Source organism: Diceros bicornis, chromosome X (assembly GCF_020826845.1).
Source record: "Diceros bicornis minor isolate mBicDic1 chromosome X, mDicBic1.mat.cur, whole genome shotgun sequence".
NCBI lineage: Eukaryota > Metazoa > Chordata > Mammalia > Perissodactyla > Rhinocerotidae > Diceros > Diceros bicornis.
In genome coordinates, this window is record NC_080781.1 from 110,516,329 (window position 1) to 110,660,507 (window position 144,179).

At 42.4% G+C, this 144,179-nt stretch overlaps 4 protein-coding genes, 2 long non-coding RNA genes and 1 other non-coding gene across 9 annotated transcripts; 2 read left to right on the forward strand and 5 right to left on the reverse strand.

The window, feature by feature from the left end:
• Positions 1-2,746: 2,746 nt before the first annotated feature.
• On the reverse strand, positions 2,747-4,046 carry LOC131400589 (rhox homeobox family member 1-like). The gene is made up of 2 exons (XM_058535300.1): positions 3,687-4,046; positions 2,747-3,048 (listed from the first exon to the last, which is right to left on the reverse strand). The coding sequence occupies exons 1-2, from the start codon at positions 4,001-4,003 to the stop codon at positions 2,958-2,960; spliced, it is 408 nt and encodes a 135-aa protein (XP_058391283.1). The 5' UTR covers positions 4,004-4,046; the 3' UTR covers positions 2,747-2,957.
• Positions 4,047-36,430: 32,384 nt separating this feature from the next.
• LOC131401384 (rhox homeobox family member 1-like) lies at positions 36,431-44,459 on the reverse strand. Its single transcript, XM_058536616.1, has 3 exons — positions 43,902-44,459; positions 39,770-39,815; positions 36,431-36,680 (listed from the first exon to the last, which is right to left on the reverse strand). The coding sequence occupies exons 1-3, from the start codon at positions 44,342-44,344 to the stop codon at positions 36,564-36,566; spliced, it is 606 nt and encodes a 201-aa protein (XP_058392599.1). The 5' UTR covers positions 44,345-44,459; the 3' UTR covers positions 36,431-36,563.
• Positions 44,460-57,361: 12,902 nt separating this feature from the next.
• Positions 57,362-63,475, forward strand: LOC131400590 (rhox homeobox family member 2B-like). The gene is made up of 4 exons (XM_058535301.1): positions 57,362-57,686; positions 57,851-58,235; positions 59,403-59,448; positions 62,976-63,475. Exons 1-4 carry the CDS (start codon positions 57,536-57,538, stop codon positions 63,291-63,293), a joined length of 900 nt encoding a protein of 299 aa, XP_058391284.1. The 5' UTR covers positions 57,362-57,535; the 3' UTR covers positions 63,294-63,475.
• Positions 63,476-64,245: 770 nt separating this feature from the next.
• Positions 64,246-67,012, reverse strand: LOC131400591 (uncharacterized). Its single transcript, XR_009217377.1, has 4 exons — positions 66,708-67,012; positions 65,914-66,091; positions 65,557-65,695; positions 64,246-65,164 (listed from the first exon to the last, which is right to left on the reverse strand). It is a non-coding gene; the product is annotated as an uncharacterized LOC131400591 (long non-coding RNA).
• A 6,275-nt stretch (positions 67,013-73,287) lies between these two features.
• On the forward strand, positions 73,288-83,816 carry LOC131401385 (uncharacterized). 3 transcript variants are annotated; one of them, XR_009217665.1, is made up of 5 exons: positions 73,288-73,692; positions 81,259-81,350; positions 81,967-82,144; positions 82,364-82,502; positions 82,895-83,816. It is a non-coding gene; the product is annotated as an uncharacterized LOC131401385 (long non-coding RNA). The 3 variants fall into 3 exon arrangements; XR_009217666.1 differs by having other exon boundaries at positions 81,281-81,350; positions 82,895-83,815; XR_009217664.1 differs by lacking the exon at positions 81,259-81,350 and having other exon boundaries at positions 82,895-83,813.
• Positions 83,817-84,583: 767 nt separating this feature from the next.
• LOC131400592 (rhox homeobox family member 2B-like) lies at positions 84,584-90,693 on the reverse strand. The gene is made up of 4 exons (XM_058535303.1): positions 90,369-90,693; positions 89,820-90,204; positions 88,611-88,656; positions 84,584-85,083 (listed from the first exon to the last, which is right to left on the reverse strand). The coding sequence occupies exons 1-4, from the start codon at positions 90,517-90,519 to the stop codon at positions 84,766-84,768; spliced, it is 900 nt and encodes a 299-aa protein (XP_058391286.1). The 5' UTR covers positions 90,520-90,693; the 3' UTR covers positions 84,584-84,765.
• Positions 90,694-97,869: 7,176 nt separating this feature from the next.
• LOC131401492 (small Cajal body-specific RNA 20) lies at positions 97,870-98,002 on the reverse strand. Its single transcript, XR_009217694.1, has one exon. It is a non-coding gene; the product is annotated as a small Cajal body-specific RNA 20 (non-coding RNA).
• Positions 98,003-144,179: the final 46,177 nt, after the last annotated feature.

The window sequence follows — 144,179 nt, forward strand, 5'->3', positions numbered from 1 at the left end:
TCGAGTTTAGACTCATATAGAGACAACTGGATACGATCTGAATGAGTCGGTGAAGGCAGGAAGCTGAGAAACAGATCTCTCTCAATTCCCCGTTTCCCGCGGGAACAACGGGGAATTGTTAGTCCTAGCGATGATTCGTGGTAATCGGGTACCTACTCCTCCAGAGACAACTGGGGAAACCTAGAAAGGTAATTGAAACCAGGACGTTGAAAAGCACATTCTTCTGAGGCGCCACTTCTCTCCTCTTGAAGATCTTGGAAAGGTAGATAACGAGTAAGGAAAGAAGGGAGGCATGGAACGGGTAGATCAGTAGTGGCACCTATGTCAACATCTAACTAGAGGCTCAGAGGTATAACTGGAAAAGCGCTTGAAGCCCAGATGATGGAAAACATACTGCTCGTCTGTAACCTTATTTTAAAGGAAGGATGGATCATTCCTAGAAATAATGAGTGGTATATAGTTAGCTATGGCTCTCTAGAGATAAGAAGAATTACTTAAATCTGTGGATGTGAAAAACACAACCCTACCATCTATCAATGCTCACTTCTTGTTGGAAAAACGAGTTACTGAGACACACGCTCGTTGCACTTCTGTGTCAGGCCGGCGGACGTGCCCCCGCCCCCACCTTCCTGGGTTCTTAGGGCTGGTCTAATCGTTACATTGACACAAGGCAGACTGAGAGGAGAGAGAGAAAAAAACCGTACTGACTTGTACGTAAGGAGGTCTCACAGAAATGGGACCTGAAGAAATGACCCAAGCAAGCATTTTTATACGTTTTAGACAAAGAAACCATCAGTTTGTGAGGAACTGACGGGACAAAGACATTGAGGCTCGGGCGCTTCGTGAGTGAGGAATCTAAGCAGAGTTTGGGCTTGGGGCGGTCACTCGGTAAAGCAGTAACAAGGTTCGTTTGTACAGGCCCTGAGAGGTCGAGGGAGGGTGAAGAGTTATCCCAAATCCCATTGGTCTGTTGCCTGTGGCTTCAAGTCCTCTCCTGGTTCTCAGGGGAAGGAAGGGTGAGAAGGAGCAGGCCGAGGCGAACGGACCTCAATTTGTGGCCTTGGATTTGGTTGCTACTTCTCGGACAGCCACCGGATGACTAGGAGCTCTCTTTCCTCATCTCTTCACACCCCCATCTTGACCAGCACCGTGGTCTGCCTCCTTGGGTCTCGTTGGGAAAGAGTGGAGCGAACACTCTTGTAAGCTGGAGGTTAGGCGGAGTTTGGAAAGGATAGAATACATTCCTAACGGAAGGACAGGTTTGGCCATGGAGACCCCCGAAGGCTAAGTCTCTATGTGAAACAAAGGGCAGCAGGCCCAACGGAACACCAGGCAAGATCTCGGTCTGACTCCCTGTTGCGGTGGAGGTTTTGAGGTGGTGGCTGGGCCCATAGCATTCTTTGGATATTCTTGGAAATGTCTGCTGGTCCAAGTGAAGAAATAGGACCAGCCTGGATGTGTCTTGGGGTGTTAGGGCTGGGGACCTGGGCCAGGGCCCATCACATTGTGAGACCCTCCCTCCCTGGTGGGACTTTCCCTCCTTCCTTATGAATATCTCCATTCTGGTGGACTCCCTTCAGGAGACCAGTTGAGATCAAAGGAGGGTAGGCAGGAGAGCAAAAGAGGAAAGGCAGCTCCTCTTGCTTGACCTTGGGATGGGGGCTGTGGAAGGAGATGTCAGGAACGCATCTGCATCGGAACCTGGGTTCTGTTTTGGCTCGGTGAGCGTCTACTCTGTGCCAAGTTTGGACTAGCCTTCTTGCTTTGTCTCTCTCCTCCCACCTTCAATAGTCTTTGCTGGTTTTCCTGGCTCTCGGATGCGGGTCTAGCTGGTGAACGGCACCCACTCCCTGCTCTTCATGCCACGCCTGGTAACGGGATGAAGACGTGTCGGTCTCCTGACGGCGGAGCATCATATAAAAATTGGAGGAAGATGGGCACGGATGTTAGCTCAGGGCCAATCTTCCTCAGCAAAAAGACTAAGATTGGCAACGGATGTTAGCTCATGGCCAATCTTCCTCACGCACACGCCAGACATGTACATATATATGTCTATCATTAGATGTGAGAAATTCCTCAGGAGAATACTCAGTCCTAAAGTGGAACCTGTGCCACATCTGTAGGTAGAAGTGGGACTGTAAGGAACTCTTCTCTAACCTTTTCACCCTTCTTAGGTCAGTGGAACCTGATTCAACATCGTTTCTGTCTGTTGCGATGCTGAGACAGAGTTCCAGCTGGCAAACCTGCCTCCCAGCCTCCGCCACGATGTCACCCTCTCAGCAACCTTTCCAGTCTGACACACGGAAGCACTGCGGAAAGGGAAACTGTCGGGCTGCCCCTTCCTGCCCTGCTTTCCTACAGGCTGACAGCAAGAGCAGGAGGACCAGGCCCTTGGACTTTCCCGCTGTCTCCCCGCCCGCCAGGCTCCCGGCATCAGGAAACACACAGGCGTGACTCGTGTAGTGTGATCTCTGGGTGTGGGTTACTCCCTGACCCCAGGGCCTGAATATTCCTAAATTCACTCATGTAGCTAAGAGCTCGGGCCCGGTGTTCAACATTTGACGTCAGTGAAAACAGCTGACCCCTCTCCTCACCTAGGCCCTCGGTGCATGAAGGTGCATCCTTCCCAAAGGACACTGAGCCCCGACATGACTCCACGCAGAAGTGCTGCCGAAAAGATACCAGCACTGTGAGAAGGACTGACCTTTACTCATCTTTCATTTTGTACAGAGAAGAGGAGAAGCGGTTGGGTTCTCTTGGATTTTATTGTTTTCCCTTTAGGAACTCACGCTCCCTCTGAGAATGGGCAATTTCCATAGGCGGGGCCCGACATATCCCAGGTTCCACTTGCCAAAGCCCCCACATTTCAAAACTCGCTCCCCAGACATGGAAAGGGCAACAAAAAACAACAAGGTGAGAACGACTAGAACCAAAGTGTCCAAGTCCTGAAGCAGGTTCTAGACCGGCGGCCCTGCAGAATCGCCGTGTTCAGGTTCACTGACCTGCGCTCTGGGTTCAGCCACATCCAGGAGGAAGGCGAGCTCCTTTCTGAGGGGAGAAAATGGCAAACAGTCACTATCGGGAGTCGTGGGGGTCGCGAGATAGACAATGCGCATTTCATGCTGGCTTCCCAGCGTCTCTCCTCCCAAATGCCCCAGCATTGTGCGCTTGGGTCACAGCCAGCTCCAGCCTGGCTTCAGGGGCGATTTTCCTTTGTGTGCAAAGCTTAAGGGAGCGCTGAGAAACTCAGGACTCAGGATTCACGATTCTTAAGGTAGGGTTTCAAACTCAAGACTAATGCACGAGAATTCCACGAGGACCAAAGGATCACCCTTGTAAGTTAAGGCAAGATCCAGCCGTGCACTTGCACGACGGTGCCTCACTCTCCTCCCCCTGATCCGTCCTGATCCAACAGAACCCGCTTTCCCCAAACAGGAGCGCGGCCAAAGTTCCCTGGCTTGAGCCACTGCTGTACTGCCTGCAGACATTTCCCTTGATGCGCGGTGGGCATCGCCCCCACCGCGGGCTCAAGGGCGGGCAGACTCCAGTGGCCTGGAGCCCGCTGGGGAGCTCTGGCTCTGGAGTGGAGGGAAAGAGACCCGGGAAAGCCCCGCAGGCGCCCCGGGACTGGACGGAGGAGCCCGAGCGCCCTAGAGCACCGGGCGCCTCCAGAGCAAGCGGCTTACCGCGCGCTGAACACGTCGGGGTATTGAGTGCGCTGGAAAACGCTCTCCAGCCCCTTCAGGCGCAACCCGGTGAACGTGTGGCGGGGGAGGCCCGGCTGCCTGTCGCGGGGCTGCAGACCCTCGGGGGCCACGTGGGAGGGCTCCTGAAGCTGCTGCTCCTGCTGCGGGGGCTCCCAGCCGCCGCCGCCTTCCTCCTTCTCCGGGTCCACGGGGCCCCGAGCTCCTGCGCCAACCTGGCCTTGTTCTCCTTCGTCCGCTGCTCCCTGCTCAGCTTCGGACCTTCGATCCTCCTCGACGATGTCTCCTCCTGTTCCCATCCCTGAGATCGCGGAGGGCTTCGTCTCCGGAGAGGAAAAGAGACACATCCGGGCGTGGGAGCGCGGGCGGCGGGGGCCGGGGGCCGAGGGCGGGGGGCGGGGGGCGGGCGGGGGGCAGAGGGAGGCGCAGGCCCGCGAGCTGAGAGCAGCGAAGGCGGCGGCGCAGCAGCGGCGTCCCGTGCTCCCGCCTCTCCCAGGGAAAGGACGTTTCCTGGAGTTGCCCAAAGCACCTGTCCCGGTCCAGGCACTCACCTTGCAGTTCTTCCCGGAGCTCCACGACTCCCCGGCGGCTGCCCCCGGGCGCAGGCTCCATGCCGCGGACGCAGCGGGGCGCCCCCGCAGACTCTGCGCGGCGAGCCGCGGCCATCCCTGGGCGGGGTCCTCTTGCTGGCGCCGGCTTCGCTTTATAGCGCATCGGCTCCAGCGGCCAGGTCTCCAGGCTCCGGCTTAGACGACTGCTCTTCTCCTCACGTGCAGTCGCGCCGTGCGTGCGGTGGGTGGGACCTGCTGGGGCGCGCGGGCGGCCGGGGCGGGGCCCGCAAGTGGGTGGAGCGCTGGCCGGCAGGGTGCTGGGAGGGGGCGTGCAAGTGTGGGGCAGGGGAGCTCCAACTTGCGGCTTAGCTGACGCCTCCCGCGTCCGTCGGGGCCGGGGGACTGGCCTGAGGAAGGGGCTTTGCTGGATGGTGCCCGCGGATTTGGGGCGCGGGTAGGGGCGGGGCAACGAGACCTCACACGAACCCCGGGAGCCCTTGGGGCAGTGTCGGGAGAACGTCTCTCCGCCTGGCCCTCGAGGCCCGCCGCTGGGCGCGGGGCTCCTTGCCCTTGGGTCTTGCAGAGCGAGAGATGCACACAGAGGGCTGGAGAAAGCGCGGAGCCCCTAGCAGCCCCAGCGCGCTGAAGGGAAGGTCCTTTCCCTTGCCTTGTGGGCTGGGAGCAGGACTCTCCCCTCCCCAAGAACGAATGGGACTCTGGTTCTCTTCCATGCGCCCCCGAGGTCCAGGAATCGGGCTAGTGGTTCAGAGGCAAGAATGAGCTAGGAGACTGCTTGCTGGGTTTTTGCAAGAATGCGCTGAAAGCAGAGCCAGCCGTGCTCTCCACCGGTGCGGGGGAGAGGGAGCTTGGGCCTGTGTTTGCGGAGCTCTCTGGGTGCTCAGATGCAGGGTGCAAGAAACCCAAGCCATCCCTTGCGAAAGCAACAAGTACTCCAGGTTGGGAGTAACGACCCCCGACCCCCGTCAGAGCACAAGTGTAGAAGCCTGCCCAGTGTTTCTTGCATCCGAGAATGCTCACACTGCACGTGGCCCTTGCTTTGGCCCTGGACGCGATTGTGTAGCGTGCGACATCCTCCGTGCTGTGCTCCGCCACCACGCCTCTGGCTGCAGGTCCCCTAAAAAGCGCGCGGGTTTCCTGTGCTGGTCGGGTGCTGTGGACTTGGGTTAGTTCCCGCTGTTTTCTCCTCCCCCTCCTCGCGGTCATTTTCCTCCTCCTCCCTCCCATGCACTCCTCTCCCTCCTCCCCCTCGTCCTCTTCTTCCCTCTCTCTTCCTCCAGACCTGTCTTCCTGAGCTCTTGTTCTCCCCTGATACATGTCACATAAAAGAGAGCCAGGGGGCCCGCCCAGTGGCGTGGTGGTCGGGTCCGCCCGCTCTGCTTCTTCGGCCTGGGGTTCGCAGGTTCGGATCCCGGGAGCGGACCCACGCACTGCTCATCAAGCCGTGCTGCCGCGCCACCGCACATACAAAAGAGAGGAGGACGGGCAGAGATCATCCTCAGCAAAAACGAAGAAAAAGAGGGGAAGATTGGCAACAGACGTTACCTCAGGGCCAATCTTCCTCAGCAATAAATAAATAAATAAATAAATAAATAAATAAATAAATAAATAAAAATAAAAAATAAAAAGGGAGAGAGAGCCAGGGCAGAGTGAGGGCTCTGTCCCTCCCTTCAACAAGGGTGTTGCAGGCGCCCCGGGACGTGTTAATATCCTGAGCAGTATCGACAGGAGCTTCTGAGAATGGTCCACATGCTTGACAATGTACAGGACTCACCCTATTTTGACCTTCACAGCCACCATTGTCATCAGGTCCATTTAATAAATTAAGTGAAACCATTTTCATAGCCCCTCAAGGTATGGTGGGCCCTACTCACCTCACCTACTGTGCAAAACACAGAAAGATACCTTGCCTCTGCCTCTTGTTCCCCGAGGGTGGGTAGGAAACCGGTTACAGGATGATGGTTGAATTCACTTGGAAAAAGCCATCAAGGGATTTCCCTCCCACGGCCTCCCCCCTGACTTGAAGCAAGCTGTCTCCTCCTCAGGCTGGCTCTGGCTGGATTCTGCAGGCCTCACCCTCTCTTGGCTGGAGAGCCTGGGATCGGTTGTGGCTCGGGATCCGATATAACATCAGAGACCTACCATGTGATGCTCCTGGCTGGCATCAGCCGAGCTGGCACATCCCTTACAGTTCGGCTCGTGTGGTCGCTCACATCTGAGATTTCCATGAATTCCTTATAATTATAACAAGATATACAACATTTTGTAATTCTTTATGATAAGATTTCCAGAACTCTTATTTCCTATTGAAAGGATGCATCAGGACGAAGATACCTAGTAGTAACCAGGTAACTACTTTCCCAGATCTCTAGAACACTTTGACTCTAGGATGCTGGGGAGCACACTCTTCTCACTTCTTCTGTTATAACTCTTCACTGAGTAACGCAGATCACGACAATGACTTAGTTAAGATTTCAGTAGAGACAACCGTATAGAAGCCGAATAAGCATTTGAAGCCAGAGGGCTGAAAACATACTCTTCTCAAGTGCTGGTCTGCAGCCAGACCGCAATGACAGACCACTTGACACCCAGCAGGCTGGCGAGTCTCAACACAAGGGAAAAGGAGACGTGTTGGCCAGGGCCTGGAGAAACCGGAACCCTGGGCCTTCCCGGTGGGAGTGCAAATGTTGCAGCCGCTGTGGAAAACGGTGCGGTGGTTCCTCCAAAAATGACACCCAGAATGACCAGAGGATCCAGCCATTCCACTTCTGGGTATACACCCCCAAAGGACTGAAAGCGGGGACTTGAACAGAGGTTTGTAGACCCGTGTTCAGAGCAGCACTGTGGACAAGAGCCAAGAGGTGGAGACAAGTCAAGCGTCCAGGGACGGAGGAGCGGGTAGACAAAACGGGGTCTATACACACAGCGGAAGATTATTTCGCCTGACGGAGGAATGAGGTTCTGACACGCGCCGCAGCACGGCTGAACCTTTCAGACGTGTAGCTAAGCAAAAGAAGCCAGACACCAAAGGACAAATATCGTATGATTCCATTTACATGAGGTCCCTAGAGTAGTCAGATTGATGGAGACGGAAGGGAGAACGGTAGGTCCCAGGGGCTGGGAGAAGTGGCACTGGGGAGTTATTGTTGAATGGGGATGGAGTTTCAGTGTGGCAAGTGAGAAAGTTCTGGAGATGGATGGTGGCGATGGCGGCACGACCCTGGGAACGTCTTTAATGCCACTGAACTGTACACTTACAAAGGGTTAAGAGGGTAAATGCTATGCTATGTGTATTTTACCACAATAAAGTAATATGAGTCTCAGGTCGTGTCGCAACAGGGATTGCGTCCTATAGATATTGGCACCAGGTGTCTCCTTCCTTCGAGAGAGCTAGAGATGTCCAGAATAAGTAGTTGAAGTTAGGCGCTGAGATGTAGCTTCTTCCGGACTCTCAATTCTTCTTCTCCTGGCTGCATTCAGAAGTTACTAATGTAGATGAACCCGGGTGCAGAGGGAACTAATCACCCAAGGAACATGAGTGGAAGGAGTGGAGGCCTTCCTTGAATTGGAAAACATAGCCTCTCAATCGAACGTTCTATTTTAGGTTGAAAGCACGATCAGTCTGAGATGAATAGTGGTGCACAGGAAACTCGCTTCCAGGAGATCTCTAGAGAGAACCCCGAATACTCCTTGATGCCCGGAAGTGGAAACAGACATTCTTCTGAAATCTAAATTCCGATTTTCTTTTGGAATAATGAGTCAGTACCATAGATACGGAGGGGGCCCTAGATGATTATCTGAGTACGGATAACTAGTGATAACTAGAATAACCAGTCCACACCAGAAAGCTGAAGACCAGCATCAGCTCATGTCCAAATTCTTCTTCCTTGTTCTAACAAGCAGTTAAAATTGAAGAGCTATGCAGTGGGATCTAGGTCAGCTGTGAACTAGGGCTACCTGGAGTCAACCAGGGGAATGAGTTGTAGACGTGCAAGGGATTTCTGGGCTGACCGAGGACAAACGGATGACCACAAGGTGGCAGTAGGACACACAAGCTTTCTCTGGGCCAGGACTTGCCAGCTTTGTGAGTGGGGAAGTCCTTAACAGGAGGAGCCTGTCCAGAGAGGCTAAGGCACGTGGCTGCCGCCCTCAGGAAGGGGAGGATGGCGAGTGAACGCCTGCGGGAGAAGGGGATCAGCACGGGTGCTTCTGCGCCTAGGGGACGTCACCTAGCAGCACCTTGGAGAGTATCTTGTTCACAGAGCACTGAGGGGCAGCACATTGTTTTTATAACTAACTTTGGTTTTGTTAGCGTAATCAGTTCATTGCATATAACTAGTTGCAGCTAGGTAATTACTGAACTGAAGACAACTAAAGATAACTTGGAAAAAGTTAGAGATGCCTGGAAGCTGAAAATCACATCCATCACAATTCTAAATCCCTCCTTTAAAAATAAATAATGAATTTATATTGTAGGTATTGGGTGATAGCTAGGTAGATGATAAAATAGAGTTAATGAGAGATAACCAGAGGACATATTTAAAACCAGAATTTGAAATATCATGAGTCGCCACTCTAGTTTCTCATTACTTCTTCTAATAATGAGTTGGTAGTGTAGATAGCTGGTGTACTTATTTCATCGTTTAACTAGATGTAACCGCATATAATTAGAATGTGTATTTGAAACCTTAAAGCTAAAAACCATAGTCTTATAATACTATGTTCTAATTCCTTGCTGGAACATTGCCTTAGGTCCATAAAACTTAGAACCGAAACTATAGAACCAACAGCTAAAAAACTAGATATTTAGGGATAACTGGAAATAACTAAACTGACTAGTGTAAGCCAGGAAGCCAAAAAACATTCTTCTCAACTCTAATGAATCGTATTTCTTGTTGTCATAATGCATTAGTACTATGACAACTTATGACACCTAGGGAATGAGTAAACTATAAATTGTGATAATTAAAATAATTAGTTGAATCCAGGAAGTTGAAAATATATTCTGTTCAACTCTTTATTCTCATTTCTCTTTGGGATAAAAAGTTACTACGACAGATAACCTGGGTTGTCAAGGGAACTTGTTAACCTGAAATAAGTAGAGATAAGTAGGAATACTTGTGGAAGCCCATAACCCAGAAAACTTTTTCTTTGAACCTGAATTCTTACTACTAGTGGAATAATGAGTAAGTAGTATGGTAGACTGGTGGTACCTAGGTAATCAGTTAAATAAAGGTTAGTAGAAATAGCCAGAATAAATATTTGAGACCAGGAAGTTAATCAAAACATTGTTCTCAAATCTAACTTTTATTTCTTTTGATAATATTGAGTTAGTATTATTGAAAATAGTGGAAACTGTTTATTTATTTGATAGGAGGTAACTAGATATACTAAGAAGAATAAGTTGAAGCCAGGAAGCTGAAAAACCATTCTTATCACCACTATATATTAATTCTTGTTATAATAATGAGTTAGCACCATAAATAACTATTTGTACCCAGGTAACTAGTTTACTAGGGATAGCTAAGGGTACCAGGAAGTCTGTCAGAATCTGTTTGAAAAAACATTTCTCACAATCCTAATTCTTATCTCCTATGGTTATAAAGATTTATTACTATAGATATCTACTTGTAACTGTGTAACTAGTTAACTATAGATAACTACAGATAAATAGTTGAAGCCAGAATGTGGAAACCAGTGTATACAACCAAAATTTCTTATTTATCATTGAAATAATACATCAGTTCCTCAATTTTCAAAGACTGGGTAGGGAAAAGATCATCAGGTAGCTGAATTCCTCAGCCCTTTGTTGCAAAAATTTTTTTTACTTTTGCTACTAAGCTATTCAGCAAGCCATAAGGTTAAAAAGAAATAAAAACCAAGAAGCAAGGATCTAGTTATCAAGTCAAAATAACTCCCTGGAAGATCAATATGGCAAAAAGCACAATAAGCATAATTCCTGTAACACATTTCAGAATGCCTTAAGAAGCACATGAAGGAGTTCAGAACAAGTTGCCCCAAGATGTGTCACTTTGGCACGTGGATTATTTTGAGCTAAAAACAGTCAAGGCCCAAAAGATTCAGGAAGAACCTTTGACCTTCCTCCTAACTGACTCCTGGAAGGGAGCTATCACCATAGGCAACTACAGGTGTGGTAGACAGAGAGGAACCTAGCAAAGACTGTTCATTAAATTTCCTCTCTGTGTCCTATTGTTTCTGCATGGCCTAGCAAACATTGACTTATCAAACATTTACTCTTTTCATTCTTCCTGTGAATTGCCTTCCTCCTCTTTGAAGTACCAGACCCCTACCCTCTTCTCCTTAGTCCAAAATGACATGTATGCCTCATTTTGCCTGTCTTTGCAATCTCTCATGTTAATGTGGTTTTCCTGTACATGCATAATTAAATTTCAGTTTCTTCTGTTAATCTGCCTTATGTCATTTTAATTATTCGAACAGCCAAAAAGACCCAGAAGGGTAGGGGGGAGATTTTCCCCCTCCTAAATAGTTGGCATAGTTGGCAAGATCAAGTTTACTGGCTGGAACCCTGAACTACCCCCCACCCCCACCCCAAGCGTGCTGCAGCTGAGAGATCCTGGGACATCTGACAAAAGCTGGCAGAAGGTAAGGTTTCTTACCATATCAGCCTCCCAGAACCTCTGTCTGTGGGTACAGTGGAAGCAAAAAGTGGTGATAGTCCTTTTCCTCTCTTTCTAAATTTAGATTAGCAGGAGAAAATATTTGTAGAACTATTTTCTTTGGCTTAGTGACTCTGGTAAATTTGGTAGAGGACTCTTGGCTTTATTGATCCATTTCCTCCCAGAGATGGTCACTGTTCTTTGTCTTTTGTGTCATTTGTCATAAGGATGAGAAACCATAGGGTAAGAACACAGGCATAGGCCCTAATAAGTGTGCTGTTCGAGCTGACCTCACAGACTGGTGAGTTCACAGTTCTCACCAAACTGGTGTCTGTTTAGACAAACTCTGCTGTGATATGCACATGAGGTAAAAGCTGTTGCTAAGGGACATATTGGAAGCCAAAGCCACAACTGGTGGGCACAGGTTGAGCATTTAAGAGCCATAAGGCAATCACCACCTCAAGAAGGCACCCATGATAGAATAAGTTGGACATACAATGGGTTAGATAGACACTAGGTCACCTGTCAACCTCAAGAAAGTTTCTGTGCAACGAGGTACTCTGTAAGACATCACACAATCCTCAACCCCACAGCACATCCCTCCTAGGTATTAGTTCTGTTCCAAGAGACCCAAGGCTTAACTAAAGCTGTTAATGTGCACATAAAAACCAGATGAGATTTTTCCTTTCGTCTTGTTCTGTGTCCTGAGAGCTTGGCTTTGTGACCAGTGAGAATGTTTTCTCTGGCCTCTGCCATCTGGAGGGTACACTTACCGGGGTACACCTTGATGGCCAATCAAATAGACTGGGGTTCTGAGACACGAAGTCACAAGTAGCACTCTTTTTGTCTGGCCATGCCAAGTTTTAAAGGGAGTTTGTCATAAGGGGTCCCAGTCCTTAAGGAGCCTTTGTTGTCTCAACCTTCATTGCTTTGTTAGTGCTGGAAAAGCCCCATTCCAGTAGCACCTGCCTGGTGTCACAAATTAGCAGGTTTGTGACTGAAGGCATCTCACATTTTTGTGGGAGATTGGAGACACTGTTTTTACTACACCATTCTTACTGCCTTCCAGGGCCTTTGCTTTCTTAGGCTATCATAGTGAGTAAATTTTTGGATCATGGGGGCTGCATCATCTGTACCCACTCCAGGGATACCTCTTGCATCCAAGGTAAAGATTTATTCTAGGCCTGAAAAGTTTCCTCTGGGTCTTTCCACGAAAATGCTTATTGGATTGAGTCACTCTTGGAATAAATATACTAATGGAGATCCTACTCAATGGCCAGATGATGGATCTTTTGAATTGGAAAGACTTCTATATTTGAAAAAGTTTTTAGAGAGCCCTCATCCCAAGCAGCTGACTTATTGCTATTTATAAAGGGAAAGTCAAATTGAAAAGAAAACACAAAAATGTATAATGGCTAGCCTTAGGGAATCCCTTAATAAAGTGAAAGAACAGAACTCAGGCTTTGAACAAAAATTGAAAGCCAAATCTGATGTAAATCCTCCTTCTTATACCCCCCTTTATCCCCAACTCCCTGTCCCTGACCCTCTAGAAGATCTTTTGGATCTCTGGGTCCCTGATCTAAATCCTCCCTCTCAAAACGCAGTTTCATTACCTCAGCCATTCTCTTAAATCCTAAAACTCCAGCTTCCCCAGAAAAACTCTTAAACGACCAGCTGCCTATTTTAACTTCCCTTTCTTTACAAGATTTACAGGAAGCACTCTGACCTGATCTCCAGGCTTGGGGAATACAGGTCATTTGTGTAAATACTGAAAGTCAGGGAGTGAATTTAGCAGAAGCACCTAAAAGGGCAGCAGGGCTCGCTTTGCTGTCCCTTACAACTCCTCCTCCTTTCTGGGGCTCTGTAATCAGGCCCTGCCAACTTCAGGCCTTCCTATGCAATGTCCTTTGCGGATGCATCCTGGACTCTCCACCTGAAAGAATTCATGTCCCCTGGACAGTGGCAGATCTTTTAAATTATAAGACTCTTTACCTCTACTCTCAGAAGATCCTACCAAGTTTAGAGAGGAGTTAGAAAGATTAGTGTCTCTTCACAACCCCACTCACAGGGACCTAGACTGGCTACTAAGGGGTGTTCTTCCCACCCATGATTATACTGTGGTTATCAGACAAGCCAGATGACCCCCTAGAGAAAAGCTCCTTCACAGAGGAAACAGGTGGCCAGAACCTCTCCCAGGTCCTCCTGTAAATGACCAGGAAATGGCTCAGCTGGAGGCTGATATCCAGGGCTTAATAGGAGCAGTGTTAGAGGTGTTCTACCCGCCAAAGTAAATTGGTCTAAGGTTGAATTATACATGTATTCAAAAGGAAGGAGAATATCCAAAAGCTTTTGTTGAACGTTTCACATAAACTTTTCAAAGGTACACTGCATTAAACCCAGAATCCCCAGAGCACAAGAATCTCTTAATATCTGCTCTAGTGGGAAATTTTCTCCCCAATATTAAAAAACAAACTCAAAATAGTTTGGGGCGACTGCTAAGTGTGATAATGGAGGCTGCAATTCAGGTCTTGGAAAATAGCTTGCAGGAAGGCAGGAGAGAAAAGAAGCTAAAAAGCAACAATTCTTGCTTTGCAACTTGAATCTTTGAAAAATCAAAAACATGACTCTGAGAGTAACTCAAATCCACTCAGAGCTGTCTCTATTTACCATCAGACAACTGCAGATACTGCAAGAAACCAGGACATTGGAAGAGAAATTGTACTGCACTTAAGAGAAAGGAAAGTTTAAGAAGCAATTTCTCTAAACCCCATCACCCTCAGAAAGTTTGTTTTTCTCCTCCTGAGGGACAATTCTCTCTTAAGTGATGGGGTCAGCTGATCCTCAGTCACATTCCAGAGTCTACCATTAAATTTAAAATAAAGGATTGGGAACTGAATTTCTTAATTGACACTAGTGCGACTTTCTCTACCATCTCTACCAGAGGATTTATCTGTACCTTTCACCTCTGATTCTGTTCAAGGTGTTGGAGTCTCTGGGCAACCTATTTCGTTGCCCATATCTCAGCCCACACCAATATCTTTAGGCCCTCTTAACACCCATCATGGCTTTCTGGTTTCAAACTGCTCACCAGCAAACCTTCTTGGTAGATATTTGTCATGTAAATTTAACGCCACTATAAAATGTAATGAGAAGGGCATTTTTATTTCCCTGCCCTCAGACCAAGCCTCAAATCTCCTACTTTCCTTACTGGAAACTCATCCTGATTTTAATTCCTCTGAAGAGGATGAGTCTTTAAAAGATGTCCCAGTTAGTCTCTGGGTTACATGTGCAAATGAAGTTGGATTGTTACTGAGTGCAGACCTTGTGCACATTACTTGGCAGAAGAATAAACCATTTCCATCAGTAGCCCAATACCCACTCTCGGTGATGCAGAGCGACAAACTGACTCTATAATAGACTCTTTTGCAGCAGGGTGTACTCATCTTTACTTCCTCACTCTGTAACACTCCAATCTTGCCAGTCAAGAAAGAAGGTAAATTTGAATCAGATGAGAATCAAATCTACTGATTCATGCAAGACCTCAGAGCCATAAACTCTTTTGTAATTCCTCAGGATCATGTAGTCCCAAATCTGGCTATTATTCTTACCTCAATTCCCGCTAATGCAGCCTGGTTGACAGTAACTGACCTCTGCTCAGCTTTCTTTTCAATCCCATTGCATTCCGACTCACACTTTCTTTTTGCATTTACTTTTAGAGGGAAACAGTTAACACGGACTCGCATACCTCAGGGATACAATGAGTTTCCCTCAATATTTTCCCAAATCCTTAAAGCTGATTTGGATTCTGTAGGTTTTACCCAAGGCTCCATGCTTATTCAGTATGTTGATGACCTTTTACTTTGTAATCAAACTAAGCAGGGAGTTCTCGTAGACTCCCTCATCCTCCTAAGGGCAATAGCTGAACGAGGCCATAAAGCCTCCAAATCTAAACTTCAACTGGTACAAACGACCGTTACCTACTTAGGACATGAGATATCTCAGGGCATTCAAAAGCTCATCCCAAAACGTCTTGAGTCAGTTTTGTCCATCCCTCTCCTCAAAACAAAAAACAGTTACATAATCTTTAGGGGCAGCTGACTACTACCGCCAATGGATTCCTTATTTTGCAGCCCTTGCTAAACCTCTGTATGCTATTCTCCCAGATATCGCCCCAGAGCCCATTTCCTGGCCTTCAGAGGCATTAACCTCCTTTGAAGCCTTAAAATTAGCTCTGTACACACCCCTGTCTCTTGGCTTACCTAATTTTGACAAACCTTTTCATCTATATGCCATGAAAATAATGGAATTGCTGCAGGTATTCTAGGACAACCTTTAGTTACGTCTTATACCATATTTCTCATGCCGGTTAGACCCTGTGGCATCAGCTATGCCCCCATGATTACATGTGGCTGCCACAGCTGCCACCCTGATTGACAAAGCCAGTACTCTAACATTAGGCTCTCCCACTCATCTTTATGTTCCCCATGCTGTGTCTGCTCTCTTACAAATTCATAAGATGCAGCACTTCTCTACAGGTGACAGACCACTTACGAACAGGCTCTTTTTTTTTAAAAATTGAGGTAACATAGGGTTATAACATTATATAAATTTCAGGTGTATATCATTATATTTCTAGTTCTGTGTAGATTACGTCACGTTCACCACCCAAAGACTCATTACCACACATCACCATACACATGTGCGTATCACCCCTTTTGCCCTCCTCCCTCTCCCCTTCCCCTCTGGTAACCACCAATCTAATCTCTGTGTCTACGTGATTGTTTGTTTTGTGTGTGTGTGTGTGTGTGTGTGAGGAAGATCAGCCCTGTGCTAACATCTGCCAATTCTCCTCTTTGTTTGCTGAGGAAGACTGATTCTGGGCTAACATCGGTGCCCATCTTCCTCCACTTTATATGGGATGCCGCCACAGCATGGCTTGCCAAGCAGTGCGTCGGTGCGCGCCCGGGATCTGAACCAGCAAACCCCAGGCCACTGTCCAGGAGTGCGCGCACTTAACCGCTTGCGCCACCGGCCTGGCCCCCTGTTTGTTGTTGTTTTTATCTTCTATTTATGAGTGAAATCATATGGTATTTGACTTTCTCCTTGTGACTTATTTCGCTTGCCATAATACCTTCAAGTTCCATCCATTTTTTTTTTTTGTGAGGAAGATTAGCCCTGAGCTAACATCCCTTGCCAATCCTCTTCTTCTTGCTGAGCAAGAGTGGCCCTGGGCTAACATCCATGCCCATCTTCCTCTACTTTATATGGGATGCCGCCTCAGCATGGCTTGGCAAGTGGTGTGTCAGTGTGCACCCTGGATCGAACTTTCAAACCCCAGGCCGCAGAATCGGAGAGCGAACTTAACCTCTACACCATTAGGCCAGCCCCTCAAGGTCCATCCATATTGTCGCAAATAGCAAGATTTCATCTTGTTTTATAGCTGAGTGGTATTCCATTGTGTATATATACCATATCTTCTTTATCTATTCATCCCTGATGGGCACCTAGGTTGCTTCTAAGTCTTGGCTATCATGAATAATTCTGCAATAAATACAGGGGTGCATATATCTTTATGCATTCATGTTTTCATGTTCTTTGGATAAATACCCAGCAGTGGAATAGCTGGATCGTATGGTAGTTCCATTCGTAATTTTTTGAGGACTCTCCATACTGTTTTCCATAGTGGCTGCACCAGTTTGCACTCCCACCAGCAGTGTATGAGAGTTCACTTCTCTCCACACCCTCTCCAATACTTGTTATTTCTTGTCTTGTTAATTATAGCAGTTCTGACTGGCATGAGGTGATATTTCATTGTAGTTTTGATTTGCACTCCCCTGATTACTAGTGATGTTAAACATCTTTTCATGTGCCTGTTGGCCATCTGTATATCTTCTTTGGAAAAATGTCTGTTCAGATCTTTTGCCCATTTTTTAATTGGATTATTGGTTTTTTTGTTGTTGAGATGTATGAGTTCTTTATATATTTTTGATATTAACCCCTTATCAGATATATGGTTTACAAACATCTTCTCCCTATTGTTAGGTTGTCTTTTTGTTTTGTTGATGGTTTCCTCTGCTGTGCAGAAGCTTTTTAGTTTGATGTTGTCCCATTTGTTTATTTTTTCTTTTGTTTCTCTTGCCTGGTCTGACATGGTCTTTGAAATTATGCTGCTGAGACCAATGTCGAAGAGTGTACTGTCTATGTTTTCTTCTAGAAGTTTTATGGTTTCAGGTTTTACATTCAAGTCTTTAATCCATTTTGAGTTAATTTTTGTGTATGATGTAAGATAATGGTCTACTTTCACTCTTTTGCATGTGGCTGTCCAGTTTTCCCAACACTTTTTATTGAAGAGACTTTCCTTTCTCCATTGTATGTTCTTGGCTCCGTTGTCAAAAATTAGCTGTCCATAAATGTGTGGGTTTATTTTTGGGCTCTTGATTCTATTCCATTGATCTGTGTGTCTATTTTTGTGCCAGTACCATGCTGTTTTGATTACTATAGCTTTGTATTATATTTTCTAATCAGGGAGTGTGATACCTCCAACTTTGTTCTTTTTTCTCAGGATTCCTTTGACTATTTGGGGTCTTCTGTTGTTCCATATAAATTTTAGGATTCTTTTTCCTATTTCTGTGAAAAATGTTGTTGGAACTTTGATAGAGATTCCATTGAATCTGTAGATTGCTTTAGGAAGTATGGACATTTTAACTCTGTTAATTCTTCCAATACAAGGGCACGGAGTATCTTTCCATTCTTTGTGTCTTCTTCAGTTTCTTTCAACAATGTTTTATAGTTTTCAGTGTACAGGTCTTTCATCTGCTGTACCTAAAATTAACCTCTTTGGTTAAATTTATTCCTAGGTATGTTATTCTTTTTGTTGCAATTGTATATGGGATTGCATTCTTAATTGCTCTTTCTGCTACTTCATTGATGGCATATAGAAGTGCAACTGATTTTTTTGTGTTGATTTTGTATCTTGCAACTTGACCATATTCATTTATTATTTCTAAAAGTTTTTTGGTGGATTCTTTAGGGTTTTCTATGTATAAAATTATGTCATCTGCAAATAGTGACAATTTCACTTCTTCCTTTCCAATTTGGATCCCTTTTATTTCTTTTTCTTCCCGGATTGCTCTGGCTAGGACTTCCAATACTATGTTGAATAAGAGTGATGAAAGTGGGCATCCTTGTATGGTTCCTGTTCTTAGAGGGATAGCTTTCAGTTTTTCTGCACTGAGTATGACATTAGCTGTGGGTTTGTCATATATAGCTTTTATTACATTGAGGGACTTTCTTTCTATACACACTTTATGCAGAGTTTTTATCATAAATGGATGCTGTGTCTTGTCAAATGCTTTCTCTGCATCAATTGAGATGATCATGTGGTTTTTATTCTTCATTTTGTTAATGTGGTGTATCATGTTCATTGATTTGTGGATCTTGAACCATCCCTGCATCCCTGGAATAAATCCCACTTGATCATGGTGTATGATCTTTTTAATGTATTGTTGTATTCTATTTGCTAGTATTTTGTCAAGGATTTTTGCATCGATGTTCATCAGTGATATTGGCCTGTAATTTTCTTTTTTTGTGTTGTGCTTGTCTGGTTTTGGTATCAGGGTAACGTTGGCTTTGTAGAATGAGTTAGGGAGCTTCCCCCCCTCTTCAATTTTTTGGAAGAGTTTGAGAAGGATAGGTATTAATTCTTCTTTGAATGTTTGGTAGAATTCACCAGGGAAGTTGTCTCATCCTGGATTTTATTTTTTGGGAGATTTTTTATTACTCTTTTGATCTCCTTACTGGTGATTGGTCTATTCAAATTCTCTATTTTTTCTTGATTCAGTTTTGGAAGGTTGTATGATTCTAAGAATTTATCCATTTCTTCTAGATTATCCAATTTCTTGGCGTATAGCTTTTTGTAGTATTCTCTTATAATCTTTTGTATTTCTGAGGTGTCTGTTGTAATTTCTCCTCTTTCATTTCTGATTTTATTTATTTGAGCCTTCTGTATTTTTTTCTTGGTGAGTCTAGCTAAAAGTTTGTCAATTTTGTTTATCTTTTCAAAGAACGAGCTCTTGGTTTCATTGATTTTTTTCTTAGTCTCTATTTCATTTATTTCTGCTCTGATTTTTATTATTTCCTTCCTTCTACTAATTTGGGGCTTTGTTTGTTCTTGTTTTTCCTGTTCCTTTAGGTGCACTGTTACATTGTTTATTTGAGATTTTTCTTTCTTTTTTTTTTTGCTGAGGAAGATTCACCCTGAGCTAACATCTGTTGCCAATCTTCCTCTTTTTGTTTGAGTAAGATTAGCCCTGAGCTAACATCTGTAGTAATCTTACTCTATTTTGTATGTGGGTTGCCGCCACAGCATGGCTGACAAGTGGTGTAAGTCTGCACCTGGGATCCGAACAGGCAAACCCAGGCCACTGAAGCAGAGTGTGCTGAACTTAACCACTATCCCATGGGGCTGGCCCCTTGAGATTCTTCTTGTTTCTTGAGGTAGGCCTGTATTGCTTTAAACTTCCCTCTTAGAACCACTTTTGCTGTATCCCATAAATTTTGGCATGTTGTATTTTCATTTGTCTCAAGGTATTTTTTTATTTCTCCTTTGATTTCTTCATTGACCCAATCGTTATTCAGTAGCATTTTGTTTATTCTCCACATATTTGTGGCTTTTCCGATTTTCTTCCTGTAGTTGATTTCTAGTTTCATACCATTGTAGTCAGAAAAGATGCTTGGTATTATTTTAATCTTCTTAAAGTTATTGAGACTTGTTTTGTGGCCTAATATGTGATCTATCCTGGAGAATGCTCCACGTGCATTTGAAAAGAATGTGTATGCTTTGGTTTTTGGATGGAATGTTCTGTATATATCTACTAAGTCCATCTGGTCTAATGTGTCATTAAAGGCCAATATTTTCTTATTGATCTTCTGTTTGGATGATCTATCCATTGGTGTAAGTGGAGTGTTAAAGTCCCCTACTATTATTTTTTTTATTTTTTATTTATTTTATTTTTATTATTTTATTTTTTTATTTATTGTGGTAACATTGGTTTATAACATTGTATAAATTTCAGGTGTACATCATTGTATTGCTGTCTATTCCTCCTTTTATGTCTGTTAATAATTGCTTTATATATTTAGATGCTCCTATGTTGGGTGCATAGATATTTACAAGTGTTATATCCTCTTGTTGGATTGTTCCCTGTATCAGTATGTAGTGTCCTTCTTTGTCTCTTGTTACAGTTTTTGTTTTAAAGTCTATTTTGTCTGAGATAAGTATTGCTACCCCAGCTTTCTTTTCATTGCCATTTGCATGGAGTATCTTTTTCCACCACTTCCCTTTTAGTTTGTGAGTGTCTTCAGGTCTGAAGTGTGTCTCTTGTATGCAGCATATATATGGGTCTTGCTTTTTTATACAATCAGCCACCCTATGTCTTTTGATTGGAACATTTACTCCATTCACATTTAAAGTAGCTGGTGAAAATAATGTACTTTTTGCCATTTTGTTACTTTTTTTCCAGGTGTTTTAGTAGTTCTTCTCTGTTCCTTTCTTCTTCTCTTGCTCTCTTCCCTTGTGGTTTGATGGCTTTCTTTAGTGTTATGTTTGGGTTCCTTTCTCTTAATTTTTTTGTGTATTTATTATAGGTTTCTGGTTTACGATTACCATGAGGTTCATATATAATAACTTACGTATATAGCAATCTATATTAAGTTGATGGTCTCTGAAGTTTGACCTCTTGCTAACAGCTCTACTCTTTACTCCCCTCCTCCCACATTTTCTGTTTTTGATATCATATTTAACCTCTTTTTTGTGCACGTGTATCCATTACACTCTTATGATGGTGATAGATAATTTTAGTACTTTTGTCTTTTGACCTTCAGATTAGCTTCTTAGGTAGTTGATCTGCTACCTTTACTGTATATTTACCTTTACCAGTGATTTTATTGTGGTTTTTTAAAAATAATTTTCTTATTCCAATTTGTGGTCTTTTCTTTTCCACTTAAATAAGTCCCTTTAGCGTTTCTTGTAAGGCTGGTTTATTGGTGATAAACTCCTTTAGTTTTTGCTTGTCTGGAAAACTCTTTATCTCTCCTTCCATTCTGAATGATAACCTTGCCGAGTAGAGTATTCTTGGTTGTAGGTTTTTTCCTTTTAGCACTTTAAATATATTGTGCCACTGTCTTCTAGCCTGGAAGGTTCTGCTGAGAAGTCAGCTGATAGCCTTATAGGGTTTCCTTTGTATGTAACTTGTTGCCTTTCTCTTGCAGCTTTTAGGATTGTCTCTTTATCTTTACTTCTTGGCATTTTAATTATAATGTGTCTTGGTGTGGGCCTCTTTGGGTTTATCTTGTTTGGTGCTCTCTGTGCTTCTGTACTTGGATGTCTGTTTCCTTCCTAATCTTAGGAAAGTTTTCAGCTATTATTTCTTCAGATAGATTCTCTGCCACTTTGTCTCTCTCTTCTCCTTCTGGGACACCTATAATACGGATGTTAGTGCACTTCATGTTGTCCCAGAGGTCCCTTAGTTTGTCCTTGTTCTTTTTAATTCTTCTTTCTTTTATCTGTTTAGCTTCGATGTTTTCCTCTAGTCTTTCTTCCTGCTCTCTGATCTGTTCTTCTGTATCATCTACTCTGCTATTGAGTCCTTGTAGTGAATTTTTCATTTCCATTATTGTATTCTTCATTTCTGATTGGTTGTTTTTTATATTTTCCAATTCTTTGTTGAAGTTCTCACTGAATTCATCCATTCTTCTCCCAAGATCAGTGAGCATCCTTATGACTATTAGTTTCTACTCTTTATCAGGTAGATTGTTTATCTCTATTTCATTTAGTTGTCTTTCTAAGGATTTATACTCCTTCCTTATTTGGAAGAGGATATTTTTGTCTCCTCATTTTGCCTCTTTCTCTGTGCTTATATCTATGTATTAGGTAGATCAGCTATGTCTCCTGATCTTGGAGAGGTGGCCTTATGTAAGGATGCCTTATGAGGCCCAGAAATGTGCTTCCCTGTTGTCACCAGTTCCAAATGTTCCAGGAGTGTCCCCTGTCCTTCTGTTGTGGCAGGGTTGCTCTTGCTGCAGGTGCATGGGGAGGCTAGGCTGTCTTCCTGGCCAGCTTGTTGTAATGCTCAGCTGTGTGCTGCTGCTATGGTCCCTTCAGTCACTGTATCAGGTGTGGGGAGCCCCAGCACAGTTGGCTGCAAGGTCTACTAGCACATTCCTGCTGCAGTTTTTCTGTTAAGTGAGTAGGCCCCCAGCGTGGCTTGTTGCTCGGCTCAGGGGCTTACAATTGCTGTAGGCCTCCAGCCTGCAAAGCTGTTGTCAGCTTTTTCAGGAGTGAAGCTGAGTGGGGCTGGCCCAAGGCAAGGCAGCACGCAATTGTTTCCAGCTTTGGAAGGTAGGTTCGATCCCCTATGTGGCTGTTCGAGAAGCACGTCTGCTGCAGCTGACAGGTCCCACTGCCTGCAGGCCCACACACCCAGTCAATACAGTCCTGCCCTGTGCACGCACCTCGACCCACTGAAGTGGACCCAGTCACCCTGCTGCAGAGGACCCACACACTCTGCCAACACCGGCCCATACCTCGTGCATGCCCTGCCCTGCAGAGGCAGACCCACTTGCCCCATGCCCTGCCTATGTGGGCTCACAAGTTTCCCAAGAGTTTACCATTGGTCCAGTCCCTAGGGCAGGCTGCTTGCCCTGGCTGAGCTAGATTAAATCTGTACTCTAGTGGATAAGGCAGACTCCTGTACTAACAGGCCAGGGGAAGAACTCTAATGGCCTCTGCCAGCGTCTGTGTCAGCACGCCTGTACTAGGTCACAACAATGGCTGCCACCAATGTCTCAGTCCTTGAGGAGGTGGTCCCAGCCTGGGGAGGTCTCACCTCTTGCTGAGATGCATCCAGAGCCTATCAGATGCGTCTCTTTGCACCAAAGGACTGTGCACCTTTCTTTCTGGTGATTTTAGGTTGCTTTCTGAAACCAGTGAATTTGTGTGTGGGTCCTTTAAGAGCAGGCTTTTCCTTCCCTTATGTCCAATAGCTTTTCTGGGGTTTTCCCCATTGTTGTTAATAGCCAGCAAAGCCAGATATTATGATACTCGTCTTGGTTGTGCTGAGTCCAAAAGCTGCTTATTGTGGCAAAGCTCAGATCGCCTGCTCTTCCAGCTCAGATCGCCTGTTCTTCCAGGGAACGTGTCATACCTTAAGATTGCTCCTGGCAGTGAAGTGCCTCAGCTAAAATGTGGCTTTTTCCTCTCCAGAAATGAATTTCTGCCTCTTCCACTTCAGTCAGTACTTTCTCTTGTTGTGGGGATTCTTTTCATCTAGTTTTTGGTTCTCTCTCAGGGGTAATTGTTCCAAGAGTAGTTGTAAATCTGTTGAGTCTGTGGGAGGAGGTGAGTTCAGAGTCCTCTTATGCCTCCATCTTCTAAAGTATCCAAACAAGCTCTTTTGCCTAACCCTTCCATCATCTTACATCATTGTAACACTCTAAATCCAGCTACTTTACTGCCCCTCCCTGATGATGGAGAGCCCAACTCCGTGCTACATGATTGCTTTGCAACTCTAAAAACGGTCTCAAAACCACATGAGGATCCCTCAGACATCCCTTTAGATAACCCAGACTTACTTCTAGTTTGTGATGGCTCCTATAAACAAAATTTCCAGGGAAACATAACTGGTTGTGCCATAGTCTCCCCACATGAAACACTTGAGGCATACTCTTTGCCCACTGTAAAATCAGCCCAAGCTGCTGAACTCATAGCTCTTACTAGAGCCTGTACGTTATCAAAAAAAACAAAGGACATTATCTAAATGTCCAGACTCAGAGCGAGAGCCGAGTTGTCATGCTGTAAAATGCCTAGGCAACAACTCAAAATAGTTGTTTTCTCATCATAGTACTGAGTCCCTGCTCTGTACCTCCAGGCACAGCATTAGACACTACGTGCATTGCCTCTTTTACTTGTTACAGCAATGGTACGAGGTAGATGTTGTTCCTATCCTCACCTTTCTACCTTTTCCAACTATGGAGAACCATACATCTCAGGTGGGTTAAGGAGTTAAAATCAGATCAAATCAAATCAAAGTATGGAATAAACAAATTTTTATGAAACAATTATTTGACAAAGTGTAGTGCCAACTATGAGAGAGGGAAAGTTTTAAAATTATGAAGCAATAACAAAATCAGAAAGGAAAATACAGACTACAAAAGCAAGAAAAAGAGGATAACAGCAAAATAGGGGAAATACTTGCAGTGAATGATAGATTAGCATTAGTTATTTAAAAATATTTTCGAAATCATTAAACTCTGGAAGAATACCACCGAATGTCTGAATGTTCAAAGAGGAAGATGATAGACATCACAGGACAAAAAGCACACAGAAGACAACACTTGAAAAAGGTGTAAACCTCATTATGTAACAGGGAAGTACAAATACAACAAATATCACTTTATACCTATTTAATAAACAAAAACAAATTTAAAATGATAAAACATAATGTTTGTGAGGCTGTGGGGAAATTCGTATGTTGCAAGTGGCAATAATAATGACAATAGCCAACATTTATTGTGCCCACCTTCCTCATAACATTTCTGTGCAGGAGGACTACTGTTTCCCATTGCATGGATCAGGTGACTGTGACTCAGGAAGGGTAACTAGTCCACCATCACACAGCTAGTCTGGGCAGCCAGCTGAATAAAGCTTCGTTGAAGTTAAAAGCCGTATACTCTGAACCAAAACTGGACACTGCCTCCCATGGAAATATGCAACAAGAACAATGAAAAGATTCATATCTTTTCACTTATGTGTGCCAGGCCTGGGATGTTAGCCTTAGAAAATAATTTAAAAGAAAAAAGCCATATGTACAAAGATATTCATTCATTCAAATGCTATCTGTTGATCACTTCATTTTGTGGCTGGAAACAACCTTAAGCAAATTACAAGATATGAGTGTAGACGTGAAAATAAACAATATGGTAAAATGTTTGAAAGCATTTCTGAAATAATGATGAATGGAAAAACTGGATCATGCTATTGGATATTGAAAGCAGTTGTTCACTGAGCGAAGTCCAAGAGCTGAATTGAGTCAGAGAACTTATGTGATTTGGGAAAATTTCTAATAAGAAGGTTTTCAATGGAAAACCTACTGCCTGACTTTTGTGGCACCAGGATGTACACTTTTGCAACAATTGTCTATAAAAGCCAACTTTGCAACCAGAGTTCGTCTGTCTGTCTCCTTATTGGTAGGCATGCTCTTTAGTTCCTGAGAGAACAATGCCACCCGTCCCCTTTCCTATCTCTATCCAAGTGGCGTGATGTGATGCTACTCTTGCCAAGTTTCCTAGGAGCAGCTGATGTTTCTTGAAGGGGGACTGAGGGGAGTGCAGAGCACACCAGCAGATTCAGGCAGCCAGTGGACTCTGGGTGGCTCCTGAGGGATTCCAGTCCAGTCCAGACGAAGGAGTCATTTTCACTTACACAGTCAAGATAGGGATTCCTTCTTTGCAGGAATTAAATTGTTTGTGCCTTAGAGGCTCCCAGGGCATTTGGCTTCCATTTACTACTCTTCACTAACTAACCCTGCGGTGTCACAGGCAGGTGCGTGGCTGCCACCTAGAGCACTGAGGCAGGACTCTAGTGGGAGAATCAGTGAGGAGAAGGGAGAGCATGAGAATGTATTATAGTCTGTGTTCATTTGAATTTGCAGCCCCTTTCCAATTATACCAATAGTTGTTTAAGAGATTGCAAGACTAAAAAAAGGCTTTTCATCACTAATCTGTTTTTGAAAGGACCTGAACTATTATGTACTGTAGAAATTAATTTTCCTCCTAAATATGTATCAGTCAATACGGACTCGCGAGTGTTGACATCCTAGCAGGGCACTAGCTTTGTTGGTCCCTCTAACACCTGGCTTGACAGGCTTTATTCCCTTTAATCAATTATTTAATTAAATTATTAATTTAACGTAATTAATTCCTGCAAATTGTTCCTGCTTTTATAGGAAGGAGTTTGATATTAGGCCACTATATGTATGAAAAATTTCCCAAATTCCTGGTTCAGCCAACAGGTATTTCACATTGGAAAAACCCTCCCATAAATACTAGACAATTGTTTCTTATTTTACCTCAATGGCAGAAGCCCCACAGCTGTGACTACCAACAGGCAGAAATGTGTCTGGAGCTTGTGGGAGTGTTCTGATCACCAAAAGACTCTCAGAATGAAATGGACTGATGTGACCATTCCAGGATATTTTCTAGCTAAAGATCCTGTGTGTGTGTGTGTGTGTGTGTTCATGCACATATGCATATGTCTGTGCAAAAGATAGAGAGAACAGGCAATAATGCAGAGCCTAACTCATGACTTGGAGAATTGGAGTGTTCTGCTGCCCACCAGGCCCCTAGGATGTTGGCCGACTACACTAGAGGCTGATGCTGAGTGTGGGGAAGCTCATTCTCAGAATCTGAGAGGGACTGCAAACAAGGAAGCTCCAAAACCTGGCCAACAACCCAGATCCCAAAGCACAGCCAATGGCTCATGGCGTCACAGATTCCAAATAAAATTGAATAGCTATCAAATCATACCCATATGTGAAAAGGAGAAAACGGAAAGAGTAGTGGATACAGAGATAAGTAAATATAGTCTTGCATTGCTTAACTTCAATTTACTGATGTTTTTTATTTGCAGCATTTAGGGTACAACTGATAATCAAAGATGTGTGCTACTCATTTACTATTTCTTTAAGGGCAAGTATACATTTAAAATATGGAACTTTGGTATTAGATGCACTCAGGCCTTCTTTTGTTTTTATTCTGCTTTAAATATGAAACAACTGGACTTCTCTGAATGCAGATCCATGAAATTACATGAAAGACTCCACAAAGTACCTCCATACATATATATGGAGATACATACATGTATTTCCAAATAAATCATACTAACTCACAGAAAAACCAAAAGATGCACACCTTAAAAACTTTGGATTCAAGCCAGCAGAACTGCTGACCATATTCATGCTTTGCTCATCTTGCATTTTAAAGTGTGAGACTTCCAGATTCTGATAATATTGTTTACAAACTCCTTACCATTGACCTAGGGAAAAGGAAATCACTTTCTCTTAAAAAGGACAGTTTAATCCGCAGTTAACTTTTTTTCTTATTGTATTGTATGCATCTTATATGTTATGTGTGACCTTAAATTCCGAGAGAATAAACTAATGCATGAATGATCAAATAAAAGAGAATACAACGCAGAGAAAAGGGAATGCATTTAGTGGTGCAGGTAGAAGAAACACAAAAAAATGCTTCATCAATATCCAATAGTCTAATCTGTTTAATTTTATCCAGAAACATTGCATGAGGCTACAACGTGAATCCTTGATTCATTAGAATGCCCACGAACTAATTTAGCATTTTTGAATATTTCTGTCTGACTCCCTGTTGGAGTTGAGGTTTTGATGTGACTGGGTCGGCCCATGGAACTCATGAGACATTATTGCAAATTTCTCCTGGCCAGAATGACAAAATAGAACTTGGGTATTTCTTGGGGTGTTGAGACCGGGGACTGGGCCAGAAACAACCACATTTTGGGACCCTCTCCCTGTGTTAACTTTCCTCCTTCCTTATGAATATTTTAATCCTGCTGAAATCCCTTAAGGTGACCGTTTGAATTAAAAGGAAGGTAAGCTAGAGAGAAAAAGAGAAAAGATAGCTCTATTGCTTGACCTTGTGATGGGGGCTGTGGAAGACGTTAGGGATTAATTTGAATTTGAACTTTTGTTCTTCCTTTCTCTGTATCTTTTGTTTTATAAAGCCCAGCTGGCCAAAGTCACCTTCTTGTGTCCCACTGGCTACCTCCCAGCCCAGCTTACCACCCAGCTCCTTACACCCCAGCAGCAGCTCTGTGCCCAAACATTGACATGGATTTCTTTCTCTCCCTAGGTCACCATAGCTTCTTTTTCCACTTCTGATTTCAAATTATCCTTTGCTTCACTCCTTCTTCTATCACGTTCAAGGGGAATGGGACAGAGACTCTTCCTTGGTTTCTATGTTGCCTCCATTTTTTTTCTCCCTAAACCAAGATTTTTAGGCCTGAAATAGAAAATCATGTTCCAACTCTGCAGTTCTCATAGAGGCCCTAGTTTTGTCTGGGAGCTGTGCTTTGGAGGGGGCCAGATGTACCAATATGCTGCCCATGCCTGAATGCTGCCTCTGAAACCACTGTGTCCCCTTGTTTGTGAAACACAAAAGAATGTGATTTCAGGAGTCTTTAGTATTCCTATTGGCATAATGAAGGTTTCCAAGCTATTATCCTGCTTTCCTAAAAAAGGTGGGGTTTTGCAAGTAGTTTGGAGAAAATGATGGCTGTTGTAGTGGGATCACAATCAGCCTTTTGTGAGATGGGTACAAGTTGCATCACTCTCAAGGCTCTGATGTTTGGTGTGCAAGAGTGAACACCAGGATACTGCCTGCCTTAAGAGGGGGATGGGTGGCTGAGGCTGAGTGAGAAACCTTGAATCAGCAGCCCTTTGAAGGAAAGAGTTCTGTGCAGGATGGAGTAAGTGCAGAAGAGCTGAACCTGGGTGTGCACTGCCCATACCTGAATGACTCTGGGTCTAGGGGAGGGCACGGCCACCCAGAGGCTGGCCTTCTCTGGGATGAACTCTGCATGCTCTCTCTTGCAGGCCACCCCATGCTCTGGGCTTGCATTCCCTCATCTGTAACATGAAGAGAATGGACTGGATGCCCGCAAAAGTCCCATGCAGTGCAGAGAGACAACTGTGGTTTCTTCTTTTAATCCAGGTGTCCCCCAGAAGACAAAAAGGTGCTTTGATTGGAAAAGCAGCATGAAATGATGAGACTGGTTCGCTGTCATTGCCTACCTTTTACTACAGGACCTGTGAACATTTGCCTCACTAGCCAAATGAAGGTGATCATTCGTGAGAGTTCCACATAGGGAAATGAGTATGAGTCTGCTAAGAGGAGGTGGCTGAGGGAAGGATTTGCTTTCCTTAGACACTCTATTGCCTTGGCTTAATGGGAGCGAGCATAAGGAAAGTCTCAAATGAATCCTAAAATAAAAGTAATGTCATGCAGCATTCTTAGGATGAGGGGTATGTGATAACGGTTATGTTATCACAGCAACTGACTCCCAAGGTGTCCACTTAAGGTTTTGAGATGGTCCACATCCTGGTCTATGAGGAGTCAAATGAAACCACACTGAACTTACCAATCGGGAATCTAGTGAAGGACTCTTTATTTTAGCTCCATTACTTCACTTCCAGGATTCCAACATTTCCTAGGGAAGTCACATCAGCACCAAATGACTGCATGGTAAAAGAATAGTTCCATATGTGTCCTCAGAGCATGCCCAATTATAAGCACAACACCCCCTGATCAGAGTTCAGGCAAATGTATTTCTGTTCTTTTAAAACAACTCAGAACAAACTTCATTTCCCTGTTTTGTATACATTTATAGTAACTCTTCTCTTTATTTAAAAAGTCACTTTTCACATTTCTTTGGAGGGACCACAGTCTTGTATTGTTCAATAAAGAACTGTTTCTGGTCCCTTCCTTTCCTCCTGCCCTTTGTTTCTAAATACTTATAGTTAAATTAGTTGCTTGAATTTTGATTGTCAGGCATTTTCAAGTTAGATCTCCAAGGTTCTGATTATATTATGTTCATTTGAATCAAGATAAAGGTTACATAAATCTAGTTTTAAAAAAAAGTTTTCCCCCAAATAGTTCATACCTTCTTTCTACTTAATTTGACCATCAATCTTACTATCTTGAAAGTTCACTGGCATGTGTTCTTCATTGTGAGAAACTTTAGAAAGCAAGACTACATGCAGGACTATTAGTCTACTGCAATACGCTGAATCTACTGCACTCCTTACAAGATTGTGCTTAAAACTTTTCAGCCAAAACTAACATCTGCAAAGACAACTTATCTCAGGTCAACATTTTTGTTGATAGCCAGTTTCTAAAGATTTTTTTTTTTTTTGTGAGGAAGATCATCCCTGAGCTAACATCCATGCCAATCCTCCTCTTTTTGCCGAGGAAGACTGGCCCTGAGCTAACATCCGTGCCCATCTTCCCCCGCTTTATGTGGGACACCACCACAGCATGGCCTGACAAGCGATGCGTCGGTGCGTGCCCGGGATCCGAACCCAGGCCACCAGCAGCGGAGTGCATGCACTTAACAGCTACGCCATGGGGCCAGACCCTCTAAAGATTTTTTTATAAATAAAGTTATTTCCATATATTAGAATAATTAATTTTTGATCTATGCTTTTGGGATATTTGAAATGTACGTTGAGAAAAATTCTCCTTGGGGCATAACTAATTTGGGGGATTAATTTTAGAAAATCCTCTCTCTTTGCAAACTTAGACCTCTATGAAGAGGTTATGTCAACTTTGCCTGAGTGTTTTACGGGGATGGATGTTATGTCTGGCCAGGAACACTTCCCTTACCACATATAAGACTGAGACTTGATGATGCAGTCCTAATGGAAGCTGTGGTTAGAGGTATAAGAGTTGATGGAAGTTTGTGGGAGAATTGGTGTATTCGAACAGGCTTTACATGAAGTGATTGCATCTCTTTTGCCTGATTGTATTATAGGGATGGACATTGTGTCTCCCTGGGGACCAATTCCCCAGCCTGAAATGGTAAAACAGAGGGCATATAAATTTGCCCTTCAAGCAATGTTAATAAAATATGCTAAAGGGAGTTAATAGGGTTACCTGAACCCATATTCGGGGCTAGTAGGAAGGATAATGGAAGCTCCACCCACAAGCCACCCTGCCCCCATTGGTCTAGGGTTGAATTGCACACTCGGAAAGAGGGCCTTTGTTAAACACTTTGTGTAGACTTTTTGAAGGCATGGTGCAGTCTCCTGAAGTTTTAGAACATAACATTTTTTGATTTATCTCTTAGTTAGAAATCTCCCTGATATAAAGAAGCAAATTAAAGAAAATGTAGTTGGATGAGTGGATCAGTCTTTTGATATCTTTCAGGCTACAACCCAAGTATTTGAGAAATTAAAAGCAACTATCTTTGAGCCAGCCCTGATGGCCAGTGGTTAAAGTTTGGCATGTTCTGCTTTGGCAGCCAGGGTTCAGTTCCTGGTTGCGGAACCACACCACTCATATGTCAGTAGCTGTGCTGGGGCGGCAGCTCACATAGAAGAACTAGGAGGACCTACAACTAGAATATACAGGCATGTACCGGGGCTTTGGGGAGTAAAAAAAAAGAGAGAGGAAGATTGTAAGCAGATGTTAGCTAGGGCAAACCTTTCCCGGCAAAAAAAAAAGCAACTATCTGTTTTACAAAACTCTACAAAATCAGAAATGTAAACACAGCCCATGATCACCTGAGACTGATCCTGGTTAGTTTAATTGGTAGAACCTGAAACTAAAGACAAAAAAAGAGAGGAAGTATTTGGATATTGGGCAAATAAAAAAAAAATCTTAAATGTCCTCTCCACAAATATTAGTAAAAAGCTTTAGCAGGTGAACTTAACTTTTTCCAACTGCCAAAACAAAATTTAGATCCAACCATTCTTTTATAAACTAGTGAGTTTTGTATTGTACCTGATTCAGAGCAGAAATTTAACAAAAGCCAGAGTCTCTGTGTCTGCCTGTGTGTTCATGTATGTCTATATATATATATGTTGTAATTGTGAGATATTCTTCTACCTCCAGATAGTATTGTCAACCTTAAGAGCTCTATTTAATTGGTTATAGGTCAAGCACTTGTAAGGATTGGGTATTTTAAAGTTCTCAGAAATATAACAGAAATTAACCTAAATGTTTTTCAAGTTAATGTGATATAAAATAATCTTTGGTAAATAAAAGTTAGTTTAAGTTTGTTGATTTAATTAAAACAGACATGTCTTTAAAGTTACCAACACCGAATATAATGCAGATAAACAACTTTTATTCTACCTGGGTTGTCACTCAATTAAGCTCATGTTCTTTCTGTTATAAAATTTGTCAGCAAAAATAATAACTTAGAATGATAACTGACTTTCTCTAATGTCTCATAACGTTTTCATGGATAATCTAAACATAATTGTTGGGAGCAAATGATTTAGATAGATGTAAGTGAGATAAGAGTTTATAGAAAAACTTTTTAGCAATAATTATATTATATGGTATGTGTACTTAAAATAGCTTCCAAAATCTCTTTGGTAACTTGAAACTTTAGAGGTTTGCTAAGGTAAATTAAATGATGGAAAAATCATTGAATATCTAGATAATTTTCAAATAAGATAAAATACTGAAACATTAATTGATATACAAGTCTATGTTTACCTACTTTTGTCTTATTACAGAGAAACCAAAGATGTTTGGGTCTATTAGTACACATGTCTTGTGCTTTATCAAATGATTATACTATGAAGAAGCATATGTTTCTAGAAATTATGAAAAGTATTTATAAATTTGCCAAGCCAAAGCATGCTAATGTAAAAGATAGTTCATAATTGTTTACTTCTTTATTTTTCACTAGAAATTAAGGTTTTTAAACATTAAAAATTCTAATATGAAGATACATTTTGTTAAGGCAAATGAGAATAATTTGTCTAAAGTAGAACTTCTGGTTATGAAGGACAAAACTAAATATGTACTAAAGGTTGAAGAGAGAAAAAGAAAGAGAAATTTACTTTGTGTAGTCAAGTTGGCTAAAAATTGAATTATTTATAAGGGTTTTAAAATTAAGCTTTAATATCAATAGTGTATTTATGTAATATTAGAACTTATTTTTCTTTCATTTGTTAAAAGGAAAGTTTCTTTATCTTTTTAAGTGATCTGCCTAGAAGACTAAGATTCTATGTTTTATCAAAATAATTTCCTGTGCTTGCTATCTTTATCAGGTCCTTGATTACTTAGGAAAACTGAGTCTTTTTAATATTAAAAGAGCTAAGTTTTGCTAACAGCTATATAACCTTCTGTATTTGCCTTTAAAATCTTTTATTGTCACTTTGGTTAAATAATTAAGTAGTGTTTCATATTGACTTGTGATCCTATGTAGTTAAGTGTCCAAACCTTTGATATCTTTAACAAACTTTCCAAAATCAAATTCTAAAAATGAAGTCTTGGGCCAGCCCAGTGGCTTAGCGGTTAAGTGCGTGTGCTCCACTGCTGGCGGCCTGGGTTCGGATCCCGGGCGAGCATCGAGGTACCGCTTCTCCAGCCATGCTGAGGCCGCGTCCCACATACAGCAACTAGAAGGATGTGGAGCTATGACATACAACTATCTACTGGGGCTTTGGGGGAAAAATAAATAAATAAATAAAATTATTTAAAAAAAATAAAAATAAAAATAAAAATGAAGTCTTTTTGACCTGGAAGAAACTTTGCGATTTTCTGGAGGGCCCCTGGAACATTCCAAAGTTTTGTTAAACTAATTAGGCTTATTTGGTATGTTAAATCACATGGGAAGCATTGTCAAAAAGATGATGATAAACTTTCTTAGTTTATATTGTGAGGGTGAGTGTTATTAATATAAGTGTTCTAAAAATTACATAAAATTCCTAATATTCTGTTATGTCCTAACATAATATTATCAGTCATAATTCTCGTTATCTTAAAATGTCATATGTCACAGAAATAACCAAATTTCTTTGTCAGTTGCATTATGATGAACCATTTTTTAAGTTTTTTTGTCATTTATAGACAGTTACTGTTTTACGAAACTGCAAAAGTGCTTCAAGGAAATTCATGGAAAAAACTTTAACATGTACAGGTTTCTGATAACTTTCAGATCATACAACTGAACTGGGTAAGAAATTACAGAACTCTAACAGAGAAACTGATGGCTTCATAAAACTGCTAACAAAAGATCAAGATCAAGACTTGATTACATGGGACTGAATGGACTCATGAGGATGATTATAATTTTTATGACTTTTCACTTGCAATATTGTTTATTTGTTTAATGTTTTGTTTTCCCAGATTTAAGGAAACCATATAGATCAATTGCTATTCTTGTTACACTTATGTAAGTAATTGGGCAAAGTTTCTTGAAACTAGACTTATTTTGCGAACAAATTAGTCTTAATTTGGTCTCTTTGGTAGAAATGAGGGTGATTTTGGAGAGAAAAATTATGTTTCAGTAGAAATTATAATACACATTTGTGGTATTTTAGTTCTGCTAATTGTCTTCGAGGTCTTGTTTTCTGCCTGTAAACTGGACTGGATCCTGAATTAGTTTCCTCAAATATTCGGCTACAATTCTCCAAAGTAACCCTTCCAATTTTTCTCCCACTTTTTACTTGGAATCATTGAAAACTAAAGCTTCCCTTTTCCCTGAAGCCCTGCAAACTGAAGCTGAACAACTTGAATAAACATAAGAGAGGTCACCACAATAGCCCATGTTTAAACAATCTCCATGCCTGTTGCTGTGTAAGCCACTCAGAAAGTTACCTGAACACCAGATGACATCATCAGAGATATTTCAAACGGCAAAAGATGCTTTGACCCTGACATCTAGAAATTTTCTTGACTGGCTGCCCCCTGGGCCCAGAAACTTGTTTATAATTTGCTCCAACCATTAACCTTTGTTTTTCTTTTGTTTCCATAGAAATGCCTTTTATTAAATACCCTATTGCTTGCTTACACAATATAGGCCTAACTTTGGGAGCCCACCTGCATCACCATCATCCTGAAATGAATTTAACTGGACTGACTTATTGTCAGGACTAAGAGACTGGTGTTCAGTGAGATGGAACAATCTATCAACTTAGCTCCTGGACTGTGAAATTTCTTGTTTGAAGCTTCAAAAGCAGTACTGAAGGGGAAGAAAATTTGCCACCCCAAAATGTGTCTCTTTTACCTGAGGATTATTTTAGGCTGATTACTTTTAAGAAACAAAAGACTCAGAAAGTTTTTCTTGTTACCTCCCCCTTAACCCCCTAAAAGAATTCAGATTAAAAAAACTGTTTCTGGAAGGGAGCTATCACCATAGCATAATATGAACTAGGTGGTAAACAGGGAGGAACCCAGCAAAGTTTTTTTTGTTAGACTTCCCTGTGTCCCATTGTTTCTGTGTGGCCCAAGCAAATCGTTGTTTACCAAACGTTTGCTCCTTTTCACCTACCTGTGAATTGCCTTCCTACTTTTTGAAGGCCCTGACTCTCCCCACCTCCAACATCCTCTTTTGTTTTATCTGAGGATGGTATTTAGGGTGAGGACTTCAGCCATTTGGGGGAGTTACTTGGTTTTCCTGGATTTCTCCATGTATTCATGTCATTAAAGTTTTGTTTGTTTTTCTCCTGTTAATCTGTCCTTTATTACAGGGGGTGTCTCAGCCAAGAACTCCAGAAGAGTAGAGGGAAAATTATTTTCCTCCCCAAAACTTTCTCAAGAAAACAGAGCCTCCCTTCACACTGGGTACATATGACCAGACAAACTGGTCTTTGATTAACTCCCATAACAGGAAATGCTGATGTAACCATGGCACCTTATCTGTAATCATTGCAATCACTTCACAGTATGACTGTGGTGTCCACAATTAATTACTTTTAACATAAAACTCCATTAAAGGAGCCTCACGTTGCTAAAGATTACTCAAAATCAAAGGTGTGACTGAGAAGAACTTAATGCTTTTAAAAAAGTGGGCCTGGCCTCTTCACCCTCCTAAACTTATTTTTGTTTTTTTTCCTACCCTGGCAGTTTCACACAAAGACGACAGCATGAACAAAGCAAAGGTATGACTGCTTCTTTCTAATGACTATTTTGGAACACTGCTCAGGAGACCATCTCCTTACTCTTGCTTTGAGCAGCATTAAACCAAAAGGTCCCCTTTTAGTGTTTAACAGCAGGAATTGGAGTCCTCTCAAGAATGCTGAAGGGGAGAGAATACATTTGAAAGTGTGATAGCCAGCTTCTGAGCCAGGGAAGCCAGGGAAAGCCAGGATAATATGCTTTCCTGGGCTGGTGGGGGGACGGGAGAAAAGGGAGAAGAGGCTCTTTCTGGCCTTGATGGAGTCTATTCTCATGTTTCTTTTGAAGCAGCAGAACCTGCGTGCTAGGATGGCTCCTATTCCCCAATCTCCTCCATAAAAATGGAGGGCAGGCAATAGAATTTGGAGCGTACCGGATGAATGTTCGGCTGACATCTTTCCATAAATCCCTGTGAGTAGCCTCTTAGGAAGATTCCCTTAGAATTCAGTATTCAATATGAACTTGTCAGCATGAATAGAACTCATCCCCATCTGGAAACACTGTTCTCTTCACTAGGGACTCACCTCGCCCAATCTTGCACATATTTGTGGTCCCAAAGGGGCAGGGTGGGGATGAGGATGGGTAATGGGGGGAAGGATGGGGGATGATATGTGGGTCAGTGCAAACTCACCATGGGCACTTGGGAGACTTCTGTGATGTGCAGGGCCTACTGACAGTGATTCAGGGATGTCATCTCATGAAAGGAGGCTTCCTTGCCATTTTGTTTAAATGGCATTCCCTTAACAATTTCCATACATACCCTACTTGCCCCATTTGGCACACAAAGACAAATATATTGAGAATTTACCTCTTTATTGGTAATACAATTGTGGAGGAGGTAAGGGTGACATGGGCAGCATGGGCTGCCCATGTGTCAATGGCACCAGAAGAACCCTTCTCCAATCTGGCTTCTGAAAAAGGATGGCATTCTAGGGCCCATCCAACACTAGGATGACAACGTGGTTCGGGGAAACAGGTGGTGCATTTCTGAGCATTGCTTCCCTCTCATTTCTCCTACACTTGGCCCTTCTATTCTTAAACCAAACCTACAATCAGAGAGAAAAAGGGATTGGTTTAGTATATTCAACAGTTAATGTCATAATAGAGAAAACACAATATGCAACCTTATATGCCATTGAGATTTTAAACTGCATCAGGAGAAGCTATTTACTTATTGCTAAAATGCCTCAGCAAAGTTAACACCACACACCCTCTCTTCAGCTCACCCTTAGTGAGCGCTGGCTATGTGTCAAATTCTGGAATAGGCTTATTACTCCCAATTTTAATATTCTGATGATTTTTTCCAGGTATTGGACGCAAGTATAGCTTATGTGTTGCACCAGGTCCTTTCTGTTGATCCAATGCCTGGCAATAGGATAAAGAAAGATCTGTATCCTGACAGCTGATCATCAGCTGTCCAGCTGCCTCCAGCCCACTCCTCACTAGGGATGGTGTCACCTTGTTTGTGGGAGAATTTGGGTATGATAAATGGTGGGCCCTATTTAAAGTCATATTGAGGGGAATGACTCCCTATTTGAAAAGCCTATCTTCAGTGTGAAATAATTAATAGGAAGGAACATGTTGGGTTTTTAGACAGAAAGTTTCCTTCAAAGATGTCTAGGGGGTCATTAGTCCTTTGAAACCTCTTGAGAGTTAAAAAGGTGGTCTGGCAAGGGAGGCCTAGTCATGGGGTCTCACGGAGTCTGTGGCTTGTCTATCTGGGACATGCAAGTTGCTGAAATCCTGCCCTGGACACTGCCTTGATATTTTAGCCTGTAGTGTTAAGGAAAGTTGAGACCAACTTTACCCAAATTAACTAAAACTCTCAAAAATCTTTGCCCAGCCAAGAGTTCGGGGGGAAAGAGGCATACCACTGTCACCGTTGTCAATTCTGCATGCTCCAACCTGCCCCACCCTCCAAACCTTCCTGGGCTCAGGACCAGGTCAGCTCACTGTGCTCTGGCTACAGTTCCAGGATCGTGGACCGGAGTCGCCGTTGCCCAGCATGGCAGGTTATCCTAGGCACTGCTACTTAACCAGGAGGTCCCAATCCAATCCCTTATTCTTAAGGCAAAAATGTGGAACATGCATTATAGGAAGACAGTCAACAACAATGAGGGTAAGAGGTATATCTGCCAACTATTTATGGAAACAAAACTGTCAGTTAGACTTCACTATCTTCTCAATGTACTAGTTAATGGGATTTACACTGTATTTAAATCCTTCTGGAAGTTTCCACACTGCAAATTTTTAAGTGACAAAAAGGGCCTTCTCTCCCTGCCTGAGGCTTAATTTTTACTCTCCCATCTTAGGATTTGTGGTCTTTCTGTTGCATGAATATAAAGTCTAAACAAGGCCAGTGTAATAGGGCTCATTTTGCGGGGATCCAAATGTACCAGTGGTCAAATCTCCATAAACATAACCAAAGCCCACAGCTGGCTGTGGTACGGGCTGATATTAGGTCTGTATTCCCAACAATGGTTTCACAAAACAGTTCTATTTGCAAAAGAAAGGAGGAAAACCGTGTATTAAGTTTCTTGTGAAAATTCATGCTGTAGGGTTTGGAAATAGATGAGAACACTAAGTTTTTTCCCTGATTTGTTTCTTGTGGCTCATATTCCCCTCAGAATGCCATTGAGAGAGCACTATGTAAACCCATGGAGGGGGAAAAGGAACTCACCAAACGTTACATTTTTCTTTTCCTCTGCATATACCTTGCCAGTCTGAGAAAGTGCTCCCAACCTCCTCTAACCTTTCCAACCTGAGCCAGGCCTGTGAGCCCAGTCTAGGGTATTAGGACGCCAGTACTCAATGGTCTGCTTTGTTGGGCTGCTGTTCAGACACTCCCACCACCAGATCTGCAACTCCTTTCCATTACTGCACTCACACATGCACTCTGCAGCAAAGCTAATAAACTCATCCTGATTTTCTTTTCATTTTTTGGTTAATACCACTTTGATACAACTTATGGTTTTCTTTGGTCACCTTTTGATCTCATGACCTACAAATCAGTCATCACTGCCTGAGCAAATTAAAAGTATTTGAAATTAACACAGCTGTGAATCTACCTGAAATGAGGGCCACCCACCTCCCACCAAACAAATTCGACAAAACTCACCTCTTCAAAATAGTACCACTGAAATGGAAAAAATTAGAAATTTCTCAAGAGAATATTCACTTATGCATTTAGTAAATTCATAACGTTGAATTTTTGTACTACCTGTAAGGCCTATTTGACTGTATGTGATTCTTCTCTAACCTTTTCACCCTTCTTAGATCAATTAATGTTAATTCAATATTTTTCTTTTTGCTTGTTTGTTTCATTCCTCAGATAAATTTCCAAAGCTTGCAAATCTCCCCCCCATTCTCACCATAATGTGACTATTCTAGCAATGTTTTCAGGTTGATACATCAAATAATTCCAGAAAATTAAAATTTAGGGCTGCCACTATCTACACTGCCTTACCAAACACTTATAAACAAAAGGATGAGGTTCAGGCAATTAGACTCGTAAGCTATCTTCCCCTATCAATCTCAGCTTAACTAAACATACACTAGTTACTCATATAGTGTGTTCTGTGGATAAATTACTCCCTCACTCCAATATTTATAAATTCACTCATTTAGCTAAGAGCTATGCCTGGCTTTAAATAAGGTAGTACAATTTTACACTCTTATAACCTGTTCCTCTGTGCATTAATTTGAATCCTTCCAGACAGGCTGAGGCCCAACATGACTCCACACAGAAGTGCTCCCTGAAGGATACCAGTGTTAGAAGGAGTTGGACTTTATTGAATATACACATATACATGTATATATAAATATACATATACATATCTATGTTTGTAAAAATATATCTATATTTAATTTTGTACACAGAATAGGAGAAGCAGTTCATTTTTTCTTTTCCTTTAAGAAATCATGTTCCCTCTGGTAATGGGAAATATTCATAAGCTGGAGTTTACATATTCCATTTTGCACCCATAAAGACTCCTAAGGTCAAAACATATTGGCCAACGTAAAAAAGACAACAAAAACACACAAACGTGAGGATGTGTAGGACAAAGGCATCCAAGCCCTAAAGCAGGTTTTAGAATGGCTGCCCTGCCAAATTGCTTTTTTCAGGTTTACTGACCTGCACTCTGGCTTCAGTCACATCTATGCGTCTCGCAAGCTCCCTTCTGTGGGGAGAAAACCACAAATGTTTAGTATTTGTAGTTGTGGATAAAACGAAATATATGGATATACATTTTATGCTTGTTTTTAAATTTGCATTCTCCCCTCAAGAGCCCCCCAAGGAAACTTTTCTGTCTTTCCCAGGTCCAAGCTTGCTTTATTGATAATTTCCCCTCAAAATTTAAAGTGGCATCAACAACTTAGTAGTCAAGATAAATAATTTTTTTTTTTTGGTGAGGAAGATCAGCCCTGAGCTAACATCCATGCCAATCCTCCTCTTTTTGCTGAGGAAGACTGGCTCTGAGCTAACATCTGTGCCCATCTTCCTCCACTTTATATGGGACGCCGCCACAGCATGGCCAGATAAGCAGTGAGTCGGTGCACGCCCGGGATCCGAACCAGGGGCCGCCAGCAGCGGAGTGTGCACACTTAACTGCTACGCCACTGGGCTGGCCCCAGGATACATAATTTTAATGCACTCTTTGACAAAGGAGTCAAGACCATACAATGGAGAAAGGAAAGTCTCTCTTTTTTTTTGTGAGGAAGATCAGACCTGAGCTAACAACCATGCCAATCCTCCTCTTTTTGCTGAGGAAGACTGGCCCTGAGCTAACATCTATTGCCAATCCTCCTCCTTTTTTCCCCTTTTTCTCCCCAAAGCCCCAGTAGATAGTTGTATGTCATAGTTGCACATTCTTCTAGTTGCTGTATGTGGGATGCCGCCTCAGCATGGCCGGACAAGCGGTGAGTCCTCGCGCACCCCATCTGAACCAGGCTGCCAGTAGCAGAGTGTGTGCACTTAACCGCTAAGCCATGGGGTGGGCCCCGGAAAGTCTCTTTAATAAATGGTGTTGGGAACACTGGACAGCCACATGCAAAAGAATGAAAGTAGACCATTATCTTACACCATACACAAAAATTAACTCCAAATGGATTAAAGACTTGAATATAAGACCTGAAACCATAAAACTCCTAGAAGAAAATATAGGCAGTACGCTCTTTGACATTGGTCTTAGCAGCATCTTTTCAAATACCATGTCTACTCAGGGAAACAAAAGAAAAAATAAACAAATGGGACTACATCAGGCTAAAGAGCTTCTGCAAGGCAAAGGAAACCAGGAACAAAATGAAGACAACTCACCAACTGGGAGAAAATATTTGCAAATCAGACAAGCGGTTAACTTCCAAAATATATAAAGAACTCATACAACTCAGCAACCAAAACACAACCAACCCAAGCAAAAAATAAGCAGAGGATATGAACAGACATTTTTCCAAAGAAGATATAAAGGTGGCCAACAGGCACATGAAAAGATGTTCAACATTACTAATTACTAGGGAAATGCAAATCAAAACTACAATGAGATATCACCTTACACCTGTTGGAATGGCTATAATTACCAAGACAAAAAATAACAAATGTTGGAGAGGATGTGGAGAAAAGGGAACCCTCATACACTGCTAGTGGGAGTGCAAACTGGTGCAGCCAGTATGGCGATTTTTCAAAAAAATAAAAATAGAAATACCATACTATCCAGCTATCCCACTACTGGGTATTTATCCTAAGAACTTGAAATCAACAATTCAAAGAGACTTATGCAACCCTGTGTTCACTGCAGCATTATTCACAATAGCCAAGACATGGAAGCAACCCACGTGCCCATCAACTGATGATTGGATAAAGAAGATGTGGTATATATACACAATGGAATACTACTCAGCCATAAAAAATGACAAAATTGTCCCATTTGCAACACCATGGATGGACCTTGAGGGTATTATGTTAAGTGAAATAAGCCAGACAGAGAAAGACAAACACCACATGATTTCACTTATATGTGGGAGGTAAACAAACTCATGGATAAAGAGAACAGATTAGTGCTTATCAGAGGGGAAGAGGGTTGAGGGGTGGGTGAAAGGGGTAAAGGGGCATATATATAGAGTGATGGATAAAAATTAGACTATTGGTGGTGAGCAAGATGCAGTGTATAGAGAAACTGATAAATAATAAAGTACACCTGAAATTACACAGTGTTATAAATCATTATGACCTCAATAAAATTGAAAAAAATAAATAAGAAAAACTAATGCAAAAAATCTATGATGAACAAATTATCAAAATTTTAAATAAAAGAAGGATCCTTTTATTATGCAACTGCAGTTGCATAACAGTCCCTTATTTTCCTTACCTTGATTGCAATAAAATTTTATTTACAAAAATAGGCCACCAGCATAGGCAATAAAAGAACAAAATAAATAAATTGGACTACATCAAAATTAAAAACTTCTGTACATCAAAGGACATAATCAACAGAGTGAAAAAGCAACCCAGAGAATAGAAGAAAATATTTGAAAATCATATATCTGATAAGGAGTTAATATCCAGAATATATTAAGAACTCCTACAACTCAACATTAAACACCCAGATTAAAAAATGGGCAAAGCCATCAACTGATGAATGGATAAAGAAGATGTGGTATATATATATGTATATATACATATATACACACACACACACTGGAATACTACTCAGCCACAAAAAAGACAAAATCGTCCCATTTGCAACAACATGGATGTACCTTGAGGGTATTATGTTAAGCGAAATAAGCCAGACAGAGAAAGATAAACACTGCATGATTTCACTCATGTGTGGAAGATAAACACAGGGATAAAGAGAACAGATTAGTGGTTACCAGAGGGGGAGGGGGTTGCAGGTTGGGCATAAGGGGTGAAGGGGTGCATTTATATGGTGACAGGCAAATAATAACGTACAACTGAAATTTCACAATGTTATAAACTATTATGACCTAAGCAAAATAAAAAAAAATGGGCAAAGGACTTGAATAAACATTTCTCCAAAGATGATATACAAATGGTCACTAGGCACATGAAAAGATGCTCAACATCACTAATTAATCATTAAGGAAATGCAAATAAAAACCACACTGATACCACCTCATCCCCTTAGGATGGCTACTGTCAAAAAAACAGAAAATATCAAGTGTTGGTGAGGATGTGGAGAAACTGGAACCCTTGTACACTGTTGGTGGGAATGTAAAATGCTGAAGTTGCTAAATAAAACAGTATAACAGTTGTTCAAAACATTAAAAACAGAATTATAATATGATCCAGCAATTCCACTTCTGGTTGTATACCCCCCAAAACTGAAAACAGTGACTCCAACTGATATTTGCACATTCATGTTCATAGCAGCACTATTCACAATAGCCAAAAGGTAGGACCAACCCAAGTGCCCATTTACAGAAAATATGGTGGGGCCGGCCCAGTAGCCTAGTGGTTAAGTTCCACATGCTCTGCTTCGGTGGTGTGAGTTCAGATCCCTGGGGGGGACTACGCCACTCATCAAGCCATGCCGGGGCAGTGGCCCCCATATAAAATAGAGGAAGACTGGCATAGATGTTAGTTCAGGGCCAATCTCCCTCACCAAAAAAAAGACAAGAAAATATAGTATTTACATACAATGGAATATTATTCAGCCCTAAAAAACAAGGAAATTCTGATACATGCTACAACATGGATGAACCTTGAGGACATTACTAAGTGAAATAAACCAGTCACAAAAAGAAAAACACTTTATGATTCCACTTATATGAGGCACCTAGAATCATCAAATTCATAGAACTAGAAAGAAGAAGGTGGTTGCCAGGGGCTGGGGGGGATGAGGGAATAGTGAATCGTTTACTGTGTAAAGAGTTTTAGTTTTGCAAGATGAAAAGAGTTCTGGAGATTGGTTGCACAACAATATGAATGTACTTAACACTACTAAACTGTACACTTAAAAAACGGTTAAGATAGTAAGCTTTATCTTTACATATAGTTAACCACAATTTAAAAAAAACAAAAACCAAAAAACGACCACCGACCACAGTTTCTAGACTTGAGTCTCGTAACTACTGTACGGAAATATTTCCCGTGATAGCAGAAAGCATTCTCCTCCCCCAACCCTGGAGCACAAGTGGCTTTTTTGGCTTAGGAGGGGAGGCAGGAGGCCCGAGGAAGAGACAAACGTGCCTGGAAATGAGCCCGAACCCCCTGGAGAATTGGGCGCCCCCTGGAGCAAGCCACTTACCTTGTGAGCGCATTCGGGTATTGAGTGTGTTGGAAAGCACTTTCCAGCTCCTGCAGCTGCCATGGTGTGAACTTAACGCGCTGGATTCGTCGCTGCCCGTTCTGGGGCTGCGGAGCCTCGGCAGCCGCCGGTTGAGCTGGCTCCTCAGGCTGCTGCTGCCCAGGCTCCTGGCCGCCATCGCCGCCCTCGTGGTTCCAGTCGATCTCGTGGTTCTCATTGACCTCGTGGTTCCCATCGTCTTCACGGTTCCCTTCACCTTCGGGGTTGATGTTGCCATCATGGTTCATGTCATCCACGAGGCCTGGATCTCTTTCCGCAACGTGGCCGCCGTCTTCTACTTCTGCTGCTGCACGCTGCACAGAATCAGATCTTATTTTCACCTGGTACATTCCCAGGTTGTAGTAGCCGGGGTAAAAGTAGTTGCCCCTGGGTGGAGGCTCCATGGCTGGAGCGCTGTTGAAGCCCTGTGGCTCCACAAACTCTGTGCTGGTTGGGAACAGAGCTGCCAGCAGAGGCTCAGGCAGGTCCTCTTTGCCGTGCCTGGTGCGGGTTACCACGGGTTTGAGGCGAGTTCAACGCCTACGCGCTCCCCTTTAGATGATTGCTATTGGCTGTCTTTTTACCACCAGTTGAGGTGGGTGGGACTTGCTTAGGCGCGCAAGCAGCCAGGGCGTGGCCAAAAAGAAGGGTGCTAGTAGGGAACATGGGTGCTTGCAGAATTGGGACTCTAATATACAGCTGAGTTTGCTACTCCCAGCTCGAGCAGAATGTCTGCCTTGACGAAGGAGCTGTACTGGATTATGCAAACTGATTTGGGGGCAAAGGACCAGGGACGAGGGGGTGGTGGGGGGTGCAAGACGTCACACTAACCAGGGGAGCCCCTGTGGAAAAGTTTGGAGAACGTCTCACGGTCCAACCCTCTATATTTAGCAGCCTGCACATGCCACGGGCTAGTAACTAAGCTGAAATGATTAACTACAGGGTTGCTTGCTCTGCGTTTCTGCAAGGATGCTGAGAGCAGAGCCCGCCATGCTCCCCCGGGCACCGGGAGCGGGATCTTGCGGCTGGGTTTGCAGAGCATTCTGGGTCAGATGTGCTTTGCAAGAAACCCAATGCACCCCTTGAGAATGTTCAAGGACTTCAGATTTTTAGTAATGAATCCACATCAGAGTGCAAGTGTGGACCCCAGCCTAGTGCTTAGTGCATCCAAAAACACTTGCATTGCACAGGCTCTGGATGCCACAGTGGCGTGTGCATCCTCTGCCGTGCTCCACTCCAGCGGCATTTCTGGTTGCAGGTCCTCCACACAATCTGAGGCACTCCTCATGCTGGGCTCCTGCTGTGAAATGAACCCAGGTGAGTTTCCACCTTTCCTCTTGCTGCCTTGTCCTTTCCCCTTCCCTCTTTTTTTTTTTGGTGAGGAAGATTGGCCCTGGGCTAACATCCATGCCCATCTTCCTCTACTTTATGTGTGGGACACCGCCGCAGCATAGCTTGACAAGCAGTGCGTAGGTCCGCGCCCAGGATCTGACCCTGTGAACCCTGTCACCACCCAAGTGGAGCATGCAAGCTCAACCAGTACGCCACCGAGCCAGCCCTCCCCCTCCTTCCTTTTTTCTAGAAATATTGTCCTGATCACTTGCTCAGGAAAAAATAAAATTTTATTTATTGACGAATAAAAGAGATCCAGGTCAGATTGAGGGCTCTGTGGTTCTCCCTTCAAGATGTGTTTTGTAGATGTTCTGGAAGGTGTTAATATGCTGAATATTGAAAATATTTTCTAATAATAGGCCCTATGCTTGATATCATTCATGATTTGTCCTATTTTTACCATTGCAATTGCCATTGTCTTCATTATTATTTTATGAAAGAAATTAAACCATTTTTGTGGGCCCTTAAAGATACTGTTGGGGAGGGAGAAATTCCCGCTTTTACCTTTTTTGTATTCTTATGGCTGGACTAATGATAAAATTGACATAAGACCGGATTAACAGGAGAAAAACCCAATTTAACACATATATATTGGAGAATGTAGAGAAATGATGCTCTCTGAGTGAACAAAGCAGGCAGTTTATATATCTTTTTACACAAAGAAGCAGTAAATTCGTGAGGAATTAACAGGACAGTGAAGCTTAGGTTTGAGGTGCATAATTAGAGAGGAATTTAAGCAGAGTTTAGGATTTAGGTAGTAAATTAGTAAAAGTAACAGAGTTTGTTTATACAGGCTTCCTGGCCCTGAATTCCTTAGCTCCGGTGATAAGGGTGTCTCTGTCTCTTGGTGTGGGGAGGGTACTTTTCACAAGGGAGATTTATTTCCTGCTTTCAAAAGGAATAGAGAGAGGAGGGTCAAAAATTTACTTTAAGTCAAAACAAGTAACTTTAATTCAAAATAATCAATATGCCATTGTGGGATATTTTGGGGTGGCCTGCCTTGGGCCCCAACAGGTTTAAGTCGTGTGGGAAAAGTAAACGGTATAGGGAAGTATTTTGAGGTGGAGTCGAGAGGAAATGCTGATGGATTGGACGTTTGGAATTAAAAAAGAGGATGAGACAGCCTATATGCATTAACTCATTGAACCATCATGAAAACCCTACGATGGAGGTACTGTTATTATTTCTTTTCTTTTTTTTTTTTTTGGTGAGGAAGATTGGCCCTGAGCTAACATCTGTTGCCAATCTTCCTCTTTTTGCTTGAGGAAGATTGTCCCTGAGATAACAGTTGTGCCAATCTTCCTCTATTTTTTGTATATGGGACACCACCACAGCATGGCTTGATGAGCAGTATGTAGGTCCGTGCCCAGGATCTGAACCCATGAACCCTGGGCTGCCAAAGCGGAGCGTGTGAGCTTAACCACTATGCCACAGGGCTGGCCCCCTATTATTCCCATTTTTTAGGTAAGGAAATTGAGAGTCAGACAGGTTCATGCATTGGCTCAGGACACACAGTGTGTCAGGTATTAGACCTGTACTCCTAACTGCCTTCTCCCCATTATTGGTGGCCTTTTTCTTCTCCCTACAATGTACACTCTTCCTATTTTCTATTTTCTTATCCTATTTCATTACTTTTTCTCCTTCCTCCCTCTTCCTTGACTGAGGATAGAACCCAAGGATCTCACGTAGCCCAGTGGGTGTCAGTCTGTTAAGATGCAAGTGACTGAGTCCTGTCATGCTGATTCCCTAGATGCTGCAAAGGGCAAGGGTCTTTCCTTGCTCAGAGTCACCATGAAGACCATGGTCTCCAGTACTGCCTCTATTGGCAGGCCACAGACTCAACGGGTCTGCCTCTCCGTTTAATGTGCCAAAAATGTTAAAAAAAAAACAAACCAATATTTGTAAATACATACAGAAAGTTTTAAAGAGAATATAACAGGGCCAACCCCCATGGCCTAGTGATTAAGTTCAGCATGCTCTGCCTCAGCGGCCGGGTTCAGTTCCTGGGCTCAGACCTATACCACTTGTCTGTCAGTAGCCATGCTGTGGTGGCGGCTCACATACAAAAAGACGAAAATTGGCAGCGGATGTTAGCTCAGGGTGAATCTTCCTCAGCAAAAAAAAAAAAAAAAAAAGAATATATCACAACTTCAGAGCACACTCACAATTTTCAGAAAAATAAAGGATTTGTGAATTGTCCTCTCTCAGAAAGAGTCTCCATATCATTCCTCATGACAGACTCTCTAGGGTTTTTCTTTGTGATTTGGCTTATTGGGGGCGGAAGGCTATGTAATTATGAGTCTGTGTCGTGTAGAAGGGGGCCCAAGTCGAGTAAGCTGCATATCCGTAGATATCCTGAATCTTGAATGGAGATTTATAGCTGGTATGCCCTTAGTGTAAATCTCCCTATTCTGCACCCCTCCACTTTGCTTTTCACTAAGGCCAATCCTGTGCTTGAAACCCTGTTTGCTTGTCCTAACAGCACTCCATTTTGCCATGAGTACAGGTCTCTCTTGCCTAGGCAAAGATATTCAATCTCAGACTAGCAGATTCTGCCCAGTGTTTTTTTTCAGCTGAAGGTTCTCCTAATTTATTTAAAGTCCTCCATCATTGTACTTAATTAAAGATAGGCTTTCTTATCACCAGAGCTAGGGAATTCAGGGCCAAGAAGCCCATATAAACAAACTCTGTTACTTTTACTAATTTACTACCTCTAATAAATCTCGTTGGCTTCAAAATTTTAAAAATATATTTCATATTTTATGTCGTTATAAATGTATAACGACATAAAAATATATTTGTAACTAATATATAAAATATTTATATAAATATAAAATTATTATAAAATTATAGTATATTAATATATATTTTGTTATATATTTATATATTTTAATAATTTATTAATTATAAATATGTAATATTTATGTATCAATTATATTTATATAATTATATTAAATAACATAAATTATTATATAAAATAATATAAAATTTATATTTATAAATATATAAAATGTAAATATTAAAAAAATTTTTGAAGCTGACAAGATTTCTTAAAAGCGTTCTTTTTATAACATTTCTTATTAGTGCACATGATTCTAATAGCAAATATCTTTTTCACCATTCATTCAAACACTGTATAAAATTTATATTTATAAATATTTTATATATTTATAAACAATACTTTATATTTTATGTATAAAATATACACTAGCGCATGCACACACCAGCAGGTCCCACCTACCGAAACTGGTGGTGAGAAAGCCAATAGCTGGCATCTAACACGTACTACTGTTGTGTATTGGTTTGATATGATTTCAAATTCACTTGTTTATGACTTAAAGTGAAGTTGTTTTAATCCACTTGTTTATGACAAAGAAAAAAAAATTGTTGTTTTGATATAAGAATGAAGTAAGTTGTGTCAGGATGTCATCATCTCATCTGTTGTCATTGATAAGAACTTGGTAATTCAGCTGATGACAGACACTGCTGAGGGCTTATCAGTAAGAACATGTGGAGAAGCAACTATGGCAAGGGGACATTTAGAGTATAAATACCCCGAGTTTGTGAGGAATATCCGGGAGTATCGGTCTGGGCAAGGCGACTCTTTGCTGACCTAAATAAACTCTCTGAGGACCCTTGGGACATTAGCTTCTGCTGTACTAACTGTGACTCTTTTAGCGGCAATGGTGAAAGCCAAGCAGTGGCTTCTCAAAGATCATCGTGCCAACCAACACCAGCTCCCTCATTTCCCAGCAAAGTGCTCTAGCAACAGGGGGCTTTTATTTTGCGCTGGCAGCTGGACATCAGCTCTCCATTGGCTAAGCCGCCTCTCCTGAGAACAAACTTGTAGAAAAGGTACCCCTCAAACTAAATTTGGACTTTATTTCTTTCATTTCCCCTTGCCTGGAACAATAGTGTAATTAATCTATCATCGATTTGGAATATGATATTTCTTTATTAGCTTATTAAGAGACATTATCCTGTATGCTATTGGCTTGTGAAGTTCCTGCAGTGAACGCGTGTTAAATAAATTGCTGGCAAAGACAAACTCAGTCTCTGAGCATAATTTTGCCCCCCAAGTGAAACAAGTACATACGCTTTGAACCTGATGCTGACATGCTGTCACCAAGATGAGACACCCCAAGAGGATCCAACTCAGCTGCTGGTTACACCCCTGGACCTGACCAGTGATCGCTGCAGACTGCAGTGCAGAGTCTGCAGAGCTACACAGCTCCGTCGACAGCAGTGAGGACGAGGATCCTCTACCCAGGTGCAGCCGTGATGAAACTGGTTACCTGGCAGTCAACGAAAACCAGGAGGAACTGCACTGTCAGCGCCTGGATGGTGACAGGTACTTCAGTGAAGTCCAGGAAACGAACTTTCCCTGGGACTGTGGAGCAGACTGGACGCTGAGGCCCTGTCTCTGCTGCTGTCAGTCCCCGGCCCGGACCTCCTTCTGCCCTTGAGCCCTGGCATCCCATGCCCTGATCTCTCTATTTGCCTTTCTTCCTTTCCAGATGCGAATCCTTCCATGATCTCGGTGATTGCATCACAAGACGAGAAGGAGGAAATACCGCCCAAACCTAAGGAAGGAGCAGCAGCACCAGCAGCACCAGCAAAAGGCCACGTTGATAGGGGAGCTCCTGGCCCCACGGACGAAGTGAATTGCAGGGGCGGCAGGCTGGAGCCCAGGCATCCTGCGGACAGGCAACAGCCCTTCTACTGCATCACGTTCACCCCGTTGCAGCTACAGGAGCAGGAGAGCATTTTACGACAAATTCCCTGCTCAGACATGTTAGCATGGTAAGCGGCATGCTCAGGCGGTGCTCACTGTCCAAGGGAGCACTGGAAAGCTAGACCCAGGCCTCATTATCTTTCCCAGAGCCTGTTCCCTCCCTTCCTGAGCCAGAGGCCAACTAGCGGTCCCAAGGCCACTGGGGCCCACCTGTCCTTAGGTGCCAGGGTAGAGGCAATGCCTCCTGGGCACCAAGGTTAATATTTTCATGCAGCGTTAAAATGAATCAAGCGGGGAAACTTCACCCTGACGCTAGGTTTGTGTAAACAGTGTTTGATTGGAACCAGGGTCGTGATCAGGGTGAAGAGATCTGCATGGTCCGTAGCCCAAGTGGAGTGTCAGGTTCTGTCTTTACTTAAAATTTTGATAATTTGTTCATGATAATAATCAATTTTGATTTTTTAAAATCTCACAAAAGGTATTATTTATCTGGAATCCCGAGTTTCTGGTGCCCCTTAAATTTAGTGTGAAGGGAAAACCATCCCCACAGCAAGGCCTCAATCTGGATATTACGGAATAATGTACTGTGGGAAGGGTTTCGTGTGATAGGTATTTAAAAGCAAGCATGAACTGAACATGGTGTATTCATTTCATCTACAACTCCAAACACTGAATAGTTGTGGTTTTCTCCCCTCAGAAAGGAGCTTGCAAGATGCGTGCATGTAACTGAGGCTGGCATGCAGGTCAGTATACCTGAAGAAAAGTAACCGGCGAGGCAGCCTTTCTAAACCCTGCTTCAAGACTCGGATATCTATGTTCTAGACATTCCAAAGTTGTGTATTTTTGTTGCCTTTTCCATGCTTGGAAAATAAGTTTTCAACTTTGGGTCTTTGCAGGTGGAAAATGGGATATGCAAACCCCAGCTTATGGGCATTTCTTATTACCAGAAGAAACACGATTTCCTAAAGAAAAAAAAATAGAACTGGTCTACTTCTTCTAGTCCTTGTATACAATTAAATATATATATTTGAAAAATGTATATAAGTAATATATAAATATATTCTATATAATATAAATAAACATGTGTGCAAGTATATGTATATCCATACACATGCATATATACATATATCTATTAGAGAGGACTTCTGTGTGGAAACTGTAAGATGGAAATAATAACAATATCTGTGCCATAGAGTTGATGAGAAGAACAAACGACATAACGTACCTAAGTACCTAGCACAAGCCTAGCCACAGAGGAAGCCCTCAGAACTGCTCACTACTACTACTCCATAATACATCCTATCACCACGGTTTAACCTGTGGCACATGTGGCATAATGGAAAGAGGCCTGGTTAGGAGTCACACGTTCTGGTTCTTTTAGAGAGACACGCTGAAATATTTACAGATGAAACGATGCGATGTCTAGAGTTGCATCAAAATAATCCAGGGGCAGATGCAAGTGTGTTGGAGAATCGGTTAGGGTATTGATGAAATAAGGTTTGCTAGGAATAACCATTGAAAGTGAGTGATGAGTGCCTGGGACTCATCCTACGATTCTCTCTGTTTTTGTATATGCTTGACGTTTTGCATAATAAAAAACATGTTTTTAAATGATCACTTGTTACAAACTCAAATGTTGGCAAAGCCAGGCATGAGAACAGCAAGGAGGGTGGGGACTGGCATATGTCTCTTCACAAAGGGATGGCTAGTATTCAGCTCAGCTCAGTGTTGCTGAGCAGGAATGGTGGGCCAGGACTGCCAGATTTTCCAGTTTTTCAAGATTGGCCCCAAATCAAAATGTTTGTATGAAACCTTCCATTCTTCAAATGTGGGCGGCTAACTGAAATGTTTTACCAAAAAGTGTGCTGGCCATCTAAAACAGGTCTGCAGAATAAACTCAGGTTGCAGCTGCCAATTTGCAGCCTTTGCCGGAGAGCTAACTTTAAACAATTTTCATTCTCTGGAGCAGAAGAATGTAATTAAAAGCACTCCCAAGGCCAAGAACCTTAGGATGCCATTGTTCTACTCTGTTATTTCTCGTTATAAGACCTGCTCCCATACATGCTTTGGTCTCTCCCCTCTATCCCTGCCTGTGAGTTTCTCTAACTTGATCCTTTACTCTGCTTGCCTGGTTTTGATCTCAAACCTGTGCCCGCTGAGGACTAAGAGATTATGAGTGTCTAGGAGAGGAGGCCCCAAGATAATGAATCAGGACCCACTTGACCTAATCATAATGCTGGCACATTTTGTAACTGTTCTTAATGATAAGTGGGCACATTGGGAGAATCTCAAGAAACATTATGCCTCAGGGACAAGGTAACAGGCTGGGAAGGTCAGAGCAACCAGGAGAAGAAAAAGGGGATTTTATGAAACATTCTTATCCAAAAATATATTTTTTGTTTATCAGTAATTAAAATCTAACTCAGCCTCTTATATTTTTAATGCTAAATATTGCAACTGTAACATAAACATATTGTCATTTCCATAGGAAGTACTCTTCAAGGCTTTGTACCCTTTTACCCATTCCATTTATATTTTTCTTTTAATTCAGGAGAGATTAAAAAAATACGTACTTCGATTTGAGCCATTCCTATATTATACACACGTGTGTGCATCCATGGACCTGATCCACTGGGACAACCAGTTCCCTGCATCCTTCCGGTTCCTCTGGAGACTCTTTGAGTCTAGGCTGAACAAGAGACCATGTCTTTTCTCAGCCCCATGTTTGAAATGACTGAAGGGAAGGGCATGGGCCACAGGACATATTTCACCAGTAGGTGATCCTGCTGGTATTTGAAATACTGGTAGCATAAGCTTTCAGCATCACAGCAACATGCATCTGCCACAGTATGAAAAAGGACAGATGGGTGGTGTGGTTCCCTGACCAGGAAACAAAGCCGGGTGGGCGGTGAGAGTGCGGAATCTTAACCACTAGACCACCAGGGCTGGCTATACACATATATACATAGAGATATATGACAAAGTAAAACCCTATATTATATAATATATAAGACACACACACACACACACACACACACACACACACACCCCAAACAAGGCGAATTGACTGTATTGTTGATACAGCCTCTCTGTGAAATATGTCCTGTGTTCCACGCCCTTCCCTTCAGTCATTTCCAACATGGAACTGAGAAAGGACACGGTCTCATGTTCAGCTTAGACTCGAAGAGTCTCCTGAGGAACTGGAAGAATGCAGTGAACCGGCTGACCCAGTGGCTCATTTCCATGATGCACACAGCTCTTCTCGTGGGCAGGAGCTCACTCTAGGCATGGGAAGGACTTTGTTGACTTACTTGCAACAATTTTCAAGGTTTCCTCTGCTTTGGACAGGTGTGCGGCATTGGTGGTCTGGAAGCCAAGGTACCAGCTCCCCAGAGGACCTCCTATTTTTCTCAATTCAGAGAAGAATTCTAGGGCAGCTCCACAAACAGTGCTTCAGACAGAGAGGAGAGAGTGTTGCCGATCTGTTTCTCAACCCACATCTAAGACCACCAAGTAAATGCCAGACCCTTTCCGGGAAGATCTGTGCTACCTCAGAGTTTGTCACTCAGGACTGCCACATGGGCTGGGAGGAAAATAAGAGGATGAAGCCAACACCAGATATAAGGATGAAAAGACATGTTGTCTTGAGTTTCCTTCAAATTATCACAAGAAGAAGAGGAGAATGAGTGGGGAGGGGAGGAGGATAAAAGGAAAGAAAGAAGGGAGGGAGGAAGAGAGGGAGAGAGGGAGGGATGAAAAACAAGGGTAGATGAAGCAAGTTTGACAAAATCCTGATAAATATTGAATCTGGATGATGATTTTTATGGGAGTTCATTACAGTACTCTTTCTACTTTTGTGTGTGTTTGAAAATCTTATGCTAAAAGATATTTTTAAAAACAAAAAGTCAAACTCCTTAACCACAAATGACAATTAAAAAATCATCCCTTATGTTTTTACTCAGTTAAAATTAATAAAGTACCTTTCCATACTTCATTCTAGCTTCACAAGAATTCTGTGAATCTCAAGACATGAAAACCAAGCAAGTGTCCATCGATGGATGAAAGAATAAAGAAGAAGATTGCAGGGTGTATATATATAATGGGATATTATTCAGCCCTGAAAAAAGAGGAAATCCTGCCATTTGCAACAACATGGATGAATCTCGAGGACATTATGCTAAGTGAAATTAGCCAGACAGAGAGACAGAAAAAAAAACAAAAGAGAGAAAGAAAGAAAGAAAAAGTATTCTGGAAATGATTATCTTTATTTTAGCAACAGTAGTAGTAATAATAGTCACCCTATTTTACAGTTGGGAGACTGAAGCTCAGAGAGATGAGGAGGCTTGCTCAGTGTCACGTGACAAGAACAAGGGGCCAAAGTTCTTGCTATGAGGAGGAAACCAGAAGAACAATGCTGTGCGCTGAAACCAGCTTCAGGTGTTCCAACTCCAAAGCCTGGCTTCTTTTCTCAAATCCCTGGTCTTCTGTATTTTTGCAGGGGGGTGGTTAGTGCCATCATGTACCTCCTTGATTATCTGATGGAAGGTGCACACATGCTTAAAATTACAGTACGTACAGATTTTACATTCAAGTTCCAAGAGGCTCACGATCTTCCTGATGGCCGACCATGGCCTCCACATCAGGAACCCCACGTCTGGACAGTGTGCCCCACCCCAATCACTGCAATGAACGGAGCCAAGTACCACCCTAGACACTCTCCCCCTCTACTCCACATCCTAAGACACTGCTTTCATTAAGTCACTGCCCCTGACCAAAACCTGTACAGTGATCCAAGCCCAAATACAGGCATTCTAACTCCTTCCATAACTTTGGCCCCAATCCACCTTTTCAACTACTTCTCACCCACAAGAGTGTTACCTTCAGGCTCTCCCTCCAGCGCCCTCTCAAAGTCACACTTTACATGCACTCACTCTTCTGGGCACCCTGGCTGTGCTGGGGTTCCCTGAGACAAGCTTGCACTGGGTTCCTCCTGGGACTGCTCACACCAATTTTTCCTTTTTTTCTTTTTTTTTTTTTTGAGGAAGATCAGCCCTGAGCTAACATCCGTTACCAATCCTCCTCTTTTTTGCTGAGGAAGCTTGGCCCTGGGCTAACATCTGTGCCCACCCTAGTCTACTTTATATGGGACGCCGCCACAGCATGGCTTTATAAGCGGTGCATCGGGGTGTGAGCCCAGGATACGAACCTGTGAACCCCAGGCCACCAAAGCAGAGCACGCAAACTTAACCACTACGCCACCAGGCTGGCCCCACACCACTTCTTTTAACTGGGATTCCCTGCACAGCTCAGGCTCTGCCAATGTCTGACCCACCCTGTGAGGTGCAAAAGACAGCTTATTACCCATAAAAGCAAAACCTGCTTCTACAACGGGTTGCTAAGAACACAGTGTCTTCAAAGGTTTGAACCCCAACGTACTTCCACCGAGCCGTGTAACCTCTGGAAAGTCAGTGAACCTCTCTGAGGCTCCATTTCCTTGGTTAGGCACTAAAGAGAGTGACAGCCCCCTCCTCAGGGGAGGGCTGTAAGGTTGATTAGCCAGGCCCTGGTGCACGGTGAGATGCCACGTGATGTCACCAGCATGAGCAGGCACAGCTATGTGGTACTCCACAGACTCTCATATCCACTTGGGAGCAGAGGCTACACTCCACGGCTGGCATCTCCAGTCACAGTGTGGGCCTGTGTCCAGACGGACCCCACTCAAGCTTGACCCCTTAACTCCAGCATCAGCTCAAGTAGTCTGAGCCTTCACCATGGGCCTTATACTTGTATTAATTCAGGTAAATTTCACAACATCACAGTTTGGTACCATCAGGATTCCCATTTTACAGCTGTGGCACCCGAGGCACAGAGAGGTCAGCTAACTCGCCCAGGGTCACAGAGCAAGTAAGTGGTGGGGCTGGGCAGTCTGCCCCCATGCTGTGGGGCCTCCTGCCCCGGGGTGGGCCGATCTGCCTCCCCAGATTGTGAGAACCGACAGCGCAAAGGCCACGTGGGCCTTCACAGCCCTCCCCACATTGCTGCCCTGTATACGCAGCAGCCAACATAGGCCGACTGCCTGAAGCACGTCTACGTACAGAAAGACCCGGTAGGAACATGATTTTCACAAGAAAACATCATCTCGGCAGGGCCCACACTCAGGTGATAAGGATCTCTATCTCCTCTCATGGGCCCTCATGAAAAATAATTACTAAAAAGGTGGAAGTAGGAAATGGGAGGCAACATGGTATGGTCATTTATAAAGATCTTTTTAATCGTCTCTATTAATCTTCCCACAACCCCATGTGTTAGGTTCTATGGTTATCTCCACTTGGCAGATAAGAAAACTAAGGCGAAGGGAGAATAAGCAACTCAGGTTAGTGTGGGGGCCCAGGGCAGGCTGCCCCAAAATATCCCACAAGGGCATATTGATGGTTTTGAACTCAAGTTACTTGAGAAGCAGCCAATGCTAAAAGGGGATTGCCCCCTCCTCTCTCGGTTCCCCTGAAAGCAGGAAATATATCTCCCATGTGAAAGGTACTCTCCTGGCACCAGGAGATGGAGACATCCTGATCACCAGAGCTAGGGAATTCAGGGCCCGGAAGCCTGTGGAAACAACCCTTGTTACTTCTACTAGTAGTAGCTCTAGCCTAGACTCTGCTTAAATTCCTTACTAATTACATACCCCAAACCTGAGTTTCTTTGTCCTGACACTTCCTCACAACTTCAGTGTTTCTTTGTGTCAAAAGATAGAAGACCAGCCTGCTTTGCCCATCTCGGAGAACATCATTGTTATGATCTCCGATACGTACCAATTAAATTGGCTTTTCTCCTGTTGATCTGGTCCTGTGTCGATTTTATCATTAGTCAAGAGGAGTAGAAGGGGGAATTTCCCCCTCTCGGACAAACCCCAACCCCAAGCTCCCATTCCTGGAGTCCCGGGGAGTACGGCCGGCTCTGACTTCAGCCTCGTTGCAAAAACTCAGAGCAAGCAACCTCCTAGCTAATCATACTAGTTTGATTATTATTCCCTGCTTACTACTGGCTGCTGGATACGGAGGGCTGGGCCAAGAGATAGTCTCCAAACATTTCTACAACGTCTACGGAGCTAGCGTGAGGTCTCTGGCTTACCCTCTGCAAATCGGCTGGCACAATCCAGCACAGCCCCTTCTTCCTCTGAGAAGACCCCCCACTAAGTCGGGAGTAGTCAGCTAAATGGCAAGGTGGAGTCCCACGTTCTGCTCTCACGCATGCTCCCTACCAGCCCCCTTCTCTCAGGCACACCCTCCCATTTGTTGGCCAAGCCCCTGCCGCATGCGCACCTCAGCCGACCAACACCCGGCAACCGGTGGCAAGCCCACAGAGAGCGCCCACTCAGATACGCTCTAGCCTGGCTAGACGCTACAGCCCGACTAGAGACAGAAGAGCCTTGGAGGAGCCAGATCGCAGGCCGCCGCTCTAGCCTTGAGCCATGGATCGCCGCGCAGAATCCGCAGAAGCGCACAGCCTCTTCGGCAGCCTCTTCGACAGCACTCGGGACCTGGAGCCTCCACAGCAGTGCAGCGACGATGTCACCGGCATCCTCAGCGTGGGAGTCGACGAGGACCTGGAAGAAGTGCATGGTCAGTGGTGGTGGGGCAGGTCCTTCGGGCAACTCCAAGAAACGAGCGTTCCCTGGGAGAGGCGAGCAGACAGGACACCCCTCAGATGCAGCCCCTCACCTCCTTCTTCCAGCAGCCTGGGCTCCAACGCCCTGATCTTGCTCTTTGGGTTTCCTCCTTTGCAGAAGCGAAACCTGTAGAGATCTCACTTATTGGAGAGGGAGGAGAAGAGGGAAAAGGGATACAGGCCGAGCCTGAGCAGGGAGCTGCAGCAGCAGAAGGAAAAGAGGCAGGAGACGAAGGAGAAGGAGAAGAAAAAGAAGACGGCGACGTTGGCGCACGAGCTCCCAGCCCCATGGAAGTGGAAAACTGCGAGGCCGCCGGCGATAGCGGCCGAGAACCAGGAGAGCAGGGGCAGGACGAGCAGCCCTCGCAGGCCGCCGTCGAGTGTCTACTGCCTGCTCTTGGAGACAGGCAGCAGCCGGGCCGCCGGGCCATGTTCACCCCGGTGCAGCTGTGGGAGCTGGAGGGCATTTTCCGTCGCACTCCGTATCCCGACTTGTCGATGCGGTAAGCCGATTGCTCTGGTTCGCACTCAGCTGCCAGCCAGACAGCATGTGGGGCTGGTCCAGGGCGGCCTTTGGCACTCTCACAGGTCCCTCTCCTCCCCTCCTGAACTAAAAGCCACCTGGGGGAGTCCAGGCTGCCAGCCCCCCCCCCCCCCCCCCCCGGCCCTGCACTTGGGTTCTAGGGTGGGGGCGAGGGCTATGCCTATGGGGAGTGAAGGTAAATATTTTCATTCAGGATTTAAATAAATCAAGTCGGGAAACTTTGCTGCCTTTAATATAAAAAACGTTCAGTTGGAACCAGGGCGGGCATACAGCGGAGTAGCCTGAGGCAGGGGGAAGCAAATGCAGGATTGGATGGGGCCTTTACCTAACATTTCGATAATGTCTTGTTCATGGAGTATTTTTCCATTGATTTTTATGTTTTTAAATACTGCGTTTGAACATTATTGATCTTGATTAGTGATTTTTCTGCCTGCCCTTAAGTTTTGTTCTTGAGAGAAAACTGTCTCTAGAGCAAGCCTCAGGCTAGATATAGGAGAATAGTGGATGGGGCGGGGATGTGGGGGAATGGGTGGTAAAAAAAAGTTAAAAATAAGCACAACCAAAGAAGGAACAGCAAAGAGTTTGTGCCATCGTTAAGCATCTCCTAGGGCTGTACTGCAACCTGTTCCTCACTGATAGATGGATAGAGGATAGATACAGGATAGATATAGATAGATAGATAGATAGATAGATAGATAGATAGATAGATAGATAGATAGACAGACAGACGGAGAGACAGAGCACGCTATTTTAAGGTTCTAATTTAATCCATAAAATGAGTAAGGCCAATGATTGAAAGTTGGTAGAGATATATCCTCAGTCAGGGATTTTGATTCATTTTGAAGTTGGTAACACTCAAAGAACCTGTGAACTAGAACTTCACGTGTTCTTGGGAACTGGGCCTCCTTCACCCTTGATACCCGGCTTTCCTTCAGTGCCTTGTCAACTTAAGCTCACTGCAAATCCTGAAATGGTGTGAGTTTTCCTACTGTAGGAATTGGTTCCTAAAACAAGCCACTGACATTTCCCTGAAAGAAAGATGTGTAAATAAGAATGAAATAACATCCTAGATTTAATTTAATCCGCAACCCCCAATACTGAACACTGAACACTTTTCTCCCCTCAGACAGGAGCTTGCTAGACGCATGGATGTGCCTGAGTCCAGGGTGAAGGTCAGTAAATCCGAAAAAGGCAATCTGGCAGGGCAGCCGTTCTAACACCCGCTTCAGGACTTGGACATCGTTGTCCTACACATTCTCTCGTTTCTGTGTTTTTGTTGCCTTTGCCATGTTTGGGAAATGAGTTTTGACCTTGGGGGTCTTGGTGGGTGGGAAAATGGGATAAGTAAACAGCAGCTTTTGGAAATTGCCCATCACCAGAAGGAACATGATTTCCTAAAGGAAAATAAAGTATCACAGTACACTATTCCTTGTATAAAAGATATATACGTATCTCTCTCTCTCTCTACATATATATACAAACACATACACGTATATAGTTCAACTCCTTCTAACACTGGTATCCTTTAGGTAACACTTGTGTCTGGAGTCACATTGTGGTTAAGTCTGAAATGGAAATTATTCAAATTAATGCACCAAGAAATTCCATTACACTAAATTACTTAAAGCCAAACATAAGCTCTTTCTATAAGGAGTGAATTTATAAATATGTAGGCATGGAAGTGAGGGAACAATTCACGCATAGAACACAGCAGATGAGCAACTAATGTCTGTTTAGTTCAGCTGAGACTGATGGAGGCGAGAGCATAGGTCCAAGTGCCTGGTCCTCCTGCTGTTGTTTTTAAGTGTCTGATAAAGCAATGTAGAGAATGGCGGCCCTAAATTTTAATTTCCTGGAATTCTTTGATAGGTCAGCCTGAAAACATTGTTAACATAGTAGATTGTGAGTTATGGTGGAGATGGAGGGCGTGTTGCAACCTTTGAAATATGTCTGAAGCACGAAAAAAACAAAACTACAACAATTCCAAACAAAGTTCCACCGAGCAAAGAAAGGTGGAAGTGTTAGGCAAGAATTACAGAGTCGAACATGTGCCTTGGGGATATCACACGCATTCAAATTGTTGAAACTACCAAATGCATTAGTGAATATTCTCTTGAGGAATTTCGAGCACCTAAGAGATGTTTTCTTCCTTTCTGTGGGACTATTGTGAAGAGATGGGTTGTGTGGGAGTTGTCGGTAGTGGGGGATGGCTCTTAGTTCAGGCTGGATTCTTACCTGTGTCAACTGGAAATACTTTTTCATTTGCTCAGTTGGTGATGACTAATTTAGGGGTCAATGGATCAAAAGGTGATTTTTTGAGACCATAGAAAAGTCTAAGTTGTATCAAAGGATAATTTGGAAAAAGAAAAAAAGAAAGAAAGAGAGAAAAGGAAAAATCAGGATGGGTTTATTAGCTTTGCTGCAGAGGTCGTGTGTGAGTGCAGTGAGGGAAAAGGGCTGCAGACCTGGTGGGGGCGCGTCCAGAAAAGCAGCCCAACAAAGCAGGCCACTGAGGGCCGGCACCCTAAGGCCGCGGGCTGGGCTCACAGTCAGGTCTGGCCAGGGCTCGGGAGGACCAGGCCTCCCTGCTTTCTCAAGCAGGCAAAGGAAGCTGAGAAGAAAAGAAAAACTTAAGTTTTGGTGAGTGGATTTCCTCCCTCCACGGGTTTGCGCAGTGCTCTCTCAATGTGGTTCTGCAGGGAAAAGGAGCCACAAGAACCAAAGAAGGAAAAAGAGAGCGTGTTCTCTGCTATTTCCAAACTCTGCAGCATGAATTTCCCGAAGAAACTTTCCCCTAGTTTTCTTGAGATATAACTGACATACAGCACTGTGTAGGTTAAGGTGTACAGCAGAACAATTTGACTTACGTATATTGTGAAGTGATTACCACGGTCAGTTTCATTAACATCCGTCATCTCATTCAGTTACAAACCAAAAAAGAAAAAGAAAAGAAATGTTTTTTTCCTTGTGATGAGAACTCTTAGGATTTACTCTCTAAACAACTTGCGAATGTACCACAGAGCAGTGTTCACTACAGTCGTGTTGTACATTGCATCCCCAGTACTTATCTCACAACTGGAAGTTTGTGCCTTTTGACCACTTTCATCCAATTCCCACTCCCCCCAGCCCCTGCCTCTGCTAAGCACAAATCTGATCTTTTTCTAGGAGTTTGGTTTTTTGTTTTTAGATTCCACATATACGTGAAATCATACAGTATTTGTCTGAAGAAAATGTTCATGGAGGTTCCCCCCTATTTTGCAAACACAGTAAGAGTTGTTTCATGAAACTATAATTGTAAATATGGACCTGGTATCAGCCTTTACCTCGGTTAGCGCGATTTGCATTTTGGTTATGTTTATGCAGATCTGACCAGTGGTACACTTGGATCCCCCAAATGAGCTCTATTACAGTGGCTTTTTTAGGCTATATATTCATGCAGCAGAAGGAGGCAAACACTGAGATGGGAGAGTGAAAATAAGGCAACAGGCAGAGAGAGGAGGCACTTTGCCTCATGTAAAATTTGCAGACTGGGAATGTCCAAAAGTATTAAACGCAACGGGATTCCGTTAACTAGGATGCTGAGGGGACAGTGTAGTCTAAAGGACAGGTTTTATTTCTAGTTGTGAATAGTCTCAGGGAGGAGCCATTGTGTGACCCCTCACCCACGTGGTTGTCGACTATCTTCCTAAACTACTGGTTCCACCTTCTTGCCTTAAGAATAAGGGATGAGAAGGGGAGCTCCTGGTTGAGTAGCAGGGCCAAGGGGGCCCCGCCATGCCGGGCAACAGCGGCTTCCGTCCAGGGTCCTGGAACTGTAGCCAGAACACGGTGAGCTGACCTGGTCCTGAGCCCAGGAAGGTTTGGAGGGTGGGGCAGATTGGAGCATGCAGAATTGACAATGGTGACAGTGGTATGCCTCTTTCCCTCCAAACTCTTGGCTGGGCAAAGATTTTAAGAGATTTAGTAAATTTGGGACTTTAGTAAAGTGGGCCCAAATTGAGTTAGTTAGTCTAAGCATTCCTTTCCCCTAAACTCTAAGGTATTAAGGCAGTGCCCAGGGTTTCAGCTATACTCGTGTCCCAGGAAGTCAAACCGCAAACTCCCTGGGCTACTCATGAGCAAGCCTCGCTCGCAATGCCATCCTTTTAACTATTTAGTGGTTTCAGAGGATGAATGACCCTTTAGTCATCCTTGAAGGAAAGCTTTGTTGAACAATCCAACACACTCCTATTGATTATTTACTGTGCACTGAAGATGGGCTTTTCGAAATGAAGGCTGTTCCCCTCAGTATGACTTTAACAGACGCCTGCTTTTTACCATGCTGAGCTTAGTGGCAGCTGGACAGCTGACGGTCAGCTGTCAGGACACAGACATAGCAGGCATAGCAATCACAGCAGGGACGGGGCACAGTTCCTCAGCTACACCTGCATCTAAGAGCGGGGAAAATAAGATTAAAGGTGGGAGGAGAGAGACGAAGCAATACCCCAAGCCAGAGCCTGGCACATGGGCAGTGCTCACTGAGGGGGAGCCGAAGCCGGGGCCGTGGTGGTAACTTTCCTAGGGTATTTTCGCAAGAAGGAAATAGCTTCTCCTGGTGCAGTTTAAAATCTTAAGGGCACAGAGAGTTGCCTGCTGTGTTTTTTTCATGACATTAACTGCTCAATGTACTAAAGCAATCCCTTTTTCTCTCTGGTTGAAGGTTTGGTTTAAGAATAGGAGGGCCAAGTGGAGGCGCGGGCAGAGGGCCTTAACATTCAGAAACATGCTGCCCGTGGCCCTGGGCCTCCCCGTCATCATAACCTTGGGCGGATCCAGAAGTGCCATGCTGACTCAGGCTCCGGATTGCATGTGGGTTCTTTGGCAGCCACTGCCACTGGGGCTGCCTCTGCTGCCCGTGTCTCCCTTTCCTCCTCTGTTCTGGCCTCCTCCGCCCTGGCTTCTTCCACCTTTCCTTCCCTGTGGCTGCCGTCGGCATGCGGCATGGCCTGGTCCCTTACCATCAGTGGACCTTTTGTAGTCCACGTTTGCTAAAGGATGGTGTCTGTGCTTTTTTCAAAGTGCTCTTGAGCCAGATTCAAATTCTGCCTCCCTCACCATCCAGAGCAGTTCACCAAATGCCTGCTAAATGTGTTAAAGTGTGAAGTCATTGACCCACTATCTTAGGGCACGTTTTTGTGTTTTCAATAAAGTTGTGAATTCTCTGCGTATTTGTTTTGTGTGTCACATGGGGTTAGTAAATTTGATGGAAATTGCTAAGAAGATGCCATTAGAACCGAAGGCCAAGGAGGCTTCCTTTCATGCATAGATATCTCTGAGTCACCATCGGTAGGCCACGCGCATCTCAGAAGTTTCCCAAGTGCCCGTGGCAGGTTCACACAGACCCAGCCCTTCCCTTCCACCCTCTCCCCCAACACCCTGTCCTCCCCGGACCCTGGCCCATTGGGACCACGTAGATGTGTAAGACGGAGTGGCATGAGTCCCTAATGAGAGAACAGTGTGTTTCAAGGCAGGCCTGAGCCCCATTCTCGGTGAGGAGCTCAGGCACAACAGAGGACTCTAAGGGAAACTTCCTAAGAGGCTCCTCACAGAGCTTTATGGAGAAGTGGGAGCCGGCCCTTCACCTGCTGCTCTCCAACTGCCGTTCACCACCATCCCTTTTGTGGAGGGGACAAGGGGATGGAAACCATTCTAGCAGGAGGGTCCTGCTGCTTCAAAGGTAACACAGGGCGAGACTCCCTCAAGGCCAGAGCAAGGCTCTTCTCCCTCCCCCTTCCTGGCCCCCACCCCCAGAAGTGGAAATCATATTATAGCTCCTGCCCGAGCTGGGAGCTGAGATCACGCCTTCAAGTGTCTTTTGTCCCCTTCAACATCCTTAAGAGAACCCTGGTTCCAGCTCATTCAACACTGAAACGTGTCGGGGTGGGGGAAAATCCCCTTTCTACCCTTCTTGTGTTCTATGGCTGGACTAAGAATGAAACTGACACAAGACCAGATTCACAGGAGAAACATCCAGTTTAATACGTACGTTCTGGAGATCATAGAGAAATGATGCTCAGCGAGTGAACGTGGCAGGCAGTATATGTATCTTATACATAAAGAAACAATAAATTTGTGAGGAATGACAGGACAAAGAAACTTAGATTTGAGGCACGTAATTAGTGAGGCATTTAAGCAGAGTTTAGGCTTGAGGGAGCAAATTAGCAAGGTTTGTCTATGCAGGCTTCTTGGCCCTGACTTCCCTAGCTCTGGTGATAAGGATGCAGGGAGAGCACCTTTCACGTGGGAGATTTATTTCCTGCTTTCAGGGGGAACAGAGACAGGAGGATCAGAATTCCCTTTCTGCTTCTCAAGTAACTTTAATTCAAAACATCCAGTATGGCTATTGTGGGATATTTTGGGGTGGCCTGCCCTGGGTCCCAACAGTTCCCTCCTCTGAAACTTCCCTGGAAGTTTCACATATTAAAAGTTGAGTTGGTAGATTGTTCCCTTATTTCACTGGATCAATCTTTTGGTCTTGAAAATAGATCAGTTCAAGTAAACAGTTGGGTCTCATTTCAGGAGGCAGCGGTGCAGGTGGGCTCCCAGAGTTAGGTCTGTGGTATAAGCAATCAGGTATTTAAAAAGAGGCATTTCTTTGGAAACAAAGAAAAACAATGGTTAATGGTTGGAGCAAATTATAAACCAGTTTCTGAGGCTAGGGGACAGCCAGTCAAGAAGATTTCTAGATGTCAAGGTCGAAGCATCTTTTGCAGTTTGAAATGTCTCTGATGACGCCATCGGGTGTTCAGGTAAGCTTTCTGAGTGGCTGCCTCAGCAACAAGTTTAAACACGGGCTATCGTGGTGACCTCTTCAGTTTATATCAAGCCGTTCCGCTCCAGACTGTAGGGCTTCAGGGAAAAGGGGCAGCTTTAGTTCTCAATGATTGCATGTCAAAAGTCGTAGAAAAATTGGAACCGTTAGTTTGGAAAGTTGTAGCCAAATGTTTGAGGAAACTAGGAGAATTTAGGATCCAGTTCAGTTTTTAGGTAAATAACAAAACTTTAAGGAAAATTAACAGCACTAAATTCTAATATTCACAAGTGTCTACTATAGTCTCTACTGAAACATAATTTTTCTCTCCAAAATCACCCTTACTTGTACCAAAGGTAGCCAAATTAAGATTAATTTGTTTGCAAAATAAGTCTCATTTCAATAAACGTGGCCCAATTATTTACATAAGTGTGACAAGAATGGTGATGGATTGTCTAGGCTCTTTTAAATCTACTTTGCTGGAGCTTACCATGAGCAACCTCCAGACTGAACTTTTAATAGCCTCTCAAGGCTCAGAAGCCAAAACAAGTATTTTGCCTGCAATACCTATAGATTTCGATGAATTCCTCTCTTCTCGAGGATCCCAAAATATCCTGAGGTTTGTGCACCTGCCAGGAAGTGACATTCTTTTGTTTATTTGTTTTAACGTTGGTTAAGACTTTATAAAATTGTTGGAACAGAGAGAATACAAATATTTAGACGCCATAATGATAATTTTAAGAACAGGCAAGGCAAATATACATTATTTACCATAGCAAATTATCAAATTTCCCGTTACTTTTATTTCTTAATGTTTTAGGGGGGGGAAGTGACCTTCTTTACTCACCTGGGAAGGTTGCTGGGAACCCTGTAAGCCGATATTTCCAAAGGGCTTTATTTGGCTCCATAAAGTCAACCTTAGTTCCTTATAGCTGTCTGGACATATCTGAGTCGATGCATATCTCTCTCACATATGAGATTGTGGTCAAAGCCTTTGCAATATAACCGATGTTTCCAATTGCGTCCTGTTACAAGGAGAACAGATTCTTATTGAACTTATGCAACTAAATACATTGTCATGAAAATAAGAATACTCACTGAGAGGTTCTGAATTCTGGAGGGATCAGGTAGGGAGAAAAAGGAAATGCTTCAATTCTGCTTACAAAGGTATAATTCACCAAATTATTGCAAGTCATAGATAGCTTAAGAGAAAAGAAGAAAACGTTTCCTTCAATCTGGAAAAACAAAAGCTTAGAGAAACAGTAATATTTCAGGCAAAAAAGTCATAAAAATTATAATTATCCTCATCAGCTACTTTAGTCCCATGTAATTACTTCTTGTCCTGCTTGAATCAATTTTTTTTTTCTATTAGTTCTCTCGTCTTCGCCTGAGGATTGCGAGTGATAGGAACAGCGATAATTCCAAGAAGTTTGCAAGGTTTTCATTAAGGCTCATATGATTTGCCCAGAGAAGTGGTTGCCTCGATCACTGGAGATTGTGGAAGGTATATCCTAAGTGGGAAACCCATTTTCTAACAGTGTTCTTTGCCACTGTGAGGGCATCAGCTTTGTGGCAAGGGAAGGCTTCAACCCACCTGGAAAACATACATAATACAATAACAAGAACATATTGACAACTCACACTAAGCGGCAGTTGAATGAAGTCCTGCTGCAGGTGCTCAAAGGAGCCAGAGGGAGGAGTCCTGAGGCCTCTGGGGACAGAAATAGTTTTTCCTATAGTGGGTGAAGGAATGTAAAAATTGAAAAATGGGGTTTGCCAGGGAGCTGAGAATAACCAAGAGGATGTCCTGGGTTTCCCATAGCCCCACTGTTTCTTTAAGTTACAGCCATTGTTTACCCATCTCAATTTCTCTCTGCTTCAGGAGCAGACTGTAGCCATATTACAAGGATATTGGGATGGCAAAGGTCTGATAATGAGGGGTTAATTTTTTTTTTTTTTTTTTGCTGAAGCAGAATGAACTTTATCCACATGTGTCATAACCTTTATAGAGTCTGCTGTTGCTGCCTTTGCATGAAAGTCAGCTGAGGCACTCTCCTGATAGTTAGTGCGAGCCTCACTTTTGATAACAGACAACATTTTATATCAGGACATATTAGACTTCCAGGAATTTCACATAATTTCTGGAAATCTTATAACATACACTGATACAGATACAACATAAAGAAGGCTTAATGTTATTTCTTATTTGATAATGCCTCCCATGTAATATCCAATAAGCCTAATTATTTTAGGCTTTACCAATACTCTTTATCAAATAAAGACTCTAATATCCCTTTTTTAATAAGGAGAGAAACAAATCTTTTGAGATGTTTCAGGGATCCTCTGAAAAATCCCAAAGTTCGCTAGAGGTCAAAAAGACTTCACTTTGAATTTCATTTTGGGAAGTTCGTCCAAAATTTCAAAGAAGTTTTAAAACACTTGCCTAAATAGGATCACAGATCAGTATGAAACAGTATTTAATTATCTATTTAACCTAAGTGACAAAAGGATTTCAAAGACAAATTAAGAAGTTTACATAGCTGCAAAACCTTAGCTCTTTTGAACAGAAGAGACTCAGCTTTTAACATAAAGCACAGGAAATAGTTCTGATGAAACACAACAGAGTAAGGAAAAATCTTTCATAATCTCTCATCAGGAGCAGACCAATATTCCAAGAATACTTTGCTCTTTTCAGAGATGAAAAGAAAATCAAGTACCAGTTTTTTTAAAAACACACTGCTGATATTAAAGATTCTTTTTTCAAAAATCTTAAAAGAACAATTTAATTTTAGTTAACTTGACCACACAAGGTAAGATTTTCTTCTTTCTCTCCCTTTCTTTCTAACAGGGAGAGAAAGTCGAATTTTAATTTTATGCTAGCTTACTTTTGATATTAAAATTTATTTACTTAATTAAATTCATTCCAATCTTAGCCAGCCCTGACCACACATAAAATCCCTTTCCAAAGATTTTTTTAATAAACCTTCTATAACATTTTACGTCCATATTAGTTTGTCCCTTGTTCTTTTATTATTGTTTTTATTATTCAGAAATAACCAGCCTAATTTTGAGACAGAATTCTTATTTTTCTCAACAAAAATGCATCTCCATTCCTCATACCTTTTTTTTATTTTACCAAAAACATACATCTTATTTTCTTTGCATAGAGAGTTTTTCTTTATTATTTAGAGTAGCTTTATTTATATATATTAATCAAAATTATCAACCCTTAGAAACTTTAATTTCTAGTGAAATCTAAGAAGTAAGCAATTGTGAACTGTATGTTATATCCATATTCTTCAGATTGGCAAATTTATGAATACATTTTAAATTTTCTAGAAACGTATTTTTTCATACTGCAATCTTTCCATAAAGCACAAACATGTTTATTAATAGACCCAAATTTATCTTTCAGTTTTTCTGTAATAAGAAGCCAAAAGTAGATAAACCCCTGTCCAGTAATTAATGTTTTATTATTTTATCTTTTCTGGAGATGATCTAGATATTCAATGAACTTTGCATCATTTAACGTTACCTAGTCAAACTCTAAAGTTTTAATCCATCAAAAAGACTTGGGGAAGTTATTTTTAAGTTTATATACCATAGAACATAATTATTTCACCTAAAAACCTTTATTTTATTAGCATCTATATAATTCAATGTTCTTAACAATCGTACTTAGATTATTCATGAAAATTTCATGAGACATTAAAGCAGTTAGCCATCATCATAAGTTATCATTTTTTTTTTTGGCTGGCAAATTTTATAACAGAGATAACATTAGCTTATTGACTAATAACCCAGGTAGAATAAAAGCTGCATGTTTCCATTACAGCCAATGCTGACACCACTAAAGGCATGCCAATTTTAATTAACCAAGAAACTTAAGCAAGCTTTTATTTACCAAAGATTATTTTATATCACGTTAATTTGGTTGGTTTCTATTATATTTAGAAATAATTTATATAAGCGTTTACTTTAATTAAATAGAGCTCTTTAGAAATGAATTTTGCTCATACCATCCAGAGCTAGAAAAATACCGTATCTATAAGGTACATACATATATATAGACGGGTACAAAGAGAGATGTTGCAGCTTTTATTTTAAAAATTTCAGCCATGAATCAGGTACAATACAAAACTCCCTAATTTATAAATAATTGTGTCTCTAGCAGATGGAACAAGTTAAGATTACCTGCTTAACAGTTTTTGTTTTTTTTAATATTTGTGGGGAGGACTTTTAAGATTTATATTTGCCTTAGACAAGGAGGCTGTGAATCAGATTGGCAGCAAAAGAGCCTCTCTAGCAGCCTGCATTCAAAACAAAACATTTTCCCCTTTTTTTTCCTCTTTAACCTTAGGCTTTATTGATTGAGCTAGCCAGATTTAGCCTCAGGCACTGTGGGCTGTTATGTTTTGAGGTGTTTACATGTGGAAGACATGGTAAAATTCATAAATTTAAGGGACAGAGAGAAAAAAATGCAAGTTTTTTCTCTTTTTTCAAAGGAGTTTCAGGGTAATTGCGATTTAGAATTTTCCTTCAGTCTTAGGAATTGGGGATGGTCTAAATCAGAGTTCACGGAGAGGTTACAAGCCTTTTGAGACAAATAGAGACGGTTGGGGATTGGTGAAAGGGAATGGGTGGACTCTGAACTGCCTCTAGAGCTGCATTTTCGGTTTTGCAAGGATTTGTAGGGTAAGGGCAGTTGCTCTCAATTCCTCAGAAATTGCGTTGTAACTTAAACGACATCACAGTTTGATCTACCCATCCGATTACATTATTTTACATTAATTATCCTAATTTGCTTCTTTCCTCTGGGTACACAGTTTTATTTTAACTGAGGGAAGAAGGCCTATGAACAAATTCCTATCAGGCTCAGAATAGCAGTTTTTAATTTGGCCAATTTTTGACCACAGAGCTACTAAAAAAAATCCTTTTAGATATCTTGTCAGGTTTTTAGCTGAGGCAAACAGTAGATATTTCTGGCAGTGTTAAACAAGTCTATAGGTGCCTGCCCAGTGGCGTAGTGGTTAAGCTTGCGCATTCTGCTTTGCCAGCCTTGGGTTGGAGGTTCAAATCCAGGCCGAGGACCAAGGCACTGCGCATCAAATATGCTGTGGCAGCATCCCACATACAAAATAGAGGAAGATGGGCACAGATGATATCTCGGGGCCAATCTACCTCAGCTAAAGGAGGAGGATTGGCGACAGATGTTAGCTCCAGGCCAATCTTCCTCACACACACTAAAAAAAAAAAACAAACTACGCTACGGACCCAAGAGGTGTCCTCAGAGGTCACTGCCTTCCCAAGATCCAGCGTCACTCGAAAGAGAGCCAAAAGAAAGAACTGACAGCCTGCATGCCTGTCCCAGGCAGGCAGAAAGTTATGCCAAGCCCTTAGGATACAAAAGGAGACAAGCAAGTACGTAGTAGCTATCCCTGGAAGAGAAAAAGTCAATAACCAATGGGTCAGGATTTGGCAAAGAAGGGACCATGTGAAATTTTCTTTTATTTTTCTGTTGACTGTCATTCCAGAACGGCAGCTGGGTAGAGGTAAAAGGGCTATTATCCAGGGGACATGAATTCCCTGGGAGGGGGTTCTAGGATAAATCTGCAGAGGATATTGCATAGGGAGTCCTGAAGCTGGCAGAGCCTTGTCTTAGAGCCCAGCAAAGCAAGCTTACTGCCTGTCCTAGGTGTTTCCACTGACTTTATTTTCTAGCTTCCAGCGTTTACATGAGTAACCTGTATACTCTTAAAGATTAGGCTTGAGTGCTCTGTAAATCTTGTAGGAAAAGGAAGCTAAATTGGCAGACGGAGCCAGAAATTAAAATGGGGGGGGCTACGCTGGTTTTTTAAGTCTAAATTTTTGTTCTCTCATCTCGTTAGGGAGTCTTTATGTCTAGCCATTGTATTATTTTTTCCTTTTCCTTCTTAAGTGACAGACAACTGTACTTAACAGTGTCCTGCTTTTTTTTTTTTACAATATCTGCAAATATCTGAAGGCAAATAAGAAGAGGTCTGAGTGGACTGCAGCGGACTTGATTTTTGTTCTAATTTCTGCCTTTTCATCTTATTAAGGGAGTGTTAATGGCTAGCCATTATACCAATACGAGAGCTCTCTAAAACTTTTTTCTAATTTAGAAGTTTTTCCAATTTAAGGCATCCATCATCTGGCCATTGACAAGTGGGATCTTAATAGCAACTCAAACCAATAAGCCTTTTTATGGCTTAACCATGGATGCAAGAGGCATCCCCAAAGGAGAGTGCAAAGGATGCAGCCCTCACAAGATCCAAAAAGTTCACTCCCAAAAATAGCCTAGAAAGCAAAGGCCTTCGTTGCACAGGTGGTAAGGATAATGTAGTGAAAACAGTGTCCCCGGTCTCCCATGAGAGCGTGAGATGCCTCCAGTCACACACCCGATAATCTGTGACACCAGGCAGGCGCTACTGGAATGGGATTTTCCCAGCACTAACAAGCAACGAAGGCTGAGACGACAAAGGCCCCTTATGGACTGGACTCTTTACGACAAACTCCCCTGAGAGCTGGCACTGCCAGACAAAGAGAGCGTTAGCTTGTGACTGCGTGTCTCAGAACCCCATGTTTCGACTGGCCGCCAGGTGCACTCCGGTAAATGCACCTTCTGGGTGGCAGAGACCAGAGAAAATATTTTCACTGGTCACAAAGCCAAGCTCTCAGGACATAGAACAAGACATAAGGAAAAACATCATCTGATTTTTACATAGAGCACCCACAGCAAAGTTTGTCTAAACAGACGCCGGTCTGGTGAGAACCGTAAAACTCATCAGTCTGTGAGGCCGGCTCAAACAGCAGGCTTAACAAGGGCCTGTACCTGCTGTCCTACCCTATGACTTTTCCTCCTTATGACAAACGACACAGCAGACAGAGATAAAGGAAAGTAAAGACCATCCCTTGGAGGAAAGGATCTTTACCAGAGTTGGTTTTGTCCAAGAAACTAGTTTCACAAATATTTTCTCCTGCTAATCTACATTTAGAGAGAGAAAAAGAAACTCTCACCACTTCTGTTCCCACTGAACTCTGCAGACAGAGATCTGGGAGGCTGACATGGTAAGAAGGCTTACCTTTTTGCTGGCTGCTGTGTCAGATGTCCCAGAATCTCTGAGCTGTAGCAGCCTCAGGCGGAAAGCAGTTTCCCAGCTGCTGAGGTCTCGGTTGGCTTGCCAAAACTGTTGGGGTAGGGGAAGATCCCCTTTCTACCCTTCTTGTTTTCTTACAGCTGGACTAATAATAAAATTGACACAAGACAAGATTAACAGGAGAAAACCCAGTTTAATACGTACATATTGGAGATCATAGACAAATGATGCTCGGAGAGTGAACAAAGCATGTAGTACATATATATTTTACACAAAGAAACAATAAAATTGTGAGGAATGACAGGACAAAAAAACTTAGATTTGAGGCACATAATTAATGAGGCATTCAAGCAGAGTTTAGGCTTGAGGGAGTAAATTAGCAAGGTTTGTTTATGCAGGCTTCTCACCCCTAACTTCCCCCTAGCTCTGGTGACAAGGATGCAGGGAGAGCACCTTTCATGTGGGAGATTTATTTCCTGCTTTCAGGGGGAACAGAGACAAGAAAATCAGAACGCCCTTTTTGCTTTTCAAGTAACTTTAATTCAAAATAACCAATGTGCCATTGTGTGATGATTTGGGGTGGCCTGCCCTGGGCCCCAACAAAGGGAACCTTTTGGTTTAGTGCTGCCTGAGGCAAGGAGGAGGTGGTCCCTGAGCAATGATCCAGAATAATCACTTCATTTAAAAGAAGCAGGTAGACCTTGGCTTTATTCATGCTGCCTTCTTTGTGTGGAATTGCCAGAGTAGACAACGCCCACGTGCGCGCGCGCGCACACACACACACACACACACACGACACCGTACGCATGCTATATCATACAATATATGATATGCACCCAAACATGCTCAGAAAACACTGCAACACAAGCAGAATTGTCTGTGTTATTAAAACGACCTTTCCGTGAAATACACTTACGCCTTCAATTACTTCAAGTTCGAGAGGCTGAGAAAGGACATGTCTTCCTATCCACCTTGGACTTGGGGGCGGGGAGGAGGAGCTCATGCGGAACTGAGGAAGTGTACCTGTTGCCTGACCAGTTTATTTCGGTTTATTTACACCGACACACACTACTCTTCCTGTTGGCTGGACAACCCCAGCCCTGGGGAAGAGTTTTGCCGATGGACCCAAAGCTGTTTCCACGGTTACCTCAGGTCTGGGCAGTGGCACCGCAGTGGGTTCCGGGAGCCAAGGCATCCGAGATCTTCCCAAAGCGAGATCTTCCCGATCTGATAAGAAGTCGCCTCCTTCTCACGCGGCAGCAATGATTCCAGTGTCTTGCCTCGGGATGGGGGAAGCATAGCCTTTCTTTGAAGATCCCTGAGCCCAGCAAAGCTGCCGGCTCCACGCGTGGCCGCCGCTCTCGCCCAAGTTCTTCCCTCAGTCCTGAGACCTGAATGGCCTCAACCATCAGCTGTGGGGCCTCGTGTCAAAGCAGTCTGGGGCACCATCTTCACTTCTGACTCCAGGATACTTCTGTGTAAAGAGCAGTTTTTGAAACCACTTCCTGGTATGTTCCCTAATGGAGATCGTGCTATTCTTTTTCTTTGTGCATTTTAATAGTGTTGGACGCTAGAGAGAAACTGGCTGTTTTTAATTGCTAAGATCTGGCTTCACTGGTCCTCTGGCTTTGATTGTCTTATCCTATCCTACAGGATTTAGGGATGAAATGGTGCCATGACGTGGGTCATGTTTTTAGTGCTCATTTAAATTCTTACTTGCATTATCTGCATTAATTTCATTATAAAAACTTAAGTCCAAACCTAGCATATGATTTTAAGCTCTACCTGATCTTGAAATCTGGACGTTAGATCTTATTTTTCCACAGGGAAAAAATATTATCAAGCCTCCCACAATTCAAAATTTGAAATGGATTTCAGAAAGAATGAAAAATATAAAAGGATTAATTACCTAATTTTAGATTTAGCCCCTTTATACCTGAAGGCTTTTCTTCTCCATATTTATTCTGTTATCATCAGTTGCATCCAACAGGACAACAATAGGGGCCCAAACAAACAAACAAACATCTAGATTTAATGAGAGTGGGATTGGGTTGGGGCAACACCAACACGTAAAAGATGCTTAGGACGTTCAAATTGATGCCTTGTCCCACATCTTACTCCACTTGTGCCCTTTATCACAGTCCATCTACAATGATTATTTTTCCCTTATGTCATTTTCTTAGTTGCAGTAAAATTCAAATAACATAAAATTACCCATTTTAAAGTGTACAATTCAGTGGCATTTAGTACATTTACCACGTTCTGCCACCATCGCCACCATCTAGTTTCAAAGCATATTCATCACCCCAAAATGAAATCCCTTATTCGTTTAGCAGTCATACCCCATTCCTCCCTCCTCTAGTCCCTGGCCACCACTAATCTGCTTTCTGTCTCTAGGGATTTGCCTAGTCTGGATATTTAATATTCATAGACTCATAAAATATGCAACCTTTTGTGTCTGGCTGCTTTCACTTAGCATGATGTTTTCGAGGTTCATCCACATAGTAGCAGGTATTAGTACTTCATTCCTTTTTCTAGTTGAATAATGTTCCATTGTATGGCTATGCCACATTTTGTTTATCCATTTTTCAATCCATGGACATTTGGGTTATGTCCACCTTTTGGCTGTTGTGAAGAGTGCTGTTGTTTACATTTGTGTACAGTTATTTCTTTGAATTCCCATTTTTAATTCTTTTGGGTGTATATGTACAAGTGGAATTGCTGGGTCATAGGGTAATTCTATGTTTAAATTTTTGAGGAACTGCCAAATATAGCAACTGCACCATTTTACATTCCCACTAGCAATCTATGAGGGTTCCAATTTCGCCACATCCTCACCAACACTTACTGTATTCCATTTTTTTATTATTGCTGTCCTCGTGGGTGTGAGGTGGTATCTCATTGTGGTTTTGATTTGCATTTCCCTATTGACTAATGATATTGAGCATCTTTTCATGCTTGTTGGCCATTTGTACATATTCTTTGGAAAAAACATCTATGTAAATCCTTTATATTTAATATGGTGGTTTATCTATTCATTGCTGAGTTGTAAGGTTTCTTTATGTGTTCTGGAAACTAGACTCTTATCAGATATGTGATTTGTAAATATTTTATCCCATTCTGTAGGTTCTTTTCACTTTCTTAATAGTGTCCTATGATGCACAAAAGTTTTTAATTTTGATGAAGTCCAACTGATCTAATTTTTCTTTTGTTGCTTATGCTTTTGGTGTCATAGCGAAGAATCCATTGCCAAATCCAAGATCATGAGCTTTTCCCTATGTTTTGTCCTAAGAATTTTACAGTTTTAACTCTTATATTTAGGTATTTGTTTCATTGTGAGTTGATATTGGTATATCATGTAAGTTTCCAAGTTAATTTTCTTGCATATAGATATCACAGTTGTCCGTCATTCGTTGAAGAGACAATTATTTCCCAAATGAAGGGTCTTGGAACACTTATCTAAAATCAGTTGACTGTAGATGTGTGGGTTTATTTCTGGTTTCTCAATTCTATTCCATTGATCTGTGTGTCTATCCTTATTCCAGTACAATACTGATTGGATTACTGTAGCTTTATAGTAGTTTTTGAAATGTATAAATCTGGGTCCGACAACTTAGATTTTCTTTCTTTCTTCTTCTTCTTCTTTTTTTTTTTGGTGAGGAAGATTGGCCCTCGGCTAACATCTGTTGCCAATCTTCCTCTTTTTGTTGAGGGAAATAAGCCCTGAGCTAACATCTGTGCCCATGTTCTTCTATTTTTGTATATGGGACCTGCCATAGCATGGCTTGATGAGTGGCGCATAGGTCGGCACCTGGGATCCGCACCTGCAAACACTGGGCCGCAGAAAGGGAACACGTGAACTTAACCACCACACTGCTGGGCTTGCTGCTGATTTTCTTTTGAAAGATTATTTTGACTATTCAGATTCCCTTATAATTCAATAAGATTTTAGGATTTTTATTCCTTGTATATTTTGTTGAAAACTGGACATTCTCAATATTAGAATGTGGCAACTTTAGAAATCACATTTTCTCCCCTCTTCTAGGTTTGTTGTTGCTACTTGTTTGGGTTGCTGCTGTTTGCTTATTTAGTGACATTCTAAACTATTTTTATAACACCTGTGTTCTTTGTCATGTGTAACCACTGAAGTCTATGTTCCATTAGCTTTGTGGCCAGCTAGGTGTTTTGAAATAGTTACTGTAAATTCCTGGATTCAAAAGTGAAAAAGGAAAAAGAAAGAAACATAATACCCTCCCACTGTCTGGAGATTGTCTCCGTGTCATGGCACTCCTTCAATGCTTAGCCAGACTATTTACAACTCTGCCTTATCCTTTACTTCCTGCTTGCACAGAGCCTGAGAGCCATCCAGAGGTGAAAGCTTAAAGTGTTTGCAGCTGTTTCTGAGCACGTGTCTAGCACATGGCCTTCTCGATTCCTCTGTATACACGAGAGCCTTTAAAAGCCCTTATTCCTCCACATATCTCTTTTCTCAACCTTGTTCTTCCCAGGCTTTTCAGTTGTCTATTGCTTGTCCTGACGGTTGTCTCTTGCCCCAGGACGCTGTGGCCAGTACTTGTGCCTTTAAATGCTTTGGGTAAAAGCTGCCCGGGAAGCTGCCTCAGCCCACTGTTCACTCCTAGTGGGACAAAACAAAGGCAAGCCATTGTGCCAGTCCTTGAGGGAGCTGCCAGAGTGGTTTAAGACCCAGAACCACGATTCTTTGAGAATGAGGTCCATATTGCTCCCTCGCAGCAGGAGTGCAGGCTTCCATCCTCAAGGCCAACACAGGTCTGGGATGTGAGGGATGGTAGGCAGAAAAATTAAAACACCAAAGTGTGCTCTTACCACAAAGCAGCAGATTCTTTTTTCACCAAGCCTTCCCTGGCTGTTGTGAGTCTTTGACTGAATTCCAATGTCCTACAAAAGTTGATTCTGACAGTTTTTGCCAGCTCAATAGTTGCTTTGGGGGGAGAGATGGAGCCCTGGAATTCCCTACTCCACTATTTTCCATTCCCTTGTAACTTCAACCTCTCTTTGATGCTGCTTTTCCCTCTGCATACAAATATATTTAAATTTCTTCAACACTAAAAATATCCCTCTTGACCCTGCATTCTGTTGCTGGCTACTCCCCAATATCTCTCCTTCACTTTTCAGAAAAACTTTCTTCCGGAAGTAGTTTCTATATCTTTCCTCAGTTGTGATAAACAAAAATGTCTCCAGACATTCTCTAATGTGACCCAGGTGAAAACTCATTGATTGTGATTGAGATCCACTGTATAAACTCAAATTCAGAACATATTTGGATTTAACCTGTTTTCACATGTACATTTAGTGGGTTTTTTTGGTGTTTAGCTCTATGAAATTTTATCACATGTGTAAATTCATGTACCCATCACCACAATGAGGATACAGAACTTCTTTTACATGCATACAAAGAAACTTCTTGCTGTTATACAAACGATTTCTCTAAACAAGTGGCATAAAGGTGAAGAGCATGTGTAAAATTCTACCTTTGTGTAACAAAGGGCAGATACAAGAATGTATTTTTGCATTTATATTTGCCTAAATAATACATTGGGGTGATAATTGGGCATGTGTGGGGCAGGGGATGGAAGCAAGGCTTTTCAGTGAATATGTTATATTGTTGGATTTTTGAGCTATATCATTGTGTCCTAAGGGCTTGGTTGAGCTTTCTGCCTGCCTGAGACAGGCAGGCAGGCTGTCAGTTCTTTCTTTTGGCTCTCTTTGGGAATGACTCTGGATCTTGGGAAGGTAGTAACTGTGAGGACACCTCTTGGGTCCATAGAGTTGTTTAACACTGCCAGAAATATCTACTGTTTGCCTCAGCTAAAAACCTGACAAGATATCTAAAAGGATTTTTTTTAGTAGCTCTGTGGTCAAAAATTGGCCAAATTAAAAACTGCTATTCTGAGCCTGATAGGAATTTGTTCATAGGCCTTCTTCCCTCAGTTAAAATAAAACTGTGTACCCAGAGGAAAGAAGCAAATTAGGATAATTAATGTAAAATAATGTAATCGGATGGGTAGATCAAACTGTGATGTCGTTTAAGTTACAACGCAATTTCTGAGGAATTGAGAGCAACTGCCCTTACCCTACAAATCCTTGCAAAACCGAAAATGCAGCTCTAGAGGCAGTTCAGAGTCCACCCATTCCCTTTCACCAATCCCCAACCGTCTCTATTTGTCTCAAAAGGCTTGTAACCTCTCCGTGAACTCTGATTTAGACCATCCCCAATTCCTAAGACTGAAGGAAAATTCTAAATCGCAATTACCCTGAAACTCCTTTGAAAAAAGAGAAAAAACTTGCATTTTTTTCTCTCTGTCCCTTAAATTTATGAATTTTACCATGTCTTCCACATGTAAACACCTCAAAACATAACAGCCCACAGTGCCTGAGGCTAAATCTGGCTAGCTCAATCAATAAAGCCTAAGGTTAAAGAGGAAAAAAAAGGGGAAAATGTTTTGTTTTGAATGCAGGCTGCTAGAGAGGCTCTTTTGCTGCCAATCTGATTCACAGCCTCCTTGTCTAAGGCAAATATAAATCTTAAAAGTCCTCCCCACAAATATTAAAAAAAACAAAAACTGTTAAGCAGGTAATCTTAACTTGTTCCATCTGCTAGAGACACAATTATTTATAAATTAGGGAGTTTTGTATTGTACCTGATTCATGGCTGAAATTTTTAAAATAAAAGCTGCAACATCTCTCTTTGTACCCGTCTATATATATGTATGTACCTTATAGATACGGTATTTTTCTAGCTCTGGATGGTATGAGCAAAATTCATTTCTAAAGAGCTCTATTTAATTAAAGTAAACGCTTATATAAATTATTTCTAAATATAATAGAAACCAACCAAATTAACGTGATATAAAATAATCTTTGGTAAATAAAAGCTTGCTTAAGTTTCTTGGTTAATTAAAATTGGCATGCCTTTAGTGGTGTCAGCATTGGCTGTAATGGAAACATGCAGCTTTTATTCTACCTGGGTTATTAGTCAATAAGCTAATGTTATCTCTGTTATAAAATTTGCCAGCCAAAAAAAAAAATGATAACTTATGATGATGGCTAACTGCTTTAATGTCTCATGAAATTTTCATGAATAATCTAAGTACGATTGTTAAGAACATTGAATTATATAGATGCTAATAAAATAAAGGTTTTTAGGTGAAATAATTATGTTCTATGGTATATAAACTTAAAAATAACTTCCCCAAGTCTTTTTGATGGATTAAAACTTTAGAGTTTGACTAGGTAACGTTAAATGATGCAAAGTTCATTGAATATCTAGATCATCTCCAGAAAAGATAAAATAATAAAACATTAATTACTGGACAGGGGTTTATCTACTTTTGGCTTCTTATTACAGAAAAACTGAAAGATAAATTTGGGTCTATTAATAAACATGTTTGTGCTTTATGGAAAGATTGCAGTATGAAAAAATACGTTTCTAGAAAATTTAAAATGTATTCATAAATTTGCCAATCTGAAGAATATGGATATAACATACAGTTCACAATTGCTTACTTCTTAGATTTCACTAGAAATTAAAGTTTCTAAGGGTTGATAATTTTGATTAATATATATAAATAAAGCTACTCTAAATAATAAAGAAAAACTCTCTATGCAAAGAAAATAAGATGTATGTTTTTGGTAAAATAAAAAAAAGGTATGAGGAATGGAGATGCATTTTTGTTGAGAAAAATAAGAATTCTGTCTCAAAATTAGGCTGGTTATTTCTGAATAATAAAAACAATAATAAAAGAACAAGGGACAAACTAATATGGACGTAAAATGTTATAGAAGGTTTATTAAAAAAATCTTTGGAAAGGGATTTTATGTGTGGTCAGGGCTGGCTAAGATTGGAATGAATTTAATTAAGTAAATAAATTTTAATATCAAAAGTAAGCTAGCATAAAATTAAAATTCGACTTTCTCTCCCTGTTAGAAAGAAAGGGAGAGAAAGAAGAAAATCTTACCTTGTGTGGTCAAGTTAACTAAAATTAAATTGTTCTTTTAAGATTTTTGAAAAAAGAATCTTTAATATCAGCAGTGTGTTTTTAAAAAAACTGGTACTTGATTTTCTTTTCATCTCTGAAAAGAGCAAAGTATTCTTGGAATATTGGTCTGCTCCTGATGAGAGATTATGAAAGATTTTTCCTTACTCTGTTGTGTTTCATCAGAACTATTTCCTGTGCTTTATGTTAAAAGCTGAGTCTCTTCTGTTCAAAAGAGCTAAGGTTTTGCAGCTATGTAAACTTCTTAATTTGTCTTTGAAATCCTTTTGTCACTTAGGTTAAATAGATAATTAAATACTGTTTCATACTGATCTGTGATCCTATTTAGGCAAGTGTTTTAAAACTTCTTTGAAATTTTGGACGAACTTCCCAAAATGAAATTCAAAGTGAAGTCTTTTTGACCTCTAGCGAACTTTGGGATTTTTCAGAGGATCCCTGAAACATCTCAAAAGATTTGTTTCTCTCCTTATTAAAAAAGGGATATTAGAGTCTTTATTTGATAAAGAGTATTGGTAAAGCCTAAAATAATTAGGCTTATTGGATATTACATGGGAGGCATTATCAAATAAGAAATAACATTAAGCCTTCTTTATGTTGTATCTGTATCAGTGTATGTTATAAGATTTCCAGAAATTATGTGAAATTCCTGGAAGTCTAATATGTCCTGATATAAAATGTTGTCTGTTATCAAAAGTGAGGCTCGCACTAACTATCAGGAGAGTGCCTCAGCTGACTTTCATGCAAAGGCAGCAACAGCAGACTCTATAAAGGTTATGACACATGTGGATAAAGTTCATTCTGCTTCAGCAAAAAAAAAAAAAAAAAATTAACCCCTCATTATCAGACCTTTGCCATCCCAATATCCTTGTAATATGGCTACAGTCTGCTCCTGAAGCAGAGAGAAATTGAGATGGGTAAACAATGGCTGTAACTTAAAGAAACAGTGGGGCTATGGGAAACCCAGGACATCCTCTTGGTTATTCTCAGCTCCCTGGCAAACCCCATTTTTCAATTTTTACATTCCTTCACCCACTATAGGAAAAACTATTTCTGTCCCCAGAGGCCTCAGGACTCCTCCCTCTGGCTCCTTTGAGCACCTGCAGCAGGACTTCATTCAACTGCCGCTTAGTGTGAGTTGTCAATATGTTCTTGTTATTGTATTATGTATGTTTTCCAGGTGGGTTGAAGCCTTCCCTTGCCACAAAGCTGATGCCCTCACAGTGGCAAAGAACACTGTTAGAAAATGGGTTTCCCACTTAGGATATACCTTCCACAATCTCCAGTGATCGAGGCAACCACTTCTCTGGGCAAATCATATGAGCCTTAATGAAAACCTTGCAAACTTCTTGGAATTATCGCTGTTCCTATCACTCGCAATCCTCAGGCGAAGACGAGAGAACTAATAGAAAAAAAAAATTGATTCAAGCAGGACAAGAAGTAATTACATGGGACTAAAGTAGCTGATGAGGATAATTATAATTTTTATGACTTTTTTGCCTGAAATATTACTGTTTCTCTAAGCTTTTGTTTTTCCAGATTGAAGGAAACGTTTTCTTCTTTTCTCTTAAGCTATCTATGACTTGCAATAATTTGGTGAATTATACCTTTGTAAGCAGAATTGAAGCATTTCCTTTTTCTCCCTACCTGATCCCTCCAGAATTCAGAACCTCTCAGTGAGTATTCTTATTTTCATGACAATATATTTAGTTGCATAAGTTCAATAAGAATCTGTTCTCCTTGTAACAGGACGCAATTGGAAACATCGGTTATATTGCAAAGGCTTTGACCACAATCTCATATGTGAGAGAGATATGCATCGACTCAGATATGTCCAGACAGCTATAAGGAACTAAGGTTGACTTTATGGAGCCAAATAAAGCCCTTTGGAAATATCGGCTTACAGGGTTCCCAGCAACCTTCCCAGGTGAGTAAAGAAGGTCACTCCCCCCCCCCCAAAACATTAAGAAATAAAAGTAACGGGAAATTTGATAATTTGCTATGGTAAATAATGTATATTTGCCTTGCCTGTTCTTAAAATTATCATTATGGCGTCTAAATATTTGTATTCTCTCTGTTCCAACAATTTTATAAAGTCTTAACCAACGTTAAAACAAATAAACAAAAGAATGTCACTTCCTGGCAGGTGCACAAACCTCAGGATATTTTGGGATCCTCGAGAAGAGAGGAATTCATCGAAATCTATAGGTATTGCAGGCAAAATACTTGTTTTGGCTTCTGAGCCTTGAGAGGCTATTAAAAGTTCAGTCTGGAGGTTGCTCATGGTAAGCTCCAGCAAAGTAGATTTAAAAGAGCCTAGACAATCCATCACCATTCTTGTCACACTTATGTAAATAATTGGGCCACGTTTATTGAAATGAGACTTATTTTGCAAACAAATTAATCTTAATTTGGCTACCTTTGGTACAAGTAAGGGTGATTTTGGAGAGAAAAATTATGTTTCAGTAGAGACTATAGTAGACACTTGTGAATATTAGAATTTAGTGCTGTTAATTTTCCTTAAAGTTTTGTTATTTACCTAAAAACTGAACTGGATCCTAAATTCTCCTAGTTTCCTCAAACATTTGGCTACAACTTTCCAAACTAACGGTTCCAATTTTTCTACGACTTTTGACATGCAATCATTGAGAACTAAAGCTGCCCCTTTTCCCTGAAGCCCTACAGTCTGGAGCGGAACGGCTTGATATAAACTGAAGAGGTCACCACGATAGCCCGTGTTTAAACTTGTTGCTGAGGCAGCCACTCAGAAAGCTTACCTGAACACCCGATGGCGTCATCAGAGACATTTCAAACTGCAAAAGATGCTTCGACCTTGACATCTAGAAATCTTCTTGACTGGCTGTCCCCTAGCCTCAGAAACTGGTTTATAATTTGCTCCAACCATTAACCATTGTTTTTCTTTGTTTCCAAAGAAATGCCTCTTTTTAAATACCTGATTGCTTATACCACAGACCTAACTCTGGGAGCCCACCTGCACCGCTGCCTCCTGAAATGAGACCCAACTGTTTACTTGAACTGATCTATTTTCAAGACCAAAAGATTGATCCAGTGAAATAAGGGAACAATCTACCAACTCAACTTTTAATATGTGAAACTTCCAGGGAAGTTTCAGAGGAGGGAACTGTTGGGACCCAGGGCAGGCCACCCCAAAATATCCCACAATAGCCATACTGGATGTTTTGAATTAAAGTTACTTGAGAAGCAGAAAGGGAATTCTGATCCTCCTGTCTCTGTTCCCCCTGAAAGCAGGAAATAAATCTCCCACGTGAAAGGTGCTCTCCCTGCATCCTTATCACCAGAGCTAGGGAAGTCAGGGCCAAGAAGCCTGCATAGACAAACCTTGCTAATTTGCTCCCTCAAGCCTAAACTCTGCTTAAATGCCTCACTAATTACGTGCCTCAAATCTAAGTTTCTTTGTCCTGTCATTCCTCACAAATTTATTGTTTCTTTATGTATAAGATACATATACTGCCTGCCACGTTCACTCGCTGAGCATCATTTCTCTATGATCTCCAGAACGTACGTATTAAACTGGATGTTTCTCCTGTGAATCTGGTCTTGTGTCAGTTTCATTCTTAGTCCAGCCATAGAACACAAGAAGGGTAGAAAGGGGATTTTCCCCCACCCCGACACGTTTCAGTGTTGAATGAGCTGGAACCAGGGTTCTCTTAAGGATGTTGAAGGGGACAAAAGACACTTGAAGGCGTGATCTCAGCTCCCAGCTCGGGCAGGAGCTATAATATGATTTCCACTTCTGGGGGTGGGGGCCAGGAAGGGGGAGGGAGAAGAGCCTTGCTCTGGCCTTGAGGGAGTCTCGCCCTGTGTTACCTTTGAAGCAGCAGGACCCTCCTGCTAGAATGGTTTCCATCCCCTTGTCCCCTCCACAAAAGGGATGGTGGTGAACGGCAGTTGGAGAGCAGCAGGTGAAGGGCCGGCTCCCACTTCTCCATAAAGCTCTGTGAGGAGCCTCTTAGGAAGTTTCCCTTAGAGTCCTCTGTTGTGCCTGAGCTCCTCACCGAGAATGGGGCTCAGGCCTGCCTTGAAACACACTGTTCTCTCATTAGGGACTCATGCCACTCCGTCTTACACATCTACGTGGTCCCAATGGGCCAGGGTCCGGGGAGGACAGGGTGTTGGGGGAGAGGGTGGAAGGGAAGGGCTGGGTCTGTGTGAACCTGCCACGGGCACTTGGGAAACTTCTGAGATGCGCGTGGCCTACCGATGGTGACTCAGAGATATCTATGCATGAAAGGAAGCCTCCTTGGCCTTCGGTTCTAATGGCATCTTCTTAGCAATTTCCATCAAATTTACTAACCCCATGTGACACACAAAACAAATACGCAGAGAATTCACAACTTTATTGAAAACACAAAAACGTGCCCTAAGATAGTGGGTCAATGACTTCACACTTTAACACATTTAGCAGGCATTTGGTGAACTGCTCTGGATGGTGAGGGAGGCAGAATTTGAATCTGGCTCAAGAGCACTTTGAAAAAAGCACAGACACCATCCTTTAGCAAACGTGGACTACAAAAGGTCCACTGATGGTAAGGGACCAGGCCATGCCGCATGCCGACGGCAGCCACAGGGAAGGAAAGGTGGAAGAAGCCAGGGCGGAGGAGGCCAGAACAGAGGAGGAAAGGGAGACACGGGCAGCAGAGGCAGCCCCAGTGGCAGTGGCTGCCAAAGAACCCACATGCAATCCGGAGCCTGAGTCAGCATGGCACTTCTGGATCCGCCCAAGGTTATGATGACGGGGAGGCCCAGGGCCACGGGCAGCATGTTTCTGAATGTTAAGGCCCTCTGCCCGCGCCTCCACTTGGCCCTCCTATTCTTAAACCAAACCTTCAACCAGAGAGAAAAAGGGATTGCTTTAGTACATTGAGCAGTTAATGTCATGAAAAAAACACAGCAGGCAACTCTCTGTGCCCTTAAGATTTTAAACTGCACCAGGAGAAGCTATTTCCTTCTTGCGAAAATACCCTAGGAAAGTTACCACCACGGCCCCGGCTTCGGCTCCCCCTCAGTGAGCACTGCCCATGTGCCAGGCTCTGGCTTGGGGTATTGCTTCGTCTCTCTCCTCCCACCTTTAATCTTATTTTCCCCGCTCTTAGATGCAGGTGTAGCTGAGGAACTGTGCCCCGTCCCTGCTGTGATTGCTATGCCTGCTATGTCTGTGTCCTGACAGCTGACCGTCAGCTGTCCAGCTGCCACTAAGCTCAGCATGGTAAAAAGCAGGCGTCTGTTAAAGTCATACTGAGGGGAACAGCCTTCATTTCGAAAAGCCCATCTTCAGTGCACAGTAAATAATCAATAGGAGTGTGTTGGATTGTTCAACAAAGCTTTCCTTCAAGGATGACTAAAGGGTCATTCATCCTCTGAAACCACTAAATAGTTAAAAGGATGGCATTGCGAGCGAGGCTTGCTCATGAGTAGCCCAGGGAGTTTGCGGTTTGACTTCCTGGGACACGAGTATAGCTGAAACCCTGGGCACTGCCTTAATACCTTAGAGTTTAGGGGAAAGGAATGCTTAGACTAACTAACTCAATTTGGGCCCACTTTACTAAAGTCCCAAATTTACTAAATCTCTTAAAATCTTTGCCCAGCCAAGAGTTTGGAGGGAAAGAGGCATACCACTGTCACCATTGTCAATTCTGCATGCTCCAATCTGCCCCACCCTCCAAACCTTCCTGGGCTCAGGACCAGGTCAGCTCACCGTGTTCTGGCTACAGTTCCAGGACCCTGGACGGAAGCCGCTGTTGCCCGGCATGGCGGGGCCCCCTTGGCCCTGCTACTCAACCAGGAGCTCCCCTTCTCATCCCTTATTCTTAAGGCAAGAAGGTGGAACCAGTAGTTTAGGAAGATAGTCGACAACCACGTGGGTGAGGGGTCACACAATGGCTCCTCCCTGAGACTATTCACAACTAGAAATAAAACCTGTCCTTTAGACTACACTGTCCCCTCAGCATCCTAGTTAACGGAATCCCGTTGCGTTTAATACTTTTGGACATTCCCAGTCTGCAAATTTTACATGAGGCAAAGTGCCTCCTCTCTCTGCCTGTTGCCTTATTTTCACTCTCCCATCTCAGTGTTTGCCTCCTTCTGCTGCATGAATATATAGCCTAAAAAAGCCACTGTAATAGAGCTCATTTGGGGGATCCAAGTGTACCACTGGTCAGATCTGCATAAACATAACCAAAATGCAAATCGCGCTAACCGAGGTAAAGGCTGATACCAGGTCCATATTTACAATTATAGTTTCATGAAACAACTCTTACTGTGTTTGCAAAATAGGGGGGAACCTCCATGAACATTTTCTTCAGACAAATACTGTATGATTTCACGTATATGTGGAATCTAAAAACAAAAAACCAAACTCCTAGAAAAAGATCAGATTTGTGCTTAGCAGAGGCAGGGGCTGGGGGGAGTGGGAATTGGATGAAAGTGGTCAAAAGGCACAAACTTCCAGTTGTGAGATAAGTACTGGGGATGCAATGTACAACACGACTGTAGTGAACACTGCTCTGTGGTACATTCGCAAGTTGTTTAGAGAGTAAATCCTAAGAGTTCTCATCACAAGGAAAAAAACATTTCTTTTCTTTTTCTTTTTTGGTTTGTAACTGAATGAGATGACGGATGTTAATGAAACTGACCGTGGTAATCACTTCACAATATACGTAAGTCAAATTGTTCTGCTGTACACCTTAACCTACACAGTGCTGTATGTCAGTTATATCTCAAGAAAACTAGGGGAAAGTTTCTTCGGGAAATTCATGCTGCAGAGTTTGGAAATAGCAGAGAACACGCTCTCTTTTTCCTTCTTTGGTTCTTGTGGCTCCTTTTCCCTGCAGAACCACATTGAGAGAGCACTGCGCAAACCCGTGGAGGGAGGAAATCCACTCACCAAAACTTAAGTTTTTCTTTTCTTCTCAGCTTCCTTTGCCTGCTTGAGAAAGCAGGGAGGCCTGGTCCTCCCGAGCCCTGGCCAGACCTGACTGTGAGCCCAGCCCGCGGCCTTAGGGTGCCGGCCCTCAGTGGCCTGCTTTGTTGGGCTGCTTTTCTGGACGCGCCCCCACCAGGTCTGCAGCCCTTTTCCCTCACTGCACTCACACACGACCTCTGCAGCAAAGCTAATAAACCCATCCTGATTTTTCCTTTTCTCTCTTTCTTTCTTTTTTTCTTTTTCCAAATTATCCTTTGATACAACTTAGACTTTTCTATGGTCTCAAAAAATCACCTTTTGATCCATTGACCCCTAAATTAGTCATCACCAACTGAGCAAATGAAAAAGTATTTCCAGTTGACACAGGTAAGAATCCAGCCTGAACTAAGAGCCATCCCCCACTACCGACAACTCCCACACAACCCATCTCTTCACAATAGTCCCACAGAAAGGAAGAAAACATCTCTTAGGTGCTCGAAATTCCTCAAGAGAATATTCACTAATGCATTTGGTAGTTTCAACAATTTGAATGCGTGTGATATCCCCAAGGCACATGTTCGACTCTGTAATTCTTGCCTAACACTTCCACCTTTCTTTGCTCGGTGGAACTTTGTTTGGAATTGTTGTAGTTTTGTTTTTTTCGTGCTTCAGACATATTTCAAAGGTTGCAACACGCCCTCCATCTCCACCATAACTCACAATCTACTATGTTAACAATGTTTTCAGGCTGACCTATCAAAGAATTCCAGGAAATTAAAATTTAGGGCCGCCATTCTCTACATTGCTTTATCAGACACTTAAAAACAACAGCAGGAGGACCAGGCACTTGGACCTATGCTCTCGCCTCCATCAGTCTCAGCTGAACTAAACAGACATTAGTTGCTCATCTGCTGTGTTCTATGCGTGAATTGTTCCCTCACTTCCATGCCTACATATTTATAAATTCACTCCTTATAGAAAGAGCTTATGTTTGGCTTTAAGTAATTTAGTGTAATGGAATTTCTTGGTGCATTAATTTGAATAATTTCCATTTCAGACTTAACCACAATGTGACTCCAGACACAAGTGTTACCTAAAGGATACCAGTGTTAGAAGGAGTTGAACTATATACGTGTATGTGTTTGTATATATATGTAGAGAGAGAGAGAGATACGTATATATCTTTTATACAAGGAATAGTGTACTGTGATACTTTATTTTCCTTTAGGAAATCATGTTCCTTCTGGTGATGGGCAATTTCCAAAAGCTGCTGTTTACTTATCCCATTTTCCCACCCACCAAGACCCCCAAGGTCAAAACTCATTTCCCAAACATGGCAAAGGCAACAAAAACACAGAAACGAGAGAATGTGTAGGACAACGATGTCCAAGTCCTGAAGCGGGTGTTAGAACGGCTGCCCTGCCAGATTGCCTTTTTCGGATTTACTGACCTTCACCCTGGACTCAGGCACATCCATGCGTCTAGCAAGCTCCTGTCTGAGGGGAGAAAAGTGTTCAGTGTTCAGTATTGGGGGTTGCGGATTAAATTAAATCTAGGATGTTATTTCATTCTTATTTACACATCTTTCTTTCAGGGAAATGTCAGTGGCTTGTTTTAGGAACCAATTCCTACAGTAGGAAAACTCACACCATTTCAGGATTTGCAGTGAGCTTAAGTTGACAAGGCACTGAAGGAAAGCCGGGTATCAAGGGTGAAGGAGGCCCAGTTCCCAAGAACACGTGAAGTTCTAGTTCACAGGTTCTTTGAGTGTTACCAACTTCAAAATGAATCAAAATCCCTGACTGAGGATATATCTCTACCAACTTTCAATCATTGGCCTTACTCATTTTATGGATTAAATTAGAACCTTAAAATAGCGTGCTCTGTCTCTCCGTCTGTCTGTCTATCTATCTATCTATCTATCTATCTATCTATCTATCTATCTATCTATCTATATCTATCCTGTATCTATCCTCTATCCATCTATCAGTGAGGAACAGGTTGCAGTACAGCCCTAGGAGATGCTTAACGATGGCACAAACTCTTTGCTGTTCCTTCTTTGGTTGTGCTTATTTTTAACTTTTTTTTACCACCCATTCCCCCACATCCCCGCCCCATCCACTATTCTCCTATATCTAGCCTGAGGCTTGCTCTAGAGACAGTTTTCTCTCAAGAACAAAACTTAAGGGCAGGCAGAAAAATCACTAATCAAGATCAATAATGTTCAAACGCAGTATTTAAAAACATAAAAATCAATGGAAAAATACTCCATGAACAAGACATTATCGAAATGTTAGGTAAAGGCCCCATCCAATCCTGCATTTGCTTCCCCCTGCCTCAGGCTACTCCGCTGTATGCCCGCCCTGGTTCCAACTGAACGTTTTTTATATTAAAGGCAGCAAAGTTTCCCGACTTGATTTATTTAAATCCTGAATGAAAATATTTACCTTCACTCCCCATAGGCATAGCCCTCGCCCCCACCCTAGAACCCAAGTGCAGGGCCGGGGGGGGGGGGGGGGCTGGCAGCCTGGACTCCCCCAGGTGGCTTTTAGTTCAGGAGGGGAGGAGAGGGACCTGTGAGAGTGCCAAAGGCCGCCCTGGACCAGCCCCACATGCTGTCTGGCTGGCAGCTGAGTGCGAACCAGAGCAATCGGCTTACCGCATCGACAAGTCGGGATACGGAGTGCGACGGAAAATGCCCTCCAGCTCCCACAGCTGCACCGGGGTGAACATGGCCCGGCGGCCCGGCTGCTGCCTGTCTCCAAGAGCAGGCAGTAGACACTCGACGGCGGCCTGCGAGGGCTGCTCGTCCTGCCCCTGCTCTCCTGGTTCTCGGCCGCTATCGCCGGCGGCCTCGCAGTTTTCCACTTCCATGGGGCTGGGAGCTCGTGCGCCAACGTCGCCGTCTTCTTTTTCTTCTCCTTCTCCTTCGTCTCCTGCCTCTTTTCCTTCTGCTGCTGCAGCTCCCTGCTCAGGCTCGGCCTGTATCCCTTTTCCCTCTTCTCCTCCCTCTCCAATAAGTGAGATCTCTACAGGTTTCGCTTCTGCAAAGGAGGAAACCCAAAGAGCAAGATCAGGGCGTTGGAGCCCAGGCTGCTGGAAGAAGGAGGTGAGGGGCTGCATCTGAGGGGTGTCCTGTCTGCTCGCCTCTCCCAGGGAACGCTCGTTTCTTGGAGTTGCCCGAAGGACCTGCCCCACCACCACTGACCATGCACTTCTTCCAGGTCCTCGTCGACTCCCACGCTGAGGATGCCGGTGACATCGTCGCTGCACTGCTGTGGAGGCTCCAGGTCCCGAGTGCTGTCGAAGAGGCTGCCGAAGAGGCTGTGCGCTTCTGCGGATTCTGCGCGGCGATCCATGGCTCAAGGCTAGAGCGGCGGCCTGCGATCTGGCTCCTCCAAGGCTCTTCTGTCTCTAGTCGGGCTGTAGCGTCTAGCCAGGCTAGAGCGTATCTGAGTGGGCGCTCTCTGTGGGCTTGCCACCGGTTGCCGGGTGTTGGTCGGCTGAGGTGCGCATGCGGCAGGGGCTTGGCCAACAAATGGGAGGGTGTGCCTGAGAGAAGGGGGCTGGTAGGGAGCATGCGTGAGAGCAGAACGTGGGACTCCACCTTGCCATTTAGCTGACTACTCCCGACTTAGTGGGGGGTCTTCTCAGAGGAAGAAGGGGCTGTGCTGGATTGTGCCAGCCGATTTGCAGAGGGTAAGCCAGAGACCTCACGCTAGCTCCGTAGACGTTGTAGAAATGTTTGGAGACTATCTCTTGGCCCAGCCCTCCGTATCCAGCAGCCAGTAGTAAGCAGGGAATAATAATCAAACTAGTATGATTAGCTAGGAGGTTGCTTGCTCTGAGTTTTTGCAACGAGGCTGAAGTCAGAGCCGGCCGTACTCCCCGGGACTCCAGGAATGGGAGCTTGGGGTTGGGGTTTGTCCGAGAGGGGGAAATTCCCCCTTCTACTCCTCTTGACTAATGATAAAATCGACACAGGACCAGATCAACAGGAGAAAAGCCAATTTAATTGGTACGTATCGGAGATCATAACAATGATGTTCTCCGAGATGGGCAAAGCAGGCTGGTCTTCTATCTTTTGACACAAAGAAACACTGAAGTTGTGAGGAAGTGTCAGGACAAAGAAACTCAGGTTTGGGGTATGTAATTAGTAAGGAATTTAAGCAGAGTCTAGGCTAGAGCTACTACTAGTAGAAGTAACAAGGGTTGTTTCCACAGGCTTCCGGGCCCTGAATTCCCTAGCTCTGGTGATCAGGATGTCTCCATCTCCTGGTGCCAGGAGAGTACCTTTCACATGGGAGATATATTTCCTGCTTTCAGGGGAACCGAGAGAGGAGGGGGCAATCCCCTTTTAGCATTGGCTGCTTCTCAAGTAACTTGAGTTCAAAACCATCAATATGCCCTTGTGGGATATTTTGGGGCAGCCTGCCCTGGGCCCCCACACTAACCTGAGTTGCTTATTCTCCCTTCGCCTTAGTTTTCTTATCTGCCAAGTGGAGATAACCATAGAACCTAACACATGGGGTTGTGGGAAGATTAATAGAGACGATTAAAAAGATCTTTATAAATGACCATACCATGTTGCCTCCCATTTCCTACTTCCACCTTTTTAGTAATTATTTTTCATGAGGGCCCATGAGAGGAGATAGAGATCCTTATCACCTGAGTGTGGGCCCTGCCGAGATGATGTTTTCTTGTGAAAATCATGTTCCTACCGGGTCTTTCTGTACGTAGACGTGCTTCAGGCAGTCGGCCTATGTTGGCTGCTGCGTATACAGGGCAGCAATGTGGGGAGGGCTGTGAAGGCCCACGTGGCCTTTGCGCTGTCGGTTCTCACAATCTGGGGAGGCAGATCGGCCCACCCCGGGGCAGGAGGCCCCACAGCATGGGGGCAGACTGCCCAGCCCCACCACTTACTTGCTCTGTGACCCTGGGCGAGTTAGCTGACCTCTCTGTGCCTCGGGTGCCACAGCTGTAAAATGGGAATCCTGATGGTACCAAACTGTGATGTTGTGAAATTTACCTGAATTAATACAAGTATAAGGCCCATGGTGAAGGCTCAGACTACTTGAGCTGATGCTGGAGTTAAGGGGTCAAGCTTGAGTGGGGTCCGTCTGGACACAGGCCCACACTGTGACTGGAGATGCCAGCCGTGGAGTGTAGCCTCTGCTCCCAAGTGGATATGAGAGTCTGTGGAGTACCACATAGCTGTGCCTGCTCATGCTGGTGACATCACGTGGCATCTCACCGTGCACCAGGGCCTGGCTAATCAACCTTACAGCCCTCCCCTGAGGAGGGGGCTGTCACTCTCTTTAGTGCCTAACCAAGGAAATGGAGCCTCAGAGAGGTTCACTGACTTTCCAGAGGTTACACGGCTCGGTGGAAGTACGTTGGGGTTCAAACCTTTGAAGACACTGTGTTCTTAGCAACCCGTTGTAGAAGCAGGTTTTGCTTTTATGGGTAATAAGGTGTCTTTTGCACCTCACAGGGTGGGTCAGACATTGGCAGAGCCTGAGCTGTGCAGGGAATCCCAGTTAAAAGAAGTGGTGTGGGGCCAGCCTGGTGGCGTAGTGGTTAAGTTTGCGTGCTCTGCTTTGATGGCCTGGGGTTCACAGGTTCGTATCCTGGGCTCATACCCCGATGCACCGCTTATAAAGCCATGCTGTGGCGGCGTCCCATATAAAGTAGACTAGGGTGGGCACAGATGTTAGCCCAGGGCCAAGCTTCCTCAGCAAAAAGAGGAGGATTGGTAACGGATGTTAGCTCAGGGCTGATCTTCCTCAAAAAAAAAAAAAGAAAAAAAGGAAAAATTGGTGTGAGCAGTCCCAGGAGGAACCCAGTGCAAGCTTGTCTCAGGGAACCCCAGCACAGCCAGGGTGCCCAGCAGAGTGAGTGCATGTAAAGTGTGACTTTGAGAGGGCGCTGGAGGGAGACCCTGAAGGTAACACTCTTGTGGGTGAGAAGTAGTTGAAAAGGTGGATTGGGGCCAAAGTTATGGAAGGAGTTAGAATGCCTGTATTTGGGCTTGGATCACTGTACAGGTTTTGGTCAGGGGCAGTGACTTAATGAAAGCAGTGTCTTAGGATGTGGAGTAGAGGGGGAGAGTGTCTAGGGTGGTACTTGGCTCCGTTCATTGCAGTGATTGGGGTGGGGCACACTGTCAAGACGTGGGGTTCCTGATGTGGAGGCCATGGTCGGCCATCAGGAAGATCGTGAGCCTCTTGGAACTTGAATGTAAAATCTGTACGTACTGTAATTTTAAGCATGTGTGCACCTTCCATCAGATAATCAAGGAGGTACATGATGGCACTAACCACCCCCCTGCAAAAATACAGAAGACCAGGGATTTGAGAAAAGAAGCCAGGCTTTGGAGTTGGAACACCTGAAGCTGGTTTCAGCGCACAGCATTGTTCTTCTGGTTTCCTCCTCATAGCAAGAACTTTGGCCCCTTGTTCTTGTCACGTGACACTGAGCAAGCCTCCTCATCTCTCTGAGCTTCAGTCTCCCAACTGTAAAATAGGGTGACTATTATTACTACTACTGTTGCTAAAATAAAGATAATCATTTCCAGAATACTTTTTCTTCCTTCCTTCCTTCCTTCCTTCCTTCCTTCCTTCCTTCCTGCCTTCCTTCCTTCTTTCCTTCCTTCCTTCCTTTCGTCTCTCTGTCTGGCTAATTTCACTTAGCATAATGTCCTCAAGATTTATCCATGTTGTTGCAAATGGCAGGATTTCCTCTTTTCTCAGGGTTGAATAATATCCCATTATATATATACCCCCAGCAATCTTCTTCTTTATCCTTTCATTCATCGATGGACACTTGCTTGGTTTTCATGTCTTGAGATTCACAGAATTCTTGTGAAGCTAGAATGAAGTATGGAAAGGTACTTTATTAATTTTAACTGAGTAAAAACATAAGGGATGATTTTTGTTATTGTCATTTGTGGTTAAGGAGTTTGACTTTTTGTTTTTAAAAATATCTTTTAGCATAAGATTTTCAAACACACACAAAAGTAGAAAGAGTACTGTAATGAACTCCCATAAAAATCATCATCCAGATTCAATATTTATCAGGATTTTGTCAAACTTGCTTCATCTATCCTTGTTTTTCATCCCTCCCTCCCTCCCTCTCTTCCTCCCTCCCTTCTTTCTTTCCTTTTATCCTCCTCCCCTCCCCACTCATTCTCCTCTTCTTCTTGTGATAATTTGAAGGAAACTCAAGACAACATGTCTTTTCATCCCTATATCTGGTGTTGGCTCCATCCTCCTATTTTCCTCCCAGCCCATGTGGCTTTCCTGAGTGACAAACTCTGAGGTAGCAAAGATCTTCCCGGAAAGGGTCTGGCATTTACTTGGTGGTCTTAGGTGCGGGTTGAGAAACAGATCAGCAACACCCTCTCCGCTCTGTCTCAAGCACTGTCTCTGGCGCAAGCTTGGACGTCTTCTCTTAATTGTGAACGCTCTTCTCTCCTGTTTTTTTCTCCTTCTTCATAGTTGTCATCCTTTTTCTCCCTATCATTTGTGTTTGTGTGGAGGGTGTGTGTAATTGTTTAATTCAGTGTCCATGTACTGTAAACAGGGGCCAAAGACGTAAGCAAGTCATGGAAAGAAAGAAAATACATGAGTTAAAAATCACATATATTCTGGAACAAGGCAAATGCCACACGTGAGTAATAAAGCAATAATATGGGATCTTAAAGAAGGTAGAAGTTACATTAAGTACAAATCTGGAAACACACTTTAAAGATGTGGACTTTAAGATGACCCTTGAAGTTTGGGTGGGAGTTTTTTTTGTGTGTGTGAGGAAGATTGGCTCTTACCTAACATGCATTGCCAATCCTCCTTCTTGCTGAGGAAGATTAGCCCTGAGCTAACATCTGTGCCCATATTCCTGTATTTTTTGTTTGTTTGTTTATAGGACGCTGCCACACATGTCTTGATGAGTGGTGCATAGGTTGGTGCCTGAGATTAGAACGTATGAACCCCAGGCCACCGAAGCGGAGCGTGCAAACTTAACCACTATAAACCAGGCCAGCCCCATGGGTAGGAGTTCTTATTGGCCTTCCCCAAATAACTACTTTCCCCTCAGTAACAAAAGTAACACATTATCATTGTGATTTATATGGAAAGTATGAAGAAGCCAAAAATGGAGGAAATTAACCTCAAATATAACCTTGTCTAACATCCAAGGGTGATAATGAAAACTATCTTTTCAGTTTTTTATCCTGTAATTTCTTTTGCAAGTACTGTATTCCACAAATGCCAAAAATGGAGGAAATTAACCTCAAATATAACCTTGTCTAACATCCAAGGGTGATAATGAAAACTATCTTTTCAGTTTTTTATCCTGTAATTTCTTTTGCAAGTAGTGTATTCCACATATTATCTGATATTTATCTATGTTATCTAACACTTCATCACAAGCATTTCCTACATTTTAAAAAATGTTTTTCTAAGCTTTGATTAAGTGATTGCATAATACGCTGTTCCAATGTGTGGGGTTTTTCCACACCACCAAGCAATTCTCCAATTCTCAGCGGACACTGACCAGGTGTCCCACAAATTTAACTCAATTCCACAGGTTAAGGGCTAGGTCCCACATGACTACCTACCCCCCACTTCAGAAGACATTTCCATGTCTATATTGTTACCTGTGCTTCTAACCAAGTGGCTCTAAATTGGAGATTTCCACAACCTGCTTCTCAGAGTCAACTAATTTGCTAGAGCAACTCACAGAACTCAGAGAAACATTTGAACATATATATATATATATATATTCAACTCCTTCTAACACTGGTACCCTTTAGGTAACACTTCTGTGTGGAGTCGAGTCACCTTGGGGTTGAGTCTGAAGTGGAAATTAATCAAATTAATGGACCAAGAAGTTCAATTATACTAAATTACTTAAAACCAAGCCCAAGCATAAGCTCTTGGCATGGGGGGTGAATTTATAAATATTTAAGCATTGGAATGAGGGAATAATTCACACATAGGCTACATCAGATGAGCAACTAATGTCTATTTAGTTCAGCTGAGATTGATGGGGAGGGTATAGCATAAGTCCAAGTGCCTCGTCCTCCCACGGTTTCTTTTTTTTTTCCACAGAAAGTGGTTTACTGCTTTTAGAAAAAAATAAGACGCTCTCAGAACTTTCTTTAGTGAAGAAAACACTTTTAGAACTTCAGAACTTTTCTAAAACTTTATTTTGTCAGCTGATGAAGTTGGCACTTCAATGTAGAAAACTTTCCAGAGGAAAGTACCTGGGCTGGATGGCACAGCTCACAATTGTGTAGACTGTCCCATTGGATGCAACTGAAGGGGAACAAAATTTGTCACCCCAAAATGTGTCTCTTTAACATGAAGATTATTTTAGGCTGATTTTTTCTTTTTTTAGGAGGATTGGCCCTGAGCTAACACCAGTTGCCAGTCTTCCTCTTTTTCTTTTTTCTCCCCAAAGCCCCAGTACAGAGCTGTATATCCTAGTTGTAGGTCCTTCTAGTTCTTCCATGTGGGACACCACCTCAGCATGGCTTGATGAGCGGTAAGTCTGCGCCCAGGATCTGAACCTCCAACCCTGGGCCGCTGAAGCGGAACGCACGCACTTAATCGCTAGGCCACCGGGCCGGAGCCTAGGCTGATTATTTTTAAGAAACAGAAGACTCAGGCAATTTTTCTTGTCACCTCCTCTTTAACTGCCTAAAAGAATTTAGACAAATGGCCTGTAACAGAAATAAAGCTATCCCCAGAGGTATTTACAAAGAATATAGGCTAAGTGTGGTGGGGGATACTTGGCAGGGCCTGGAGATCAGAGTCTTCTCCAAGTTCCTACTGTCTCTGCAAGGCATGGCAAACATTTATTTACCAAACATTTGCTTTTCCATCTCCATGTGAATTGCTTTCCTCCCTTTTGAAGTCCCAAAACCACTGCCCCCAACATCCTCTTTTGTCTTTAGCTAAAGATGGTATTTAAAGTGGTGACTTCAGCCATTGGGGAGTTACTCAGTTTTCCTGGGTTTCTCCCATGTATACATGTTATTAAATTTTGATTTTTCTCCTCTAAATCTGTCTCATGTCAATTTACCAGCTGGAAGAACCTAGAGGGGAAGAGGAAAATTTCTTCTTCCCTCACACAGCTAATTGCTTAGAAGTGGGGCTTGTGCTTGCGGCCAGTGTACTGAGTGTCTGGTCTGACTTCCTTGCCTTGATGCCTGTGGCACTTCTTCTCCAGCACCCTCTCACGGCGCTTTGTCACCAACCCTCACCTCAAAATCCTGTACAAGACCTTGTGCAGGAGACATAGCTATGGGCTGATGGATGGAGCTACCTGGCTGGCACTCAAGTTAATCCAGGCAGTGAAAAATGGTGAGCTTCCCGACAAGTTAGGTGACCTCGATGCCCCTTCTGCAACAGAAGTCCCCACTTCTGGACGCCCTCTTCCTGGTAACATTCATTGGGACGAAAGCAGTTGTTTAGTAGGAGGGCAGATAAGAGGCCCCACTCACTCAGAGGCACACCAATTTTTGGGTGTGCATACATCCTTGCCTGTGGGGCAGGCAGGAGGCCAAGCTACTTTTGGGGCACCCGAGGCTAGGATCAGCTCATGAGAGTCTGGCAGTGTCCAAGGAAAGCCAGAGGCTCCAATGCCCAGTGTGCAACTTAAGGCCCTAGCCTGATGTATACCAAATAGGGGCTCCTGGCAACTATGAATGTCTGAGGCAGGAAAACAAGGCTGCCCAGCACATGGCAGCCCCAACAATGATCTTCAAGGGCCAATCTTGGCCTCCGGACCTGGATGAGGAGAAAAGGGACGCCCCCACAGCTCCATAGAAAAAAGGCCCTCTTTTGCTGTTGTTTTTAAGTGTTTGGCAAAGCGATATAAGGAGTGGTGGCCCTAAATTATAATTTTCTGGAATTCTTTGATATGTCAGCTGGAAAATATTGCTAACATAGTAGGTTGTGAGTTATGGTGGAGATGGGAGGGGGTGTTGCAACCTTTGAAATATGTCTAAAACATGAAACAAACTAAAATACAACAATTTCAAACAAAGTTCCACCGACCAAAGAAAGGTGGAAGTATTAGGCAAGAATTACAGAGTCGAACATGTGCTTTGGGGATGTCACACACATTCAAATTGTTGAAACTACCAAATACATTAGTGAATATTCTCTTGAGGAATTTCGAGCACCTAAGAGATATTTTCTTCCTTTCTGTAGTACTATTGTGAAGAGATGGGTTGTGTGGAAGTTGTCGGTAGTGGGGGATGGCTCTTAGTTCAGGCTGGATTCTTACCTGTGTCAACTGGAAATACTTTTTCATTTGCTCAGTTGGTGATGACTAATTTAGGGGTCAATGGATCAAAAGGTGATTTTTTGAGACCATAGAAAAGTCTAAGTTGTATCAAAGGATAATTTGGAGAAAAAAAAAAGAAGAAGAAAAGAAAGAAAGAGAGAAAAGGAAAAATCAGGATGGGTTTATTAGCTTTGCTGCAGAGGTCGTGTGTGAGTGCAGTGATGGAAAAGGGCTGCAGACCTGGTTGGGGGGCGTCCAGAAAAGCAGCCCAACAAAGCAGGCCACTGAGGGCTGGCACCCTAAGGCCATGGGCTGGGCTCACAGTCAGGTCTGGCCAGGGCTCGGGAGGACCAGGCCTCTCTGCTTTCTCAAGCAGGCAAAGCAAGCTGAGAAGAAAAGAAAAACTTAAGCTTTGGTGAGTGGATTTCCTCCCTCCACGGGTTTGCGCAGTGCTCTCTCAATGGGGTTCTGCAGGGAAAAGGAGCCACAAGAACCAAAGAAGGAAAAAGAGAGCGTGTTCTCTGCTATTTCCAAACTCTGCAGCATGAATTTCCCGAAGAAATATTCCCCTAGTTTTCTTGAGATATAACTGACATACAGCACTGTGTAGGTTAAGGTGTACAGCAGAATAATTTGACTTACGTATATTGTGAAGTGATTACCACGGTCAGTTTCATTAACATCCATCATCTCATTCAGTTACAAACCAAAAAAGAAAAAGAAAAGAAATGTTTTTTTCCTTGTGATGAGAACTCTTAGGATTTACTCTCTAAACAACTTGCGAATGTACCACAGAGAAGTGTTCACTATAGTCATCATGTTGTACATTACATCCCCAGTACTTATTTATCTTATAACAGGAAGTTTGTTCCTTTTGACCACTTTCATCCAGCTCCCACTCCCCCTAGCCCCTGCCTCTGCTAAGCGCAAATCTGATCTTTTTCTAGAAGTTTGGTTTTTTGTTTTTAGATTCCACATATAAGTGAGATCATACAGTATTTGTCTGAAGAAAATGTTAATGGATGCCCCCCCACACATTTTGCAAATACAGTAAGAGTTGTTTTATGAAACAGGTATTGTAAATATGTCAGCCTTTACCTCAGTTAGCCCACTCACCAGCTTCAGTAGAACAGCCAGCTCCTTTCTGGGAGGGACAGGAATATCAACTTCTCTGCCTTGCAGTCAGTCCAAGTAACACTTTAGCCAGCTCATCCCAAGGGTTGGGGTCTCAATATCCCTCTGAGGAGGGGCCAGAATGATGCCGTCTTCAATAGCAGATCCAAGTATGACAACAGCAGAGGCAGGCTAGCAGTTTACAAAGGTGACTCCTCCAGGTGTGCTTAAGGTTCTGGCCTTGGCCTGCCATCTCTGCCTTGTGGGCTCCTTTACCTGCCATAGCAGTCCACAGGGAGAAGGGCACCCTCTAGACTCAGAGTACTTTAGGGGAGGAGAAATAATTTTCCCCCTACTCTGTCAACCTAAAAACAAGAAACTAATTCAAGAGACAAAGCATTAATTTGGAATCAAAAAATTGCAATAGGGTACACAGATTTGGGTAGCAACCCAAACAGTGTCCCATTAGGGAGCAAAAGTCAGGGGTTTTTAAAGACAAAAAGGGAATGCTTGCATCATTTGTTTACAAAGAATTTTGATTGGTGTGGGCAGCAGACAACTAATCTTGGCTAAACATGATTGGTTGCTAAGGCTATCACTAAGCAAAAGTGTAGTACTGTAGCAAGTTGCAGGTGTTCTTGCAGAGTCCTTAGACTATTTGCAAGTTTGGCCCAGTTCGAAAGTTCATGGTTCCATTTGGTGAGGATGTGCATAAAGCCCACTTCCTTCGTGGCCTCCCAGTTCCATTTTAAAACTCCTTGACGTAAGTGACTCCATTTTATTTTACCTTTCACAACCCTTCTAGGTTCTTGGATGAGACCACCCTCCCCCGTAATAAAAGATTAACAGAAGAAAAACAAACAGAAGTTTAATAACATGTATACCTCGTGTATACATGGGAGAAATCCAGGAAAACTGAGTAACTCTCCAAAATGGCCCAAGCCACCACCTTACAAACCATCTCCAGCTAAAGGCAAAAGAAGATGTTGGGGTGGGGGGTAGCTAGTTTTGAGAGGTTATCAGGAAAAGCACAGTAAACAAGGGTAAGGTTGTTATGCAGATTTAAGTCAGGAGCCTTCTCCATTGATGAGAGTTTCTAGAGACTTAGTCATCCCCTTCTTCCTGGTACAAAGAGAGAGACATCCTTACAAATGGAGATTTCCCTTATAAATGTGAATGTCTCTTACAAAAGGGTAACTTCTACTCAGTTTTCAGAGCTTCTACTGTGTTTGCTGGTTCTTAAAAATTATCAACCTAAAATAATCCTTATGCCAAAGAGGCATATTTTGGGGTGGCAAATTCTGCTCCCCCTATAGTACCATAAATCACCAGCCTGGCTGTGGGAAGCATCTCCAAGTATAGCCAATTATCAGGTCAGAGTCAGCCCACCCTCAGTCCAGAGGCGCACACTCCTCTTTTTTTTTCTATTTAGGCCCATAGGTCTTACAATGTCTAGCACCTGTCTAGCGGGGAACCAGCCAGGCAGGCTGATCTCCTTCACTGAGCAGCCTTGTACCTCTCACCATGAAGTCCTTTCCAATGTCATGAGTTTACTCAAATTCTGGCACTACAGCTTGGCAAGGTTAAGGGGGCACAAGGTAAGACCATGAAAAAAAATAGAGTATAATATAGCACAGAGAAATGCAATGCTAAACTGATGCAGAGGCATTTCAGATTGTTTCCCAACCAAGATCATTTTGCCAATTGACTGTCTTATTGACTGAGTGGACCCCATATCAATTTCTTGATAATCTCCCAAATCCTGCCCTTTCCTCATCACCACTTGTAGTAAGTTAGAAGAATTTTAGAGCTGATCAAGGAACAAGGTATGACTGTGAAGTGGCAGAAGCAACAATGTGCTTTATTTGGGCAATGACTTGACAGGTTTGCATGCACGTGTAGGGGAGGAAGAACTATTCCTCTACATTCTAGGTTCTTCTGGCTGGTCTAAGAAATAAATTGACATGAGACAGAATAACAAGAAAAAATAAAACAAATATAATAACATGTATACATGGGAGAAACCCAGGAAAACTGAGTAACTCACCAAAATGGCTGAAGCCACCACCTTGAATACCATCATCAGCCAAACACAAAAGAGGTTTTTGGAGGTCGTGGTTTGGGACTTCAAAGGAGAGGAAGGCAATTCACGTAGAGATGAAAAAGCAAATGTTTGGTAAACAAATGTTTGCCATGCCTTGCAAAGACAACGGGACCTGAGAAAGAACTTTGATAAAATGGGCCTTGCTAGGTTCCTCCCTGTCTACCATATGTAATTCATATTATACTATAGTTACTTTATGATATTAGCTCCTTCCTGGAACAGGCCTTCTATCTTAAATTCTTTAAGGCAGTTAGGGAGAAGGTCAAAGTTTCTTTCTGAGTCTTTTGTTCTTAAAAATAATCAATCCAGGGGCTGGCCCAGTGGCATAGTGGTTAAGTTCACGCACTCTGCTTTGATGGCCCGGGGTTCATGGGTTCGGATCCCGGGCGCAGACCTACACACTGCTCCTCAAGCCATGCTGTGGCGGAGTTCCACATCCAAAATAGAGGAAGATGAGCACAGATGTTAGCTCAGGGCCACTCGTCCTCAAGCAAAAAGAGGAAGGGTGACAACAGATGTTAGCTCAGGGCCAATCTTCCTCACACACACAAAAAATTAAGCCAAAGAGACACATTTTGTGGTGGCAAATTCTTTTTGTTTTTTTTGTGAGGAAGATCAGCCCTGAGCCAACATCCATGCCAATCCTCCTCTTTTTGCCGAGGAAGATTGGCCCTGCACTAACATCCGTGCCGATCTTCCTCCACTTTATGTGGGATGCCACCACAGCGTGGCCTGACAAGCGGTGCGCCAGTGCGCACCCGGGATCCGAACCCAGGCCGCCAGCAGCGGAACGCGTGCACTTAACCGCTACGCCATGGGGCCGGCCCTGTGGTGGCAAATTCTGATCCCCCACAGGATCAATGTCTGAGAAGCTATCTAGCTGCGGTTAGATGAGATTCCAAACTTCCAAAGCAAAACTTTTCTGCCTTAAACAATTAAAATCTGTACAATTAGAACTAGAATGCCCTTTCACTTAAAAACTACATCAAGTGAATAGAAATTGATCTTGAATCACATATTGTTGAGGTAGCATATGATGTGACTAATTCAAAGGGATGGGTAGGGAACGGAGTACAATTTTCTTTCACTAGGTCATATTGGTGGAAATAGTGCTGTTATAAATCCCCCTTAGTAGCTTACATCTATTATGCCTTTACTCTGTGGCAAGCAAGGTGCTAAATAATTTACTTGAATGATCTTATTTGATGCTCAAATAAATCCTAAGTGTGAGGTACTGTTATTACCATTAAAGAGGAGGAGACTGTTGCCCACTGGCACAAAGCTAATAAGAGAGCGAGAATTTGAAGTGAAGTCTGTCTGACTCTAGAGTCCACGCTTTGTCAAATTTAATACAATGGTCAAACACAGCAATGCCACATTAGTGCAATGTGGCCTCTAATCCCAGATCTGCCATATCCTAACTGTTTGTGCCTTGGAAATTTACCTAACCTCTATGGTTTCATCATCCTTTTCTATAAGATGGGAACATTAAGTCGTAGAATTGATGAGAGGAATAAATGATATAATATATGTAAGTTGTCTCCCACAATGCCTAGCCACAGAATAAGCACACAGAATTGTTCACTACTATGATTCCATATCGTCTCCCATTATCCCATTATAACCTGTTGTCTCACCTTTCCTATATGGCGTAAGGGAAAGAGGCCTGGTTAGGAGGCAGGAGGTCTGGGTTCTTGCCGCAGCTCTATTATTTCTCTCTATCTTTGAACAAACTGCTTAACCTGTTATATCTCTGTTGTCCCATCTATAGAATTATGATAGCCTTACGAATGTATTGAGACTAGGTCTAGTGCTGAAAAGATATCAAGCATGTTTCAAAAAAATCAGGAAAAGAAAGTAAAGGATTCAATGTGTTATATAAACAAAGAATAATTTAATGCATTTTTTACAATTTGGAGGGTCCTATTCATGTTTCCACCCCACTCTCCACGCCACTTTCCCAGACCAAGGCTTCCTATTTGTCCTTTCTCCTCAAATACAGAGAAAGGAAATCAGATGAATGGCAAGGAGGGGAAATTTTAAAAGTAAGCATAGTGGATATCTGATGGTAGTAAAGACTTGTCCGTCTTCTGGCTGTGATAACGATACTGAAATTATGTGTATAAAAAATGGTTATTACTTAAACATACAGACTGAAATACTTACTAATGAAATTATGTGATGTCTAAAATTGCTTCAAAATAATCATGGGTTGAGTGCAAAGGTGTTGGAGAATTGATAAGGCTATTGATGAAATAAGATTGGATGTGAATGACAATCGTTGAAACTGGGTGATGGCTATATGAGGGTTCATTTTATGATTTTATCTGCTTTTGTATACACTGGATGTTTTCCATAATAATTATTTTTCAAAAAGATCAAGGATTGAGAAATTACAATGGATACCACGGAAATACAGAGAATTATAAGAGAATACTATGAGAAATTATATGCCAACAAATTGGACAATCTAGAAGAAACGGATAAATTCTTAGACTTATACAACCTCCCAAAACTGAACCAAGAAGAAATGGAGAATCTGAATAGACCAATCACAAGTAAAGAGATTGAAATAGTAATCAAAAACCTCCCAAAAAATAAAAGTCCAGGACCAGATGGCTTCTCCAGTGAATTTTACCAAACATTCAAAGAAGATTTAATACTCATCCTTCTCAAACTATTCCAAAAAGTAGAGGAAGATGGAACACTTCCTAAATCATTCTACCAGGCCAACATCACCTTGATACCAAAGTCAGACAAAGACAATACAAAGAAGGAAAATTACAGGCCAATATCGCTGATGAGCATAGATGCAAAAATCCTCAACAAAATTTTGGCAAACCGAATACAGCAATACATTAAAAAGATCATACACCATGATCAAGTGGGATTTATACCAGGGACGCAGGGATGGTTCAACATCCGCAAATCAGTTAACGTGATACATCACATCAACAAAACAAAGAATAAAAACCACATGGTCATCTCAATAGACGCAGAGAAGGCATTTGACAAGATACAACATCCATTTATGATAAAAACCCTCAACAAAATCGGTATAGAAGGAAATTACCTCAACATAATAAAGGCTATTTGTGACAAACCCACAGCCAAAATCATACTCAACGAGGAAAGACTGAAAGCCATTCCTCTGAGCACAGGAATGAGGCAGGCTGCCCACTCTCACCACTCCTGTTCAACATAGTACTGGAGGTTTTGGCCAGAGCAATTAAGCAAGAAAAAGTAATAAAAGGAATCCAAATAGGTAACGAAGAACTGAAACTCTCACTATTTGCAGATGACATGATTTTATATATAGAAAACCCTAAAGAATCCATTGGAAAACTCTTAGAAATAATCAACAACTACAGCAAAGTTGCAGGGTACAAAATCAATCTACAAAAATCAGTTGCATTTCTGTATGCTAATAACAAACTAACAGAGAGAGAGCTCAAAAAGATAATACCATTTACAATTGCATCAAAAATAATAAAATACCTAGGAATAAATCTTACCAAGGAGGTGAAAGACCTATACAATGAAAACTATAAGACATTATTGAGTGAAATCAATGATGACATAAAGAAATGGAAAAACATTCCATGCACTTGGATTGGAAGAATAAACATAGTTAAAAAACCTAAAGCAATCTACAGATTCAATGCAATCCCAATCAGAATCCCAATGACATTCTTCACGGAAATAGAAAAAAGAATACTAAAATTCATATGGGGCAACAAAAGACCCCGAATAGCTAAAGCAATCCTAAGAAAAAAGAACAAAGCAGGAGGCATCACAATCCCTGACTTCAAAACATACTACAAATCAATAGTAATCAAAACAGCATGTTTTGTTTTGTTTTGTTTTGTTTTTGGAATGCTTCATCTCCTTTATAATACACAAAGAATACAGAGGGGAGAAAAAAGGGAACACATTTTTAACTAAAAGAGCTGACAATTTTATTTTCACATTTCACAATACAAATGAAAATTGCTTTTTTTTGTGTCCCACTACTCCCCTCCAAATCTATTCCCTCTTTATAGGAAGGGGGAGCAAGTCTTCCTTATCATGCTGTTAGAAAACACCCAGAGTCACAGCACCATGATCTCCCGGTGAAGTAGACCAAGTAACATTAAACTGATAGAAAGAGGCTCCCCTCTCTCCTTATCTGTCTGGTCGAGTCATTCCTGGCCGAGTAGGTACCATCATGGGACGGGCAGGTGGTCTCATCATTGGGGGCCAGGCATCATTGGCATGTGGCCTCCCATAGGTGGCCTCATTCCAGGAGCAGGTCCCACTGGCATCATCCCAGGAGGAGGAGGACCCATCATTGGCATCATGGGAGGGCCTCCCATGTGAGATGTAATCTATGCAGAAATAGAAGTACAATGATGTACACCTGAAACTTTTACAATGTTATAAACTAATGTTACTGCAATAAACAAAAAATTAAAAATAAATAAATAAATAAATTAAAAAAAAAAAAAACCAGCATGGTACTGGTACAAAAACAGACACAGAGATCAATGGAACAGAATTGAAAGCCCAGAAATAAAACCACACATATACGGACAGCTAATTTTCAACAAAGGAGCTAAGAACATACAATGGAGAAAGGAAAGTCTCTTCAATAAATGGTGTTGGGAAAACTGGACAGCCACGTGCAAAAGAATGAAAGTGGACCATCTGCTATCACCATTCACAAAAATTAACTCAAAATGGATCAAAGACCTGAAGGTGAGACCTGAAACTATAAAACTCACAGAAGAAAATATAGGCAACACACTATTTGACATTGGTCATAAAGGAATCTTTTGGGATGACATGCCTACCCAGTCTAGGGAAACTAAAGAAAAAATAAACAAGTGGGACTTTATCAGATTAAAGAGCTTCTACAAGACAAATGAAACCAGAATCAAGATGAACAGACAAACCACCAGCTGGGAGAGAATATTTGCAAAACATACATCTGACAAGGGGTTGAGCTCCATAATATATAAAGAACTCACACAACTGAACAACAAAAAAACAAACAACCCGATCAAAAAATGGGCAGAGGAAATGAACAGACACTTCTCCAAAGAAGATATACAGAGGGCCAATAGGCACATGAAAAGATTTTCAACATCATTAATCATCAGGGAAATGCAAATCAAAACAACACTAAGATATCACCTCACGCCCGTTAGAATGGCTATAATCACCAAGACATAAAACAGCAAATGTTGGAGAGGATGTGGAGAAACAGGAACCCTCATACACAGCTGGTGGGAATGCAAACTGGTGCAGCCTCTATGGAAAACGATATGGAGATTCCTCAAAGAATTAAAAATAGAGATGCCCTATTATCCAGCCATCCCACTACTGGGAATCTATCCAACGAACCTGAAATCAACAATCCAAAGAGGCTTATGCACCCCTATGTTCATTGCAGCATTATTCACTATAGCCAAGAAGTGGAAGCAACCTAAGTGTCCCTCGACTGACGATTGGATCAAGAAAATGTGGTATATATATACAATGGAATACTACTCAGCCATAAAAAAAAGACAAAATCGTCCCATTTGCAACAACATGGATGGGCCTGGAGGGTATTATGTTAAGTGAAATAAGCCAGAAAGAAAAAGACAAACACTGTATGATCTCACTCATATGTGGAATATAAACCAATACATGGACAGAGAAAACTGTATTGTGGTTACCAGGGGCAATAGCTGTGGGGGGTGGGCACAAGGGGTGAAGGGAGACATATATATGGTGATGGACAAACAAAAATGTACAACCCAAAATTTCACAATGTTAAAAACTATTAAAACATCAATAAAAAAAAGATCAAATATTGAAAACCTAAATGCTTACAGGGCCAGACAGGTAACAAAAATAGGGCAAACAAGCAGAGTGGAGACTGTGGTGAACTGGGAAAGGATATGTCTTCTGCAAATGGGGAGGCCAATACTCAGGTCCAACTCAGTTTTTCTGGTTGGGAGTGGGGGGCCTGGGGCTGGAAGATTTTCCACTTTGTCAAGATTGGCCAGAAATAAAAATATTTATATGAAACCTTCTATTTTTTAAATCTTGGCAATCAATTCAAATGTGTTTTATTCAAAAGCGTGCTAGTCATCTAAAATAGGTCTGCAGATCAGATACAGGAGGCAGCTGCCAACTTGCAACCTTTGCCTGAGAAGGTTATTTTAGGCAATTTACAAAACTCTGGAATGGTACAATGTAACTGAAAGCACTTCTAAAGCCAACAATCCTAGAATGCCATTGTAGGGGTGGAAAACTTTTCTCTTTTTTCCTTCTAGGTTCTTTGGCTGGTCTAATAATCAAATTGACATAAGACAGATTAACAAGAGGAAAACAGATTTCATACATATGGGAGCCCCATAAAAATATGACACTCCCAGCAGTCAGATACTTGAGGTTTATATACCATCCTGAGCTAAGGAGAACAGGGTAGGGGTCTGGGGCTTCAAGGAGGAGGAAGACAATTCACAGAAAGCTGAGAAGAGCAAATGTTTGGTAAGCAAATGTTTGCCCTGCCATGAAGGTAATTCTTTCTGATATAAAAGGGTATCTCTGGTAATAGCTCTCTTCCTAGTACAGGCCCCCTATCTAAATTCTTTTAGGCCGTTAAGGGAGAGGTAAAAAGCTTTTCCTGAGTCTGCTGGGTCTTAATTGCCTCCAGCTCAAGACAATCCACATGCCAAAGTGGCACATTTTGGGATGGCGTGTTCTGCTTCCCCTCATAAGCTGCATATGAGGCAACCTTGAGAAAGATCCTGTTAAGTGTTCCCATTCTTAATTTTGAAGAATGATGCAAGGATGAGGTCATATCTCTAATGAGAGAGTATTGGCATGGAAAAATGGATGATGGAGGAAGGAGAAAGGAAAAAAAGAGTTATAATTATTGTTGTGTAAGTCTTAATATCTATCTGTTTGTCAGGTACAATGCTAAGAAGGGCAACACTTTGTCCCCTTTCTCAACATCATCATTGGACCCAGGGTTAGGTGGATACTACACAATCAACCCAGCTCCCATGGACATCAGTCCAAGAATGGTTTGAACAGCCTTTGAACATTTCGGTATGTAAGTTGACCAGTGTTCATTTGAGTTTTCATATTAGCATCTTAAGCTCAGTTTTCCTCATTCAAATTCCCCATGTTGCCTGGAGTGGGGGTGAGGGGGTGTGATGGTTAATTGTATGTGTCAATTTGACTGCACTAAGGGATGCCCAGATAGTTGATAAAACATTATTTTGGGATGTGTCTGTGAGGGTGTTTCTAGAAGAGATTAGCATTTGAATTGGTAGACTGAGTAAAGAAGACCACCTTCACCAATTGAAATCATCTCCTCCACTGAGGGACTGAATAGAACAAAAAGGCGGAGGAAGGGCAAATTTGCTCTCTTAGCTTGAGCTGGGATATCCATCTTCTCCTGCCCTCAGGCACTGGCACTACTGATTTTTGGGACTTCAGACTCAGGCTGAATTACACCATCAGCTTTCCTCATTCTCCAACTTGCAGACTTCAGATTGTGAGATTTCTTGTCCTCCATAATTGTGTGAGCCAATTCCTATTTTATCTATATCTGTATATCTATATCTAATCTGTATCTATATCATCTATATCTATACCTATACCTATACCTATACCTATATCTATATCTATATCTATATCTATATCTATATCTATATCTATATCTATATCTATATCTAATCTTCTATTGGTTCTGTTTCTCTGGAGAACCCTGCCTAATATGGGGAGCGGTGCAGAGGGAGAGAGTCATTTGCTTTGGGAAAAGCAGACTCTTCCAGGGCTGCCTGTCTCAAATTGAGGAGAGATTAAAGGATGGGGAAGGGAGGTGTCTGGAGGCACAGATTCTTATAGAACTAGCTCTCCACAGCTCTTAAATTTTGCCAGTTTAGCCAAAGTGAATTGCTATAAATTCTGTATTTAAAAGCAACAACAAAGCCAAAGTTTTTGGTAAATTTTTTAGGCTTTGGTGAGTTAGCCATACAGTAGTTTGATCTTTCAAAAAATGGCCCACTTTTTTTTCCAGCTTTATTGAGATATACTTAACATATAACATTGTATATATTTAAGGTGTACAGTGTGATGATTTGATATACATATATATTGTGAAATGTTTACTACAATAAGGTTAGTTACACATCCATCACCTCACATAATTATCTTTTTTGGGGGGAGAACATTTAAGATTTACTTTCTTAGCAACTTTCAGGTATACAATAAAATGTTGTTAACTATAGTCACCAAGCTGTATATTAAGTCCTCATAACTTATTCATCTTATAACTATAAGTTTGTACTCTTTGACTACCTATTGACTTGGTCAATGAGTGGCTTGGCTATTGGTAATTTGACTTTTGATTTATTGACTTGGAGCCAAATCTATGACTTCTAATCCCAAGCAAAGCTGAATAAAATAATGTTTCTACCATCGTATACTTACAATCTAGCTGGGAAGATAAAACATGTTCCAGTGAAAAGATATAAAATGTTCTGGAACCAATTCTGATGTGTATGTGGGGTTTTCCCACACCACCAATTCTTGGACACCAGCTGGGTGTTCTATAATCCAACTCAGTTCTGACACTATCTACCCAGAGATAGCATCAGATCCCACTCGTTAGGGGCTCAGTCTCACAAGAGTGTCCCCCCACTTCAAATGCCAGTCACAAGTCCAGGTTATCACCTGTGCTTCCAACCAACTGGCTAAGATCGGAGGTTCCAACGACCCTCTCCTTAGGTTCGGTTAATTTGCTAGAGCAGCTCGCAGAACTCAGAGAAACATTTTACCTACTAGATTACCAGTTTATTATAAAAGGATATAACTCAGAAACAGCCAGATGGAAGAGATGCATAGGTCAAGGTACAGGGAAAGGGGCATGGAGCTTCCATGTCCTCTCTGTGTGAACCACTCTCTCAGCACCTCCATGTGTTCACCAATCCAGAAGCTCTCCGAACCCTGTCCTTTTGGGTTTTTATGGAGGGTTCATTACATAGGCATGATTGATTAAATCAGTGGCCATTGATGATTGAACTCAATCTCCAGCCCCTTTCCCCTCCCTGGTGGTCAGGGGTGGGACTTAAAGTTCCAACCTTTTAATCACATGGTTGTTTCTCCTAGCAACTGACCCCCATGCTTAGGTGGGGTCCAAAAGTCACCTCATTAATGTAATAAGATACACCTTTGTTGCTCTCATAACTTAGGAAATTCTAAGGGTTTAGAAGCTCTGTGCCAGAAACAGGGATGAAGACCAAATATATATTATTATAAATCACAGTATCACAGAAAATGAGCAAGTCAAAGCAGAGAACAGTGAAATACTTCCTGACTCAAAGCTCACGTCAAAGTTAAATTTGGGCAGGATCTAAGCAAGTGTGGCTGAGTGAAGTTGCTTCAAGTCTAAAAGGCTGCCAGACTGCTCCAGGAAGTAGGAGGAGGTGGTAGGAGCCCAGAGCCTTTGCCTACTGTGGACCAGCCTCCAATATTAATGGCCATAGACACTGACTACTGTGTTGTCATTCCAAGGTGAGTGGATATTTGGGAGTCATGATGTCACAAAGACATCTCAGACCATTATAGCTATCAGGGAGCATGTAAGGTCTGCCAAACAGTTAAATGCCTCATTGAATAGTGTTTTGCACAGAACAAAAATACTGTAGAAAAGCTGTGCCAAAAGGGCCAAGTTCCTGATGGTGATGCCTTGGTATTCTCTATTCTGGTTCAGGTCCACAATCATATCTGTGGTGGGCTGCTCTTACAAAAAGAGGCTCAAAAGTCCAGTGTTGCCTTAGGGATCTGTTTAACCTCACCCCAAATACTAAATACCAAAGTAAGAGAGGAAAGAGGGCTTCTGAGGTCAGTGCTATTTTCTGACTTCTAGGAATAGAATGTATTGGACCTAGAAGGAAAATCTTTCTTGTGCATGAAACCAACACTTCTAAGCCAGCCAAGGTGGTAGGTGGCACACAAAGAGGTGTACAAGGTATGCCAAAGAAACTCTTTGCATGGAAAATCATTCTGTTTTCTTGGGGAAGTAATGCTTAATATTCCCATTGTATCCCCTACCTTTTTTTCCACTGCCTTTGGGAATATAGTTCTTTGGGTCATAATTGAAGTCAAATATACATTTTTAAGTTTAATTTTCTGAGCACTCTGTAGCCCAAGTATAATAATTGACCTCTCCATATTTTCTGGAAATAACCAACAAACAAAACAAAGATGACACAAAATGTGTTCAAACTAATAAAGCATCAGGTACATGAGTACTCACAGTTGAATTCAGAAGTAAGATCTGCTGGGCTGTTTTCTAAGTGATTCTCTAAAATGAAAACTTAGGTCTTTAATGATGAGCTAAGATTCGTGGAAATCCAAGAAGCGATTATTTGGCTCTTCATTGCTAAGGAGCTTAGTGGTGGTTGATGGTGTATTATAGCCAAATAGCATTATACACAGAGGGTACACAAATATGCCAAAGAAACCCTTAACAGTTAAAGATTGTGTAAACATAGCTTTGGATTTATTCTATATAGAATTTTCATTCTCACAGTCTTTTAATAAAAATAAACTAAAACGTGAAGGTTATAAGAAAATTCTTAGGTCCAGGCTCAATCTTCTGAAGGTGTGCTCCTGCTTCCTCTAGAAATTTAAGGAAGAGCACACCTCAAAAGAATATTCTGGTGTGTGCACACTTCAGAGATATATTTGGTTAGGGAGATGAGAATGAGGTGTGGGAGAAGGATAGATTATTATATAAGCATACCAAGAACAAAACCAATAAACTGAATTCCCATCCCTTTAGATATCTAGAATCTACATTCTACATATCTGTTTCTAGAGTCTACATTCTCGGGAAAGACAAAAACCGTATCATTGTTCCATATGTCTTATGTCTCACAAAAGTACAGTAGAAGACTTGATTTCTCAAGTCACAAAATTATCAGGGTAATATGGAATCTTGAAAACCAAAGGTTGTTTATCTCTGACCAGCCCCCAACAGCCTACCCTCAGCCAGAAGCTTCCTGGTAAGAATGGCCACCTTCAAATCCATCAACTTGCCACCCTCACTTAGAACAGAGCAAGCCTCATGAGCTGAGAAGGGTAACCAGGCACTAATTTCTCTTAGTGGCATTAAACTACATTTCTAAATCTGCTTTCAGAAAACTTAGTGTCTCCATTAAAGTTCCTATTGTCTGTTGTTTTTGTTTACACTGCTCAGGAATACCCAACCTGTCATCACCCATTCTAAAAGGGAACTCAAGACTGCTGCCCCCACCTACACTTGGTTATGCACTGGGCCTAAGTGTCCACCCCAAATCATATTTGGGTAAGTTCCTTCTGGGAATTTGGGGGTTGGCTAGAGAGCTCTTAAAGAAGTGTTCACTATGCCAGCATTGTTCCCTTTCACGTGCCTAGAGCCATACATTTACAAATTGCTTCACATACATAATTTCATGAGATCATCTCAGCAATGTGGAGAAGTATGTCAAAATCAAGATGTGATAGTATTTGACAGTGAAAGCATAGTCATATTTCCCATGTTTGTATCATCATGACCTTACTTTTCCCTATGGAAATTTGATATTCCCACATACCGTGGTAAATTAAATAGTGACTTTGTGGCCTAAGGAAAAAGATGCTCCTTCAAAAATGGAGTTCTCTATCATCAACTCTAGAATTATCATATTAACAGAGAGGATATGGATGGACCAAAAGTCATTTTTATTTAGCTTTGGGACGTATTGACACACAGTAAGATGTAAAGGCTCATGAATTCTTTTTTCTTCCTCCTGCACCTGTCTCTGACCCCTTCATATGGCTTATCATGGCAGCTTTGAGGAGAAATTCCTGGGTTGCTATGCATAACTAGTTGGGTGGATGAAGAAGAGTGGCTTGAAATTCCTTCTCATAGTACTTCCTCAGAGCAAAACAAGTTGAAATTGGTGGAGGAAAACTACCTACAACCCTGGGAGAAATTCCCAGCTTTCTCTGCTCCTCTCACAGGCCTATCAAAGGTTAAGGCCCTCAGGTAGGCAATTCCTAAAGGTCTCTGAAGGCCTGGTTGGGTGGGAAAGTGGATAGGCCAGCATTTTCTACCTCTGCAACTTGCATCCATGCTCCAGAGGGCAGATCACACTGCTCCCATTAAGAGGAGTATATAAAGTAAAGCGAGGATAAATGGTGTGAAGTATTGGTTACTCTTGGGGTTTTCTGCTCTGGAACATGTGTACCTTTGGGATAGACCAAAGGCCCCTGCCTGCTATACCCAGTGTTCCTGAATCAGACTGGAATAGGACAGAGAATAAGCAAGGATGTAAAGGAGTAGTCTCTATATGTGATTGAATTTAAGTTGATATTAGTTTAAAAGAGATTGTTATAACTTTAGGGTTTTATTTGTAATCCCCATGGCAACCACAAAGTAAATATCTATAGAATATATGCAAAAGGAAATGTAAAGGGAATCAAAACATGTCACGACCCAAAATCAGTTAAACACAAAGGAAGGCAATAAGTGAGAAATCAGGGACAAAATGGTATAAGACGTATAGAAGACAAGTAACAAAATTTCAATAGTAAGTCCTCCCCTATGAGTAATTACTTTAAATGTAAATTAATTAAACTTCTAAATGAAAAGACATAGATGGGCAGAATGGATTACAAAAACAGGATCCAACTATATACTGTCTACAACAGACTCACTTTAGATCTAAGGACACACATAGATTAAATATGAAAGGATGGAAAAAATATCCCATGCAAATACTAACCAAAAGACAGCAGGAGTGGCTATACTAATATCAGACAAAGTAGACATTAAGTCAAAAACAGTTACAAGAGACAAAGAAAATTATATAATGATAAATGTCAATTCACCAAGAAGATATAATTATAAATATGTATGCACCAAGCATCAGACCTTCTAAATATAAGAAACAAATATAGAAGGAATTTAGGGGAGAAATAGGCAGCTTTACAATAATAGTGGAGACTTTGATATTTCATTTTCAAAAATATATATAACACTCAGACAAAAGATCAATAAGGAAAGAGAGGACTTGAACATCATTATAGACCAAGTGGACCTAGCAGGCATATGCAAAACACTCCAACAGTAGTAGAATACACATTTTACTCAAGAGCATATGGAGCATTCTCCAGAATAGACAATATGTTAGGCCACAAAACGAGTCTTAATGAATTTTAAAAGATTGAAATCATACAAACTATCTTTTCCAATCATGATGGAATGAAACTAGAAATAAATAGCAGAAAGAAAACAGGAAAACCCAGAAATATGTGAAAAATAAACAACACACAAACAACCAGTGGGTCAAATAAGAAAACACAAAGGATATTAGAAAATATCTTGATACAAATGATAAAGTAAACACAACATACCAAAATTTATGAGATGCAGTGATAGCAGTGCAGAGATAAACTTATACATGTAAACATGTATATTAAAAGAAGAAAGATCTCAAATCAAAAACATAATGTTATACTTTAAGGAACTAGAAAAAGAAGAACAAACCACGTGAGTGACGTCACCAAGATGGTGCAGTAGAAGATCCCAGCCTCTGTCCCCCTACAAAGATCAACAATTAGACAGCTATCTACAAACAAAAACAGCTCTGGGAGAGCCCCGGAATTTACTTAAGAAGCTTCAGAAACACAAAAAACAGAAAAAGAAAAATCCTGAGAAAAACCACACAAAAAGGGAAGGAAGTACAGCTTCCTTTCACCTGCATCATCCCATCCCCCAGACTGGTATTGCTCAGTGCCAGGAGGTAAGTCTCTAGCTAGAAAGAGCTTCCCTCACAGGAAAAGGGGGAACAGGGTGAGAGACCAGCTCCCCCAGGCTTTTGGGGCACTGCATGAAGGACTCAGTGGCCAGCAAAGTTGGGACCTATAGAGACAGCTAGGAACAAGGAAAAAGAGCAGAGGCTACCAATATCAGCCATGCAGTGGTAGTGACTGCAGTTCCCAATGACCTGCTCTGCAAAGGACCCCAGCAGCTTCTGCCACTGAAGAAATCAATGGCCAGCACAGACACTGTGGACCCCCTGCAGATGTCATTGGTTTTCACTCCATAGATATTCGCATTCACAGACTCCAGCCGCCTGAGTCCCTCTGCGCTCCCTCCTCCTCCCCAATCCTTGCTGGAGCTTGGGACCTATACCTACAGCCAGCCCAGGCCTCTGTAGCTATGTGAGTACAAGATACCAGCCTAGATTCCAGTGCTTGACCCACAATGGGGTGTGTGTACTTAAGGCTAGCCCCTCCAGCTATGTACTTGCATGCTGCTGGCCTAACACTTGTCACTGGCCTCTACAGTCATGTGCATGCCTGTGGCAAGATCCTACAGCCACAGAAGTACACAACAACAGCCAAAGCCCCATGGCTGATTATGGGACCAGATTCAGCCCTATATCCAGTCACTGGCCTGCACCACTGGGCTCACTTGCAGCTAGCCCTCCCAGCTGTGCACCTGCACACCCCAGGCCTGATCCTTGTCACTGGCCTCCACTGCAGTGTGCATACCTGTGGAGAGACAATGCAGCCACAAGACTGCATGCTAACAGCCAGGGCTCCCACAGCTGCCTGTGGGCCCAGATCCAGCCCTGTCTTCTGTCTGGCATGCACCACTGGGCTCACCTACAGGTAGCCCCTCCAGCTCTGCACCTGCATGCCCCTAGCCCAACTCCCTACACTGGCCTCCACTATTGTGCATGCACTCATGGGAAGCCCATGCAGCCACAGGAGTGCACGCTGACAGCTGGAGCCCTTGCAGCTGCCAGTGTGCCCACAGTTTGCCTAGGCCTTTGCTGCTGGCCCTGGCCCCCATCACTACATGTGTGTCTGTAACTGGCCCTTGCCACTACACAGGCACCTCCAAATAGCCTCTGCAGCTGAGTATGTAAACATCACTGGCTCCAGCCACCACCACTGCCTGTCCTGGTCCCTAAGCTGCTGAAGCTGGAGGCACTGCTGAGGACACCAATAGCCCTTGCATCCACTCAGACCTCCCATAGCACTTGCCAAGGACCATGCATTTGATGCTGTGGATCACAACAGCCTGAGCTGACAAGACATCATGCCCACCTAAACCTGGAGCTGCCGTAGACCCCTGAATTTGGACTCTACACTACCAGACCAGGGATCACAGCACACTTCAGTGTGCCCCCACCCACAGATGCAGGTGTTTCCTTACCAAAGTCAGTCAATAAAGTCAGGAAGAGGTGACTCCTTCTTCAAATGTGCAGACACCTACACAAGCCTCTGAGGACAACAAAGAATCAGGGAAACATGACACCTCCAAAAGAACACAGTTGACTTCCAGTAACTGACCCCAAAGAAATAGAGATACCAGAATTGCCCAACAGAGAATTCAAAATCATTGTTCCAAAGATGTTCAGAGAGCTCAAAGAGAACACAGATAAACAATTTAATGAAATCAGGAAAATAGGGGCTGGCCCTGTGGTGCAGTGGTTAAGTTCAGCGTGCTCCGCTTTGGCGACCTGGGGTTCACAGGTTTGGATCCTGGGTGTTGACCTACACCACTCATCAAGCCATGCTGTGGCAGCATCCCACGTACAAAATAGAGGAATATGGGCACAGATGTTAGTTCAGGGCCACTCTTACTCAGCAAAAAGAGGAAGATTAGCAACAAGTGTTAGCTCAGGGTCAATCTTCCTCACCAAAAGAAAAAAAAAGAAATCAGGAAAATAATATGAGAACAAAATAAGAAGTTCAACAAAGAAATAGAAAACATAATAAAGAAAAAACAAATTTTGGAGCTGAAGAATACAATGACTGAACTGAAGAATTCAATAGAGAGCTTCAACAACAGACTGAACCAAGCAGAAGAAAGATTAAGTGATCTTGAGGACAGGTCATTTGAAATTTTGCAATTATCCAGTCAGAGGGGCAAAAAGAAAAAAGAATGAAAAGGAATGAATAAAGTCTACAGGACTTATGGGACACCCTTAAGAGAAATAATTTACATAACACTGGAATCTCAGAAGGAGAAGAGACAGAAAGAAAGGTGCAGTAAGCTTACTTATAGAAATAATGGCTGCTCTCATCACAAGGAAAAAATTGTAACTATGTGAGGTGATAGGGGTTAACTAAACTTATTGTGGTAATCATTTCACAATATATACATATATCAAATCATTGTGTTGCACACCTTAAACTTATACAATGTTATATGTCAATTGTACCTCAATAAAACTGGGAAAAAACTGAGAACTTCCCAAACATGGGGAGAGATTTGGACATCCAAGTTCGTGAAGCTAATAGGTCACCCCATAATTTCAATCCAAAACAGTCTTCTCCAAGACACATTATAATAAAACTGTCTAAAATCAAAGACAAAGAATTTTAAAAGTGTCAAGAGAAAAAAATTTCCTTCACACAAGGGAACCCCCCATAATGGTATCAGGAGGTTTCTCAGCAGAAATCTTGGAGGCCAGGAGACAGTGGTATGATGTATTAAAAGTGCTGAAACTAAAAAAACAAACAACAACAAAAAAACTGCCCACTACAAATACTTCACCCAACAAAGTTGTCCTTCAGAAAATAAGGCAAGAGAAAAAATTTCCTGAACAAAGGCTGAGGGGGTTCACCACCACTATACCTGCCTTACAAGAAATGCTGATAGGAATTCTTCAAACTGAAATGAAAGGACACTAGTTAGTAAAAGGAAAAAATACGAAAATATACAACACATTGTTATAGTCAAGTATATAGTCAGATTCAGAATCTCTTAAGGTCATTATATAATGATAAAGGGGTCAATCCCTCAAGAGGATGTAAGAATTATAAATAAATATGTACCCAACATCAACATCAGATTACCTAAATATATTAAGCAAATACTAATAGATCTGAAGGGAGACATAGACAAAAATACAATAATAGTAGAGGACTTTAATACCTCACTTTCAAAAATGGATAGATCATCCAGTCAGAAAATCAATAAGGAACCATTGGACTTGAACTATACTTTACACCAAATGGACCTAACAGAGATATACAGAACATTCCATCCAAGAGCAGCAGAATATACATTCTTTGCAAACGTACATGGAACGTTCTCCAGAAAAGATCATATGATAGGACACAAAACAAGTCTTAGGAATTTAAGAAGGTTGAAATCATACTAAGAATCATTTTCAATCACAATAATATGAAACTAGAAATCAATAAGAGGAGGAAACTGGAAAATTCACAAACATGTGGAAATTAAACAACAAACTCCTGAAAAATCCAATGGGTCAAAAATGAAATCAAAAGGAAAATTTTAAAAATCTTGAAACAAATGAAAATGAAACACAAATACTGAATCTTACAGGATTCAGCAAAAGCAGTGTTAAAAGGGAAGTTTATAGCAATAAATGCTTACATTAAGAAAAAATAAAGATCTCAAATAAGCAACCTATCATTATGCATCAAGGAACTAGAAAAACAAAAACAAACTAAGCCCAAAGGGAGCAGAAGGAAGGAGATAAATATCAGAGGAGGAATAAATGAAATAGAGAATAGAGAAACACTAGAAAAGACTAACGAAACTGAGTCGATTTTTCTAAAAGATAAAAAAAAAATTGACAAACCTTTAGATAGAATTACCAAGGAAAAAAGAGAAAGGACCCAACTAAATAAAATTATAAATTAAAGAGGAGACATTACAACTGATAGCATAGAAATATGAAGGATCACAAGAGACTACTATGAACAATTACATGCCAACAAATAGGACAACCTAGAAGACGTGGAAAATTCCTAAACACATACAACCTACCAAATCTGAATCATGAACAAATAGGAAATCTGAAAAGACCAATAATAAGTAAGGAGATTGAATCAGTAATAGAAAACCTAACAACAAAGAAAGCCCAGAACAGGATGGCTTCATGGGTGAATTCTACCAAACGTTTAAAAAAGAATTAATGCCAATTGTTCTCAAACTCTTCCTTAAAATTGAAGAAGAGGGAACACTCCCAAACTCATTTTACAAGGCCAGCATTACCCTGATACCAAAGCCAGATAAGGATACTACAAGAAAAGAAAACTACAGGCCAATATCCCTGATGAATATAGACGCAAAAATTCTTAACAAAATACTAGCAAACCAAATTCAACAGCACATTAAAAGTATCATACACCGTGATCAAATGGATTTTATCCCTGGTTTGCAAGTGTGGTTCACCAAAAGCAAATCAATAAATGTGATACACTACATTAATAGAATGAAAGACAAAATTATATGATGATTCCAATAGATGCAGAAAAAACATTTGATAAAAGTCAGCATCCTTTCACGGAAAAATACCCTCAACAAATTGGTTATAGGAGGAAAATACCTCAGCATAAGAAAAGCTACATATGACAAACCCACAGCTAACATCATACTCAATGGTAAAAGATTGAAACCTTTCCAGCAAATCAGGAACAAAACAAGGGCGCCCACTCCACCCTCTTACCATTCCTATTCAGGATAGTTCTGGAAGTCCTAGCCAGAGCAATTAGGCAAGAAAAAGAAAGAAAAGGCATCTAAATCAGAAAGAAAGAAGTAAAATTGTCTCTTTGCTGATGACATCATCTTGGATATAGAAAATTCTAAAGACTCCACAAAAAAACTGTTAGAACTAGAAATAAATTCAATAAAGTTTCAGGATAAAAAATCAATGTACAAAAATCAGTTGTATTTCTATACACTAACAATGAATTCTTTACAAAAAGAAATAAAGCAACCAATCCCATTTACAATAGCATCAAAAACAATAAAATACTTAGTAATATTTTAACCAACGAAGTGAAATATCTATACATCAGAAACTATAAGACATTGATGAAAGAAATTGAAGAAGACACAAATAAATGGAAAGATATCCCATGTTCATGGATAAGATTTAATATTGTTAAAATACCCAGACTACCCAAAGCAGTCTACAGATTCAATGCAATCGCTATCAAAATTCCAATGGCATTTTTCACAGAAATAGAAAAATCAAACCTAAAATTAATATAGAACAAAAGACCCCAAAGAGTCAAAGCAATCTTGAGAAAGAACAAAGCTGGAGGCATCGCTCTTCCTGATTTCAAACTATATTATCAAGACAGTATTGGGGTCAGCCCATGGCATAGCGGTTAGGTGCACGTGCTCCGCTGCTGGCGGCCCAGGTTCGGATCCCCGGCGGGCACTGATGCACCTCTTGTCAGGCCATGCTGTGGCGGCGTCCCACATAAAGTGGAGGAAGATGGGCACAGATGTTAGCACAGGGCCAGTCTTCCTCAGCAAAAAGAGGAGGATTGGTGCAGATGTTAGCTCAGGGCCGATCTTCCTCACACACACACACAAAAAAAGACAGTATGGTACTGGTATAAAAACAGACACACAGACCAATGGAACAGAATCAAGAGCCCAGAAATAAACCCATGCATATATGGTCAACTAATATTTGACAAGGGAGCCAAGAATACTCAATGGGGAGAGGACAGTCTCTTTAATAAATGGTAATGGGAAAACTGGATATTCACATACGAAAGAATTAAATTGGATCCCTATTTTACACCACTCACACAAATTAACTTGAAATTGATTAAGGACTTAAATGTAAGATCTGAAACTGTAAAATTCCTAGAAGAAAATATAGGGGGAAAGCTCCTTGACATTGGTCTTACAATGAGTTTTTTGATATGACACCAAAAGCACCAGCAACAAAAGGAAAAATCAAGAAGTGAGACTACATCAAACTAAAAAGCTTCTGCACATCAAAAGAAACAACAAATGAAAAAAATATTTGCAAAACGTATGTCTGATAAGGGGTTAATATCCAAAATATATAAAGATTTCTTACAACTCAATAGCAAAATAACAAAAAATCTGATTAAAAAATGGGCAGAGGACTGGAATAGCCATTTTTCCAAAGAAAACATACAGATACACAAACAGATGCTCAACATCACTAACCATCATGTAAATGCAAATGAAAACTGCAATGAGATATTGCCTCACACCTGTTAGGATGGCTATTATCAAATAAGAGAAGTTCTGGCGAGGATGTGGAGAAAAGGGAACACTTATGCACTGTTGGTGGGAATGTAAATTGATACAGCCACTATGGAAAACATTATGAACGTTCCTCTAAAAACTGAAAATATATCTACCATATGATCCAGAAATCTCACTTCAAGTTATGTATCCAAATGAAACGAAATCAGTATCTCCATGAGATAGCTGCACTCCAATGTTTATTGCAGTATTACTCATGATAGCCAAAACATGGAAACTTCTCAAGTGTCCATTAATGGAAGAATGGATAAAGAAAATGTGGTATATAATAGAATATTATTCAGCCAGAAGAAAAATGGAAACCCTGCCATTTGCGACAACATGGGTGGACCTTGAGGGCATTATGCAAAGTGAAACAAGTCAGACAGAGAAAGACAAATACTGTATGATCTCACTTATATGTGGCATCTAAAAAACATCAAACTTACAGAAACAGAGTGTAGAATGGTGGTTTCCAGGGGCTGAGAGCTGTGGGGGAAATGGGGTGATGTTGGTCAAGGGGTACAAACTTTCAGTTATGAGAAGAATAAATTTTTTAGATCTAAGGTACAGCACGGTCACTATAGTTAACAATACTGTACTGTATGCTTGAAAGTTGCCGTGAGAGTAGAGCTTTAATGTTCTCAACATAACAACTACAAAATGGTAATTATATGAGGTGAAGGATGTTTAACTAACCTTATTGCAGTAAACATTTTGCAATATATACATGTATCAAATCATCACATCATACGTCTTAAACTTACACGATGTTATATGCCAATTATATGTCAATAAACCTGGGGAAAAAAAGAACAGAAATAGGTAATTTACAAAAGAATAAATGCAAATATCAAATTAACAAACAAAGCTCAAAGTCACTAGTCTTTCAAGAAATATACGTTAAAACAATGAGATTTCATTTCTCATTTTTACCTTTTAAATGAATTATTCAGTGAATGTTTTCTTTCACGTCTACTACGTGGCAGGCCCTGTGCTAGCTATAGAATATCCATGGGGGAAAATGGACACTGTATACAATGTTGATGTGAGTGTAAATCAGTAGTTTTCTAGAGAGTGATTTGGGAATGTGTATTTAAAACTTTTGACCTAATAATTGCATATGTAGAAAATAATCAGGCATTTTTCTGAAGATATAACTTCTAGGGTATTGCTTTACACTATTTTTTAAAATAACAAACCAAAATATAGATAATTTCAAACAATGGGGATTGGTTAAATGCATTGATATATCTAGCAGATAGAATATTATACAGTTATTAAAAGTCACGGCGAAGAATAGAAATATACTTAATAATATGATATAATGTTATAAAATATGATGTTGATATGTTAATAAAATTACTTTATGAGGCATATGCATTGGAAAACATTTAATAGGATATTTGCCAAAATATGAACAGTGATTATCTCCAAGTAGTGGATTATTAGTTATTTATTTTGTCAGAGCTACCGAACATTTAAAGAATAAATGATACCAATTCTCTACATTCTCTTTCAGAAAATAGAAGCACAGGAAAGAATTTCTAACTCATTCTATGAGGCCAGCATTCTCCTAATACCAAAACCAGATAAAGTCATTACAAAAAAAGGAAAACTACAGACCAATATCTCTCAAGAACATTTATCTCTTTCAACCTCTTGACAGACACCATCGCTGCCCAGAAAGCCAAACCAGCTTGTGGGGAGAGGGACAAAAATCAGCCTTTGAGGCACTCCCTCAGGGAATACTAGACAGGTCAAAATGCACAATCTTTTTAAAACAAGGTCCATATTATCCCTCTGGTGCCAGAAAGTCAGACCAGGAACACAAGCTGCCACCCCTACAGCTGCCCCTGCCACGCAGGGAAATGGGAGATGTTAGGCTGATGGGCAAAAATTCTGCCATGCTCTCTTTCCAAAATTTAGCTGTCCTTTTCTTCATAAGCAGCCCACTGGTTGCTGTAAGTTTTTGAATAGATACAAGAGTTCCAAACATCTTGATTCTCTCAGTCCTTGTCGGCTTATGTTTGTTTCAGTGTACGGAGTGATTCTTTTAGCTCTCTGCTCTAACATTTTCTGTGACATCACTCTAGTATGTATGTTTACGTTTTCAACACATCTCAATTTGGATACTAAATTTTCTTTTTTTTTCTTCCCCCATGCTGATTTATTTTTTCTTATTTCTATAGTATTCTTCACATTTTAACTTACCATGTGATTTACTTATTCACTATGTACGTTGTTAATTATCTGTCTCATCCCGCTAGAATACAAGCTCACCAAGGACAATGACCTTTCTGTTTTATTTACTGATATGTCCTGAGAACTTAGAACAGTGTCTGGCATGTCAGTAGGCACTTGGTAAATATTTGTTGAATGAATTAACAAAATATCTAAAAATCTTTGGTAAGAAACTAAATTCGCTCATTTGAAACATATTCCTAGAATCTTGATGGATTTTCTTCATGTAAATTTGTTGTAAAATTAGTTCCAGACAGATATTTTGGTTTTTGAAAGCTTTAAAGTATAGATAATTACTTAAAAGTATTAGAAAGAAAAATCAAGGGTATAGGCTATGTATTTAAATGAATTTTTTTCTTTTTAAGCATAAGATATGCCACAATTAACATTACGCAAATCTATACGATTTATCCTATTTGAATATTCAGTCCTAAATTAGAAATGCATATTTTATTTAACTTTAGCCCTAAAATAGAAGTATATGCATTAGAGCATTAGATAATGACATAATCGGTCTGCCAGCATAATTTCTTTCTGTCTTTTTTTTTTTTTTGCAGGGAAACATTTGCCCTGAGCTAACATCTGTTGCCAATCTTCCTCTTTTTTTTTTAACTCCCCAAAGCCCCCAGTGCATGGTTGTATATCCTAGTTGTAAGTCCTTCCATTTCTTCTATGTGAGCTGCCGCCACAGCATGGCAACTGCCAGACAGCTGGTGTGGTCCCGCAACTGGGAAACGAACCTGGGCTGCCGAAGCAGAGACAGCACTGAAATTTAACCACTAGGCCATCAGGGCTGGCTCTATTTTCATTTTTCAATTGAGGTATAATTGACATATAACATTATATTAGTTTCAGGTGTACAACACAATGATTTTATATTTGTATACATTGCAAAATGATCACCACAGTAAGTCTAGTTAAAATCCATCACCACACATAGGTACAAAAAATTTTTTTCTTGCAATGAGAACTTTTAAGATTTACTCTCTTAGCAACTTTCAAATACACAATACAGTATTATTAACTAGAGTCACCATGATGTACATTACATCCCCATGACATTTATTTTATAACTGGAAGTTTGTACCATTTGACCCCTTTCACCCATTTCTCCCACCCCCACCCCCTGCCTCTGGCAACCACCAATCTGTTCTCCTTATCTCTGAGCTTGTTTTTTTTTTTTTTTTTTAGATTCCACATATAAGTGAGATTATATGGTATTTGTCTTTCCCTGCAGAAGTTAACTAGTGGAACAACCTGGTTCTGGGCTTTTCATTGTTGAAAGTTTTTTTGTTATTAATTCACTCTTTACTTCTTATAGGTCTATTCAGATACTCTTTTTCTCCTTGAGTCAGTTTCACTAGTTTGTGTCATTCTAGGAATTTGTCCTCTTCATCTCAGTTATCTAATTTGCTGGGATACAGTTGTTCATACTATTCCCTTATAGTTATTTTTTTTATTTTTATAAGATCATTAGTAATCCCCTCTTGTGCTTCTGATTTTAGTAATTTCTGTTTTCTCTCTTTTTTTCTTGGTCATTCTAGCTAAATGTTTGCCAATTTTGTTGATCTTTTCAAAGAATCAACTTTAGGTTTCATTGATTTTCTCTATTTTCCAATTTTCTAATTCATTGATTTCTACTCTAACTCTAATTATTCCCTTCTTCTGCTTACTTTGGGTTGAGTTTGCTCTTATTCTAGTTTCTTAAGGAGATTGTTGATTTGATATCTTTCTTCTTCTCCTCCTCCTCCTCCATTTTTGCTGAGGAAGATTGGCCCTGACTTAACATCTGTTGCCAATCTTACTCTTTTTGCTTGACGAAGATTGGCCCTGAGCTAACATCTGTGCCAGTCTTCCTCTATTTTGTATGTGGGACACTGCCACAGCATGGCTTGATGAGCAGTGCATGGGTCTGTTCCCAGGATCCGAACCAGCAAACCCCAGACCACTGGAGCAGAGTGCGTGAACTGAACCACTACACCACCAGGCAGGCCCCTCTTTTTTTTTTTCTAATGTAGGCATTCACAGCTATAAATTTCCCTCTAAGCACTGCTTTAGCTGCATCCCATGTTTTGGTATGCTTTGTCATCATTTTCATTCACCTCAAAGTGCTTTCTAATTTCCATTGTGATTTTTTCTTTGATCCACTGGTTATTTATAGAGTGTGATTTAATTTTCACATATTTTGAATTCCTCAAATTTCTTTCTGTTATTAATTTCCATTTCCATGCCATTGTGATCCAAGACATACTTTGTATGATTTTAATCCTTTTAAATTTATTGAGGCTTATTTTATGGCCTAGCATATGACCTATCTTGGAAAATGTTCCATGTGCACTTCAGCAAAAAGTCGCTGTGTAGACTGTACTATAGATGTCTGTTAGATCTGGGTTTTGTATACTTTTGTCCAAACTTTGTATTTACTTTTGATCTTCTGCCTAGTTGTTGCATCCAATATTGAAGTCTCTGACTATTGTTGAATTATCTATGTTTCCCCTTAATTCTATAAGCCTTTGTTTCACATATTTTGGGTCTCTGTTTTTAGGTTTATATATGTTTATGATTGTTATAATGGATTGGCTTTCTATCATTATAAAATGTTCCTCTTTATTTCCAGTAAATTTTTTTTTGTTTTAAAGTCTATTTTGTCTGACGTTAATATAGCAAGTCCAGCTTTCTTATGGTAGCTGTTTGCAAGATATATCTGTATGCATCCAATGAATGAGGCAAGGATGCTAAAGAGGAGCTTCCTGGAGCCAGCCTGGTGGTGTAGTGGTTAAGTTCACATGCTCTGCTTTGGCGGCCTGGTGTTTGCAGGTTCGGATCCCAGGCACGGACCTATGCGCTGCTCATCAAGCCATGCTGTGGTGGCATCCCATATACAAAATAGAGGAGGATGGGCACAGATGTTAGCTCAGGGCTTTCTCAGCAAAAAGAGGAAGATTGGCAATCGATATTAGCTCAGGGCCAATCTTCCTCACACACAAAAAAAGGGGAGCTCTCTTGTTCACCTTCCCCTCCTTTGCTGCAGGATGGATAGCCTACCCTGCATCATCCCTCTCCCTGGCTACATGGTAAGTGTGCCAGACCTCACGGAGAAGCTGGACTCCAGGTATGTCTTGAAACTCCACCACATGTACCAGTCTCTGTACCTGAGCCCAAACTGAGGAGCTACAACAGTGGTGGCTAGAGGGCCTCAACCCTGCTGCCCACTGGGACATGGCTCTGCTGATCCCAGGTCTGTGGGCTTGTCTGCCTGCCATCCTGGCTATATGTATGAATTCTAAATAACAATACTCTGAAACTGCCTGGAAGCCTTCCCAAGCTGTTATGTAGTAGAATACATGTGAGGATTTATAACTCTAACTTCTTGTGAGCTGGCGGACAGTGTTTGTCTGGGTAATAAATGTTGGCTATCCACCAGGAGGACCTCCAGGGTTTTTTATCCAGCCTTTTGGGGTTCACTACAATGTGGACCAGATGGTGAACGGGTAGGAGAATTAAGGGTGACACACTTGGTGTTTTTGAGTGTGTTCCAGCTCATTTAATCTTCATGGCAAGAGATGTGAGAACCGAGGTTCAAAGAGGGACATAATTTGTTCTGAATTACACAGCCAACCGCAGGGGATTATGCACTCCAACTCCGGCCTGTCAGATGCTAAGTCCCACCCTCCTTTTTGGGGTTTACAGAGGCAGCCCTGAGGGTGCAGGAGTGCTGGGAGCCAGATAGCTAGGACTTTGAATGTAAGCTCCAAGTCTGAAGAGCAACTTTGCATTCACGGTCCTGTTTATGAGGTAGACAGGAATGATTGTACCCATGTAACAGATGAAGGAGCTCAGGCGCAGAGAGAAGTGCATGGTGCTTGACACTCACAAAATGTTGGCTGTTGGAAGACTTTAGGAAAGTCATGAGGGTGTCGGGGGTTCTGTTTGCACCAGAGCTCTAAGTGCCTCTGGAGGAAGAGTGGAGGGATTTAGGCACTGATGATGGAGGATTGACTAGTCCATCAAGGAAGCAGGGCCCTTCTGGAAAAGAGAAAGCTTGCCCCAGGACCCCCAACCCTCTAACACCCACACAGCTTTGTGCAAGGATGCCTTGTCACTGGTTGTCCTTTGCCTTGGCCCTGAGCAACCTTCTGGGGACACATACATGGGGGACTGGGGAGGCAGGCAGAGAAGCTGAAGATGGGAAAATGGTCAATGAGGTGGAAGCTGGACAGAGGCGTGCTTACTGAGAGAGTCAGCCACCACTCCCTTGCGCACCAGCCTCTGGCTGTGCCAACTGCTGCAACCCAGGATGTAGCAGAAACAGTGTGACAGCCACTGCTTTTCAAGAACCTACTGTATACCTGGGTCTCTGCTGGCATGCCCTGACATCCGTGAGCACTCACCACCCTTTGGTGGGTATTCTTGCCCCCACTGCACACTTGAGGAAACTGAGACTGAGAGAGTGGAAAGGACTTGCCAGGAGAAACACGGGGGAGCCAGGAATGGAACTAGCTCTGTTCCACTCCCGAGCTAAACACTGACCTCCAAGGGAAAGGAAGAAGCCAGGCTCTTCCAGCCAGCACAGGGGCTAGCCCAGCACTGAAGGAGCCCCTCTGGGGGCCTCTTGGCTGGGGTCTTTCTGCTTCTAGGAAATGCCAGAAAAAAACCCTCACCCTAGCTCCAGCTTGGCCAGAAATAGTGGATGGCAGAGGCAACTGAAGGGAAAGTGCTTGGACTCCTTGGGTAGAGCAGCCCCTCCTTAGGGCCCATCCCAGTTTCTCCCCTACCTGCTGCTTGTCTTGCCCCATATCCCCATATCAACACTCAGTTCTAATGTATTTTTCATCTCTTTTATTCACTGCCTTCAGAACAGCGCCTGGAACATATTCATTCATTCACAAATATTTATGGAGCACCTACTATGGGTCAGGCACTAGGCAAGCTCTTTTTAAAAAGAGTAGGAACTTTGTCCTCTTCCTGCTACAGTAGCTGCCATTTCTGTTATCTCATCACAACCCTATGATGTTCCCACTTGACAACTGAAGAAACTGAGTCACAAAGAGGCAGATCCCCTGCCCAGTCACCCAGCCAGCTGTCAGATGGAGACTAGGTTTCTCCATGCCTAGGGTCAGGGGCTCTCCAAAAATATTGTGGGGCAGCTGAAGTTGGCACACTTGGCTGGGTGTGATGCCTACTTCAGCAGCTCAGGAGTGAGCTCAAACCATCATATTCCAATTCATTTTCAATAAGAGTCTCCTGGGGGCCAGCCATGGAGAGGGAGGGTAGAGGCTGGAAATCTAAATCCCACAGGATGTTATTGCAGCAGGAATCTATCCATCCATCATTCATCCATTCACTTAAGAAAAATTACTATGTGCTGACTGTATTTCAAGCAGTGTGCCCTGAAGACACAGCAGGGAACAAAAGAGACAAAATCTCTCTCTCATGGAGCTGATGTTCTAGATATTAAACAAATAAATATGTAGTTATATGAAATAGTAACACATTTTTTGGAGGAGCAAAAGGCAGGGAAAGGGAATAGGGCATGATAGGTGGGGGTGAGAGTTTGAAGCTATGATATGGTCATTTGGGGAACCCCACTGAGAAAGCCCTGGAAGAAGTGAGGGAGGGAGCCAAGCAGGTATCTGTAGGAAGAGTGCTCAGAAAGAGGGCATAGACAGTGCAAAGGCCCTGAGGCAGGAATGTACCTGGCATGTTGGAGGAACATCCAGGCAGCCAATCGGGCTAGGGTTGAGAGAGTGAGAGGAAGAGAGTGTCGGATTGTATAGGGTCTTTTCAGCCATTGAAAGGCCTGTAGCTTTGTTCTGAGAGAGGCCAGAGCCAAGGGTGGAGGGAGGGTTGTGAGCAGAGGAGGGATGTGAGCTGACTTGGGTTTTAACAGATGCCTTTGGCTACCATGTACCCTGTCAAGGATGAAGATGAAGGCAGAAGGGCAACTGAAAAGGCAACAATGGCCTGGGTGAGAGGCGATGGGATGCCTCATCCCCACAGGGGTCACAACCCAGACCCCTACAATGGCCAAGTGGACAATGCAGAAGCATGTGCCACCTGTGATGATACAGGGAGCTGGGGCCCCCTAAGGGACAATCATGACATACCAAATGTCCCCACGTATGGCCAAATGTCCCCATGTATGGATCTGTGAGGCCGGAGTTTCCGTTTTTTCAAAAGGCGCAAGAAATCCAAATGTTTTTTGTGAAATGTCCTGATACTTAAATGTTAGCAACTAATTCCAGTATCTAAATACACCATGATCCAAACAAAACCCCTCAGTGGGCCATGGCTGTTGGCTAGTGCAAATATCTAGAAGGCAAGTCAGTTGGGATTTAGGGACAAGGTATTGAGGATCCTTTAGTTCTGCATCACTATGCATTTGGCTCACCATGGGGCTTCAGGCAAGGCACTTCCTCTCTTTATGCAATGTTTGCCAAGCTATAAAGTAAAAATTGAACTATGGAACAGTTTTAATAGCTGTCATTTACTGAGCACCTACCAGATGCTAGATGGGCCACAGATTTGAGCTTATTTCATTTCCAAACAGTCTTTAAGCTGTCATCATCATTTTTTACAGAAGAGGAAACTGAGACTCAAAAAGGTGCAGTAAGGTGCCTCAAGTTGCCCAGCTATTCAGGACTGGGGCTAGTTTGGGGCCTAGAGTCCATATGCCTCATCCTTATATGGCTTGCCTTTCTACTATCTGTTTGCTGAGATCCCTCCGGCTGGAAATAGATCTGCCCTATCAAGCTCCTACTGAGTGCTTCCAGCCTTGCACCTAGTTGACCCTCAGCAAGGATGGGTGCTGGGGAGGAGACTGCACTCCCAAGTCTTCCACGACTGCATTTCTCTCTTCCTGGAAGCCAGGCTGGGTGCTCCCTGGCTCTGGGATTCCTTTCCTTGCCACACAATGGCCCCCAGTTGGTCCTAGTCATGCCTCTCAGAAGCCAAGGACATGGGCATCCTTCCACTTCTCTATCCATAGAGGCCGTGAAGCCATGCTGCAGGCTGGACACATGTTGACTCTCTGCCTCTTCACTGTCCTTCCTCCTGTGCCTCTGCCTCCACTCAGTGGCCTCCTCCTGCAAGGTAAACACCCCACTCTGCAGGCAGAAGAGGTCATTCCCTGGATGGGGGGAGAATGGAAGCCAGTGGTTTGGGCTAGGAGGTGACTGCTGTGGATTCTTGGGGCCTGAAAAACATCAGATGGGGCAAGACAGGATCTGAGGGTGCCCAATCACTGCAGGAGTCAGGAGGCTGGGTGAAGACTCTTGTGCCCCACTTCCAGGGGCTGCTACGTGCCCTGCATGGCCAGTAGGGGGTTCCTGGTACTATGTGCCTTGAGCTTCCAGGGTCAGGGGCTCCGGTTGGAGCATGATGCTCATCTGAGCAAATAGGTTTTCACAGGACTGAGAGTAGAGGGGAAAGAAAAAGGGGAAAAATGAGAAGAGGTGAGTGAATGGGGCACTTCATGGCAGCAGGACCTGCATAGTGGTCAAAGCTTGTGGGATTCCAGGTAGCTGCTGACTGCCTCACTTAAGCACACATTTGTCCCCACTAGGCCCAGAGGAAGGGATCTGTACGCTTTCCTGGTAGTCCATGGGGAAGAGGAATGGTCCAGTTTCAAAGAGGGCCTTCTTCATGCCAGCCATCCCATTGAAGGGAATTTCAGAGAATTACCACTTAATGGGCTTTGAGAGGCATCTTAGAGGTAGTGAAACTGAGGCCCAGAGAGGGAAATACACTTGGCCAAGGTCACATAGTGAGTTAGGGACACAGCTAGATACATTCATTCACTCATTCATCCATTTATGTATTTATCAGGCATTGTTTGCCTACCTACTGTGTGTCAGGTACTGTGTCAGACACTGGGGGTACAGCAGAGGATGAGATCAGCCAGGATCTTCCCTCCTGGACTGCCTAGGCCCCAGTGTAGTGGGGAAGTGAATGAATGGAATGCCATTTAGATTTCTAGGATTGGGGATCAGGGATCAAACAACTCCCTATAGAATCTGGTCCTGCCCACACTTTCAGTCTCATTTCCTCTTGCTCCCCCCTCAGTCCCTGAGTCCTGGCCACATGGGCCTTCAGAACATACCAAGCTCATTCCCACCTCGGGGCCTTTGCACTGGCTGTTCTCTCTGCCTGGAATGCTCTTCCCACAGGTCTTTGTATGGCTGCCTCCTTCGCGGTGTAGGGGAGAAGAATTTGCCACCTCAAGATGTGTCTCTTTGGCATGAGGATTATTTGGGGCTGGTTACTTTTAAGAAACTGCAGACATGGGAGAAGCTCTGAAAACCAAGTAGAAGTTATCCTTTGTAGGATACATTTACATTTCTAAGGGAAATCTCCATTTGTAAAGTTGTCTCCCTCTCTGTACCAGAATGAGGGGGGATGAACTTATCTCTAGAAATTCATATCAATGCAGAAGGGAAAGACATAAATCTGCATAATAACTTTACTCTTGTTTACCGTGTTTTTTCTGGTAATCTCGCACAACTGACTTCCACCTACCCCCAACATCCTCCTTTGTCTTTAGCTGAAGATAGTAATTAAGGTGGCGACCTCAGTGATTCTGGAGAGTTGCTCAGTTTCCCTGGTCTCTCCCATGTATACATTTTATAAAGCTTTGTTTGATTTTCTCCTGTTATTCTGTCTCATGTCAATTTAATTCTTAGGCCAGCCAGAAGGACCTAGAGTGGGTAGAGGAATTGTTTTCTTCCCCTACAGTGGCATTCATGACTGTTCAAATGCCACCTCCTCAAAGAGCCCTCTGAGCCCCTGAGCTAAAAGCCCCCACCCACACAGTCTCTCTACTTTTTTGTTGGTTATTTGCTCACTTGTTTAATCTCTGTCTCCCTCCTAGAGGTCAGGGCTCAGCACTTAAAGAGTGCCTGGCACATAGTAAGTACTGAGTTAATATCTTCCAATAATCCTGGGAAAGGCTCAGGGACTCCTATTCTTCCCATAAGGCCCCTTGAATACTTTGGGTCTGGAATCCTTACAAAGGGCAAACACCTGCATTTTACATATGGAAATTGAGGCCCAGAGAGAGGCAGTGACTGCCTGAAGTCACAAAGTGCCAGCACTCTCTTGCCTCACCCCCACGCTTCCTTGGTCTCGGGGACATCAGAGCCAGTTCCTCTTGACATTTGGTCTCTCTGTAGAGACAGGCACACTGAGACCCAGAGAGGCTGTCATGCCCCAAGAACACTGAAAGCAAAAAATCCTCTCTGTTTTCATTTAACTGGGACTGTCTTTACTTTGCCTTAATTTCTGAAAAATAGCTTTGCTGGATGTAGGATTCTTGGTTGATAGTCTTCTTCTTTGGGAACTTTGAATATGTTATCTGATTGCATCTGATGGGGGCATTTATGCACCAACTCCCAACAGTCATTGGTTGAAGGCTGTTCCTGGCATATTTATTCACCAGCATTTCCAGTCTGCCCTGCACAGGCAGAGGGGCTTCAGACCCCAGAGGAAACATCAGGCAGTTGGAAGTTGGGCCAAGTGCATGTGGCTGAGCAGATGTGGTAGGACACAGACAGCATCTGCTATAGATGACCTGCCAAGGTCACACAGCAGCAGGGCCAGGATTTGAGCTCAAGGTCACCCGATGAGAAATTCCATGTTCTTAGCCACTGCTTGATTCAGTGAATGGAGAGGTTGGAAAAGAATAGCAGAAGTTTGCTAAAGGGTTTGTCAAGATTACTTACCTGGACTATTTCTCATTTACATATTCCACAGATTGTTAGAGACAGCTGCTCTGTGCCCATCCCCTAGCTGGGCTCTGGGGTCACTAAGATGAACCAGGCATGTTTCCTGCCCTCATGTTACAATCTGTCTGGTTGGAATGGGGCGTCTAAGGGGAGAGGGCCACACTCTGTCCCCAATGCTATCTGTGTTGGCTAGGAGGAGGAGGCGTTGCCCAAGCACTGGAGAGGGCTTGTGGGGAAATCCAGCCTAATCCCTTCACTTTACAGATGAAAGAACATAGGCCCATAGCAGAGAAATGGCCTGCAAAAGACAGCATGCAGAGTGCATTCTGGAGAAGTCCAGCCTGTGAGTGCCCATGCCCTCCCTTGGGTCCCAGTCACCCAAATACAGACAGTGCCCACTATCCCAGATTCAGCTGCTCAGTGCCTACCACCTCCATCCTACCCAGAACTCTTTCCTTCAAAGGGCTGCAAACTCAAGGCTCGACTCTAAGCCTCAGCACTGGGCCATTATACCTCTAAGGAAAGTAAGAAACCTCTCCTGAAGGCACTCAGTATGCTGGTGTGGGAGAAGGCACATGTACACTAAGGGCTTGGAATTTTGAGATGGCATCTTAAGGTTTGGTGAGTTGCTTTTCCTCCTTCTCTGGATTTACATAGTCCTCTATGGAGTCCTGGAGGGAAAATGAGGCATAAGATTTTTTAAAAAGGTAAAAAGAAAGAATTCCTCTTCTATTTCAAACTCCAGAGCATGAATTTTTTTAAGAAACTTTTAACAGATGTTTCCCATCCCCACCCTCTGCACTTTTTGCAAATATAGTAAGCCTGTCTTATGAAAACAATATTGGGAATATGGACCTAATAATGACCTATAACACAGCCCATTGTGGATATTTGCCCAATGGTACATTTGAATTTCCCTAAAATGAGCTGTTACACTGACCTACTTTGGACTGCATACTTTATATAGCACTGTAGGCGGCTTTCACAGTCATCTGGTCCATTCTCTCGTTCCTCAGATGAGAGAATGCAGGCCTAGAGCAGTGGAGTGGCCTGCTCAAGAGAGCACAGAGAGCTCAGCCTAGGGAGGGCCAGCCTCTGAGCGGCCATGTCCTCCCCGCTGAGTCTGGGATGGTTCAATTATGGGCAACACACACCAGCTCAGGTTCATATCCTCAGCACTTACCACACCATCCTGCCCAGCACTCTTTTGCTTAAAGGGCTGAAGACTCAAGGTCCCTCCTCAAGCTACAGCACTGAATCATTTTACCTCTAGAAAAAGTAAACAAATTCCCCTGAAGGCATACAGTATCTACCTTGGTGTCCATTCTTGCAGGCCTGCAGAAAGTGATGCAATTTGTACTCTCTTTACAAAAGGTCAAGTGTGATTCCACTGCAGCGACTCTCATTTCGCCCAGTCTTTCAAATCTGTGCCTGCCAATTGGCAGCACAACACTCGAGCAATAACCAGCTCTGCCCTTGTGTTGAATTACCTTTTTTAGGAAAGCAGGATAATAGCTTAGAAGCTGTTCTCCCGATATTTTAGAATCTAGGAATATAAAAGACTCCTTCTGAAAGCACAGTCTGTTGTGTTACACAAAGAGACACAAGTGATTTCAGAGGCAGCATTCAGGCATAGGCAGCATATTGGTACACCTGGCCACCTCCAAAGCACAGCCCCCAGACAAAACTAGGGCCTTTATGAGAACTGCAGAGTTGGAACATGATTTCCTATTTCGAGGCCAAGAATCTTGGTTTAGGAAAAATAATGGAGGCAAGGCAGAGCCCAAGGAAGAGTCTGTCCAATACCCCTTTGTATAAAGGAGACAAAAAAAATGAAACAAAGGATGTTTTGAAATTGGAAGTGGAAAAGAAGGTTGTGGAGACCTAGGGGAGAAAGAAATCCATGGCAATGGCTGAGCCCAGAACTGTTTTTGGGGTGTGGGGAGCTAGGTGGTGAGCAGGGGCTGGCAGCTGGGTACTGCCTCTGGAAGAAAGCCAGTGGGGCACAAGGAGGTGGCTTTGGCCAGCTGGGCTTTACAAAAACAAGATATAAGGGAAAAACAGAACTCAGGTTTATATGTAAATCAGTCCCTAACAACTCCTTCCACAGCCCCCCATCACAGGCCAAACATAGGTCTACCCTCATTTAACTCAACTGGTCATCTTAAGAGGTTTCACTTGGCCCAGCTCCCCAATGCCAGCACCCCAAGAAACGTGAAAGATGGTTCTATCTCTTCACTTTAATCAGAAGGAATTTCCAAGGATGTCTCATGAATTCCCATGGCCCCACATCAAAATCTCAATGCCAACAGGGAGTCAGACAGAAATATTGTGAGGTGCTAAATTGGTTCTTCTGCTATTTATTTAACATAGAGACTTAGACTTCAGAGCCTCTCTGTGGCCAAACCTGTTAGGTGAACACATTCTATAGTCTCAAAACTTTACTTAATTCTCCACGTAAGTGAGTGTTCAGTCCATTCATTCTGAACCGGAAGCAAGGTTAGTCACCAGCCGTGATCCTGGTCAACATGCAGGATGTGAAGGGATGAAAAAGTCATCTTCATAGTCATTGCATTGCTGTCTAAGAATAGCAACCACAGCCAAGGCCAGAAATCAAGGTCTGTTTGCCTCACTCTGCTCCTCCTCACCCTGTGAACCATGGGAAAGACTCAATCCACAGGCAAAAAAAAAAAAAAATGATTCTTTGAATAACTCTATTAACACTCTCCTGACATTCCAGGCACCATACACAAACTGGCTTATTCTCCCTCATAACTGGTAGTCTTATAATACTGTACATCAATATCTCAATTAAATAGAATCACACTAGGAGGGAACTTCGGTTCATCAGGTATACTTACTGCTGGAAAAGGCAAATCATCAAGAAAGTGATTTTTCCTTTGCTGAGTCTTTTTCTTTTTTGAGCTGTTGTTTCCATTGTGTTTTGTTTAGTATAACCGTTTAGGGGAAGTCCTGGGGTCAGCACACATTCAATCTAATACATCTTTTTCAGCTACAGTCATGGCAATGAAGTGTCATCTCTGGAATGACGTCTCATAGACACGACAACCTCACAGCGGATCCCCAGAACATGCTGTGTTCAGTTTTGACTCTCCATCTTTGCTTGTGCTGTTCCTATTCCTCCTTCTTTATCTAGCTCCATCGTCCAGGACTTGCCTGTTTTCCTCTTACATTTTCTGCCTGTTTTCACCCACCTTCCTCTTATTCCTTCCCTCTCTCAACCTTACCTGCCCAGTTGTTGTCTCCCCTCCCTGAATTCCTATAGGCCTGAAGTGTGGATCACTAATTAAGAGAGTATAGTCCTAACTTATGGCCTCCCACTGAAACTTAACTATTTTGTGGGTATAATTCTTATGTTCCCTACCTGCACAGTAAGCACTTGAATTTTCAAACTGGGTCTCCTACTTTTTTTGTTTCCTTCACTGAAGCTAGGTTGGTCTTTACATGTAATAAAAAATGAGCAATGATTATAGCAACAGATAAAACTTTTGGAAAGCTTACTGTGTTGTGTGCCAAGTACTGTGCTAAGCAATATGTATGAATTAGGATTATTGCTATTTTTCAGATGAGAAAATAAGAGAAAAGAAAAGAATAAAAAAAGAAAATAATGAAAAAAGAGAAAATAAAGACAGAGAGAGGTTAAATAATTTGCCCAGATCACATAGCTAACAAGTGGCTATGATAGAATTCATTGATCAAATATTCCATTCAGTTCACTAGAGTCTCAATTTGAGAGGAAAATTGATACATGCATATTTTCACATATCTTTTCAACAGAAAATGAGGAAATAAATGACAACCTGGGCTTCTTGTTCATTCTCAGTTCTTCAGAACATTCCATTAACCAGAATAAACATACCTCTTGGGCATTCTGTTGATTTAAGGATTCACTTTAGTATATAACCATGCAATATATATGGATAAAAATTAAGCAGAATAAACCATTGGGTATGTGCTAGAGATTTTTCTTTTGTTCTTCTATCTGCATCATTTAAATAGATTCCTTTTTCCACTCTTCAAGCTGCTCTTTTTTTCTTTTTGAATCATTCACCCACCCATTTACTGTCTCTCTTAAAATGTAAAGCAACATACAACATATAAGATAAACATAATACAATAAAAAAGGGAAAATGAAAAATGTTTTTTTTTGGTGAGGAAGATTGGCCCTGAGCTAACATCTGTGCCAATCCTCCTCTATTTTGTATGTGGGACACCGCCACAGCATGATTTGATGAGTGGTGTGTAGGTCTGCACCCAGGATCCGAACCCATGAACCCTGGGCCACCAAAGCTGAGCACACGAAGCCAACCACTACACCACCAGGCCAGCCCTGGTTTTTTTTTTTTTTTTAAGTAAAGAGAAAGCCATCTCCCTATCCTGAGTGAATGGTAAGCAGTCTGTGAACACACAATATCATTGCAATTTGGAAGTCTCACACATTAAAAAGCAAGACAATATCAAAGCTTGAATATGGCCAACATCTCTGCTCGTTAGAATCCTATATTTCCAAGGTATGTCTAATTCAGTGTTTCAGTTTATTGGTGGAGTTTATCTAACAATAGATATAAAACTGCTTTGTAGAGCATTTCCTGCAATTTCACATACCTGCATTCAGAAAAAGTCTTGTTTTTTCTTTTTTAAGACAATAAATATTTCCCCCATCATCTTATGATACATTTTTGGCACCCATTAGCATCATATATGCCAACAGCTACTCCAGCATGTCCCCTCTGGTCCACTGATAAATACTTCCCTTTGAGCAGCATCAGTCTTAAATAGTAGTGTTTTGTAGCTTCTTCTAACAAATATGTAGTCAGATGAATCTCTTACTTTACTTTTTAGACTGTTCTTTTGTTTTCTTGCTTATTTTTCCATTTTAATTGAAATTGTGTCAAAATTAGAAAATTATTTGGAGCAAATTGTCATATGTACAGACACGCTATCTTCCCATCCAAGAGCATGTCTATAGTGGACCATTTTGCAAATAACACTTAAATCTTACATATTCTGTCAGTATTGCTAAAGTCTCTCAACTGTCCCTAATCTATTCTCTCTTTAGCAACAGCGTCCAATTCTCTTTGTAAGATTCAGTAGCTAAGTGCAACTTATGCAAAAATTTCCCCTTACACTGACCTTGTTGCACTCTGCCCTTAACCTTCTTTCTCTGAGGCCAATAAAGTTTAGGAGGCCTGGTCTTGGCACCTTCTCTTCTGACTTCCAGGACATGGAAAACAGCTTTCTGGAAATCAATTGCTTCCATTTGATAGACTCTGTATCACTCTGTCTACTCCTGCCCACCCATTTTTCTCCCTCTATCAGCATCCCTAAAACACTTGGGGATCTGCAGATGCTCAGAAAAGTTAAAAAAAATGAAAAAAACAAGAGGGAAAGTTTGAAATTTCACTCCTATTTTCCCACTCTATGGAGATCAGATTCATTAAATTTTCAGAGCATTCAAAGACTTTTCAAACATACATCTTTCCCTATATCCCAGAAAAGGAGATTTCCTATAATCACTTGGCATTAGTTTTCATGTGTGCTATGAACTGAATTGTGTTCTCCCAAAATTCGTATGTTGAAGTCCTGTCTTGATCAACTAAGGCTGCCATAATAAAATACCATAGACTGGGTGGCTTAAACAACAGAAAGTTATTTCTCACAATTCTGGAGTCTGAAAATCCGAGATCAGGGTGCTAGCATGGTCAGGTTGTGGTGAGTGTTCTCTTCCTGGGTTGCAGATGGCTACCTTCTTGCTGTATCCTCATATAGCTGAGAGAGAGCAAGCTCTCTGGTGTCCCTTCTTATAAGGACACTAATTCCATCATGAGGGCCCCACCCTCATGACCTCATCTAAACCTAATAACATTCCAAAGGTCCCATGTCCAAATACCGTCACATTGGAGATTAGGGCTTCAACATATGAATTTGGAAGGACACAATTCAGTCCATAGCAAGCCCTAACCCCTAGTGTGACTGTATTTGGATATAAGGCCTACAAGGAGTTAATTAATGTTAAATGAGGTTATAAGTGTGGGGCCCTGACAATAAGATTAGTATCTTTATAAGAAGAGACACCAGAGAGCTTGATCTCTCTCTCTCTCTCTCTCTCTCTCTCTCCACACACACACACACACACACACGGAGGAAGGGCTATGTGAGGACACAGTGAAAAGGCCCTCAGTCCTCAGCCAAGTTCCCATTGCGGCAGCTGGGGGTAGGGAGGAGCAGAGGGTCATCTGCTGGGGAAAAACAGAGTCATCCTGGGCTGCCCATCCCAGAAAGGAGAGACTGAAGAAACAACAACATTGTAGTGATGGTATCACGGGTGTATGCATATGTCCAAACTCGTCAAAATGTACACAGTAAATATGTGCATTTTTGTTTCTAAAGTATACCTCAATGAAGCTGAAATAAATAAATAAATAAGAAAACAACACCAAAGTTTTGATAAATTGGAAAATTTGGTAAGATTTGGTAAATTAGTCATATAGTAACTTGATCCTTCTAAGAATGGCCCACTCTTTCACTTGGTCATTCTGCAATCTGACTTTTGTTAAAATGGCTCTTGAATTGATTTGGAGCCAAATCCATGATTTCTAACACTAAGCAAATGAGACAGGGTCTTTATCCACAGAAAGATCCTCTTTAGAACTCCCCCATGGAGCCCTGTGCTCCAACATGAGAAGGAAAATTCTGGGATTTTATCCTGACGTATCTGTGGGGACAAATCACTCTTTATCTCCCTCTGATTGGCCTTTGCTAGTTCTTTTTCTCCCCTTTCCTTCCTAATGAGAGGGCAGATGGGCAGAATGGGTGGGAAGGGTCAGAGGCATGGTCAACTTTGGGGTCTGGGTAGTGGATGGGGAGAACTACTACAGATGATTTTTGTGGAGCACCCCACTCCTAACAACCCCTGATACCTGAGTGACCAGATCCTTGCTTGGAACAGCAGCTGCTGCAGAAGCCTCAGAAGAATTCTTTAAGTATCTGTTCCCCAGGGTTCCCAGAAGTAGTGTTTATGAATACTGCTATGGCAACAACAATTTTAACCAATGGGAAGTAAAGCCCAAACATTTCTGCCTGCTACAGTTCAGTCAAGGAGGGGGAAATTGGAGACAGTTGAGGGAAGGAGGGGATAGCCAGTCACCGCAACTATCTGACCTCAATCACAGGACCAGCCTGTGGTATTCATACTCAGCTTCTTCCCAGCAAGAGATGAGCCTGCAGGGCTGTGCCAGGAGGAATGGTAATGACAAGGCTCACAGCTGGTATGTATTGGGGTCCTTATTATGTGCCAGTCACTGTGTGAAGGGCTCAGTACGTGTCAAGTCATGTACTCCTCACAACAGATATTAGTATTTTCACATTAAATTTCAAAAAACAGAGACACACAGAGCGTTAATTTGCCCAAGACTCAATCCCTGAGCTGTCTGGGCTTTTACGTGGTTATTCCTAAATTCTGAGATCAGGGACTCCATTGTATGTTTGATGGTTTCTTTTAAAGGTATCTTTTACGAAATACAGATAAGAGAGAGTATACTATAATGGTTATCAGTACAGAGTCAGGAGCAATTTACATAACATTTCTCTTTTACAAATTCCTTGTGTAGGAAATGGGGTTAATAGAAATGTCTACTAGAATAGATTTGTATGAGGATTAAATCAGACACTTCATTGGAAGACTGAGAATAGTACCTGGTACATTGTAACCTTTCTGTATAAGGTTTAGCTATTATTCCTGTTATTAATATTATTCATAGTAGGAGTATAAATGGTGCCCTTTTAAATGGTCTTAATTGATGAAAGGAAAAGATGATGACCTATGTCAGAACCCAGTTTTATTTTATTAATATTATTAGTCCATGAAACCTTCAAGGCTAGGAGACCCTGTCCTTAACCTCTGTGCTTTGTATCTGTAGTGGTTCGTTTATTGTGTTAAGACAATTGGTCTCAATGCCAACAAAGACAGAAAAGTACTTTGCTAGGTGTCCTCTCTATTCAGGAAGAAATGCTGAGCTTGTTGCCTGGAAGACACCACACAAATCCATGACCCACACACAGAGACTGTGCTGCTGAGATGGCATGGGGAAGTAACAGCATGTAGCTTAACAGGAAGAAGAAAAACTGGCCTCAGAGGATTTCAAATCCCAGCTCTGCCACGTACTGGCTTTGTGACCTTAGGCAAGTTCTTACGGGTTTATGAGCCTCATCTGTACAATGAGATCTTAATAGTAGTTAGTTCATAGAGCTGAAAACAAGATGAAATGAAGAGAGTCATGTAGAGCACTCAGAAAAAGGCCTGGCATGCTGTAGATGTTCAATAGACATTAGCTACCACGATGATGATGATGAAGAGACTAACAACAACAGATGATAAAAAAGTAGAGGAAACAGAAAGAGCCCACTGCTTCCCTGAAGCTGGGAGAATCTTCTCAGTGCTACAGACACAGGTGTACTTGGAGCTCTCACTAGTTAGGGTCAATGCCCAGCAGCCAAGGCAGAAGGAGGATTTGTATGGACATTGGCATTGATGAGCACACAGGCTCCAGAGCTATGAATACTGTCAATGATGATGACTGGCCTCAGTTCTGCTCACTTGTCTGAATCCCATTAAGCCCCATCAGACCAACTGCTATGAACCTTCTAGTGCCACAGCAGGCCCCAAACCATAGCCTTGCCCTCTTCCCGGGCATGGAAAAAGTGGCTACTGCAAAAATAGCCAAAATTGACCAACGAAAAAGAACAATGTAAAAATGGTAATTGGGCACCCTCTTCTGGACTATCTGGGCAAGGGCTTTCCCAAAGCCATCTCTGGGGCTGGTTACTCAATAATGGGGACTCAAAGGAGAAGATCAAGGGGCTCCCCACTAAGAAACTCAGGGTCATGTACCAGGTCATGGGGAACTTGATAGGTAGTCCCACTAAGGTCTGCATGGTGATGGCCCTCTGCCTTTCCTGGTGAATCTGGAAATGAATCAGAGAGTCCCAGTGTCTTAGTGTGTTAGTCAGCTCGGGACACAATTGTTGGCCTGTTATTGGGCCTTGGTGAATACTGAGCACATGATCCAGGGCTGTGAAGTAATCTTAAACCAAGAAATCCCAATCATGTCATGGATCCAAGCAGATGTCTCAAATCACTTGGTGGAGGTAGCTCAGGAATCTTCTATACTGAAATGTAAATGGTATGTACAGGAATGAACAAAACTCGGCCCAGATGGGGTCTCACAACTCCGTGTAAAGGTCTTAGAAGTGTCCCTCTGGCTCCCCCCAGCATATTGCCCAAGGAGCCACCGCCTCCACTGGCCCAATGAGGGACCAGATATAAAGACCTCCTGGATCACAAATGGGCCTGGTTCACTGATAGCTCCTCCCCGCTAACTACTAACAAGCAGGAATGGGGTGCAGCTGTCATTCAACATAAGAGGGGCCTTTCCCTTACCATGTATGGTAAGGGATGCTCAGCACAATGGGCAGTGCTTCATGCAGTATGGATGGCTGTCTAGTCCACCTCAATAAAGGAGGCTTGCTATATTTTCACTGACTCATGGACTGTGGCTAATGGCCTCGCCATTTTCCAACCTCTGGCAAGACTCAGATTGGCATATAGAACAAGCCTCCCTGTGGGGAGAAGACATTTGGGTAAAAATCAGTTCTGCTCCTGATAAGATTTTTGTTATTCGTGTGGATGCTCACCAGAAAGGCCCCTACGCTGATGAGGGGGAACATAACGAATGAGCAGACTGTGCTTGTCAACTAAACATGGAGACTGAAGTGTCCTCTTCAGATGTGCAAGCAGATGTGCCTCCTGGATCCACAAGAGGATGGCCATTGGGAATTCAGAAACCATCCTAGACTCAGCCTACATGCATGGACTGACACCGTCGTCAGAAGAAAACATAATGTAAAAGTTCCTTGACGTTGGTCTTGGCAATGAATTTTTGGATATGGCGCCAAAAGCAGAAGCAACAAAAGCAAAAGTAAACAAGTGGGACTACATCAAACTAAAAAGCGTCTGCATAGCAAAGGAAACAATTAGCAAAATGATAAGGCTACTTACAAAATGGGAGAAAATATTTGCAAACCATATATCTGATAAGCGGTTAACATCTAAAAATATATAAGGAACTCATACAACTCAATAGTAAAAGAACAAATAACCCGATTAAAAAATGGGCAAAGGACCTGAATAGATATTTTTTCTAAAGAAGACACACAAACGGCCAACAGGTACATGAAAAGGTGCACAACGTCACTAATCATAGGGAAATGCAAATCAAAACTGCAATGAGATATCACCTCATACCTGTTAGAATGGCTATTGTCAAAAAGACAAGAAATAACAAGTGTTGGTGAGGATGTGGAGAAAAGGGAGCCCATGTGTACTGTTGGTGGTAATGTAAACTGGTACGGCCACTATGGAAACCCGTATGGAGG

Bases quoted from the DNA above. Each gene is read 5' to 3' on its own strand.
- LOC131400589 (XM_058535300.1), bottom strand. From the start codon at position 4,003: ATGGGAACAGGAGGAGACATCGTCGAGGAGGATCGAAGGTCCGAAGCT. The intron at 3,049-3,686 runs GTAAGCCGCTTG...TTCTCCCCTCAG, and splicing joins CCCGACGTGTTCAGCGCGCG to AAAGGAGCTCGCCTTCCTCC.
- LOC131401384 (XM_058536616.1), bottom strand. From the start codon at position 44,344: ATGGAGCCTCCACCCAGGGGCAACTACTTTTACCCCGGCTACTACAAC. The intron at 39,816-43,901 runs GTAAGTGGCTTG...TTCTCCCCACAG, and splicing joins TACCCGAATGCGCTCACAAG to AAGGGAGCTTGCGAGACGCA. The intron at 36,681-39,769 runs GTCAGTAAACCT...CTCTGATTGTAG, and splicing joins TGACTGAAGCCAGAGTGCAG to GTTTGGTTTAAGAATAGAAG.
- LOC131400590 (XM_058535301.1), top strand. From the start codon at position 57,536: ATGGATCGCCGCGCAGAATCCGCAGAAGCGCACAGCCTCTTCGGCAGC. The intron at 58,236-59,402 runs GTAAGCCGATTG...TTCTCCCCTCAG, and splicing joins TATCCCGACTTGTCGATGCG to ACAGGAGCTTGCTAGACGCA. The intron at 59,449-62,975 runs GTCAGTAAATCC...CTCTGGTTGAAG, and splicing joins TGCCTGAGTCCAGGGTGAAG to GTTTGGTTTAAGAATAGGAG.
- LOC131400592 (XM_058535303.1), bottom strand. From the start codon at position 90,519: ATGGATCGCCGCGCAGAATCCGCAGAAGCGCACAGCCTCTTCGGCAGC. The intron at 90,205-90,368 runs GTCAGTGGTGGT...CCTCCTTTGCAG, and splicing joins GGACCTGGAAGAAGTGCATG to AAGCGAAACCTGTAGAGATC. The intron at 88,657-89,819 runs GTAAGCCGATTG...TTCTCCCCTCAG, and splicing joins TATCCCGACTTGTCGATGCG to ACAGGAGCTTGCTAGACGCA.